The sequence below is a fragment of the Brassica napus genome, chromosome A2 (genome assembly GCF_020379485.1).
Source record: "Brassica napus cultivar Da-Ae chromosome A2, Da-Ae, whole genome shotgun sequence".
NCBI classification, from domain to species: Eukaryota; Viridiplantae; Streptophyta; class Magnoliopsida; order Brassicales; family Brassicaceae; genus Brassica; species Brassica napus.
Genome location: NC_063435.1, coordinates 26,406,409 through 26,542,598, shown reverse-complemented (window position 1 = coordinate 26,542,598; position 136,190 = coordinate 26,406,409). Strand labels below are relative to the sequence as shown.

General features: G+C 34.5%; 24 protein-coding genes, 3 non-coding genes and 2 pseudogenes across 35 annotated transcripts; 14 read left to right on the top strand and 15 right to left on the bottom strand.

The window, feature by feature from the left end:
- The first annotated feature begins 3,914 nt into the window (after nt 1-3,914).
- On the top strand, nt 3,915-5,744 carry LOC106425076 (UPF0725 protein At3g19520). Its single transcript, XM_013865803.3, has 6 exons — nt 3,915-4,144; nt 4,354-4,500; nt 4,601-4,832; nt 4,930-5,009; nt 5,102-5,188; nt 5,275-5,744. The coding sequence occupies exons 1-6, from the start codon at nt 4,061-4,063 to the stop codon at nt 5,617-5,619; spliced, it is 975 nt and encodes a 324-aa protein (XP_013721257.1). The 5' UTR covers nt 3,915-4,060; the 3' UTR covers nt 5,620-5,744.
- An 809-nt stretch (nt 5,745-6,553) lies between these two features.
- On the bottom strand, nt 6,554-10,618 carry LOC106414721. The gene has a single exon (XM_013855328.2). The coding sequence runs from the start codon at nt 10,514-10,516 to the stop codon at nt 6,554-6,556; it is 3,963 nt and encodes a 1,320-aa protein (XP_013710782.1). The 5' UTR covers nt 10,517-10,618.
- Nucleotides 10,579-12,378, bottom strand: LOC106414732. The gene has a single exon (XM_013855334.1). The coding sequence runs from the start codon at nt 12,376-12,378 to the stop codon at nt 10,579-10,581; it is 1,800 nt and encodes a 599-aa protein (XP_013710788.1).
- A 5,791-nt stretch (nt 12,379-18,169) lies between these two features.
- Nucleotides 18,170-22,136, bottom strand: LOC106403184 (probable pectate lyase 20). Its single transcript, XM_013844025.3, has 5 exons — nt 21,873-22,136; nt 21,414-21,479; nt 19,208-19,954; nt 18,722-18,860; nt 18,170-18,574 (listed from the first exon to the last, which is right to left on the bottom strand). The coding sequence occupies exons 1-5, from the start codon at nt 21,950-21,952 to the stop codon at nt 18,353-18,355; spliced, it is 1,254 nt and encodes a 417-aa protein (XP_013699479.1). The 5' UTR covers nt 21,953-22,136; the 3' UTR covers nt 18,170-18,352.
- Nucleotides 22,137-24,229: 2,093 nt separating this feature from the next.
- LOC106425085 (protein LATE FLOWERING) lies at nt 24,230-25,848 on the bottom strand. 2 transcript variants are annotated; one of them, XM_022709279.2, is made up of 2 exons: nt 25,539-25,848; nt 24,230-25,443 (listed from the first exon to the last, which is right to left on the bottom strand). In XM_022709279.2, exon 2 carries the CDS (start codon nt 25,411-25,413, stop codon nt 24,916-24,918), a length of 498 nt encoding a protein of 165 aa, XP_022565000.1. In that variant the 5' UTR covers nt 25,414-25,443; nt 25,539-25,848; the 3' UTR covers nt 24,230-24,915. The 2 variants fall into 2 exon arrangements, with proteins under 2 accessions (XP_022565000.1, XP_013721264.1); XM_013865810.3 differs by having other exon boundaries at nt 24,230-25,423.
- Nucleotides 25,849-26,706: 858 nt separating this feature from the next.
- Nucleotides 26,707-30,059, top strand: LOC106403192 (3-ketoacyl-CoA thiolase 5, peroxisomal). 2 transcript variants are annotated; one of them, XM_013844047.2, is made up of 12 exons: nt 26,707-26,898; nt 27,875-27,939; nt 28,012-28,096; nt 28,177-28,303; nt 28,381-28,479; nt 28,558-28,631; nt 28,714-28,821; nt 28,889-28,966; nt 29,040-29,172; nt 29,237-29,333; nt 29,399-29,631; nt 29,721-30,059. In XM_013844047.2, exons 2-12 carry the CDS (start codon nt 27,905-27,907, stop codon nt 29,897-29,899), a joined length of 1,248 nt encoding a protein of 415 aa, XP_013699501.1. In that variant the 5' UTR covers nt 26,707-26,898; nt 27,875-27,904; the 3' UTR covers nt 29,900-30,059. The 2 variants fall into 2 exon arrangements, with proteins under 2 accessions (XP_013699501.1, XP_013699492.1); XM_013844038.2 differs by lacking the exon at nt 26,707-26,898 and adding an exon at nt 27,503-27,762.
- On the bottom strand, nt 29,913-32,397 carry LOC106403204 (sm-like protein LSM5). The gene is made up of 5 exons (XM_013844056.2): nt 32,271-32,397; nt 30,942-32,159; nt 30,721-30,844; nt 30,253-30,325; nt 29,913-30,136 (listed from the first exon to the last, which is right to left on the bottom strand). The coding sequence occupies exons 2-5, from the start codon at nt 30,976-30,978 to the stop codon at nt 30,101-30,103; spliced, it is 270 nt and encodes an 89-aa protein (XP_013699510.1). The 5' UTR covers nt 30,979-32,159; nt 32,271-32,397; the 3' UTR covers nt 29,913-30,100.
- A 1,703-nt stretch (nt 32,398-34,100) lies between these two features.
- LOC125580658 lies at nt 34,101-38,564 on the bottom strand. Its single transcript, XM_048745536.1, has 4 exons — nt 38,551-38,564; nt 38,171-38,458; nt 37,859-38,089; nt 34,101-37,619 (listed from the first exon to the last, which is right to left on the bottom strand). The coding sequence occupies exons 2-4, from the start codon at nt 38,333-38,335 to the stop codon at nt 37,158-37,160; spliced, it is 858 nt and encodes a 285-aa protein (XP_048601493.1). The 5' UTR covers nt 38,336-38,458; nt 38,551-38,564; the 3' UTR covers nt 34,101-37,157.
- A 177-nt stretch (nt 38,565-38,741) lies between these two features.
- On the bottom strand, nt 38,742-42,046 carry LOC125585084. The gene is made up of 4 exons (XM_048753473.1): nt 40,267-42,046; nt 39,679-40,201; nt 39,508-39,607; nt 38,742-39,434 (listed from the first exon to the last, which is right to left on the bottom strand). Exons 1-4 carry the CDS (start codon nt 42,044-42,046, stop codon nt 38,742-38,744), a joined length of 3,096 nt encoding a protein of 1,031 aa, XP_048609430.1.
- Nucleotides 42,047-46,811: 4,765 nt separating this feature from the next.
- Nucleotides 46,812-49,006, top strand: LOC106403212 (protein SULFUR DEFICIENCY-INDUCED 1). Its single transcript, XM_013844063.3, has 4 exons — nt 46,812-47,053; nt 47,782-47,994; nt 48,140-48,295; nt 48,442-49,006. Exons 1-4 carry the CDS (start codon nt 46,934-46,936, stop codon nt 48,856-48,858), a joined length of 906 nt encoding a protein of 301 aa, XP_013699517.1. The 5' UTR covers nt 46,812-46,933; the 3' UTR covers nt 48,859-49,006.
- A 32-nt stretch (nt 49,007-49,038) lies between these two features.
- LOC106403220 (pantoate--beta-alanine ligase-like) lies at nt 49,039-50,270 on the top strand. Its single transcript, XM_022709277.2, has one exon. It carries the CDS (start codon nt 49,275-49,277, stop codon nt 49,698-49,700), a length of 426 nt encoding a protein of 141 aa, XP_022564998.1. The 5' UTR covers nt 49,039-49,274; the 3' UTR covers nt 49,701-50,270.
- Nucleotides 50,271-50,582: 312 nt separating this feature from the next.
- Nucleotides 50,583-50,703, bottom strand: LOC125589632. The gene has a single exon (XR_007325807.1). It is a non-coding gene; the product is annotated as a U6atac minor spliceosomal RNA (small nuclear RNA).
- Nucleotides 50,704-50,812: 109 nt separating this feature from the next.
- On the bottom strand, nt 50,813-50,898 carry TRNAM-CAU. Its single transcript is given in 2 exon segments — nt 50,813-50,848; nt 50,861-50,898. It is a non-coding gene; the product is annotated as a tRNA-Met (tRNA).
- A 33-nt stretch (nt 50,899-50,931) lies between these two features.
- On the top strand, nt 50,932-53,403 carry LOC106403231. The gene is made up of 7 exons (XM_013844081.3): nt 50,932-51,120; nt 51,288-51,454; nt 51,528-51,821; nt 51,892-52,108; nt 52,197-52,667; nt 52,741-52,985; nt 53,076-53,403. The coding sequence occupies exons 1-7, from the start codon at nt 50,947-50,949 to the stop codon at nt 53,242-53,244; spliced, it is 1,737 nt and encodes a 578-aa protein (XP_013699535.2). The 5' UTR covers nt 50,932-50,946; the 3' UTR covers nt 53,245-53,403.
- Nucleotides 53,404-63,659: 10,256 nt separating this feature from the next.
- On the top strand, nt 63,660-71,192 carry LOC106425108 (annotated as a pseudogene).
- Nucleotides 71,193-71,757: 565 nt separating this feature from the next.
- Nucleotides 71,758-73,711, top strand: LOC106403240 (60S ribosomal protein L13a-4-like). Its single transcript, XM_013844087.3, has 4 exons — nt 71,758-72,075; nt 72,975-73,091; nt 73,181-73,268; nt 73,439-73,711. Exons 1-4 carry the CDS (start codon nt 71,804-71,806, stop codon nt 73,580-73,582), a joined length of 621 nt encoding a protein of 206 aa, XP_013699541.1. The 5' UTR covers nt 71,758-71,803; the 3' UTR covers nt 73,583-73,711.
- Nucleotides 73,712-73,910: 199 nt separating this feature from the next.
- Nucleotides 73,911-76,326, bottom strand: LOC106403250 (protein XRI1-like). The gene is made up of 6 exons (XM_013844097.3): nt 75,462-76,326; nt 75,223-75,284; nt 74,904-75,148; nt 74,650-74,807; nt 74,520-74,560; nt 73,911-74,446 (listed from the first exon to the last, which is right to left on the bottom strand). Exons 3-6 carry the CDS (start codon nt 75,126-75,128, stop codon nt 74,103-74,105), a joined length of 768 nt encoding a protein of 255 aa, XP_013699551.1. The 5' UTR covers nt 75,129-75,148; nt 75,223-75,284; nt 75,462-76,326; the 3' UTR covers nt 73,911-74,102.
- Nucleotides 76,327-76,341: 15 nt separating this feature from the next.
- TRNAK-UUU lies at nt 76,342-76,413 on the top strand. Its single transcript has one exon. It is a non-coding gene; the product is annotated as a tRNA-Lys (tRNA).
- Nucleotides 76,414-76,532: 119 nt separating this feature from the next.
- Nucleotides 76,533-77,979, bottom strand: LOC106403262. The gene is made up of 2 exons (XM_013844111.3): nt 77,319-77,979; nt 76,533-77,102 (listed from the first exon to the last, which is right to left on the bottom strand). Exons 1-2 carry the CDS (start codon nt 77,602-77,604, stop codon nt 76,729-76,731), a joined length of 660 nt encoding a protein of 219 aa, XP_013699565.2. The 5' UTR covers nt 77,605-77,979; the 3' UTR covers nt 76,533-76,728.
- A 303-nt stretch (nt 77,980-78,282) lies between these two features.
- On the top strand, nt 78,283-79,726 carry LOC106403283 (E3 ubiquitin-protein ligase RNF4). Of its 2 annotated transcripts, none has more exons than XM_013844131.3 (5): nt 78,283-78,443; nt 78,623-78,843; nt 78,926-78,983; nt 79,054-79,370; nt 79,463-79,726. In XM_013844131.3, exons 2-4 carry the CDS (start codon nt 78,628-78,630, stop codon nt 79,335-79,337), a joined length of 558 nt encoding a protein of 185 aa, XP_013699585.1. In that variant the 5' UTR covers nt 78,283-78,443; nt 78,623-78,627; the 3' UTR covers nt 79,338-79,370; nt 79,463-79,726. The 2 variants fall into 2 exon arrangements, with proteins under 2 accessions (XP_013699585.1, XP_022561051.1); XM_022705330.2 differs by having other exon boundaries at nt 79,442-79,726.
- A 214-nt stretch (nt 79,727-79,940) lies between these two features.
- On the top strand, nt 79,941-82,257 carry LOC106403272 (cyclin-C1-1). Its single transcript, XM_013844121.3, has 9 exons — nt 79,941-80,229; nt 80,334-80,440; nt 80,614-80,653; nt 80,823-80,867; nt 80,942-81,060; nt 81,147-81,258; nt 81,356-81,406; nt 81,727-81,874; nt 81,981-82,257. The coding sequence occupies exons 1-9, from the start codon at nt 80,198-80,200 to the stop codon at nt 82,083-82,085; spliced, it is 759 nt and encodes a 252-aa protein (XP_013699575.1). The 5' UTR covers nt 79,941-80,197; the 3' UTR covers nt 82,086-82,257.
- Nucleotides 82,258-86,009: 3,752 nt separating this feature from the next.
- LOC106403293 (cyclin-C1-2) lies at nt 86,010-87,714 on the top strand. The gene is made up of 9 exons (XM_013844140.3): nt 86,010-86,147; nt 86,270-86,376; nt 86,458-86,497; nt 86,593-86,637; nt 86,726-86,844; nt 86,929-87,043; nt 87,115-87,165; nt 87,250-87,397; nt 87,484-87,714. The coding sequence occupies exons 1-9, from the start codon at nt 86,116-86,118 to the stop codon at nt 87,586-87,588; spliced, it is 762 nt and encodes a 253-aa protein (XP_013699594.1). The 5' UTR covers nt 86,010-86,115; the 3' UTR covers nt 87,589-87,714.
- LOC106414767 lies at nt 87,471-89,126 on the bottom strand (annotated as a pseudogene).
- Nucleotides 89,127-93,780: 4,654 nt separating this feature from the next.
- On the bottom strand, nt 93,781-95,194 carry LOC106425116 (chalcone synthase-like). The gene is made up of 2 exons (XM_013865836.3): nt 94,954-95,194; nt 93,781-94,869 (listed from the first exon to the last, which is right to left on the bottom strand). Exons 1-2 carry the CDS (start codon nt 95,141-95,143, stop codon nt 93,875-93,877), a joined length of 1,185 nt encoding a protein of 394 aa, XP_013721290.1. The 5' UTR covers nt 95,144-95,194; the 3' UTR covers nt 93,781-93,874.
- A 3,880-nt stretch (nt 95,195-99,074) lies between these two features.
- On the top strand, nt 99,075-101,108 carry LOC106425127 (GTP cyclohydrolase 1-like). The gene is made up of 2 exons (XM_013865842.3): nt 99,075-99,739; nt 99,816-101,108. The coding sequence occupies exons 1-2, from the start codon at nt 99,538-99,540 to the stop codon at nt 100,883-100,885; spliced, it is 1,272 nt and encodes a 423-aa protein (XP_013721296.1). The 5' UTR covers nt 99,075-99,537; the 3' UTR covers nt 100,886-101,108.
- A 1,937-nt stretch (nt 101,109-103,045) lies between these two features.
- LOC106403303 (protein SUPPRESSOR OF npr1-1, CONSTITUTIVE 1) lies at nt 103,046-110,984 on the top strand. Of its 4 annotated transcripts, none has more exons than XM_048745495.1 (7): nt 103,046-103,656; nt 103,730-104,810; nt 104,920-105,234; nt 107,675-108,154; nt 108,299-109,432; nt 109,537-110,272; nt 110,767-110,984. In XM_048745495.1, the coding sequence occupies exons 1-6, from the start codon at nt 103,109-103,111 to the stop codon at nt 109,549-109,551; spliced, it is 3,573 nt and encodes a 1,190-aa protein (XP_048601452.1). In that variant the 5' UTR covers nt 103,046-103,108; the 3' UTR covers nt 109,552-110,272; nt 110,767-110,984. The 4 variants fall into 4 exon arrangements, with proteins under 4 accessions (XP_048601452.1, XP_048601450.1, XP_013699603.2 ...); XM_048745493.1 differs by having other exon boundaries at nt 110,725-110,984; XM_013844149.3 differs by having other exon boundaries at nt 110,392-110,984.
- Nucleotides 110,985-113,745: 2,761 nt separating this feature from the next.
- LOC106425136 (peptidyl-prolyl cis-trans isomerase FKBP15-2) lies at nt 113,746-115,264 on the top strand. The gene is made up of 6 exons (XM_013865853.3): nt 113,746-113,892; nt 113,986-114,035; nt 114,294-114,356; nt 114,466-114,556; nt 114,653-114,757; nt 114,867-115,264. The coding sequence occupies exons 1-6, from the start codon at nt 113,814-113,816 to the stop codon at nt 114,977-114,979; spliced, it is 501 nt and encodes a 166-aa protein (XP_013721307.1). The 5' UTR covers nt 113,746-113,813; the 3' UTR covers nt 114,980-115,264.
- Nucleotides 115,017-120,418, bottom strand: LOC106425145 (transcription factor bHLH78-like). Of its 3 annotated transcripts, none has more exons than XM_013865877.3 (8): nt 120,152-120,418; nt 119,287-119,927; nt 118,772-118,915; nt 118,555-118,620; nt 118,385-118,453; nt 118,117-118,194; nt 117,642-117,857; nt 115,017-117,553 (listed from the first exon to the last, which is right to left on the bottom strand). In XM_013865877.3, the coding sequence occupies exons 2-8, from the start codon at nt 119,914-119,916 to the stop codon at nt 117,455-117,457; spliced, it is 1,302 nt and encodes a 433-aa protein (XP_013721331.2). In that variant the 5' UTR covers nt 119,917-119,927; nt 120,152-120,418; the 3' UTR covers nt 115,017-117,454. The 3 variants fall into 3 exon arrangements, with proteins under 3 accessions (XP_013721331.2, XP_013721338.2, XP_048601431.1); XM_013865884.3 differs by having other exon boundaries at nt 119,287-119,888; XM_048745474.1 differs by having other exon boundaries at nt 119,287-119,997; nt 120,180-120,414.
- Nucleotides 120,419-122,437: 2,019 nt separating this feature from the next.
- On the bottom strand, nt 122,438-132,962 carry LOC106403321 (protein SUPPRESSOR OF npr1-1, CONSTITUTIVE 1-like). The gene is made up of 8 exons (XM_048753464.1): nt 131,668-132,962; nt 131,523-131,579; nt 128,690-129,796; nt 128,257-128,574; nt 124,742-125,296; nt 123,182-124,589; nt 122,912-123,088; nt 122,438-122,807 (listed from the first exon to the last, which is right to left on the bottom strand). The coding sequence occupies exons 1-6, from the start codon at nt 132,142-132,144 to the stop codon at nt 123,756-123,758; spliced, it is 3,348 nt and encodes a 1,115-aa protein (XP_048609421.1). The 5' UTR covers nt 132,145-132,962; the 3' UTR covers nt 122,438-122,807; nt 122,912-123,088; nt 123,182-123,755.
- Nucleotides 132,963-136,190: the final 3,228 nt, after the last annotated feature.

Below are 136,190 nucleotides of genomic sequence, written 5' to 3'. Positions count from 1 at the left end.
GAGTCTAACACCTTTCCTGTTGATGACCCAATCAAACACAACCCTCTTCTTCATATATGTGTCCAACTTCTTTATTACTTACTCTCCTTTGTCTCTATAGTCAGCAATCTTCAACAGAAGAACCTCTTCTTGAAAATAAGTCCACAATAGAAATAATATATCTCCCCTGTCAACGCTTACCAATAAAATTCAGAGAGCTTTACCTTCATACAGTTGTGCTTCATCTTCTTAGACTTTCTTTCCTCCTCCTTGTAACTTTTGCCAAAGTTATGTTCCTCAAGCGAATTGGACGTTATGGTCACCACCTCCTCTGTTTCAGTCTTCCACGTTGCTCCTTCAAAACACATGGAAACGTTTTGCCTCTGTTCCCCGTTTGTGATCTCTTCTTAATCAGAATTCCCCACAAGAGCAGCACATCAAGCACAGTGCAATTCAAAATTTCCAACATGAGCAGATCATATCAAGCATAATGCAAAAACATCAGGAGCATCCTCCATTTTCTCTTCTTCCTCATGCAAACACAGAGCAGCCTATTGATTGTCTGATAAAAGCTGTGAGTGAAGTCATATACTCTAAATTGAGCATTCGAAGTTATCCAATCTACTGTGGCTTGCTAGTTTCACCTGAAGCATTAACCCAATCGAGCTCTCGGTCATCAGTTTAGCTGTAAGCTTTCTGGTTCTGTCCACTCCATTGGAGCTTCTTTAGCCGAGGATTTGAGTGCAAGGACATTTTTCCGTGTGCAACAAATCCAACTAAGAAACTTATGTGTGTGCCCTCCTCCTGCAACAAATCAAAGAATATATGTAATGAAGAGGTTTATCCAAGTGAAGTTACTTGAGAAACAGTTGTCACTTGTTCTTATGCCCATGTGGCTCTTTCAGTGACACGCTTGGAGCTCTCACTATAAGCGAGGACATATCGTGAGTACTTGTTCTTTTAACTAATTTCGATTGTTCTTTGTCTGCCCTTTGCACAGCTAATTATATCTCACATGTTTGATGTAGTCACATATTCAGCCATTACGCTTACTAGTTAGTAGTTCCAATTCTTCTCCTCGAGACAGTCCCATCGGACATCAGGTATGAAAAACATTTAGTAGAAACTGATTGATCACAAGAGGGAGCTAAACATGTTTATGGATTTATTTCCTTGTGTCTCAGTTATAGAAAAAAATGATGATTTGTATGAGAGGACTAGATCAAGGTTCAATTTGTCCATGAAGGAAGTTTCTGAAGTGATGTCTCTTTTAAAGATATATAGCTCGAGTTTGGGATGTTTGTGCAAGAGAGGCGATGGCTGAGTACGCTGAGCAGCACGGTTGAGGCACTTTCAGCTCCAAGTATGGTCACTGGGAGCCTGTTCTACGAGCTTCATGAACCTGTGGTTTCGTCAAGAGTTTGTTGCAGTTATGCTCAAATATTTCTTTTGTAGCATTTTATCAAAGAGTTGGCCAGCATGATTAAGAATTTGTTGAAGTTTACGACATGTGTCACACCATCGACCGTTGCCGTCTCTTCCGACAAGAGTCAAACTCATGTGTTTTTAGTTTGTACATTTGACTAGATGACGACCGCACGGCTCCATTCTTTAAAAAATAATAATCTAACAATAAAAATTACAGGTTTTCAAACTTGTATTACAAACCACGAATTATCATCTTTAAAATGAAAATTAACATTTATTATAATATTTTTTTTCTTTCTTTTTTTTCTTTTACAAAAAAACAACAAAATGTATTAGAGGTTTCTACATTTACTTTTAAAAATATTTTCTTTGAATCTATTAACTGCTACAAAAAATAAAATGCTAGATGCAGTTATATTTTAAGTTGAACTCAAATATTATCAACTGGACATATTTCTAATCTCTAAAATATTATTTGATAAGTCAGTTTCCTATGTGGCGCTCTCACGTTAACTCTCATGATGGTTGATTACACTGATACCCTTAATGAATTAAAAATATTACATTTAAAATACTATTATATTTTTTTTATTTAGTTTTCTTTTTAAAATTTTCCAAAAAACATATGCATATAATAAAAAAGGAAATTTTTTATAAATTAAGAAAAAAAAAGAATTGGAAAACGAAAATATATGTCTATATAATATGATTTCATAAAGAAGGAAAGTTCACAAAATTGTAATATTACATTTAAAAATATTTTTAAATAACATAAAATATACTTTTGAAGTAATAAAATACTTTCTTTATATCTATATTTTCTTAGATGAAAAATATAAATTTTTATATAGTGTGATTTCATTAAAAACAATTTACACAGATAATCTTGATAATATAAAAAGAAATATTATTTCTTTTAAAACATAATTTTAAACAATGCAAAAAAAATTCCAAGTAATAGAAATATTTTATATATCTATCTATTTTCTTAGATGATTACATAAAATAATTAAGTAACATAAACTGATATATTTTAATTGACTAAAAATAGTTTATAATTAGTATTATTTAAATGTTTTATTTATTTTCATATATTTATTTGACTATAATATCTTTCAATTACAGCAAAAGAATATCGATAAATTATATTTTACTTATATACAATCACAATTTTGATAACTGCTTATTTTTAAGAGATATTAAAAAAAACTAAAAAAAATTTTAAAAAATAATATCATTTGATCAAATAGTTACAAAATTATTTAATTAGGTAGATATATTATACTTTATCGTTATTAAAGTTATTTGTTTTCTTAATATTAAATTTACTTTTAAATTTTATGTTTTTATGTTTGTGGAACTTAATAGAACCATAATCAAAATACCAAAGAAAATCTGAATTCTTATTTTTAAGATTATTTAAAATAAATTTCAGTTTCCAATCAAGTAAACAAAGGCAAAAAGTTATTTAGAGTTTATAAATTATTTAATTATTTTAAATATTGATATGTTTTCATGAGCTTTTAAAAATGTATCAGCTACTTATGCATGTAACTTCATATTGAACATCGCTTTATTTTCTAATATTTTTTAAAAAAAACATCAACATATAATTTGATAAATATTAAGAAAATACGCATGCACATTTAAATGATAAATGAAATTGATTTGATTTGACTTAATTATAATAAAAAATAATTATACTTCATTTTGAATTTGAAAGAAAATATGTAACTCGACAAATCCAACTTATATCTAAAATCATAGATTTAACTACAATAAAAATATATAATTTTATAAGAATAATAATTTATTTTATAAATATAAATCATAGGACAACTCAAAATATATTAAAAATGAAAATAAAATATTAACCAACTGTTACAATTTAGTTCTTTTGTAAAATTGATATGCATGAGACTTCAAAATATTATTGTTATATTAATTTATGTAGTTTGGAATCATACACTTTTTTTTTATTTCATTCTAAACACAATATATCTTAAGTTACATAATCTTCATAAGATATATTATATATCTAGGACAACAACCACCTAAATGAAAATAAGCAATTAATCAAAATTTTAATATATAGAATAAAAAATATTATAGTTGAATTTAGAGATGCAATCCAATTCACTCAAATGATAACTAAATTGACTGTAAAAACAACAAAACCAATTAGATATAACATATATAAAATCATATGTATAGTTAAAGTAATATAATATTATTAATATAAATGATACATACAAATTATAAATTAATTTAAAACTAAAAGAAATAACAATCAATTATTATAATACATTTACTTTAGAAATATTTATACCCGTGCATGAGCATGGGAAAATCACCTAGTTTAATACTATTAATATATATATATTAGTATTTCTATTATTTTAGTTTAAAATTTTAATTGAATAATTTTGGGTTGAGTGAGGCCACCATCCCGAATTGATACCCTTGTTTGCGGATGGTAGGATAAAACCCATTCATGTGCATAATGGAAATTCGAAGTAGAAAAGGAAATATATAAAAATATTTTGGGAAATAAGGAAAAAAAAGGAAAAAAGCAACGATAGAACATACCGGTATATTAATATATATAGGTTCTGTAATATAGATAGGGGAAAACTGACCTAAATCGAGCACGATGTTATCTGGTATTCCTGTTCAAGATAGCCAGCAGTTCATCATTGGGCCAATGAATTATTGGGATCAAGTGAGGGAATCAGGGGTAAATCTTCTTCTTCTTCTTCTTCAATTTTAAGTGGAGTTATATATATATGTGTGTGTCAGTTTCATTAGGAATCAATTTTAAGTGGAGTTATATATATGTGTGTGTCAGTTTCATTAGGAATCAATGGAAGTGGTTGTTTGTTTGTCTGTTTGTTTCAATATGATCATATTCGGCTGAGACTTTGAATCTTTTTGTTTTATATATAGGGTTTTGATATCGAACATATCACAGCACCTCAAAATACATGCGGACTCATGCCTTACGATTGTGAAAACGAGAGGATTAGGTATCCTAATCGTGTGTTGGTCAATCTTTACGCTAGACTCGGTCTCCATCGTTACAACCTCTCTGAGGTAAATAATTTAAAAAAAAAACTAGTCTCAGTTTCTTTTCAATATTTTGATCAATTTCTTTCTTTCTTGATTAAGATCATTGATGTATTTCGTATGTCAGGGAACAAATTTAGAGTTTCACCACTTGAAGAAATTCAACACGAGTATGACTTTGATCTCCTCGTACCGCATCACTTTGGTCGCTTATGATCCAGCTACCAATTCGCTAGTAACCTTTCTGGTTGGACTCTCTGAGCAAATGTATGGTCGTTTGAATTTGATGGTCTTCATTGCTAGACCTCAAGCTAATAGTCCTAGTCCTCTCTTTAAAGAAGCTGTTTGGCCACAGCTTGGTAAAGAAAAAAAAAACTAAATCCTTCTCTTTTTTTTCTATTATTATTATTAATGTTTTATATAAAATCTCACTTGATTGTTATTAATGTTGCAAAGGTATCACCAATGACGCATATTATGACAAGGGATCCCCTTTCTGGCCGACAGATTTTGATGATACAGAACGATTCTACCTGGTGAGATTATCACACAATATCAGCGATTTGCTTATTATTATTTTTAAAATTTTTGATTTATTGGCCTTTGATATGATTTATTGCTTTTGCAGCTGAAGGATCCAGAGATACAAGGCAACGATTGGATTCGTCTATACTTGGAACTTGCTCTTTGTTCAAATGATAGGAACATTCCCGAAGTATGTTTCTTCTTTTCTTCCATATATATATATATATATAGACCAACAACGAATCAATGTTATCTAATGTTTTTGTTTTCTTGCAGTGGCATGTATCCCAGCTACAGATTGTGAGAGTTGCAGTGGAAACTATTCAATATGTGGTTGTCTCAAATGTCAATTTCTACATAACGTTTAAAGGCTTGCCTGTGGCTCAGGTTGGTGAGGATGGTGAGCATGTTGAGCGCAAAGTCATTGTCAGAAGGTTTGTGGATCTTTCTACCGGATACTTCACTCTCAAGGGTGGGTTTGGGTTTTCGGTCGGAGAAGTCGCTAGTGAGGGCCCTATGACTCGCCTCCGGAACATGGAAGAAATTCGCGCTGACCTGAGGCTGCACCCTACGACTCGCCCATGTCCAGCCATCCCCATTGCTGATTGGTGGAAAAGCTAGATTATTAACCTCTACAGGTCTTTCTGCTAAATAATTGACTCTCTTTTTTTTTCCCAACTGAATTTTATTAGAACAAAGGCCTAAGCCCATAAAACCATACAAAGACCCAAAGGTCCAAACACAAAGCACAGAAATAAAACAAACCGCTTAGGCCCAAGCCCGTTACTCAACCAACCCAAGCGGCACCGACTAGCGATTCACCCTACCTCGAGATCCGAATCCGCAACGTCGCCACCACCGGAAGAACCTACGTCGGAACACAGACGCGTCTCACCGGCCACTCCAGGAGCATGCCTCACCGTGACAAACCTGAGCCCATGACCTCCACATACACTCTTCACTGCAACCATATTATACTCTTGTGTTATCTTTACGGGAAAGATCAATCGCCGGAGCGAGATCATAACCACCATCAATCGAGCACACACAGCAGAGCAACATAACCGGCGCACAGAACATCACCATCTTGATACAGAAACCTTTCTCTTCCAACAAGGAGAAAGGTTTACGCTAAATAATTGACTCTCTATTGTTGATTTCTTTCTCTTGGTTGTTTTTTAAGTCGATAATAATTTAGACCCTTTTTGTATCTCGTTGACTTTAGCTGACAATGAGTTTGTAACTCCCTCATGTCTTTCTTTATTTTCTCATATGGTTAGCAATGGTCTTTCTTGACTCATTTGTCTTGCCCACAAAACTCATAATAAAAGCTACAACCACTGTCACACTGCCCACACCCAGTAATTATATAGTCCAAATGACATTAACCCCGAAACATTTAAAACCCAAACCCAGTAATTATATAGGGGTAAAGATTCGGAATTCGACCCTAACTGACTGAAAGCAACACTATTTAAATCATAATAACTAGGTTCAGTTCCGGTTAAGATTTTTTTTTTTTTTTGAAACACGACTTATATTAATTCAAACGTACTTAGACAGAGTTTTTTGCTGCCAAAATGGTCAGCTCCGATGATAAAACATTCTTTGCCAATCCATCCGCAACACTGTTTCTCTCACGCGAGATCCAGGTAAACGAAATGGATTCAAAGGAGGATGCAATAGAGTAAATGTCAGCTAAAATACCATACAAACCAACCAGTGGGGAGCGCAAATTTATGGCTTTGATCAAGATAGCAGAATCCGATTCACATCTGAGCTTTGACAGGCCAATTTCTCTGCATTTCAGGAGAGCTTCCCTCATAGCCAAACCTTCTGCTGCAAGTGGAGACTCCACGTGATGCACTGTGGACGCGAATGGAAAGTCTCTCTCTTGGCGTCTAGTTGTCCAACCTAGCCCTGCAATTTTTAAGGTTTCGCTCCAAGCCGCGTCGGTTCTCACCAAAGCGCAATCCGGTTGCAAGGGAGGTCTAGTTGGTATCGCTTGCTTTGCATTTTTCACCTGATCTTGGCACGAGATCCATTCTTGGGCGCAGGCAGATGCTCTGGAAATAGATTCTTCCACAGTGATGATTTTCCCTTCAAATACGAGCTTATTCCGAGCTAACCATAGCTGCCATGTGATCCAAGGAGCCAAAGCTCCTGTAGAAACTCCAGTTGGTGGCAAATTTTTCCTTGAGCAGAAGCTACTCCAGCTGCTCCTTAAATCTATGGATCCACTGTACTCAATGCTTGGGGAGACAGGTGCTGATTCCCAAACCTGTCTAGCATAAGCGCAATGAAAGAGCAGATGATCAATAGATTCAGGCATATTACATCGTTTGCATTGTCCATCAGTGTTGATTCCCCTGGCTTTGAGAGCTTCGCTAACGGGTAAAGCTCCATGAAGAGCTTTCCAGATGAACAGCTTGATCTTCGGTGTTGTTTGAAGCTTCCAAACACTCTTCTTCCAATCGAAAGAACCATCCTCAAAACTCCCTGCATCCTCTACACTTCGAGATGAAAGGACAGCTTTGTATCCGGTTTTTGTCGAGTAATCGCCTGTATCCGTACTCAGCCAAGAGAGTTTATCCGGAGCCCCAGTTAAACTTGGCTTAATGGCTAGGATCCTCTGTTCTTCGAAAGGAAGCACTCGCTGGATCATATCAATATCCCACTCATTTCGGTCCGGGAGCATGAGGTCCGACACTGTGAGCTGGGAGAAATCTCTCGGTGGTGGCCCCATAGGTCTCAGCTGTGTGGAGCAACTGAGCCATGGCTTTTCCCAGATGTTGATGCTGGAGCCATTGCCTACTTCCCAGCCTGCAGAGTTGATGATGATATCGCGACCAATTAGGATCCCCCTCCATCCATGGGAGATTGCCGTTTTCTCTGAGCAATCTAAGAAGCTTTCGGAGTTGCAATACTTCCCAAACAGGACTCGGCCAAGTAGGGAGTCGGGGTGATTGATGAGCCTCCAGCTTAGTTTTGCAAGGAACGCTTCATTAAAGCTCTGAATGTCTCTGAAGTTTAAACCTCCACTTTCCTTGGGTTGCACCAGCTTAGACCAAGCGATCCATGCCATCTTCTTGTCTCCCATGTTCGTATCCCACCAGAAGCGTGTTAACGCTGACTGAATTCTCTTACACAGAGATATCGGAAGTTGGAAACAAGACATGGCGTGTGACGGAATGGGGGATAACACACTTGTGAGCATAGTCATCTTCCCGGCTGTCGATAAGAAACGGTTTGACCACCCGCAGGCCTTTTGCTTTATGCGGTCCACTATTGATGAGAATAAGTCTCTCTTTTTCCTTCCGAACAGCTCTGGAAGCCCGAGATATTTTCCGATACCTCCCTCTTTCTGGATCGAGAGGGCGTCTTTGACAGTCGTTTTTAGAGCTACCGGGGCGTGTCTAGAGAAATTGATCGAGGATTTTTCGGTGTTGATTGACTGTCCGGAAGCCTCTTCATACCGCTTCAATAACCGGCATAGAGCCTCTCCACTTTCCTTGCTGGCTCGAAGGAAGAACATTGTGTCATCAGCGAAGAGGAGATGGTTGAGACGAGGACACCCTCGTGCTACACGGACTCCTTTAAGGGTTCCGTCCTCTTGCGCTTTGTTACATAGACCCGAGAGAACCTCACTACACAAAATGAAGATGTATGGTGAGAGAGGGTCTCCTTGACGGATACCTCTACTCGGTGTGACTCTTCCTCTAGGCGAGCCGTTAATGAGGAAGGAGTAAGTAACTGTGGAGACACACTGCATGATCCAGTTGATCCACTTCGGATGAAAGCCGAGGCGCTGAAAAACCAATTTGATAAAGTCCCATTCAAGCCTATCATAGGCTTTACTCATATCGGTTTTAACCGCCATAGACACTCTCTTCTCTGCCTTAGATGTCTTTAGGTAGTGAAGGACTTCATGGGTGATGAGGACATTGTCCGATATTGCTCGGCCCGGGACAAAGGCGGACTGGTTCTCTGAGATGATACCCGATAACAGTGGCTGCAGCCTCTTGGTCAAGATCTTGGAGATGATCTTGTAGTAGACATTGCATAAAGCGATGGGCCTGTACTCAGCAACCGTCTTCGGGCTTTGTATCTTCGGGATGAGTCGGATATGGGTTTCGTTGATCTTGTCTGGCAGTTTGTCCGTCACGAAAAACTCCTGGATTTCCTTTACTATTTCCGCTCCTATGTTTTCCCAATTCGTATGAAAGAAGCTGGCCGAGAAGCCATCCGGTCCCGGGGCTTTGTCTGCATGAACAGAGAAGACTGCCTCCTTAATATCCAGTGCAGACGGTATGCGGATTAAACCTTCGTTTGTCTCTGCCGTGATCATAGGGGATAGGGCGTAGTTCACTGTTTCCTCTCTGTTTCCTCCCATTGATGTGAACAGCCGCTGGAAGTAGTCTACAATAACTCTCCCAATTTGATCTTCTTGATAAACCGGTTCTCCTTCTGAGTTCTCAATAACCGAAAAGGCATTGACTCGTTTCCGGTTCTTGGACACGGCGTGAAAGTAGCCGGTGTTTCTATCTCCTAGGCTTAGCCATAGTTGTCTGCTCCTTTGTTGCCAATAGCTCTCCTCGGCTGCATATGCATCATCAAGTTCCTTCGTCACTTTTGTTATCAGCTCTGTATCATTTACAGGATCCGTTAGTGCTTGATCCAGTTGATACTTCTTCTCTTCGATACGGGCTCTACTGTTCAGGGCCTGTTGCCTGCTCCATCCAGTTAGGACTGACCTCATTGCTGAGATTCTGTCATTGACAGTTCGAAAAGACCCACTCTTCCATGTCTTGGCTACCAGTTCTTTTACTTCCGGGTTGTTCTTTAGTCGTCGGTCGTAACGGAACAAACCTCGTCGCTTCCTCTTCTCTGGCTCGAAACAGGATAGTAATGGTTTGTGATCCGATCCTTCAAAAGCCAGATATAGTGATCTTGCCGTCGGAAACAGCTCAGCCCAATCACTGTTTGCTACTGCGCGATCTAGTCTACAGCGGACCAAATCATCACCACGTTTCCCTCTCCATGACAGGAAATCTCCCGAGTATTGTAGATCAAATAGATCACCTTCGGAAAAGAAAGTTCTCAAGTCTGTGAAGGAAGCTTCAGAGCGAGTCGCCCCTCCATCTTTTTCTGCATTGTTGAGTAGGTCATTGAAATCACCGGTTAGAAACCAGGGTGCTTCTCGAGCTGCATTTACCTCGATCAATTGATCCCACAATTCTTTTCTTCGATTTCTGTCAGTATCACCGTAAACAAAGGAGGCGAAAAACTTTTTTCCTTCAAAGATAATACAGGTATCAATACAGTTTGCGGAAGTAGAGATAATTTGAAGGTTGATTTCCTGCTTCCAGAGTAGCGCCAATCCCCCAGCCCCGTGGCCCACCGGCGGTACCAAAAGTCTGTTTTCATACTTCAGCTTGTCCGTCTTCTTTGCGACAAAGCTGTCGGGGTTTTTAGTTTCCATAAGGAATAGAATGTCTGGAGAGATGTCCCTCTTCATCTCTTTTAGACGTCGAACTGTCCGGGGATTCCCCAACCCCTGACAGTTCCAGCTCGCCACTTTTAAGGAACGGGAGTAGATGGATTTTTAAAATCCATCCTACGCCGTCTTGAAGACGCCGGTATCAGGTTGCAAATGGGCTGATCCTCCGAGTTGGATTGAGACTCTGTTCTTCCTACCGCCCCTCGGGAACCCCGAGATGAGGAAGGTTTGGATTTTGATTTTTGCGGGTTTCCTTGAGCACTGTCCTGGTTAAGTTTTCTTCTGGTGGCAGTTGGCTTATCTTGGTGAGTTTTCCTCTTTTTTGAAGTGGATCCTCTTATCAGCTTTGGACTTCCTTGCACTGTACGTTTGCCCGGTGGTCTTCCAGGCTTCCTCTTGCTCGCTTCTTTGATTACCTTTGGAGCTGGTTCTTGTGTAGGTGGGGCAATGGGTCCTAATCTGAGGGTAGCTGGCACTCTCTCCCCTGAGGGTTGCTGCTCCGGGCTTTTCACGGTGTCTGTAGGGGCTGTCATCTTTGCTTGAATCATAAGTGCAGCTGTCTCCTCCATTTCGCCTTCCTCCTCTGCTCTTCTCATACGTTCTCTGCGGGCAGCGCTCTCGGTTGGGTCATTGCATTGGGTATATTGCATCATGGCCTCTCTAACTTCTCCCACTGCTGCATTAAAGACCTCCTTTGGAACCGAGGCTTGAATTTCTTCCAGGGGAATCCCCCTATTCTGATTGCTTCTTGACTGCCTTGGGGATGACTCTTCTCGCGCAGATGTTGAGTTATCTCTATGTCTGGAGGCTTGCAAGCTGCGATCCCTGGATAAATATCTATCCGATAGATCTCTTCGAAGGTCTCGTGGTCCAGAATTAACCTCACGATGGTGTAGATTAGTGTCACGATGGTAGGAGGAACGGCTAGTTTGACTGTGATGATCTTCTCTTCCTCGTTTAGGGTCCACGCTAAGATACCTTCGAGAAACTGTATCTCGGCTGGAGCGCGATCGTCGCCGAGCATCCAATTCGTCTCTTGCATCCATTTGGCGTTCTCGCCGGTTAAGCTCTTGCCTTCCCCTGTGTTCTGTAGTCTGCGCTGAGAAGTGGAAAATATTTGACCCTGAAACTTGATGCTTAGGTTGAGTTCCCCTTCTGTCTTGTTCTTCATTTCCTCTGCTAGCATCCTGAGCTTTAAAAGCTTTTGCTTCATGCTTTGCCTCCAAGCAGTCTCTTATGTCATGATCCAACCGGTAGCATTTAAGACAATGTCTGTCTAGTTTTTCATAGACAAAACTCGCTGTAACTTCATCACCATTCGCATACTCGATCACCGAAGTCTTTATCAATGGGAGAAGTCCATTGATCTGCACTCTCATCCTTACTGTTGTAGAGGTGATTTCCGCCTTTTCAAAAACACCCAGGTCTTCCCCAAGCTTCTGGATTGTCTCCTCTGTCCATAGGTGAACAGGAATCCCTTGAACCTTAATCCAAAAAGGCAGGAGAGATGGGAAGTTTTTGGAGACTGTGGGTTCCCACCTCTGAACAATAACCATCCATCTTCCATAATAGTATGGTCTTTTTTCCAGGACCGTAAGTAGATCCTCTTCATTATCAAACTGAAACTGGAACATTCCGTTTCCTAGCTCAGATCCGACCGGTTTAGTATTTGCCTTCCAGAGATCGGTGAAAAAAGGAATCAGAGACCAGACTCGTTGCGCCGTCCTGTTAGTGACTCGGCCTATGAGTGTTAGAGAGTGGCGTTGTAGGAGTTCAGCATTATCCGGGTCTTGGATTCTGATGCGGGCCGTTCTTGGGGCTTGAGAGGGGTCAGAAGCTATTTCTTTTCCTTTCTCCTCTCTCCTAAGACGACCAGCCATTCTCTGTAATGAGTTGTGGAACCGCGGTAATAGTTACGGTAGTTTCGTTAGCAGACAGGAACCCCTGTTTCAGAAAGTTCTTTAGAGAAGCCGCTTTGAAAGCTTTAAATAGTTGCTGGTGGAATCAATCTTGAGAGCAATAACTTCTTGGTGGTTGAGGTTTGAATGCCAGATCTTCTACTAGTTTGCGGTAGAAGAGTATATATAAGGACCTCCTTAAGAACCTAGAAAGCTCTAAGCAGAGCTTCTATCTTCGAATCTCCGTTTTGAGGAAACCCTCGTTGTAGTGACAAGCTTAGTGACAAGCTTCAGCAAAGTTGGGGCCTGGGGGAAGGTCCGTTACAGTGAGGGGCGTAGCTTTGAATTGATCGGACCGGTTGGAAATCTCCATTGGACGAGTACCACGGCAAGGATGCGTCTCCGGCGGTCCCTCCGACCATGGTCGGGGGAAGAACCCGATGTGTAAAAGACCAGAGCGTAGAGTTGCCCTGTGGTTATTCCAAAAGAGGGAAAGAATTCGAAAAAACTCTCTGTTGACTTCTGGACTAAAGCAGGTTTCTAGGAAAGAATATTCTTTGATCTATCGGGTAAAGACTGCTCTCGAGAAGGTCGTCTGGGAGAGTTCCGCTTATCGTTCTTTTTATAGTAGTGCCATTCAGTTCCGGTTAAGATAAAATTAATAAACAATAATAAATTGAGTGATGATGAATTTTTTTTTTTTAAACACTAGTGATGATGAATTAATAGATTGATTTTATCAGTTTAATGTATCTTATATAAGGAAAAGAAAACTAAATTTACAAGAATTTGTATACTTAGATTTTAAAATAATGTAGTCAACATAATATAATTGTTATTTTCTTAAAAAAATTGAATTAAATTTTTATTGAAATTTAATTATTTCTTTTTACAAAATTTTTAAAATAGTTAAACCAATTACACATTTTTTAATCATAAACAAATAAAATTAAAATTTTAAAAATAATTATATTGAATATCGGCTAAAAATAAAAATTATTAATATCAAAATTATTATCACTGTGAAAGCCCATGAACCCACTAAACAGATTCAACCCTAATTGACTGAAAGCAGCACTATTTAAATCATAACTACATTTAGGGGAGGTTATTGTCAAATGATTTCTCATCAACTTTAGAAATTTTAAGATTTCATTGTTATTGGTTGACTGATTTTAACGATCTTACTAAAATCTCTTGTTATTGGTTTAAGAATTTTCAAAATCCATTTAAATCTCTTGTTATTCAAAAAGTTTAGTTACTATTGATTGTCGAGTTCTAACTAAATATAGTGTTATTGAAAGATGAATTATCTCTATTTTTACTTATAAGACATAATTTAAAAAAAAACGTGTATCCATTAGATTTTTAAAATCTATGTGATAGAAAATTTTAGAAAACAAAATAATCATTATTGCCAAATATCTTTTGCACTTTCAAGTTTCAACCCAAATCATATGTCCAAAACTATAATTCATTACATTTCATATAGTTACCTTTTTGAACGTATAATTATATTTTATTGTTTTATCGTTAAGTAAAAATATTTTTTTTGTAGTTTTCTAATTATATGTTTCTGAATTTGAACTTTTTATAAACTAATTTTCCAAACATTTTCAATTTTTTTGTGAATTTTTTCAAAAAAGAAAAATCAAAATCAAAAATATTTTTAAACTGTTTTTATTTTAAAGTTTATGTGTTTAAATATTTTTAAATTCAAGTAAATTTTCATCCATATATTTAATTTACAAAATAAATCATACAAAATAAATAATATAAATTCAAGAAGTAGCAATCTAAAAAAGTTATCATCAAGTTTTGTAAGTTAGTGTATATATAGCTACATTTGGCATGTTCTCGTTAAGATGAAATTAGTAAACAATGATAAACTGAGTGGCACATAACACCATCAATATCTAGGATTTTATGGTGGGGCCGAAGAACAACACTTGATCGATGAAACATCTTATTTTTCTCTTTCTTCAAACTCTTAGTCTCTTCATAATCAACACAATAATAGCATAAAATTCTCTCCAACATAATTATCGTGGAGTTGTCATGTCAATAATTAAAAAAAATTATACTACCAATCAAAACATTTTATTGTTTACACATCATTCCAAATTCTACACGTCAACTATCCAGAACCGTCTAACAGCACGCACAAGTAGAGCGGTCGAACAGGGCCCTGAAATATAAAAATAAAAAATTTAAGAATTTTTCAAAATATATAGACAAATTATGGTAAAAAACTTTAAAATTTTAGATATAATGCTAAATTTAGAACTTATAATTAAAAAAAAAATCAAACAAATTTATTAAATTTTAAAATTACGTGATAAAATATACGATTAATATATTTTTTTGAACAGGGCCTAAAATTAATTCGAGACTGCCCTGCAACTATCTATTCTCTGAATTCAATTAGTCTCTCTCAAATTCATTTGATTCATCATCTTCGTTCCATATGTATCTGGTGGATCGATTGAAAGTGGAGAAGAAATGCTTGGTATGCAAGCAAGAGTGGATGGGGATCTCATTTGCTCGGATCTTAACATTGTTGGCTTGGTACGGCTCATATAGTAATGGTGGGGATCTTCGATGGATTGTGAAGATTCCAGCTATGAGTGATGATGAAGAGCGGTAGCTCCGACGTCACTTTCTCCTCCACATCTCGGTTCTGTCACATAACAACAACAAGAGTAAAAATGACTCTATTACTCTATGGACAACAAATACGATGAATCCGGTGGTGATTAGTTTGCAAGAGGCAGTGGTGGTAACAATTGGAGACGAATGCAACGTCTTTTCTGCACACATGAACGAAGAGGAAGATTTGAAGGAAGAACCAAGAACAATACAAAGGCTGAAGGAGGAGAAGAAGAGAAGAGAAGAAAAAAGGAGGTGGTGGTGAGAAGCATCAGTGATTACCACATAAAGAAGATGGCGGCTTGGCTTTGGGTAGAAGGAGATAGATATACCCATATATTTTATACACGGATTATGCTAAAGTGAATAAAGGAACTGAGTTTTGATTTGATAAAAATAATTAATTAGACAAACCAAACCGGCTTTAGTAAATCGGATTATTACAATTTATTACTAAACTGGTGATATTGAAAACCATATAACATGACACTATTGGGAATCATAAGTAACATTCAAACATACAGAAGACCACACATCCACAATCTACAATTCTATCGAGGAGTGAAGAAGCCACAAACAATCAAATCGATGTTGAGATTATTTGATGAGTTGGTAAGCTCAAACTGAGCTGAGACTTCCTCAAGAATAATTTCCTTTGAAACTCAAGAAGAATTGGTCATACTATCTCTGGTTCTAACTGCTAAGAAGAGTCGGTCATACTAACTCTGGTCTAATTCTGATGCATATGGCCGGTCTCATTCTCAAAATTGGTAGCCAAGTTCATCAAAATGAAAGAGCAACTACATCAACAAATAAAAATGCACAAACATTTATGTGAAGAATTTGATTGAAAATATCATATTATATATTCTACGTAAAATATTTTTCAAAAACCAATACTAATATTGGTGATGGAGAATATTTACTGCAATCATTTTATAAAATATTTTTTTAACAAAGGCTAATTATTTAATTTACTACAATGTTGAATTTTAAATTTGGTAAACGAGAAAAGCTTAAGAAAATAAATGAAATGGACTTCTATCCTTGAACTTAAACTAATTTTTAAAATAAATAAATGATAAAGTATAAATATAAAAGTGATCTACACAAAAATTAGCGTATATCATTTAGTAAAAAGGATAGAATAAAAAATAAAAATAAGAATCAAATACATAAGTCTGATTATAAGTCGGATATCAAATACACATATTAAGAAAATAATTAAGTTTTCTATATTATTTTTATTAGAATTCCACATTATTTGGATCAATAAATAAGGTAAAGATAAGGATTGAATTTATTTTTAATATATAAAATGTAAAATTGATATTCATATTGAAACAAATTTTAAAATACAAAATACTTATATGAAACACAAGGAGAATAATTAGAGTATTGTAGATCACAAACTGAAAACAAAAACTCTAAAAAATAATTAAAAAAGACAATAAAATTTTACACCACAGAGAGAAAATGTGCAAAAAATTAACGTGGAAGCTAATTTGTTAGAGATTAATATCAAATAAATAGTTATATACAATAATCAAAATATAAAAAATACAATATATGTTTAGATTATAAATTTCTAGATACAAAAATTATATTAATAAATAAAAAATGGAGAAATACCCTTAGATACCCCTAAAATGTTTTGTCACAAATATAGCTCCTAAGAATCAAAATGATCAAAATATTTCATTAAAAAGGTAAATACACTAATACACACATAGTTAAATAATCTAGACATCTATGCTATTAAAGCAGGATCCTATTGTCATAATTACCTTAGGGGCATGTTTCCTTCACTAACATTGCATGTTTCATTAAGGACAATTAAGTGATATTAATAACAAATCTATATTGGGTCATTATTTTTGGATCCAGCCCAAATCAAATCTCTCTTGGGCCATTTGGGCCTATTAAAAAATCAGATTCAATTCTCACTTTTTTTTTTCCTTTGGGCCATTGAGTCCAAGTTCAAATAATTTTTTTTCAACTATTCTTAATTATTATTTTTTTCTTTTCTTAATATAATTTAAGCATTCATAAAAATAATTGAATTTTTTTTATTGAAAAGTATAAATCTTTATTAAAAGTATATAATTTTTAATTAAAATATTAACCCCATAATAAAATTAATTTATCAGAGTTATACCAACTTAATTCATTAAAAATAAAGTTTATTTTTTTAACATAAATAGTCATTTAAAATGAAATCGATAAATAAAGATAAAAATTTTAAGTCTTTTATAAATTAAAATACAAATATAGGAAAATATGACATTTACTAAATATTTGTCAATTGAAAAAATAATAATAATAAACCCGCGCTTTGAAAGCGCGGGTCAAAATCTAGTTAAGGTTTAAAGTTAAGGGATGGAGTTTAGGGGTAGGGTTTAAAATTTTGAAAAATAAAAAAATAAAATTAAAATTTTAAAAATAAACTTTTTTATAAATAGTTTCAAAAAGAATTTTGAATTTCAAAAAGAAAAATTGAAAAAAAAAGATTAAAAAAATTATGAAATTCTTATTTGATAGATTAAAAAATTATAAAAAAAGTTCAAATTTGAGAATATGTAATTCGAAATTATAGAGTTTTATTTTTTATTTACTAATTTTTTTTTTTATTATTTATATATAAGGGGTAGAAGTGTCTTTGGCTATTTAATAAAACCTATTTTGGTATTTTTTTTCTCATTGAAGATTTTTTTGTGACAAAAACTTTTAAAAAAAAACTATTTGGAAGAACTACCCATAAAAAAAATCTATACTGGTGAACTCTACACAATGGTCAAAGTCTTAAAAAAAAGCATTTTTCTATAATATGCAATCGAATAATATCTTAAATACATTCAACTACATTTTGATATTTAACAATATAACTATTTTACAAATATACACATCTGTTAACACAAATAAGTACCTTATTAGATTAAATATATTTCAAAACACATCATCTTATATTTAACAAATTTTTATATCAATTTTCGATTGAATTTTCTAAGTAACTAAATCTCGCGTTTTAAAAGCGTGGATCAAAATCTAGTAGTACTTAAGACCAATAAATTGGTGGGTTTAAGGTTCTCTAAGGAGGATGTAAGGAGAAATTAAGATAGTAAAGGAGGAGTCCCAACTTTGTTTACCTTTATAGATACATCAAACACAAGAAGGTGGTAAAACAAGAATGTAATCATCCAACATTTACACTACAGTTGAGGCAGTTTTTAATCAAGCCTCAACACTCCAATAGTGCTATCGCCATGTATAAAATGCAAGAACCCAAAAGAAGACTAATGAGCAAGTATTAACACCGGCGACCACCTCTGCAATTAAGAGCGCCAGCATTAGAGGTAATGACGCCAACAAGGGATGACGATTTGGCTGCCAAACTTGAAGCTCTAGCGTAGCTAGCTCCACGTCCTGAACCAGAACGTGTGAAGAAAGCACCGTTTAGGAAAAGATCTCCTTCTGATCTCCAGTTCCAATGCTTCCATTGCCAGTGTCCTGCATAGTCTCTCTTTGTCACCTGCCCACATAAACAGATCCCATCAGTTATATCTGTGGTTCTATTTGGCTACCATCATCATCTTTTAGACAGTGAGTTAAGACAAAAGACAAGATATATCAGTCCTTTGACTCTTGAGCTAGTCTTGTAGGAGCGTAAAGTAAGCACCTCTTTAGCAAAGCGGTTTCTAGGGGCAAGATATCTGTTTCCTTGACTATTGATGGTGGGACTTGCACTGCCACCAATTGCATACATTTCCCAATGTGTGTAGTCATTGTTTACTACATGGAAGTATCCATGCCTACACCTGTAATAAAAAAAAGTTCTGTCTTTCTGCAGTTTTGTCTCAAATGTTTTTAAATTTTATTCAAAAAACATACTAAAATAAATAGCTTTATATGTATATGTCTAAAGATTATAAGCTCTAAATTAGAAGTATAAATTTTTTTTGAAACACATTTAGAAGTATAATTAAGATTTAAATTTAGACCTTAATTTATATATATATTCACAAAAGTTTAAGATTTTTGGTTTTTTTGGTAAAAAAAGTTTAATATTTTATTTAGGGTTGGGGTCCTATTCGTTCCACTTGGCATCCTAAAAATACTAAAATCTTTCTGACAGTTAAGATGATAAATCATTCAAAGTATGTACCTTGGCATCCTCTGGATAAGACCTCTACCAAAATGGTTATAAGCAATAGTAACCTGCATCACCTTGTCCCTTGTGTAAGTATCACTATGCCCCAACAACATAACCTCGTTATGGTGCGTAAAGTAATTGTTAGAGATAGTAATGGCAGTGGAAGCCATAACAGCATCAATAAGCCCATCAGCGCAACTAGAGAGCGAGTTGTGATCAATCCAAATATGACTCGACCCAAAGATCGAGATCCCATCACCATCAGCCATCGTCCTCCACCCATAATGCGACGGAGAGCTTCTCACCATAGCGTTACCAGTAGGTTTGCAGTCATGAATATGAATCCCATGTATGATAATGTTCGTCACGTACTGTATCGTGATGCATGCACCGTTAGCTATGTGGACGTTGACGCCACGACCATCTATCGTCTTGAAGCTGTTCATGATGAGTTCTTGCTTCAGTGTTATGACCATGTCGCGTTTGAAGACGATCCAAAGAGGCTCGACTTGGATCACGGCGTGACGGAGTGTACCCGGTTTAGGGTTAACCGGGTTATCGTCGTTAGGGTCGCTTACTACGTAGTAACGTCCGTCTCTGCCGCCTATTGCGTTGCGTCCGAATCCGATTGAGCAGACGGCTAGGTGTTTTCGCCGGAGTTGCCATTTCCGGTCACAACGCCAGCAATCGTCGATGGGGTTACCGGTGGAGCAAGAGAAGTAACCTAACCTTCTCCGCATGGTACTGTTCCGAATGCTCCTGAAACAAATCAAAACCGGTTTAATTGAACCAAACTTATCTCAACGTAACCATTAAATTAAACAAAACCGGGCCCATGTTTTTGACTAGGCCACTTTAACATGAAACTATAGGATTACTGCGTCGGTGGGCACATTCATACATTTTAAATATGTGATGTAAATAATCGTTTAATAAGTTTCACATTATTGGGGATATTCTGTAACGAGATAAGACTGAAACTATTGTTATTCTGATGAGTACAAAGAACTGGGAGAACACTACACGAGGCATATGCATGGGCTTGTCGCAATTCACTGCTCCTAAAGATTAGGCGTTTGTTGGAACATTTACACATGTTTTCGGTTTCATAGCAAAAACATTACATATGTTCTTCTGGACCAACGTGTCTAATAATTCCATAAGATTTTCGCAAGCAATTATATTTACTACATGTGTTTTTTATATTTACCGTATATATTATTTCTATTTTTCAACTATATGATATGGTGCATTGCATTTAATGAGAAAATGGCATCCAAATCCAAATCCAACTCAACTAAATGAGCTCATGTACATGATGGTTGATGTTTTGGTCCACCCAGAGAAGTCTGAAACGCTCAGTAAGAATAAGCATTAAGAATTTATATCAACTACTAAAGTATTTACCCAATCAAAAACGAATTGAATATTATTATTTTGTTTTTGACATATAACCCTTAGAGATAACTATATAGTATATTAGTATGTAAACTATATAACAAAATAAACATATTCCATTCGTTTTCTCCTGTGAGTGGGAACCAAGAAACTACTTCTAGTTTTTCATATGAAAATACTTATACTAAAACTACTATTCTACAAAGCAAAGTATTCTAGTTAAAAACAGTTAATTGTATTATAGCATTTGTGAAATATTTGACGGAAAAAACCCGAAAAAAAATATTTTATGGAAATTAAAATATTTTACGGAAAATCAAAACTCTTCCATTTTTTTGAAAAAGTGTTCTAGTTAATAACAGTTAAATTGCATAAATAGAAATCTTTATCTTTTGTATAAATGAAGAAATAGATAAAGTAAAAAAGATTTGTAAAAAAAAAAGATAAAGAGAAAGTAGGAAAAAAAAAGAATTGTGGTCTAGTGGTTGGCCCTATGGATTGAACCCTTTGACCAGAATGTATAAAAATTCTTACACAAGCACCATGTGAGCTCTGCTCCACATAAATACAAGTTACCTGTTTTTCAAATTCTTTTTATTTATTTATTAATTATTTACAAAAGAAGATCACAGGAATCTATCCAACCAGACGTCACGAGATGCTGGTCCTTTAAGAGTTAAACTTTAATTTATTGTTTTACCAACTACCCAATCGCAATAGATCAAACAGATGATTACTGTTTAATTAGCAACATACATTACATTATCACACTATTCTAATAAAGCTAGAATTAAAAATTGTATGCAACATAAATACTCACATGTCCACCATGGCAGCTACTTCGTCTGGATTCTCAACTGCATGTTCATGCCATGTTTCATTGGACCTGAAACGCAATTAAATAGTTTACTATATTAAACAAAACTATAATTACTATCTCTAAACCCGAAATGAAACAACTCAATAGCATAAAAGCAATATACTAAAGCCTCGAGAACCACTACTAATATAGAAGTCTTGGCGTGTTGCATTTACCAATAATAACAACACACTTTTGTTTGAGCACACGGATCTGTTCATGGTCAATAAAAAGATCGTAAACTACAAGAATTTTTAGATCTGTAATACAAAATGAAGCTATACTGATCAGTAGTTCAAAGAAAAAAATATGGATTCTTTGGAGCTTCAATGCTATTTTCTATGAACCAGATCACGTAAAACAGTTGACCCCAAACTGAGCTAAGAACATTCTATGTAATAAGCAATTAATCGATGATACCTGGTGGAATCGACGCCAGCAAAGAGCATTGTTAGGAGTAATGCTGAAGCAAAGAGGACAAGTACTTGCGTGGTAGCCATTGTTCTTGCTCTGTTTTGTGATGTTTCTTTGTCTCTGTCCGAGCCAGAGGCTTTTGTCAGTCTATTCTGTTGAAAGAAGAAGAAGAAGTATGAGAAGAGTTTAAGAATGGGCTTTGGTGGGAGGAGTTATTATATAAGAGAGATCGGGAGTGACATGGCTTAATTAATTATTAAGAACATAAAACTCAAAATAGCTGGATAATGACATAAATTTTTCACCATAGTGTTAAGAGTTATTGTTTCACATTTATAACGCTCAAGGTTGAAAATGTAGGTGATGCGACAAGAGACAAACTATACAAACAAGAAGATAGGTTGTACAAACTCGTTCTTTTTTCAATAAAAGCTGCAATACTAATGAGAATCAATACTATACATGCAAATATTTCACATTTTTTATATTCTGTACTTGCTAAGAAAACAATATATGTTTCACATAACATACGTTTCAGAATTAACACAATGTATCTTGTTCTATTGTCAGAAAACTACCAACATGTTAAAAGGTTTAGTGGTTTATACTACTTCACACCGTTAGATGATGGGCTCAAAACTCTGCAATTAGAGTTCAGATGTTGAGAAACAAATTTAAAATAATAAACAACTGCCAAACAAACTGATTATTTAGAACTATTGGTACATATATTATCCTGAATCTGTGGAACTAGTGATTTATTTATCAAAAATCACGATTTTTAAATCAGAAACTCCATAATTTGATTATACAAATAATTGCACATGAACCACTTTTATTTTTGTTCAATGCCTAATCAGATTAGGCTAATCTTATCCAAATTTTTACTGAACAAAACAAATCTCGCTTTTTTCTACTTTGCATCTTTCATCTCCAACTGCTTTAAATTTTCTCACTGGGCATCTCCCTCTCTCTATCACGTGCGGTAGGCCAGGTGGATCACGTGCCGAGCGGCTTGTCATTCATACACGTTCTTCTCATAAAAAGTCTCCACGTCATTGTTTAACGTATAATAAATGTATATATCTGTTCGTCGGCGGCGAATGTCCGGAAAACACGCCGGTGATGAGCTCAATGTGGCAGATTACACAAACTAACCAATCAAGGTTGCGTGTATACCTTGAAGACCCAATCATCATCGTTTGTACATATTTTCTGACGTTTTTTAAAGAACACACTAAAACTCGGCCACGGTTTAGTATGATGCCAAGAAAGAAAAGTTAAACAAATTAAAGGAAGAGTTTTATCAACAGCTAAAATAATATGTTAATATGTCACAATTATATATTTGTAACTGTATATTATATACGTTTTATTATACTGATTTGTCGACAAAGAAATTATAACAATTTGAGACAGGATAAAAAAATTTATAAACAATTCTAAAATATAGTATTACTTATTTGCACCCAAAAAATCTACGATAAACAGTTTTACAAGTATTATGTCCACAAGACGTATTTTTAATCTTTAATTCACGAAATTATGGTGAATGACTATATTTGCACCACATTAAAGATCTTCAGAAAACTTGCAACCATTAATATGCTAAAAATGGTTTCTTCTATTAGTCAAACTTCATAACTGAACTGATGTAGAAGCACTGAAAACTAACTAATTCACTATTGGACCAAACGGACTTCCACATTTGCTATTATAAATGAATTGCACAATGTTATGAAAAGGTATGGTATAAAATTATTATGTGAAGTCCGATATCCATTAAGGTCCACCCAAAAAATTTGGATGCCTGAAAAGTATATCATGTTTCGGCAAAATGTGATGTGGATGTACATATTGTAATTTTAGGTTTGTATATCTATATATAAGAAATGTAATATAAAAATTAAAAGTGATTTCTATTCATTGTATGTTATTTTCTGGTAAAATAACACACACATATATATATTTAATATTTAAATTTAGTGTATAATATTTTTTTAATGAAAATGTATAAGATCTATTTTAAAAAGTTTTATCTAACATTTAATAGATTTTTTTTTTTTTGGTTTTTGTTTCACTTTCGTGAAAGAAATTTGGATGGGCTATTAACATGGATAACAAGTATATCTACGATAATCCACAAATTTGGATCTAAAGAGTTATAGCACAGACTGCACAGTTTTGATGATTTCAGATCTCTTCCAGCACTAGATGTATAAATAAAAAAAATCATAAGAATGCTGTATATGATCACTATTATTGAATAGTGTCAGAAACAAATGAAATGCATGATTATATATAGATTATCACAATCTCTGACAAGTTTTTTTTGCCCACGATCCTTAAGAAGTTTAACGTAACTTAGCACATTTTCTGGGTAATTGTAGATTTTCTTAAATTTGAACCAAGTCAAGTAGTAGCTTTTAGTTTTTAAACACAAAACAAAAAAGTAGTAGTTTAATTATAGTTAGCGGCTGGTACTATTTATTGTTTTTTTATAAGGTTAAATATCATATCACTAATAATTTACAGTAGAAAATGTTAAAAACTATACAATACATATCTAAATAAGCTCTAATTTACGCTCACACAATCAGTTGATTCATAAATTTCCACATGTTGGACAAAGACTTCAAGACTGACCAACATTAATGTTTAATGCTATTATGAAAACAATATTGAGTTCGGCCAACAACGGATTATGTCATGTGTGAGTGTTTTTCATTATCTTGTATAACATTTTGTGGTTTTCTTTCTTCATTCAATAGTAAATTACTGGATAATAATAATTGACAGTTAAAGTCATCAAGTTATAGGTCTTACATAGTCCAACGTCCACATGAAAAATATCATCTTCTATTCAATGCAGATTAGCTTCTCCATGTGGGCATTATAATTGTATACATCCACGTTAGGGCGACTCTCATGCAGAGTAAGAAACATATATGCGATCAGTGTGTCAAGTGTGAGAACATCAATGTATGTGAAATGTGGGCACAGTCGATATCTTTTCCCGCTGATCTAACAAGTAACAATATACCTTACGTTATAAATGGAGGGATAGATCAAGACAGTGATCGTTACCGTTCTCACTAGTCACCACGTTATAGTTATGATCCAAAACTTGAACAAGTTGTTGACCAAAATACTCTCCTTTGACATATCTACTTAACGCGACATGAGCACCGTTGGATCTGAAGATAGGATGGTTAGGATGAGGAGCTGGAAAGCAGCCAACTGAGGCAGAAGATGGGTAGCTTAAGATGGCCAATTGATGTGGAGAAGGAGAAGGAGAAGATAAGAATAGAGGTAGCGTGTGAAGAAAGTCATTGTTGTTGACAAAATCGTAAGCCCTCTTGGCTCTTCTTGCAGCTGTTCTCTCCTTCTTGTGGGCGTTCTGGTGGCCTCCTAGGGCTTGTGAACTCTGGAACTTTCTTGAACAAAAGAGGCAGCGGAATACTCTAGAAGATGTGTCTTCTTGTCTCTTGATCTCTTGTTCTTCCTCCTCTTCTTCTACTTGATGGTGATGATGATCATCTTCCATTGTCTGTTATCTATACACACCAAAAAGATACTAAACATAATATTAACTTCCAATGAGTGTCAAAACAACATGGAGAGTCAAGCCTAAACTGATAAATAATGAAAAGGATATGAAAATGTATATACCTTGAGAGGTGAAGACTAAGAGAGAGAGAGAGAATGTGTGTGTGTGTGTGTGTTGTGGACTTGGAAAGATGAGTTTAAAAGGGCAAGGGAAAAGAAGAGAAGTCAAGTTAAGATGGCGTTTGAAGAGAGTTGGAAAATATGATGTATCTGAAGCTGTGAGTGGACTCATTAGTGTTGTTAGTATTAAGTGTTCTGTTCTGTTTGCACAGCCAACTTTGGGAGCAGGTTCTTTTACCTGTATGGGCTTTGGGAACAGAGAAGATAAGAGAGAGTCAGAGATAAAGAGAATGCATAAACAGTGGTGCATGTTGTTAAGAAAAATAATGATTGGTGAGAAAGAAAGAGACTTCTGAATTGGAAAACGGAACTTCTTTTTTTTTTGTCTTGAGATTAGCAGTTTTGTTTATTTTGCTTAAATGGAGCTCTTGCTTGGCATAATCAGAAAGATCCTCTTTTGTTAATGTTGACAATGCCTTTAATGAACTTAAGACTTCTTCATTTGTCTTTTAATTTAGCACATATAAGGAATAAGGATCATATGATTATATCCTTTAAACAAGTGTAACTGAGATACATCAAGGACATTAATCTTTTAAACAAGGACTAGAAGTCTAGAATCCTGATGCCAAAATATGTGTAAGAAAAAGGAAGGATGTTCCATAACTTGATAAGCAAATGGGCAAACTGTTATGATGGGTCCTGCCTGCCTGCCTGACTGTTAGCACCGCCCACTTCCCTTGCAACTTGTCTCCACACCTAGTTGGCTACTTCTCATTCACACAACAAAAATGTAGTAAGCCATTGGGCTTTATGTTTATGGATTTATCTCGGCCCATTTAGATTTGCTCCTATTTATGTTCTCTATTCCCCCATTTTTAGAATTAGGACATTTGTCAATAACAATAAATCTAAACCAAGGTCCAAGTGCGACAAAACCTTGAAGTTACACTTGTAGAAATCTTGTACACATTTGATGAAACTCTTCTCTGTAATAGATAATACAAAATAAAGTTATGTAACAATACCGTTAGAAGCAAGAAAGAAAGGGAAGGGTAGGTAGCATGAGACGATGAAAAGACATTTAAGAGGAGGTTAGGTAAGAAGAGTGGTGGAGGAGCAAAAGAGTATGCGAGTAGTGTTAAACTCTAAAGCCACGTCACTTCTTTCTCTGTCTCTCTTTTGTTTGTTGGTTAGATTTAACTTTGAACATTTGGTGTGGTAGCTACTACTACTAGCTACCATCTTCTCTTCTCTCAACATTTGCGTATATGTTTAACATTGTCTACATATACCTGTCTTTTGTGACGCTTACTTAATTACCACTAGAAGGCTCTTTTACTAAGCTCGCTCATCACGTCCGGTAATTTTCTCAAGCCCTCTTTTTTTTTTTTGCTAAGAATGTAAATATCATTTAAAGAAATGAACGGTTTAGACTTTCGTATTACAAATTATCAAACCTATCTCTGTGTTCTGTTATTGCAAGTCGTGAACCATGCAATCTTTGCACACTATCATGGGAAGCTCCGTGACTAAACTCCGTTTTGTTTGTATCCCAAAATTGATGCATGTTTTGAGATTGCATATTCTATTTGTAAAGCTATTTCTTGGAGTCAGTCCATTTTATATTCTTTATAAGTTTTTCTTCCTAAACAAACCATACTCCTACCGTATTCAAGCAATCTACTAAAAACATGACGTTGTTGCCTTCTTTCTAGTCAAAACGGCGTGTAGTTTTTCTTTTCCTACGTGCTCGTCAATGAATCTCCTAAAAACATGACGTTGTTGCCTTCTTTCTACTCAAAACGACGTGTAGTTTTTTCTTTTCCTACGTGGCTGGTTTGGTGCTCATTGCCATGTCTAATGCCCGCCTCGCTCGTAACGGCGTGAGTTTCTGTCGGGACGAAAACATGAAAAAAAAAGACGGACCTAATTATAACGCCGTTAACTTCCTTTTTTACCAAACGACAAGACAAGGTTGGCAAATAACAACCAGCCAATCAGACCAGAGTAGGCAGAAACGATCAATCGAGAACACTGAGGATCCTAAGCCTTCATATACTTACAAACCCAGTTGAATTTTCCCAGAAAGTTTTCTCCTTTTTTCTTGAATTAAGCTTAACAGTTAGAAAAGATGGAGAAAGCCACTGAAAGGCAGAAGATTTTACTTCGTCATCTCAATCCACTTTCTTCTTCTCCTCCTCCTTATAAACCTACCCTTCTCTCCGTAAGTTCAGTTTCAGCGGATCTTCGAGAGCTTTTTGCGTTGACATTTTACATTAATGAGTAAAAAAAGACTAGATTTTGAAACTGTTGCTGAAAGAAACTTGTTTCTTTAGGCTGTGAACTGTGCTGCTGAGCTTTCCTCAATGGCTGCCTTCGGAGACGACGTTGTGATCGTTGCGTAAGTCATTAACTAACCAACTCTTTTGAGTTTTACTTCACTTTCTTGATTCTTCCTTGACCTCTCTTTCAGGGCGTACCGCACTGCCATTTGTAAAGCTAAGCGTGGAGGGTTCAAAGATACTCTCCCAGATGATCTTCTCGCTTCTGTTCTCAAGGTAAAACCTTGCCTTGCTTGTAGTGTATGTACATTGGGAGTAAGTATATCTTGTTTCTTATGTTTTGGTTCTTTAATTAGGCTGTGGTGGAAAGGACGTCTTTGGATCCAAGTGAAGTTGGGGATATCGTTGTTGGTACTGTTATAGCTCCTGGCTCTCAGAGAGCCATGGAGTGTAGAGTAGCTGCATTCTTTGCTGGCTTTCCTGGTAAACTTAAAACTGATTCTTTCTTACAAACATCTGTTGTTGATGATAACTAAACGTCTGCTTCTTTTACGAGATAGACTCTGTGCCGATTAGAACTGTCAACAGACAATGCTCATCAGGACTACAAGCAGTTGCTGATGTTGCTGCTTCCATCAGAGCTGGATATTACGACATTGGTAACAAGACTCACCTTTAACTGGACTTAACCAGATTAACTCTCTCTCTTAGCTTTGTCTATGTTGTTAACTGCACAGGTATTGGTGCTGGAGTGGAGTCAATGTCAACTGATCATATTCCTGGAGGCGGATTTAACACCACAAACCCGAGGGTACGTTATCTTTTATCTCAATGAATGTGTTATAAAGTAACTCAACAACAGAGTTTTGGTGATGATTTTGTGATGGGAACAGGCACAAGAGTTTCCTGGAGCTCGTGACTGCTTGCTTCCAATGGGCATTACCTCTGAAAACGTTGCAGAGAGATACGGTGTCACAAGAGAAGAGCAGGACATGGCTGCGGTTAGCTTTCATCTCCTTTACCCACTCTTGTCTCTTATATTCTCATACTGATTCAGTAAAGAATCAGGTGGAGTCTCACAAGCGTGCTGCAGCTGCAAACGCCTCTGGTAAACTCAAGGATGAGATAGTTCCTGTTGCTACTAAGGTAGAAACAAGAAGCTCTATACTTCCTTTTTTTGGTTAGAGCTTTCTTTATAAACGATTTGTTCTTGAGACAGATTGTTGACCCGGTGACAAAAGCAGAGAAGCCAATTGTTGTTTCTGTTGATGATGGTGTACGTCCAAACTCAAACATGGCTGATCTGGCAAAGCTGAAGACAGTCTTTAAACCTAATGGTTCAACCACAGCAGGTGAGAGAAAGAACTTTCCACCTTTCACTGAACATAGATTGAACCATTTGTGTGTATTGAGTAGGTAATGCTAGTCAGATTAGTGATGGTGCTGGAGCTGTACTGCTAATGAAGAGGAGCTTGGCCATGAAGAAGGGACTTCCCATTCTTGGAGTTTTCAGGTGAATGAGTATAGACAAACATTTTAACAGTTCAAGAAACAGTTCTGATGCCAAATACAATGCAGGAGCTTTGCTGTTACTGGTGTGGATCCGGCTGTAATGGGTATCGGTCCAGCTTACGCCATTCCCGCTGCAGCCAACCTTGCAGGACTCAAAGTTAGCGATATCGATCTATTTGAGATCAATGAGGCATTTGCATCTCAGTATGTGTACTGTTGCAAGAAGCTGGAGCTGGATGTGGAAAAGGTCAATGTTAATGGAGGAGCCATTGCTATTGGCCATCCTCTGGGTGCTACAGGTTACTACTACTCCCACAAGCTTCTCTTACCAGTTGTTAACATGTAGTATGAATACAAGCTAACAGAGTTTTTTTATCTCTTTGCTCAGGAGCTCGATGTGTTGCGACATTGTTGCATGAGATGAAACGGAGAGGGAAAGACTGCCGCTTTGGAGTGATTTCAATGTGCATAGGCACTGGTATGGGAGCTGCAGCTGTGTTTGAGAGAGGAGACTCTGTTGATGACCTGTCCAATGCCCGTGTGGTGGCTAATGGGAGCGGTCATTAGAACAAGGTTGGAATAAGGAGAAGCAATGAAAGCATTAAGTCAAATAAAAAAGTGTGAAGCTTAAGCTCTTTCACAACAATTTGTAATTCTGAATTTAAAATGTATCAACTAGTACTTGTGTGTGAACAAAGAGTCAAATGCTAAAAACCAAAGTTACATCTTTCCTCCTCACACAAGTCTTTAACATACTAATCAATCCTCTCACTCTACGTCTTCTGGAGCTCCACCAGGCACCAACTGCAACACAACAATTTTCAATACAGTCGTCTTAGCATTTGAATTGTCAAAGCATAAACGAGTAACCAATTTGTTACAATCCTAAACAGGATAACAACAAGAAGCTTTAGACTTACAATGGCGATGTTGTTGCCGTTGAGGAGAATCTGATCAAGCTTTGTGACACGACTTCCTTCAGCTGTAATCTCACTGCACAGAGTGAGACATGCTTAGTTAGTTAGTTATATACTAAGTCAAAAAAATGGCAACACCACGAATCTTTGAGTTCATATCTACAAAGCATCAAGTTCTTAAAGCATCAAATCACTAACACACACACACAAATGTTCCACTCTAAAGAAGAAGATATGATCCTCATGTCATCTTAAATCTTATATCATTCAATCAACTAGTGAGAAACCTAGCACTTAAGAAACATATCTCCAAACCAGAAAGCTCCTAAAGCATTAAATTACTAAGCCATATTCAGAACATAAACAAAAGTTCCAGTCTAAACCAAAAAAGATCCGATCTTTATGTCATTCTTCAGCAAAGCAATGAACTTTTAATGGAAACTAATTAAAGTATAATGCTTTAAGACTTACTACTCGGTGACATCCTCAAGGACCATGTTGACGTAAACGTCGAAGCCTTTGAGAACACCTACGAGCTCCTTATCTCCTTTCATTATCACCCTTATCTTCGACCCTATGCACCTGTCGATTAGCTCTGCACCAACACCAAATAATTGGGGGGCAAAATCTTCAGATCCGGTTATTCGATTTGGCTCTGTGTAAAGTGCACAAGAAGAAGAGTGGATGGATACCTGATGGAAGAAGCTGCGAAGGATTGTTGCTCGCCATTACGAAGAGAGTAAGAAAGAAAGCGTTTCGATTTTGCTCTGCTTCTTCTCTTTTTGATTTTAGGGTTATTGTTAGACTACGACGACGACGATCGTATAGTGGTTTTTAATTTAAAGAAATACGCGAGAAGACCCTCTAACTATCTATTGTTTTGCAAGATCGACCTTTAACTATATAAATGTTATAGGTAAACCTTCCATCTAATTTTTTTTTCTTCACCAAATATTCATTAAAAGCAAATAGAAACTGGGGTCAAGTTGATAATAACTACATTTTACAAATGGCAATAATGTAAAGTTTGAATATTTCATCAGATTAAAAAAAAAATACAAGTTTTTTTTTGAAAAAAAGAAAATCCATATGTGGACTCTTCTAGTTAGAGCATTTCCGTTTGTTCAAAAAAAGTTCGGATCATTTCCACTAAGAAATATTTTATGAGTATCTAAGAATTTAAAAAAAGAGTGACATAATCATTCAAAATAGAGATTTGTAGATACTCATGATTTACTTTTATATATTACGTTAAAATTTAGATATTTCAAAAAAAAAATTAGCTATTGAAATCTAAATCTATTTTATTAAAAGAGGAACATGATCTATTGATATAGGTATTGTCCAACTATTTTAATACAATTATTATAATTTATTATGAATTATTTAAGAGAAATACAATACAAAAAATATAAATATAAAAATTAAATTTCTAAAAAAAATGTAAAACAAAAAATATACTCTCCTTTAAAAGTGGATCCAAAATCTAGTACATAATTAAAATTAGTTTAATATTCTTGAGTTCAAATACTTACATTAGATATTTTTGGCACAAAACTTAGATTCATCCCTATAGTGAACTCTCAAATGCACCTTTATTATTAACACTAATCAAATTGCCATGTAAGATTAGTAAATAAAGAAGGAATTAAAACTAACAAAAAAAGGAAAATAGCTGAAAAATAAGAAAGGAGACATTGCCATTAGAAAAGGATTAGAACGTGATCTCCATGGCTTCTTCTTCTTCGTCGCCCAATTTCGGTTTCACCTTCTCCAAACCAAATCAAGCCATGTTTGACGGCGATGACAACAATCTGCAACGGCTTCTGAGTAGCTAAGCTTCTTCTTTGCCGAAAGATTATCAATATCACGTTCTGATAATCACATTATTTTTCTGATAATCACAATTCCTGAAAATCATTATGATGCTCTGTTTTTATGAGAAGAAAACAGAATATTTACAATTTATTTTTATTGAATATTGTTGTTTACACACATAGTGGTTAGCAAGACAAACACACCTTGTGGTCGGTAGTGAAAATGATTTCTTGACCTTAGGTTCTTGTCTAAACCCTCTTTTGAGCATACATAAACTATCTTTACTAGCTTCTGGTTTTTTCTCGAAGTCCGTTGTCTCCTTACGTCGAAACCATAATTGCCTCCATACTTTCTATAAGCTTTATATGCAGACTCATTAGAACTAAACTTCATTCCAATCAAGACCGTCCCTGAAAAATGCTTAGTGAAACATTTGCAACATGTTTCCAAATTGTTTTTAAAAAATTACATACATATAGGCCTGCAAAACAAATTTTAGGCCCCTAAATTTATAAAAATAATTTTTTTACATAGAAACAGCCATAGGTTCCCAAAATTGCAGGACCGGCCCTGATTCCAATACATAATTCATAGCTTTTCTGATTTTCATTGTTTGCCTCTAAAGCATCAACATCTTCAGTCTGAAGATGTTCCTCGTTGTTGTCTATGTTCTCTTTTTCTCGAAATCACTAACTGAAGCATCATCGTTACTGAGTGTATCATCTTTTTCCTCGAGTAAAAGCTCATCCGAATTCTGACTTAACAAATGAATTTTACCGGAGACTTGCAAACTAGATTCACCCTGACTAACGGGAACTATTTCTTCACCACTTAAATGACTATTCTCCATTGCAATTATATAGCAAAATATAAACTCCAGTCAAAGATTACCTTAGATAACATATAGCAAGTATACCTTATTTTAATAGAGATTCCAGAAAACTGATGTTCTTAACTTAAAACAGAATAAAAGAAAGTAGAGCAACATACGGATGCAACAACGTAGCTTGAGGCTGTAATTCAGGCTATAAATTACTTGGGAGCAGCTTCCTATTATCAAACTTCAAGAGAATTCTCAAAACCTAATTGATATAACAAGATCACGTTCTAATCCTTTTCTAACGGCTACGTCTCCTTTTTTTTATAGCTATTTTTTTTTTGTTAGTTTTAATTCCTTCTTTATTTATTAATTCTACATGGCAATTCGATTGAATTTAAGAATTCACCACAGGAGGTAAACCTTAGTTTTGTCCATATTTGTGTAGTGGAGTTGCTCTAAGAAACTGATTCTATCACTGCTTTGAGAGCACCCCCATTAGTGAACTTATGAGGGGAGTTCACACAAATTCCCAAAAAAAAAAAAATTAAAATAATGAATAGTGATGAACTTGTCTCTCTCCACCTCTTCCTAGTGAACCTGGTTCATCACTGTAGTGCGGGTCCCACGGCACGTGGCGGCCCGCGATCAGTGCCGTGCCTACAACTTTGGGGGCCTAAGGCTAATTTTCAAAAACATGGTTTTTCACAAAAAAAAAGTTTATACAAGTTAATGAAATTGTAAATACACTAAAGATGTCTAAGAAGAACCAAACTTAAATGTAAAGAACATAATATATGAACAATCGAGCTCTCTCCTTTCTCAAAAAAATAAAAACAATCGAGCTCTCTATAAATATATGTATACACTCATGAACTACTAATGTGTCTTGAAAACATGGGGCCCTAAATATTGATTAAAATGTGGAGGCCTGAGGCTGTTGCCTTTTTTGTAAAGGGGTAAGCACGGCTCTGCCCGCGATTGATCCGATTAATTATTATTATTTTTTTTTTTAAAAACAAAAATCAAACAAAAAATAATAATAATAAAAAAATATTTTGTGAACCCCTTTCATGGGGTTCACTAATGTGGATGCTCTGAAGTGTAGCTATATCATTAAACTATAAAATGGATTAAATAATTTGTGTATATAAATCCTTGGTCCAATGGTTTGATTCAAACTCTTATTTATGATTCTAAAATAAAAGATATGAAATTTGAATTTCAAAAATGATTTATTATCAATAATAATTAACAGGAAATTACATATAAATTTTGTTTAATATGATAAAAATGGAAAATATTAAATATGAATTTTCGTAGAACAGTTTGACCTAAGTATAGTACGAATAAGACAGTACACAAATCTTCATAAAGCAAAGTAGATAAAGTAAAAGTAGATAAAATAGATTTTGGTGTCTCTGGATGCACTTTCTTGTCCCTCTTCGTGATTCGGAAAAGTCATTGTGCGGAAGACTCCAATATAAGCTTTGAAGCCCTGGTGGTTCGTCAAACTCTTGACCGACATACTCTATTTTGAGGACGATAGAGGGTCGCCGGGTTCGCAAATTCGACCACCGGGGATTAGGGTTTCACGCAGGATCTGGTGAAGCGTTCTTGTCGACGTCAGATTCCCTTTATGGGAAGATAATGATATTTAATATATATTTCTTTTTTTGAAAAAAGTAGATAAAGTTGTTGATTACTTTGTAGATATAATAATTTTGATAATAAGTTACTTTGAAAGAAAAATAAAGCTGATCCGTGGACAAACCATCTACACTTTATTTCCTCCTGGATCAAATTCTTTCTTGATATAATAAATGAAAGGCCCTAAATGAAAACTATCTCAAGCAATAATTGAAAGAAGATGACGGGACCCAAACCAATTCAGTGCAAGTTTGTTAAAAATTGACCCTATTAACACGTTTAACAAGTCTGAAGATGCTCAAAAGCAGATCCTGTTTTCAATTCCTAACGTTTACAATGAATTAATTGTGAAAACACACAAAAGCATCTATAAGACTCAGTGAGAACCGGGTGACGGGTCTGTATGTGTTGGCGCGCCACATGGTGAGCTCACTTTCAACAAACGTCTTTTTGACGAGCTTTATCTATTATTGTGTTACAAGATTTTTGTATCTAAATTGGTATGATTGGTAATGTAATGCGTTATCTTCATAATTAACCCTAAGATTATTCAACTAGAAGGTGAATAAAAAAATGTTTCCAAGGAATCGAACAAGTTGTAAGTATTAAAATGGAAGCTTCTCTAAGGAATGGACCAAAGTTTCTTAATATAAAGATAAAGATAGTATAGAATCATATTAAACCTTCCATTTAATTGTATGCAATCACCTTGACGCCAGCGGCAGCTTATTGTTTTACTGAGGTCAATGTGATAATGACTACCTCTTACAAAGGGTCAATAAGTTAAAACTTTTAATATCGCATCAGATTTCTTTTTTAATAAATAGAAGTAATTCTCTTACGAAAATCTTTAGGGTCATATGTACGTTTGGATTCGGATATCCATTCGGATTCGGTTTGAGTTCAATTGAGTTTCAGTTTTTGGGAGCTTGAATTTGACCATATTAGGCTATTTTCAAAATTCAGTTCGGATTCCGTTCGAACTTTCTTAGGTTCGGTTCAGATATAGTAACACATCATAAACCCAGATGAACCTGTTTCAACTTCAAGTTTTCAGTTATGCAAATACTTTTTTGTTATTTAAAAATACACATTTTAGTTTACAAACTAGGCAAATATAAACAATTTACACTAGTAAAAACTTGGTGGCTGATTCAAATTTGTTGTTAAGAGGAGAAATACATATACAAGTTGAAACTAATAACTCTATAAACGTAACAAAACATTATTTAAACTTCAAAATAAGACAACGTTTTTGAAAAATAAGACAATGTTTTTAAAATTTCAAAAACAAATATATTCATAACTCAACTTCAAATGCAAGTGTCAAAACATAAAAATAGCAATACTAACCAAGTACCAAAAATATATATTTGGATATTTATTTGTGATTGAGCTTGGTTAGATATGAGTATTTTGAGATTTTAAACTTTTCATGTTTTTAGATATCAATTCGGGTTCGGGTAAAACTCATAATCTGAAATACCGTAGAATAAGATTCATTCAGTATTTATGTTTGATTTAATTCGGTTCAGATTCATTTTTATCGGGTCGGATTTTATTCAGATTTTCAGATTTGGTTTATTTGTCCAACACTAACCCTATATGATCCATATAATTATAAGCTATCTATGCCACTGCTTGAAGTGCAACTATTTGATTAAAAGGTAAGATGGATTAAATAATTTGTGTATATAAATCGTATTGGTCTAATAGTTTGATTAATAGTTCATTAAAAATTCTGAAGTAGAAGATTTATAATTTAATTTCAAAATTGAGATTTATCATCAGTTATACTGATTAACAACAACAAAAGTTCATAAACTCTTCAAAAGACAATATAATAGACCGTTGGACATAGGCTTCGAATGGTAACATCCGTCTCGCACCGCACCGCAGTTAACATTAACAAAAATCTTTACATATACCATATATCTATACGTTTTTATAACTGTCAGAACCGCACCGCAGTCAAACCGCTTGTCCTGCACCGCTCAATCCGATGTTACCATTCCGAGCTATAGTTTTCTTAAAGGAAAATAGGTATAGTAATCGATTGTTTTGTTTATATAATTATTATAATAAGAAATTACACTAGTAAAAAACATCGCTACAGCCACGTTAATTTTCGTGGCTATGACCAAGATTTCGTGGCTATACGGAGCAGAAACCACGAAATGCTACGAAACGTAAAACGTACGTATACGAGCGTAGCAAAAAAAGCGCGTATCAAAAATCGTAGCAAAGTGCCACGTTTTGCTATGAAAGTTTTCGTGGCAACGCTTGCCACGATTTCAGTAACTTGCTACGATTTGATACGAAATATAATGTAGCAACAGGCACGGTTTTGCCACGGTTTCTTTCGTAACATATGCTACGTTTTACTGACGAAACATTTTGTGGCTAGTTTAACCAATTATAAAAAAAAAATTAAAATCAATTATAAAAAACAAATTTGAAATTTATATAAAATGCTATATGCGAATAGAAAGTCATAATATCATTGAAACCGAAATATATTACATAAGAGTTGAAGTTTCAAACATTCAAACATTCAAAAGATCCATGAATTTGAACCAAAGTACACAAAATATTGTAGCTTAATACATGAACTGATCAAACCTTACATATCAAGTTCTTGGCACCACCTATCTAAATCAGAATGGGTATTGGTCGAGAGATGTTGTGGTGGAGCCGTAGACTGAGCTTGAGGTTGTGGCTGATGATGAGATTGAACTGGAGCTTGGGGCTGAGCTTGAGGCTGAAATGGTTGTGCAGTTGAGGCAGGAGTGGAAGCTTGAGATTGGAGAGTTTGCAGAATAATGTTGAGAGTTGCTTGGCTTGCAGACATCCCCCCTGTGACTTCAGTCTTGAAAGCATTGATCTCTGTCTTCAAAGCAGTGAAATCTTCCTTGACTCCAGCAATGTCTTCCTTGACTTCAGAAATGGTGGTCTCGAAGCCAGACATGCGCATATCCACGTCAAGGTTGCGCTTGAGTGAGACAGGAATTGGCACAGAAGGACTGCTGTTCTTGTACTGAGCACTGTCAAGGCCATAGATTGTGCCCTTCTTTGTCTTTCCTCTCTGCAAAAGGAAAGGAAAAATAATCATAATCAAGCATTTCCAATAACTAAGTAAGACAGTCACAAGCATTTCCAATAACTAAGTAAGACAGTCACAAGCAACATAACTAACTAGGACAGTCACAAGCATTTCCAATAACTAACTAAGACAGTCACAAGCATTTCCAATAATTAAATTAAACAACACAAGCATTTCCAGTAAGCTGAAATAAATAAAATGAGGATGAGAGAAGAGATGACCTTGATGTATTCTTGGTTGAGAAGGTAGCGCTTTGCATTTGAAGCAGCAGTGGAGTCGGTTTGACTGTCGCCATGTGGAGATCCATCTTGTAACATCTCTTCAACGGCTTCCTCAACCTCCAGCACCAGCTCCTCTGTACGTTCGTCTAAGAAGGAGCCGTCTTTACCCGTGTGAGTCTTCCTCGCAAGGGCTGTGTATGAAGGTGGTTCATCCAAACCTTCATCAACCATCTATAAGAAAGGAAACAGATGGAAGTTAGACAACAGTTAAGGCAAAAAAAATTAAGAAAATAAACTCAAGGCAAAACTTACCATATTATACTGAATGTTAAGGAAACAGCGTGGGCCTGCACCGTGCTTGTGCATCTTCTTCCCAACTGGAGCAGACTTACGAGATTTTGCAGCTTTTGCACTCTTCTTTTTCGCTTGCTCAGTGTTGTACTTCTCAACCATTGTTGCCCAGTGAGCGTCTGACATGTAGGAAGGTTGCCGGTTATCTCTCCTTTTCTGGCTGATGCGGCCACAGACGGTAACCTGAGTTTGTTTCTTCCATTTCAAGTAGATTTCATCATGGAATTGGTCCTCCCAGTAGTAGTGTTGCTGCAAAAAAACATAATATAAGTCATTAGAGTTAAACACTGATTGTTACTTATAGCTGAGAAAGGGAAAAAGAGAGGGAAAGAAGCACTTACAATGAACGCATGCCACCACTTATTATATATTACAAATTAAAAAAATTCATAAATTTAAAACTTCATAAATTTTAAAACTTCATAAATTACTTATTTATATTACAAAAATTTTAAACTTCATAAACTACAAATTACCAAGTGATTACTTATTTATATTACAATTTTTAAAAACTTCATAAACAACAAACTTACTAAGAACTTGAATCAGATTCAGAATCCGAATCAGTACAAGCCTCGTCTAATTCATCTTCTGAAATGTATTCGTCATTAGCAGGAACATTTGGCGTGGATTCATAATCTGAATCATCTTCGACAACATACGTCTCAATGCGCACCATCACGCTCCGTGCAACAACTTGGTTGTGTGTATCATCTTGTAACGCAACAAGAGCATCCTCAGACGTTTCTCGAACCCCTCTAGGCATAACTTTTGTACATGCCCACCAATCGTTGGCTGATGTATGTCGTACCCGCGGATAAGGAATAAAACAAACTTGATCACAATTACCAGATAAGATAAATGGATCATATTTCTCATACTGCCAGCGCGGAGACACATCAACGATTCCTGAATTATGTTTTCGAATTCCCCGACCTTCAGTTGTATCAAACCACTTACATTTAAAAACCATGGCCTTCAGTCCAACAGAACCAAAATACTCAACCATCATTATCTCCTCGATCAAACCGTAATAGTCAGTATCTGTGGTTCCACGAACTTGGATACCGTAATGTTGGGTTTTCTTATCTTGTCCATGGCTATGTGTGTGGAAGCAGTAGCCACGTGAATGGTAAATCGGCCAAGATTTATACTTACGTTGCGGACCTTGTACAAAATCCAACATCCACATCGGAAACTCATATGTGTTACTCGCTTGCACAACCTGTTAATTTAATTTATATCTATAATTGATAAGTTTCATTCAAATTATAAATCAAATAATCTCGGAAACTCACATAGTTTTTCACCCATTCGGCAAATTGTTGGTCTTTCAGTATTTGTAGGTCATTACCAGACATATACGGGTTTCTCTCCATCACAAACTCCTCGAACATCCTGTGAATTTTTTTAAGAGATTATAACTTCAGATATTCTAAAACAATAACCAAGAAAAAAAATCAAAGTACCTTTCGTAGGGTTCGAATGTATCACAATTGAGCATCAGAAAAGTCTGGAGGACGGTGTAGTCATCATCGGTTAGCCATTTCTCTTCAGATTTTCCACTAACCCGACCTTCGTGATAAAAAAAGTTAGGCACATCTGGATATTGATATGTAAACCGAACTTCTCCGGGAAGTGGAACCTCAGGTACCACTTGTGGATTACCAAAGAAGTTAGCAGAAGCGGTAGATATTTCCTCATTCACATATTGTGCAACGATGGAACCTCCAATGTGTGCCTTATTTTTAACTTTCTTTTTCAGATGGTACATGTATCGCTCAAAAGGATACATCCATCTATATTGCACTGGACCACCTAAAGCAGCTTCGTCTGCTAAATGTACGGTCAGATGTTCCATAACATCGAAGAACGAAGGTGGAAAAATCTTCTCCAAATTGCAAAGCTTCACCGCAATGTTTTCTTTCAAAATGGCAACATCTTCGTGCTTAAGTATCTTCGCAGATATATCACGAAAGAAGAGTGCTATCTCTACAAAAAAATAATAGGAGTTAGAAATCATAACACATATCAAACTAATTATTAAGATTATGTACCTGAAATGGCAATGTGAACACTTTTGGGAAGTAATTCCTTAAACGCGAATGGGAGAAGTCGCTGCATAATGACGTGACAATCATGACTTTTCAGACCTGAAATCTTGCTATTCGTCTCGTCTATACACCTACTAAACTTTGAAGCGTATCCATCTGGAAATTTTATATCATTTTTCAACCATCGCAGAAATTCTTTTTTATCCTCCTTCGACAACCGGAATATCGGGACTGGCATCGTTCCATCATCCTTCATATGTAACTCAGACCGTCTGCATAAATCAGGTAGATCCATCCTCGACTTTGCATTATCTTTTGTCTTCCCGGGAACATTAAGCACCGTGTTGATAAGATTATCGAAGAAATTTTTCTCAACGTGCATGAAGTCCAGGTTATGACGAAGAAGCAGGTTTTCCCAATACGGCAACTCCCAAAAGATACTTTTCTTCACCCAATTGTGGTCTTTGCCGTAGCCGTTTATAGTGCTTGCAGGTTTCTCGTGTCCATTTCCTCCACAATCGACCGTTTCCTTCAGTCCTTCGATGTTGTTGATTCTTTCGCGAAGAATTTCTTCTCCCGTCAACCATGGTGGAGGATCATCAGTTACCGTCTGCCCCTTTCGAAAAGCTTGGACATTTCTTCTGTAAGGATGCTTCCTAGGCAAGAACATTCTATGGCAGTCAAACCAGCTATGCTTCCTTCCATGTTGCAACCAAAAAGACTTTGTATCATCAAGACAATATGGACAAGCTAAACGGCCATGAGTCATCCATCCGGACATCATGCCGTAAGCGGGAAAGTCATTAATTGTCCACATTAGTGCGGCTCGCATCGTAAAATTTTGCTTCTTCGAGACATCATAGGCTTCGACTCCATCGCTCCACAAACTTTTTAGTTCTTCAATTAACGGCTGCAGATAGATATCAATGCTCTTCTTTGGATGCCTTGGCCCAGGAACTAGTACTGATAAAAAGAAATATTCTCTTTTCATACACATACCAGGAGGTAGGTTATATGGGGTTACGATGACGGGCCAGACCGAGTGGGATTCACCGCTCATACCCACTGGATTAAATCCATCTGTTGCTAATCCTAGATAAACATTTCGACTTTCCGCAGCGAAATCAGGATATACCTTGTTAAAATGCTTCCACGCTGCTGCATCAGAAGGGTGGTGCATTTCTCCTTCTGGCGACTCATGTTCTGCGTGCCATCGCATTTGTGATGCAGTAGCCTCTTGTTGGTAAAGACGCTTCAACCTCTCCGTAATAGGCAAATAGAACATTCTCTGTTTTGGACGCCTTTTCCCTTTTCCATGGTTCTTCTGGTGATATCTATCTTTTCCACAAAACCGACACGCCATCAACTCGCGATCTTCTTTCCAAAATAACATGCAATTATCTTCACAAATATCGATCTTCACGACAGGGAGGCCAAGCGACTTCGTCAGCTTCTTCATCTCATAATATGACTCAGGAGCTATATTTGGTTGTGGCAAAACATCTCTAAAAGTTTGTGATAACTCATCCATACATGACTCCGCCAAATTATGATCAGTTTTTACTTTCATTAAACGAGATGCCAAGTATAGTTGAGAAATACCTTCAACACATCCATCATATAGTGGTTGATTAGCGGCTTCAAAAGCTTCAAACACTCCTTCTTCATATTGCTCTTCGTTGGGTTCCTCCATCAAATTCTCCGGTATTTCAGTTGACCCAAAGTCTCCTCCAGGAATGTTCTCTTCATATGGTCCGCCTACATATCTTGCTTCATCTCCCATAAATTGACCTCCCGTCGAAGATTCTCCAGCGTCATAGTAGGTTTCTCCATGGCTTGACCATACATAATAATTACTTTTGAAGCCGACTCGGTAAAGATGGCGGGATACGGTTCTTACATCACGTTGCTTTCGGTTTCCACAACTTACACAAGGACATAGCATGGTTTTTCGCTCCATAAAAGAATTTTGACTCGAGGCAAATGCGATAAAAACTTCAACACCTTCGCTAAATTCTCTCGAAACATTATTATCAACTGGATCAATGTGTCGATCCATCCACTCTCGATTTTGAAAATAATAAGACATTGAAATTTCTCTCTATTTTTTTTCTTTTGGGAAAATGGTTTTTTTTTAACACAAGGGAAAAATGGTTTGATTTCACGATTGTTGTTATGGTTTGCAATGTGATAGAACTCTCGTAGGTTTGCTTGCTTATATAGAAAATACCTTGCCACGTTTTTGCCATGATTTGCCACGATATTTGCTACATTTTTTGCTACGAATTACCACTAAAATTGCTACGGTTTTGCTACGATTAGTTTCGTGGCAAATATTAGAATCTTTTCTGCACACAACCAGACAGATGTGATTGCACTGAGAAAACTAGTCACGAAATTTACCATGAAACATTTTCGTGGCTTAGTTTTTTGTATTTATCACTGCCTTAAATGCAGGATTGGATTGATGGGATTTTTTTTCGGTGGGCTAGCCACGGCTTGCTATGAATCTGTTCGTGGCAAGCTTATTTTTTTGTTTTTTTCTGGCCGACTAAGATAAAATATTAATATATAGCGATACCCACGTTAAAGACGTAGCAAAACGTAGGAGAACATTGCCACGAATATATTCGTAGCAATTTCGTAGCAAGCTTTGCTACGTTTTGCAAGAAAAGGGCTACGTTTTCTTTTTCGTAGCATATCGTAACTACATCGTAGCTCTTACGTTTTTGCTACGAAAATCGTGTGGCATGTTCGTGGCTGTAGCGATGTATTTTACTAGTGTTAGTGTGAAAGAAAAATTAAAGCTGATATGTGACAAAGATAGATAAACTCATCATCATCATCTCCAACTTTTATTTCCACGTCTATCAAATTCTTTCTTGATATAATAAATAAAAGAAATCCACTTAGTAATTATTGAAAGAAGATGACGGGACCCAAACCAAATTTAAGTGCAAGTTTGTAAAAAAATCGACCCTTCTAACACGTTTAATTTAACTCTCAATATACTCAAAAGCAGATTCTTTTTTCAATTCGTGAACTAATCGTGAAAACACCCAGAGGCATCTACAAGACGACGAGCTTTCTGCCTTTCTCTATTGTCTTATTAGCCAAATTGGTATGATTCATATGTAATGAGTTAACTAGATTTTGACCAAAGCGCATAATTAACTTTTTGTTTAAATATTTTTATCTAACAAAATTATAATTAATATAATTTTTTTTTTAGGTTTGTATTTAGTTATAAAAAATTATATGTACAATTTATTATGCTTGTTTTTCTTAGATAAACTAAAATTTAGTAAATTTAAAACTATTCAAAACCATATTATAAGTAATTTATTTATTTAAAATGTTTTGCTTTGATTTTATTTTTATAACTCATACTTTTTATTAATCAGTTTAGATATATATATCATATAATGAAATTTGTGCTAAAATGTTGGTTCAATCCGACTTGTACATTATTTTAATATTTTTATTGAAATGCAATCTTAGAATTAATATGTAGGAGTTTTTTAATTATTTTATTTTGAATGATCGAAATGTTTTGTGACCAAGTTTAATATAACAAAAATTTGAATGAATACATGGAAGTATATTTTCAAAGTAATAGATTTTTCTTAAATTTCAAATAATTCAGCTAATTAAATAAAAGAAAATATAATTCAACTAAAAGTAACATCTAACATCCGTATACATACAGTGTAATATAATATGTATACAAAATAATATGTTATTTCACACTATGCCTATAATAACCAATTGTTATACATGAAAGAAAAAAAAATTAATATATAAAATTATGCGTACAATTTTTATAAAGCATGACAATGATTTGATCCAAATTTGAATTTTATGATGCAGTTAGTTATAACTTATAATATAAGTAATTAAGGAATATATACCCGTAACAAATATTTTAATTAGGACCCATTATTCTATTGATAATGACATATTATTTTATTATATGTGGACTTGAGATCTTGATAATTAGTGTGTGAATTGTTATGCATTTTTTTAATTAATGAATAATTATGCTGAGATTTTATTGCTAATAAAAAATCGGTTAGCCATTATTTAGGAATATTTTTTAGGCAATATAATTAATTATATTAAACAAAAATTTATTAGTGGTATGTCATTGTAAATATCTAATAAAACTATGGACAAAATTTTACGAGAGATTTTGTTTTGATACTATATATTATATTCGTAAACTTAATCCTACCAAATAGTAATAGTATAAAATGTGTTCTAAGAGCAACTTGATTAGTGTCATACTCAAATTGAGTTTCAGTCCAAAGTATTTTTATTTTAATATGTTTTTTTGATAATTAGTTTTTTTCCTTTTTAATGTGACATCAATTAATTATTGGCAAATGGCACTAATAAGTTAAAGTCTTTCAAGAGTTCTCAAATGAGATTCCGCTTCTCTACAATCTCATGCATTTTACCTTTTTTAAAAAAAAATCTGAGATGCTCCATCAGATCTTAGCGTTGAAGCTATTATAAATTCAAATCACTTGTGAAATAAGAAAATATTATTTAAGTTAAAATATCTAAAAGATGTTTTAGGACATGTGAAAAAATTATGGACATAAAGTCTGTTAACAAAAAGGAAAAAACAATTAGCCTACTAAACGTAAATGAGAAAAAGACGATTCTAGATAAGACATAGTATTGCAGATTAGTTAAATGACTTAAATCGGTTATAAGTTTTCTGGGTGGAATTCAACTAGAAGGTAAATAAGAATAAAAAATTTCCAAGGAATCAAACAAGTTTGTAAGTATTAAAATGCGAGCATCCACACTCTAATTATAAGGAATTAATGGGCCAAAGTTTCTTAAAACAAAGATAAAGATAATATTAATTAATAGCTAAGTATGCAGAAATTGAATAGACCTAAGCAACCAAATCATTCTTGAATCATGCTGAGAAACAGTCCAGATTCATGTGATTTCTCCCCTACTCTCGGATCCATATATATAATATTCAACGCCGAGTATTATTAGGGGAAGACTAAATGTAATTAACAATAAGAACTTACCTGTCAGTGTTCTGCATGTTTATATTCTATTGATTAGAAATATGCAAAAGCATCATTGAGCCAAACACAGGGTGCTACATATATATATATACTGTCATTAGATGGTATGTTTGCATTTTTTTCTAGGTTAAAAGATTTGTTTGGGTAAATATTCCCTTATTGTTATTATTGTTACTATGATATTTCACAAAATCCAAAGGAGTGATGTGCTGAGTGTTTGTGGTCCCATGTCATATCAGTATGATCAGCGGTTCGTTTGGTATAAGCGGCTTAGCGGCAACTATTGTTAACTAGTGTATACTGAATCCCATACTGTCCACGTTCATTGAACTTCTACATAAACTTCTGAGAGTGATGATGGGGATCCGATGATGATGATGTGATTATTTACCCTTCTCATTTTATTATAACATATTACGATGTGGTAACCACTTAGATTTTTTAATCATTTATCCTTTAAAGTGTTTCAATGGTCAATATGACGATGAAACATTGAAACTTTTTAATATATTTTTTGGGAATATTTATGTTAAATGATATTAAAGATTGAAAATGCCTTGCACCACTCGGCATGAACTCAACTTATAGTAATGTACTATATGCCCTTACAGTAACACATTTATGGGATTTAACTACGATACCTTAAAGAAATAGTGAAATCATTAAAAAAAAACACGAAATCTAAAACCTAAACACTGAAAAATCAGTGATCGACAAGATAATAATCACATGAAGTTATTAAAAAGCTAGCAATATACAAACATGTAGACAATTATATATAAAACATTAGGAACGTATCATTTACATTAATTTTTTTTGTTGCTAAACTTAATATACACATCTAAATTTAGACATTATATATGTGTTTTGGATGTTATGAAATTGGCCAATTTATACAGTAAAACTCTGATATGAATTACAATGTATAAAAACCTGATTAAAATTCATTTGACACGTACACATGTCATAAGTTGGCAATCCAATAAATTATAAAAATGACACGCGTAGCACTATTAGAAACACAAATTCAACTTCACATATAAGTGTTAAATGTTTTTTTTTGAAAAATATAAGTGTTAAATGTTGCAAACGGTTAACAGAAAAAATATATTGTTGTACAAACAAAAATGAATACTCTTTCTTGTACTTTAACAAGAAAAATACTTTTTCTTGTAAGTTATTGGAAGGAAGCGAGTATTAGCGGAAGAGACGGACAATAACGTGAGGCAACTTAACCAAGAACATTGATAGTTTCTGTATACAGTGTACATAGTATTTGGTGATATATATGCACCGAAAAAGAAAAAATCTTTTGGCTATTAATAGCATAACTATGTACAGTGGCAATGCATGGTAAAATGACACACGTTTAGCTCGTTCACCTACGTGGTAAGAAGTCTCCAGGTGATGTGGCAGATTCTATGAACAGAGACGAAATGTTGTCCTCATTCATTTGCTACAGTTACAACATTACGCATATATAACATATAGTTTAGAAGTTGTCTCTCACAGCCTGTCTATAAAGACATTTGCATACTTAATTATTCAGAGAGAGAGAGAGAGAGAGAGAGAGAGAGAGAGAGATAGAAAGAGATAAAGATAAGCTTTTGAAGAAGATGAAGAATAATAATACCAACACAACAAGAAGCAATCTGGTGAAAGATAATGAACTGTTTCATGTGATTCACAAAGTCCCTTGTGGGGATACTCCCTATGTCAAAGCCAAACATGCTCAGGTACATATTCTTCTTCTTCTTAGCTTCTTTTATGTGAATCATATTTAACAATCTCTTTCATGTATGATAGTTTATGTTAATTTTATTTACTGTTTAATGGATTTTAATGGAAATTAGTATAAGTACATATATACATTTTTAGTGTAAATTTAATTTGGTGTAATCTGGATTAGATGTTTCTGTGTTTTTATTTATTGTTTGCCTGAAATTTCTTACAAAAGAGAGAAATTACAAATAATCCTTTTTAATATTTTGTGTCTGCCGAGAACCTTTTTTAATTTTTTTTGAAAATCATTGCTTATATAACTCGACTTGATCGATTAAGCAAAACGAAGCAAGTCTGTTAGATTTAATCAAAACTATGCGTCACACTTATTCCAATCCTATTTTAAGTTTATTTGTCTGTTAGCTGATTATGCAATAAAACCAAAATAATATGTTATGGTATTTAGAAAGTAGATGTTTAGGTGTGCATATGAGAGTCACAGGTTGCACCAAACGGTCCTGATTCTCGCAAATAATATTCGCGTTTACTTTTCCTTCCTTAGAATGGTGCAAAAAAAGTCTTTACGTCCCAAAGAATACTATTCTCAACATTTTTTAATTGGCCCATCATATCATACTTTTGATAAGCATTTTTTCTAACACACTTGATTATATATTAATGTATATATTCAGATGGAAAGAGTTTACTAGTAACTAAGACTGTGTAATCTTGTTGGTTGCAGTTGATAGAGAAGAACCCGGAGATGGCAATAGTGTGGTTTTGGAAAGCCATAAACACAGGAGACAGAGTAGATAGTGCTCTAAAAGACATGGCTGTCGTTATGAAACAACTTGACCGTCCCGAAGAGGCCATCGAAGCCATCAAATCCTTTCGTCCTCGTTGTTCCAAGAACTCCCAAGATTCCCTAGACAATGTCCTCATCGACCTATACAAGGTTTATCTACTTGCACTTTAATATAACATGCAAGTAAATAGTCTACTGGCCGTTGCTATATGGTACTAGACCATGAATCAACACATAGGAACTGTATGTTCTGTTGTCATAACACTCACATGGAGTGTTTTCTTACAACGAACAGAAGTGCGGGAGAATGGAGGAGCAAGTTGAGCTGTTAAAGAGGAAGCTAAGGCAGATCTATCAAGGAGAGGCTTTCAATGGTAAACCTACCAAGACCGCTAGATCCCATGGCAAAAAGTTTCAAGTGACCGTTCAACAAGAAATCGCAAGACTACTGGTAATTATAATACTCTTGTTTTCAAGGCTGAGCCATAAACATTTTTAAGTTAATTTTAATATATTTTTTGGCAATTAAGAGATTATGTAAAATATGCATAATAGAACCACAACAGACTGATCGGTCTACTTGGAATAAATATACAGGGGAACTTGGGGTGGGCATATATGCAACAAGCCAAGTACTTATCCGCAGAAGCGGTATACAGAAAAGCTCAGATGGTTGAGCCAGACGCTAACAAATCGTGCAACCTAGCGATGTGCCTTATCAAACAAGGCAGGTTTGAAGAGGCAAGAGCCCTTCTTGACGATGTATTTACCTCTAGGGTTTTAGGTGCAGATGATTGTAGAACAAGGCAACGAGCGGATGAGCTTCTGAGTGAGCTAGAGGCTTCGTTACCTCGTCGGCTAGATGCTGAGATGGAGGATGTATTGGGAAATATCTTAGACGATGACTTTGTTATTGCCATTGGGCTTGAAGAGATGACAGCCAGTAATTATAGATCTAAGAGACTCCCAATCTTTGAACAGATCTCCTCTTTTAGAAATCAGTTAGTTTGCTAATGATTTGCATTTCATGTTTCTTATGTATCATACAGTTCATGTTTAATAGTATTGATGGGTTAGAAAATACATGTGTTATGTTTTTTATGTAAATTTGTATATACAAAAACAACAACAATTAATAATGTCATTTTACTTTTTTTTTTAACACGATTAATGTCATGTTGATGATGTCTTTTAGTTGCGTCATGGCTGACGTCAGTGTGACGTGTTAGGTTCTGACCGAGTAAGTTCGATTTGGTTCGGTTTAAATCAATTTTAGCTTGGTTAAGTTTGGTTTGAGAATTTTTTTCTGTAATCTGCGCGGGAACAGCGACAAACACATTACAGACATCATACCCTGTCGGAATTTCCTCAAATCTTGTCGGAAATTCATCAAATCCGTCACTTTAGAAGTCGATCAAGATTCTCCGATAATGGGACACAGAGAACCAGAGGTTATAAGAGACAAAGAAACGATGAGAAGATGGTCAAAAGGCGTGAGATCGCAAGAGAAGACGATTGGTTTGGTCCGTCCATCCTTTCACCGGCGATCTCACCAAGCTCGAGCTCTTCCCTCCTATGTTTCCGATGTCATTGTCGTATTCAATCCAAGAAACCTCTATAATTATGACGGCGGGAGGAAAAATACAAACGGCGGTGGCGGCGGCGGCGATGGGAAGAAGACAAACGGCAGTGGAGGCAGCGGAGGGAAGAAGACAAACGGCAGCGGTGGCGGCGGTGGGAAGGTGGTGAGCTGTGTGGAGGAGAGTGGGTTAGCGCATGAGACGTGTGTTTGTGTGGGAAGAGCAGGCCTGTCTTCTTTGGAGGTGTTGCTACCAGACGTTGCTGTGTTTAGGTAAGGAATGGCGGCTTATCCAGAGAATGGTGAGAATCTTAAAAAGATTTAGAGTAGTTAGATTGATGTCTCTCTCATTTTGCGTCCTTTATGTCATTGTAGGATCAGATATAGCTAGAGAAAAAGATGGACTTACGATGAGCTCTAGGAATGTTCATCTTTCAGGTAAAAAGAGGCAAAGGGTACAGTTAGCACTTGGAAACTCTTGAAGGAGTAAAAGAGATAAAGAATGGAGTAGTGGTTTGTGTTGCTGCCTGATTTGGAACAGTTAGGCTCATAGACAACATGGAGATCAATGTTGCTGTCTAGACCTTAACTGTCCGCATCAAATTTCATCTCTAGTCCATTCACAAAAAACTTGGGAATGAATTTGAATAAAAAATGTGCATCAGATGGCAAACAGAGAAGAAGGATGAGAATGGGTGTAAACTATATCAGCTTTGCCATGTTTGTTTGAAATAAACAGGTTGGTAGCACTAACGATATATTGCCAAACTCCAATGTAATCTCATTCATCTGTTTTGATTTTAGACCCAACTTTGTTGTTCTCTAAGAATAAACTATACTTTACAGATGGGCTATGACCATACTTTCGTAGAAAAAGTACCAAACAAAGAAAAGCTGTAGAAATCATTGTTCCTCCATTTTGTACATCGGCCAATGGTTCAGCCCTTCAGCTTCCATAGCAGAACCATTTATATTAAACAACACATTACCACAGCCAAAAAAAAGAGTAAAAATATCACAATCAATATGCAAAAATCTAGCAAATAAGGTGAATTATGTAGTAAGAAAATTAGATCATTTGTTGTTGACAAGCTCTTCGCAGAAACAGAGAACATATCTGAGAAAGAAAAGGCTCAATAATAAATAATAAAAAAAGCCCAAAAAAATTGGGTTTAGATCCACCCGAGGGTGGAAAGCCTTAACCGGATGTGTTCAGGACCCGAAGGTCAATCCCGTCTCTGTCAGAGGAGATGCCAACCATCTCTCCTTTCTACGAACACAAGTACTCGTCCTTCACTCGCTCTATATATATTGAAACTAAGAGGACCTAATATCCGATGTGGGACGAGATTAAGTAAACTCAGCGTTTCAATGAAATAAAATAAAGTATGGGGTGAGAGAGGCTCGAACTCTCGACCTCAGGATTACTCAGATAGCTATGAGACCTACGCGCTAGCCAACTGCGCCACCACCCCATGTTGTTCACTTTCCTCCACTAATACTATTAATCTAATAAACAAAACATGGTGCTTTTGGTCTTGTTTTGTCTCTGTCGTTGGGTCACGACGAGAGAGAGAGGAGTCGGTCTTTTCAGATACGCACAACCCCAATCCGCTTCTTCTTCATCATCTCTGCTCCTTTTCTCAATTCGTCCTTGCGTGTATCCTTCTCCTCTCTCTTGGTTCCTCTCTGCTAACGTAAGTGTTATATCTCTCTCCCTGAAGCTCCTATTTGACTAGCTTCCTTGTTTGAAACATGAATGTAACTGTTGTTCCTTAGGATGTCTCTATGTTATCTCTGCTTTACAATCAGAATCTTGAATTCAGTTTTTTTTGTTTGGTTTTGTCTTCTTGTGATGTTAGAGATTGACCTCAAGAATCTCCTCAGACATGTTATAGTCTCGAGCTCTATAGTTTTACCAATGGCTGTGTCTTCATCTTCTTGCATTCACATTCACCTGGGGATGCCCAAAGCTCACTTCACTCAAAGGAGCTGCCTTTCCAGGAACCCTCCTGTAAACATCACCCAAAGGTTGATGCTTTAAGCTAACTTTGTTGTTGTTCTTGTTGTTCTTGATCAAAAGTCGATGCCTTTACTTTTGTAGGAAGCCTAACATCACATGGAAACCATCAGGGGAAGCTCGGAGACGTTGTGTCTCTACTTCCTTGAATCTTGGAGCGTCTTCTTGTAAATGTACTTGCTTGGCATCTCTCGCTGACTTTGATGCTGTTGCTGGCTCCGGTTGGGTTCCTATCGGTGACCAAGTTCTCCTCATGACCAGTGTTTTCCTCACGTATATGGCTGGAGTGATCCCTCTTCGAAACTCTGGTTACTCTTCTAAAAAGAACACAGTGGAGGAGGAGAGTCCATATCTTGGAGCTTCAGAGTCTTCTGGTAGGTAAGAGTAGATGATAAAGAATCTATGCAAACTGTTGTGTAATTTACATTTCTATACTCTTCATTTTTAGGGACACAGAGTTTGATGGTGATTTGGAGTCTGTGTGGGATGTGGTGAAAGGAAAGCTTTTAGATTCTTTAGACGCCGTCAAGCGTGAGAGTACACTTGGAAGCAGAGTCCTGAAACCCAAACCTCCCCAAGGGAAGCCTCCTCTGAGCTTGTATGCGATATCCGAAAGGCCACAGTTGTACTTGCTCTTGTCTTGCTTCCAGAAACTTGAAGAAGAGGTCAGCTTCTACCTCCTTTCTCCAGCCTTAGTGTTTGCTGTGATTCTTTATACTTTTTGTGATAAGCTATTGTATTTGTGTTCTGCAGACAGATAAGATATCTAACACAATCAGTTCAGATGAATGGAAGGTTAGTTTTAATGATATTGTCAGTGAAGCATATCAAGGAGCGTGCACCGTTTGGCTAAAGAGGGAACTGTGTGTGGAAGACACTGATTCTGACACTGCGATGACTCCTTTGCTGATCAAAATGCTAAATGAAAAGGAAGCTATCTTTGATAAAATAAGAAAATCAGGCAAGGAGGATCTGTTTGCAGAGTTCTTATACTTCCATAGATTTGGATCTTTAAGGAAAGCTTCCTGCTATGACCTGAGCTTGTTTCGCACTCATGGAGTTGCTATTTTGGAAGACTTGATGATAACGTTAGCAGATGGGGTCGCCAGCATCTACCTAGAGCTCATTTCCGTAGACAGCAAGTTTTCAGATGAGATGAACGGTGGAGGAGGGTTAGATATCTGTAGCCTCTCTAGTAGAGCACTTCAAAAACTACGCAACGAGGTAAAAAAAGTTTTAATTTCACTTTTACTTTTCATCTCTCAGGGTTAAAAGATTTTCATTTCTACTTTGGTAGGTAGCTTTGTACCAGTGGTTGCATCAGAACATGGAAGCGGTTGTGTCTATGTATGAGGATCGGTTTGACCTCTACATTCTTCAAACTCAGGTGATCAACAACCCTGATGGTGGTGGTGAAACAAAAAGCCATAGCTGGTGGAGAAAAGCTAAAGCTGCCTCATCATCACCGTTGCGATACTCCGTAATAAGTGATTTCTCATTGCCTGTTAAACGAACAAAGGAGCTTAAGGCTTTATCAGGATGGTAAAAACCTCTTATCTTCTTTTACTTTTGCCTCAGGATCACAAGAACCTTAAATAACATGAGAAAGGGTTTTGATGTGTGTGTGTACAGGAGGTACTACTTCAGTCTGTTTTTGGAGTTATCAGACATCGGGATGCCAATCATAAGAGTGGTGGTGGATAAAGTGAGTAGCGTCATATCCTTCTTTCTTGTCACCTTGATCGGTAGATCAGTTGGACTCATTTTTACTGGCATTAGACAATCTCTCCGGTGGAAATGAAACCTCATACAACATGGGATTAGTAAATTTATTTTCTTGGTGTGCCCTTTTGGTTGATTCTTGTTTGGTAAGTGATGATAAGTTGGTGTAATTCATTTAGACAAAACTTTCAGTTTTTGGCACATTGATTCAACAACAATAATGATAATTCAACATATATTTTTCGGAAAAAAAAAACAATGTGTGGTGTGTAGGTAGGATGCTTGTTTGTAACATCATAGACCTATATAGTACTATCAAAAATTGAAAAAGCTAAAAACTTGAGTGATGCATTGCGTTACCGACTCTAAAACCTCACAGTTTGAGAGATAAATGAAAGGGGTTTTCATCTTTTTTCACAGATCAAACATACAGGAAATCGTCACTGGCTTATCCACACAGAGACAAGGTCAAACAAGAAACACAGGCCTCGTTACTTATTGTGTCAAGAGTTACCAAATTCGCAGTGATGTAGACCTAACAAACAAATATAAATCTAGCATGGCTATTTTGGATAGCCCGGTTCTCTGGGGAAGCTAAGGAAACATGGACTTCTAGCCTTAATAGTATAAATTAAATTTCGCCAAACTTTTCCAAAAGTTTTTCTAGTCTAGAGGAGTGAGTCATCTATCATTAATCTCAACAACTTAAATTTGAACCATGAATATACCATTTTCAGTCCTTTTTTTCAGTTAGCTTGTGGTCTTTCAAAAGTCGGGGCCGCTAGTGCTTTTGGGTAGTAGTACATAAAATATACTGGAAGAACAATGATACTACCATGAAAGATACTAGCCATCTGTGGAGAATATGTTGGGTCTCAAACCAAGCTACCAATAATGGAGTTATGTAACACTAAGAGCATCTCCAATGTATTACCCCATTTTTTACTCCAAAATGGTGCAACACCAAAATGGAGTAAGATTTTACTCCAATGTATTACTCCATTTTCTACTCCAAAAATAATATTTCTTAAATAATTTCATTTTTATTTTATTAATAATTGCAAATAAAATCTTATACTTATAAAAATTTACCAATTAACCCTAATTATTTTATGTTTACGATAATAATTAAAATATAAATTATTTGAATTAAATATTTATTATTAAATAGTACAAGAAATCATTAAAAAAGACAACATATATATAGGTTCAACAATGAGCATTAGAATATTTTTCCCACAAATGATCAACTAATGCATTTCGTAATGAAAAATGAGATTCTTTATCTTTGATATTCCTAAATCGAGCAAGAAAATTTTGAAATCGGACATTTTCATCTTCTGCAATTTCGATATCTGGAGGTGGAGCTTCTCTTCCAAGTTCAATTGGTGCATCAAGTTCACGCTCATCTTCAATTATCATCTTATGTAAAATTATACATGTAGTCATAATGTCATGTAACACATTTTTTTTCCAAAAACGAACAGGTCCTTTGACAATAAAAGATTCAAAGGACCATTTTATAAATAAAAAAAGTTCAACTCCAAAATGGAGTAATGGGTAAGATTACTCCATAAATGGAGTAACCCTAGCCATTACTTCATTTTTAACTCCAAAATGGAGTGGGGTTGGAGAAGGTTTTACTCCATAATGATGTTTGGAGTTGAAAATGGAGTAGGGTTGGAGATGCCCTAATATCATGACATTTACATACTTTCTCTTTTTAAGATATATTAGTGCTCTAGTAAACATTAGTAGCTAAGGTTTATAAATGTCAGATTTTAGGAGAATCGATATTGAGTTACCGGCATGACTTTTCGGGTTTCTCGATATATCGATCTAATGGCGGAGGTTGAAAGCCTTAACCCTACTGCCTATAGACAAAGAAGAACCCAAAAATGGCTAGGTTTACCTTCCATCTTACAATCTGAGTATCAGAAACCAAAAATCCAAGGGATCTAAGGGAAAAATGAAAAAAGGAGAAGACATGACTAAACCCTTGAATCTAGAAGAAAGAAAGCGTAAAAAAAGATATTTGATTGAGCAAGAAGATTTAAGGAGCGTCGAAACACGGAATATGAAGATTGCAACAAGAGAAGAAAAGAAACTAGAAGATCGGGAGGATCGGGAGGATTGACATTTAAAGGCCCTAAAATAGTCGTTGTGCTTCTTGGAGAAGTCACCAAGAAGATAAGGTGAATCTTGACTCTTGAGTAATAACTGAGGATTCCTTTTTTAAACGGTAAATCGGGAAACCTCTAGCAGCTAGCATAGAGGGCACACCAACCTCGACGACAAAATAACAAAATGTCCACTGCAACATGTCATTTCTCTGGTTTCCTGCTCCAGACTAGGAACCAGCGACCAAAACTAAATGATCGACTACCATTTGAAGTGCTATGACGATCTCCTCGTCTGATCAGGCCTTGCGCCACTAGGATCAAAAAGCTAAATGCTACCAAGGCAATGTGCCATGAAAACAAGTCTCGATGTCTACTGAAATACAAAACTAAGATCATGAATTCTCCTCGACTGATTAATTTAATCAGGTTCTGAGCTTGGAAACATCTACTAAAGCTTTGAGAAACTGTTCTCACAAGGTTTGGTTCTTAATGAGAACAATATTGATGCACTTGTCAGAGCTTCCTGCTTTGAGATGAACTAAATAATTATCCGTAAAGAAACCTGGTGTATGGATTTAGTGACTTATCAAATTCGAATCCAATGATGGTCTGAAATGGTTGAATTTAATGATTTTCTAAATTGATTGAATTTCACAAAGAAATTTGACATTCTAAATCTAGACATAGATAGTTTTTGTAATGAAATTTGTTTGAGTTGATTGCTGTGATTTGAGTGGTAGAACTGTACTTAACAAACCCTTCAAAATTATTTGTCTATAATTCTAAATTACTTGTTGATGCCCTTAATCTAACACTTTCTTCTATCAATTACAATTCGTTTTAATTTTTTTATATCTACGGTTTTCTGTTCACTTGTCTATCTTAATACGAACACTGAAATCTTTTGAGAATTTGAATCTTCGTAGATTCGATCTTTAAGTGATATATATCACATTTTGAAATTGTAAATGTCTCAAGGATAAATTTGAGTATATCAATATCAAATGTAAAACAACTTTTAATATATTTAATCATTTTCCTGACAAACTTATGATTAAATTCCTATGATTGGATTATATTAGGGGTTAACTGGAAGAGGCCATATTATATGAAAAAATATAGATGTTTCAAATAATTTAAAAGTTATCTATAATAATAATTTAGAGTTTTCTCTCACCTCCTGCAGCCACCTCAGCACTTTGCATAGGGCAATTTGTGACACCTGGCAGTTTTATTTTCAATTCTCTTAACTACTTTTTTTTTGTCTACTGAATCGTGGTTTTCTACGAATGGGCCAATGACAAATATATGCTTCATTACTTTAAACCCAACAACATATTCTCTTATATCTCCGGCTCTTACCATCGCCGTTTCATCTACCCAAAATTCTCACCGCCTCTGTGCATCCCCCATTGAAACGACTTTTCAATGTAATTACTCTTCCTGTTTATCTCCTTCCATCATGCAGCTAACACAAGAGAACAATTCTTAAGAAAATGAGGATTCACATTGAAGGAATAAGTGATCTCGCAACAAATTACATCGAAGGGATCGTGGCAGCGGGTTGATGATGGTTTCGACCTAATCCTTAGGTGACAGGAGTTCCGTGATAGCGAACACGGTGAGATTTGTAGATATAATTGTGATTGAGATGAGAAGATGATGCATGCGAGGAAGACGAAGTATTCATGGAAGAGAGAAGGAAGAGCTAGCTTCTTGCTGTTAAACAGGTTAATTAACTAGCTCCTTTTTAGATTTGGAAAGCTGTAATACTTCCTTCCAATTTGGTATTGGTTTTCCCTTCCTTTGTGAAACTCGAGTCCTCTTATAATCTTTTGGTAATCAATGGGCTCTCCAAGCTGATTCGTTTTTAATCTGTAGTAAAACCCAACATCTTAATCATTTTATGACTCACATAATTCTACTTTATTCTTTGGCGTTCACTCTAATGATTGTGGTAGTTGTTGATTTGACTTGATTTTAGTTATTCTGCCCAGGTTCTGATTGCATCCAATTGAGCATTGAAGGAAAAAAAAAGTATGCTAATAAACGACATGTTTCTTTCTTAGTATTGTGCTATGGCGCTTCTCTTTCATCACATGAACTTAGTTTTTTATTAGTCTACAGTAAGCTGATTGATTCATAACTTTCTTACTTTGGTTAAAAAAAGATCATATTCAGGAGCTCTAGGAAGATAAGCTTTTCAAGAATCACCTTCATATTGTCTCTTTCAAAGAAGTTTTTCCGGTTCTGTCAAGCCAGGAATTCTGTGAAAGTCGGTTTGCTCATTGGCGTGGAGCTGCTCTCGATTAATGACAAGGTACAACTTCATATTATCGACCCTTTTTAATCTCTCTCCCGTTGTTATCGGTAGTCACACATATATGAAATTTGCACATGGCTATGTTATTCATTGTTTTTTTTAGTGCATCTCAACGAGCCAGGTTCAGGTCAAACAACAACCCCCATCCAATGTTACTGATGAAGAGAAGCAGGCCAACATCCCCGTCATAGCATATAGAGTGTACCGTCAAGGATTTGCTCGCCGCTTACACTAATCCGCATGGTTTTATCAGGTAGATTTATTTTATGTTTCAAAGTCAATGAGATATCAGGAAAACATTTATTAGCTCACAAATTTGCTTAAGACCAAATTTCTTATATGTAGCAGATTGCAACCAAGCTCTTTTACTAACAGGAAGAGACACGTAAGGGTTATGATGCAGATAAGTACTAGAATTACCATGAGTTCAGCAGAACTGGGAATATCACTTTCAGAGACATAATTGCTGAAGCTGACAAGTTCTTCCATGGGAGGTATATCGATAAGGAAAGAGATGTGAAGATAGCCAACAAGACAATCCTCGACGTCAGCAGTGATGTTGATCCAAGCGGAGTGGTGCACTCAAGATAAATCATATCTCGAGGCTGGAAACTACCACTGCACATGTTCAACCTGCTTTAGGCTGAAACACTTTTAAGGAGACACTGGTTCTAGCTGAGGAGTGTACACTCAAGATAAATCAAATCTCTGATAAGAGCCAGAACCGCTGCTTCTCGAATGCATAATCCACAAGGAGATCAGGTCTCCTTCACCGGTGGTTTAATTGGCTCTGTCAACTCACTTGCCAGCTTAACCCTCCTATTTCTTGAGCAATGAAAAAAAGTTTAAAAGCTTCTGATACAACCTTTTTTTTTTGGTCAAACTGATCCTACGATATATGTTTTCATATTATTCAAACAATAAATTCTTCATTCAGCTTATTCCATTTGTCTTGATTTAATTTTCACTTTTTGGTAAGTTGGTAACCTTACAAACAACGAAACTAACGTTAATGAAATAATGTTGCATTCTTCCAAATTCATCTTAGTCTACTCCCAAAAGCCAAAAAGTAAAAAGAAAACACCGACCAATCATCTATCAAATAGATATTTGATCTATCCATGTTCACTGTGCAGGGATATGTTTCCACATAGATATAAACTCAGAGGTTTATATCTAACATCCATCCACCACGTTACATAGGCAGCCCATGTAATGTATGAACTAATTTTAAATACGTGGAAGTTTACCGGATCTAGATTTTCATTTGTCTTATGATTTCGTTGGATTTGTGTCATGAAAACAATTCTTAAGAAACAAACACCAACATCATAGACCAAATAACTTAATTTGAAAATCTAATATAAACTGAAACAAACATATATTATAAAACATCATTTATTGTTAAATAATATAGATATTAATTATCATTGTGACATTATTGAAACTATTTAATATATTACTCTCTTTTTTGATAAACATATATATTACTCTAAAATATAATTTCTTATGATTTTATCACATTATATTATATTTACAGTTGATTTAGTTTGGAAGTGGATTAATTTATTATCGTGATAAAATTAATTATTGTAATAGTATTAAAAATATACTCTTAGAATTTTTCTAAAAATATTAGCTATTCTTACTTTAGATTTTCCTCAACTATATCAAAGTGAAATAGAAATAAAAAGAGTAAATATAAATCATTACATTTCTCTTAACTGTTTAATTTCATAAAATTTACAATTTGATTTTAGAATAAAACATATTACCTTTATTAATACAATTTAATGTAAATTTCCTAAAAATTATAATATAAAAATATTTTTTTGATTAATAAAAAAATTTCAATCAATAAAATAAATAAATATCTAATATAAAATAATTTTATTGTAAACTTACCCGCCCGTAGGGCGGGCCAACCACTAGTATCATATAAAGTTGAACACGTTATATCACGTTGTCTTAATATAATAGATTTGAAGTCAAATGGATTACTTTTTTGATGTGCATATGAAAGATGTTGCTTGTAATAATTGATCAACCAATTATTTTGCATGTGGCACGAGTTCATAAATCCAATTTTTTATATTATAATATCGGTGATCCCGATTTGTTATTACCCCTAGTTAATTTTTTTTTTCAAATTATAATAGACAAAAGTATAAATCGCCAAATTTCAATAAATCGATAAGAGGGTGATTGGTTGGGCTATAAGAAGTGATTTTAAATTTAGTTTTTATCTACAACTTTAAAATTTACCAATTATGCTTTATATCTATATTATTAAAGTTGAAGTACACATTAGGATTGTTTGGTAATATGGATAGTAGTTAAAAAAATAGTACTGTTTGGAAACATGGATAGCAGTAAGCTAAAAAAAAAATAATGGGCTTATGCTACTAAAAAAATTGAAAGTCCATTAAATTATATTAAAAAGTAATGGGTTTATGTTACTTGATATATGTATTCAAATCAAAATAATAATTTAAAATTGATTTATATCAAAAATTCATTTAAAAATTATACATATATTCAAATTTTGATTTTTACTAACATATTTTCCAATAACTATTATAAAAATGTTTTCAATATATATAATAAAAATACCATATAAAGCTCAATTTCAAACACCAACTTAAATTATGGTTTTTATATTTTACATTAAATTTTAAAATATAATATATGTGATTATTTATGTGATTGTACGTATAAAATATTATTAATTATAAGAAAATATATTTGATGGTAGGTATAAAATACGATTAATTATATGATAACACATATTTTATAACCTATGATGACACATATAGGATATATATATATATATATATATATATATATATATATATATATATATATATATATATATATATATATAATAGTGATTAGGGATGGGCGTTCGGGTTCGTTTTCGGGTTTTTTTAGGATTTCATGTTCAATTCAGATATTTGTGGATTTGGTTCGGATTTGGATAACCAATTTAAATAGGTTTGGTTTAAATATTTGGATAGAGAATTAAAAATTATTTAAATATTTTTTTGGAGTTATGAGTATTTTTTAACTATTTAAGATATTTACGTTTAATTATTTGTATATATTTTCAAGCGTTTATGCGAACTTAAAAGTATATATATATTCTGGATGTTTTTATATATATATTAAATCTAAAAATAATTAATATATATAAGTATATAAATCTATTTTGGATACCCAAAATACTTCGGTTCAGATCGGATTAGGTTTCAGTTCTTCAAATACCAAAATTTTGAATAATTCAGATATTTAATCAATTCGGTTCGGATTTAGTACTACTTCTTCGGATTGGGATCAGTTTGATTCTTCGAATTTGAGTTTTTTTTCCAACTCTAAATAGAGATATAAAAAGCAAATAGCATTATATTTTTTTAAAAAATACACCCGCACGGGCGTGCGGGTCAAAATCTAGTTGATTTTTAAAGATACAACCAGAAAAATAAAACTACAGCAAAAAAAAAATACCTGTAAAAAACTTATTTTCTAAAACTTCATCTTTTTAGCTGTAGAAAATTTTAAAGTTACATTCCTTAAAGCTAAATAAAAAAATCTTACAGATTAGATTCTAAAGTAAAATTTTCTACAGTTGCAGTTCAACCAATCACCCCAGTGTAATACAATGTAAACTAATAACATAACTTCAATATGAATATTGAAAAATATCCATACAATTATAATAAATATCCATTATCTATATGTTTATATCTTTAATTATTTTATTAAAAACTATACCACAATTTCTATATAAAAAATGTTACTAGTCATCAGTTTGAATATATGATATTTTTTATTTTTACTACAAATACAGCAGATAAATTTACAGTTTTACCATATAATTTTTACTGTAAATTTCATCAAATTATAAAACATAATGCACCTCAAAATCAATAATACATATCACCAATCAGAATGAATCAAGTTTTGTGTTAGGTCGATTACATCGTGAACTATAGCAAGTTAGAACATTGTGTTAGGTCGATTACAGGACCGGTTGAAGAGGGGGGACAAGCAGTGTGTCCGCTCTAGGTCTAAGCCCATGTCTCTCCGTATATTAATAGTTAAATGGTCTAATTTTTTTTAAAAATCTATATTTTTACATAAAAATTATAAATATAATAAATAAAACTGAAAAAGACCCAAAAATATTTGATATGCATATAATTTTATTTTTGTCACAAAATATACAAAATATTACTTATTAAATTTTAAAAATATTTTAAACATCTGAATTTAAATCTTAGAGAGTAAATATATATATTTTTTTTGTCTTAGGGTGGAGTCCACAACAATGTTAAGCCGACCCTGGTCTATTACAATAGATATAATTTCTTGTAACTTCCAATGTAGGACTTTGTTCTAATCCATCATGATTTATCTAATAGATGCATTATGTAAATTGTAATTGTGTTCTGATTTAGCATAGTCTCAACGTGCTGCGTTGGATGTTAAAAAGTAGACGTGCTGCGTTGGTTAGGATAAAGATGGAAACGACTTACAACATAATATATATACATATAATATATAAAGAAATCACGCGTTCGGGCTGTATATCTTTTATTTATGTACTAGGTAATAATCCGCGCCTTGCGCGGAATGTGATTATTAGTTTTGTTATTTTTAATAAAAACATATTAAATCTGTTTAATCTGGATATCGGTTCGGTTTTAAGTTATTTTTTGGTTTTTAATCTCCTAAAATATAACTATTATTTTAAATTAATATTTATTTTGGTTTGTTCTGTTAGAATGTTTGATTTTTTAGTTTTTTTGGTAAAAACCAAAAATTACTATTATTTGTTTATTTTCATGTTATAAATTTTAGATAATCGTCATGTCGAACCAATGGTTTCATATCATAGTTTGTAAGCGGATAATAGTTCAAGAAAAAGAAAAAAAAATTATTAAGACAAATTATTTCACTAAAATTTGGTTAGTAGTGAAAGAAGCATTAAGAAAAAAAATATTTCAACTTCCAAAAAAAAATAGATACTTCAATGGTGGTAAATACTTATAGGTTGCTCACATCAAGGTGCACATATATGTGTATGTAAAAGTATATAAGAATAAATGACAAATATATAAAGATATTGTTAATTAATATTAAATGATATTTTTGTTCTTAATAATAAATGAAAGATAAAATTAAAATTAATTAAAAATTAAAAATTAAAAAGGGTTTGACATTAGTGAATTTTTTTCATATAAAGAAAAATCAATTGTATCCGTAAATAGAGGTGGACACATATCGAATATCTGGGTATTTGGAGGCATTCAAGTCGATTCAATCTTTAGCCACCTGGATAGTCGGTGACTCTAATAACCGAAATGATTTAGAATTTTAAAGAATATCCTATTTGATCTGTAAATAAAATAAAATTTATAAAATAATTGAAAATTTTAATAATAACATTTTATTACAAAATAAAATATTATTTAACTTTTTAAACTTTAATACCTATTATAATAAGTTTAATTCATAAAATCTTGTAAAATTATTATAAACTATAATATATATAACATATATATATATATATATAATTCTGTACATATATGTATATATATATGCATATAACAGATCGAAATATCCGTTCTTAAAAATATTGGAATTTGTGATTTGTTTTTTTTAATTGTATTTTAGTAACTGATTTGCTTCGTAGAGTTACGGATATCTATATTTTTTGGTTCAAATCAAAACGGATAACGAATCGAATCAAAATTTAGAAATATTTTGCCTGACTTTATCCGTAAACAATAAAAATAATATATATATATAGTTTAGATTTTGATTCGTTATTTGTTTTGATTCGAAACGAAAAATCCAAAGTTTTATTGGAACTATGCATATGAGTTTTATATTAAAAATATAAAATATATAGTGTGAACACATTTATGAATATAGTGTGAACGCGTTAACATATTTATTATCAAATCATTGTGAGATTTCCACGTGTCTATTATAGTGTGAATGTATTTATTACAATGTTTCTCTTTTAATATATAAGGGATTGAAAAGAAAGATTGTACTAACAAAAGACCCAGCCCTGCTTGAGAAATTATAAATACACTAAAACAATCATTCTTTTTGGTGCATCAACTTGACTGAAAATGACAACAATTTCAAGTCTCTTCAAGATTCTAAGTTGCAGGGACCATGTGGAGTACTATGTTCTAGTCGTGATCGTTATATCCTCTGCTTTATGGTATTTTTGGCTTTACGCCAAATCCAAACCTCAGTCTCCTCCCTTGCCTCCGGGACCTTGGGGTCTTCCGATAGTTGGAAACCTCCCGTTTCTCAAACCAGAGCTTCATACCTACTTCCAAGGTCTGGCTGAAAAGCACGGTCCCGTTTTCAAACTCTGGTTCGGCTCCAAGCTGGCGATCGTGGTCACCTCCTCTGAGGTGGCCCGTGAGATTCTCAGGACCAACGACGTCATCTTCGCGAACCACGATGTCCCCGCGGTGGCTCTAGCTAGCTCGTACGGTGGTATTGATATCCCCTGGTCACCATATGGACCGAGGTTACGGATGCTGAGGAAACTATGTATTAATAGGATACTGAGCAACGCGAGGATGGAAAAATCTGTTGACCTACGTCGCGGAGAGACCCGGAGAACGGTTAGGTACTTGGCGGATCTTGCTCGGGCGGGTCATCTAGAAATCAAGTTTCGTATGTAAGATTGTATGAACTCACAAATAAGAACCCTTCTTATTAATCTCTTGAGGAAACTTAACTCAAAACCTCAAGCTCTCAAACTCATATAACTCACAAGTTATGCTACACATTAGCATCTCCTTATATATAACTCTAAACTTCCTAAACTCATTAGGAATAACATAATAGAATATTTCCTAATCCTATAACACTTTAGGATTAGGTAGCTTGTATCTAAAGCTACTTCAAGTTTAATCCAACATTCTCCCCTCTAAACTTGAAGCTCTCTTCAGCCAAGTTCTTCATCCCAATGAAGTCTCTCATCTCCTTGAATTTTATCCTTCCTAATGCCTTTGTTAAGATATCAGTCTTTTGTTTTTCTCCAGCCACATATTCGACTCCTACTTGACCATTTTCTACACACTCTCTTATAAAATGGTATCTCTTATGTATATGCTTACTTCTGCCATGAAAAACTGGATTTCTTGTCAATGCAATTGCAGATTGATTGTCAATACGAATAACCACTCTTTCACTCGGTTGGCCTGTGATCTCACATAACAGATCCTGTAACCAAATGGCTTGCCTTGCAGCCTCTGTTCCTGCCATGAACTCAGCTTCGCAAGAAGATAGAGCAACTGTGTCTTGCTTTTGTGAACTCCATGTTATCGGACTGTCTCCTAGATAAAAGATATGGCCCGTCGTGCTTCTTCCATCGTCTGGATCGGACTCATAACTGCTGTCGCTGTATCCTACAAGTCTTGGCACCTTCGTTGTTGCTCGCTCGAAGGTTAGACCATATGAAAGACTACCACACAGATATCTTAATACCTGTTTCATCGCAACTCCATGTGACTCTCTTGGACTTTGCATATAGCGTGATAGAACTCCCACACTGAAGGCTAGATCGGGTCGCGTATGAAGGAGATAGCGTAAGCATCCTATGTTCCTCCTGAACCGTGTTGCATCAATTTCTCCTTCGTGCTCTGCTTTTGACAACTTCAAACCTTGTTCCATTGGAGTTTGGACGGAGTTACACTTCTCCATTCCGTCTTCTTCTAATATTTTTGTCGCATAACTCTTCTGTACCAATGTGATTCCATTCTCATGTTGACAAACTTCTATACCGAGATAGTAAGTAAGTTTACCTAAATCACTCATGTCAAACTTGGTTGCCATATTCTTCTTAAATTCTCTGATGATATCAATCTTTGTGCCTGTTACGAACAGATCATCTACATAGACTGCAACAACTAGTAGCTCACCGTTTACTGTCTTGTGGTAAACCGAGGGTTCCTTAGAGCACTTCTTGAATTGTAGTTCGCATAGAATCTGATTAAGCTTGTTATTCCAAGCTCGCGGTGCCTGTCTCAGACCATATAACGCTTTGTTTAGTTTATATACCTTTCCTTCTTCACCTTTCTTCTCGTATCCCTCGGGTTGCATAACATAAACAGTTTCCTTTAACTCTCCATGCAAGAAGGCTGTTTTAACGTCCAGATGGTGAACTTCCCACCCGTTTGTTGCAGCTAGATTCACAAGTAGTCTTATTGTCTCAAGTCGTGCTACTGGTGCGAAAACCTCGTCAAAATCAATCCCATGACGTTGCACATATCCCTTTGCTACCAGTCTGGACTTGTATTTGTTAATGCTACCATCTGAGTTCCGTTTGATCTTAAAAACCCACTTTAGACCGATTGGTTTAGCTCCGTATGGTAGATCAACTAAAACCCACGTCTTATTCTTTTCAATGGAGTGTATCTCTTCCTCACACGCTCGTCTCCATTCTTTTGAGTCTTTGGCTTCACTGAACGTTCGTGGCTCGTTATTTAGATACATCAAGAACTCTTCCCCGAGTTCTTCTGCAAGTAGCACGTAGTCATCTAGATACTTTGGTCGTGTGTGTTGTCTCTCTGACCTTCTCAGCACTTGCATTTGTTCTTCTATTATCTCCTCTTGGTCATCATGGTCTGTATCCTCGAGTGGCTGTGAAGTTGACGCTTCATTGATGTCGTGCTCATGTTTATTAACGTGATCCTCAATCCCATGATTCCCATATTCTCCGAGTGTTACCACAAAACTATCCTCCTTCTGTTCTTCCCCGTCATCTGTACTCCAATTCCATCCTCTAGTCTCATCAAATGTGACATCTCTACTGACCACTATTCTTCGGGTTAGTGGATCAAGTAGTCGATATGCTTTTGATCCAGGCTCCGTTCCTAGATGCACTAGCATACGTGCTCGATCATCAAGCTTCTTTAGGAGTTTTCCATCTATTTTTGCATAGGCTATGCATCCGAATACTCTCAAGTGTTCAAGACTTGGCTTCTTACCACGGAATCCTTCGTATGGCGTCTTGTCTCTTAATGCTCGGGTAGCAACACGATTAAGAAGGTATGTCGAGTGGCGTATGGCTTCTCCCCACAAAAAATTTGGCATATGCATATGTTTTAGAACACTTCTTGCCATCTCCATCATTGTTCTGTTTCTCCGTTCCACAACTCCATTCTGTTGTGGTGTGTATGGAGCTGTTAGATGCCTCTTGATGCCGCAGCTCTCACAGAACGTATTGAACTCCTTAGATACAAACTCTCCTCCCCGGTCTGTTCTAAAAGTTCTTATCCTTTTTCCTGTTTCCTTTTCAACTATGGCTTTGAACTTCTGAAACTTCATGAAGGCTTCATCCTTCGATTTTAATAGTATCGTCCACATGTATCTGGTGTTGTCGTCGATGACTACAAAAATGTACCTATTACCGGTAGGTGTACTTGGTGTTATAGGTCCGCACAAGTCTCCATGAAGTAACTCTAGTACGTCGCTTGCTCGATATGAGGTAGCTTTGGGGAATGAATGTCTTGCTTGTTTGCCAAGTAAGCAAGATCCACATATTTCTTTCTCGATATTAAAATTTGGGATGCCATGAACGAGTTCCTTCTGTATCATTCCCTTCAAGGACTCGAAATTTATGTGCCCTAACCGGGCATGCCATCGCTTTGATTCTGTTGTTGATGACAAATATAGGCGTGCATTACTCCTTATTCCCATGTGCACTTTGTATAATCTGTTCTTGGAACGAGTTGCCTTCACAAGCAACTTCCCTTGGTGATCATGCATTGTTAGCTCCTCTCCTCTTAGTCTTATATCACATCCAGCTTCTGTGGCTTGACCCAAACTTATAATATTACTCTTTAAATCTGGAATGAAATAGACATCTTCCATCTTCCTTGCTTCACCTTTCATATCTGTGAATGAGATTGTCCCTTTGCCTTTTATATCTATCCTTGAATCATCCCCAAACCTCACTTTACCGGTAATAGTATTATCAACATAGGAGAAATATCGTCGATCTCCTGTCATATGGTTGCTTGCTCCGTTATCGAGATACCACATATTTCCTTCTCCACAACTTGTTTCATACTTTTCAGGTAGAACATTCTTTTCATTCAAAAAGACTACCTCATGCATCATGAGTTCGTCAGCCTCGTGTGTCTCTGTATTATCGGTTTCTTGAGCTTCCTGTAACTTGAGAAGGAGGTCGGGACATTGAGCCACAAAATGTCCAACCTTATCACACCTAAAACATGTTATCTTCGACGCATCTCTCTCAGCGTAGCCTCTTCCTCCATTGTAACCTCCTCCGTTGTAACCTCCTCCGTAGTAACCTCCTCCGTTGTAACCTCTTCCTCCATTGTACCTACCGCGACCTCTTCCTCTAAAGTTGGAGCGACCTCCTCTTCCTCTTCCCCGATACGAGTCACCATGGTAGTTGTTTTCTTGTGAACCACGGTTTGATTGGTCTTGTGATGAGGTTTTTATTTGACTGCTTTGTCCATCATTAGCAGTATACATTAATTTTGTTTGATCTTCTTCTCCATCATCTTCGTCCAGTATCCTCTCTTCATATGCTTTTAATCGCCCAATAATATCTTCGAAATTTGTTGCGTTAAGATCTAAGACTTGTTCAAGCGAAGCAACAATATGGATGTATTTCTTTCGCGGTAGACTTGAGAGGAATTTCTTTACGAGCTTTGTTTCTTCGATATTTACTCCCAACGCTGATGACCTAGACGCAAGTTCTGATAATTTTCCTCCAAAGTCATCGATACTCTCTGTTTCTTTCATCTTTAGCCTGTCAAATTCACTCATCAATGTCTGTAATCTAGCTTCTCTTACTCGCTCAGCTCCCACATATCTTGCCTTGACTGCATCCCATGCTTGTTTAGCTTTTTCAAGCTCTCCTACTTGAAGGATTAGAGATTCTGGAATTGACTGAAACAACAAAGCTAAAGCTAAGTCGTTTTTATCGGAACTTGCAGCTTCATCTTCTATTGCCTCCCAGACCTTGTGTACCCTTAGCGTAATCTTCATCCTCATGGCCCATACTGTATAGTTTGTAGCAGTAAGCATAGGACACTTGATTGAAGAAGATCCCCCTCCTTCTTTTATCTTACCAATCGCTGGTATGATATCACTCATGATCTCTGTCTGGCTCTGATACCAAATCTAGAAATCAAGTTTCGTATGTAAGATTGTATGAACTCACAAATAAGAACCCTTCTTATTAATCTCTTGAGGAAACTTAACTCAAAACCTCAAGCTCTCAAACTCATATAACTCACAAGTTATGCTACACATTAGCATCTCCTTATATATAACTCTAAACTTCCTAAACTCATTAGGAATAACATAATCGAAAATTTCCTAATCCTATAACACTTTAGGATTAGGTAGCTTGTATCTAAAGCTACTTCAAGTTTAATCCAACAGGTCACCGGTTAACTTGGGAGAACAAATATTCTTGATGATACTAAATGTCGTGACGCAGATGTTGTGGGGGGGCTACGGTTCAGAACGAGGATAGGGAGCTTGTTGGAGCCGAGTTCTCGGGATTAGTTCAAGAGATGAACGACCTTCTGCTGGTGCCCAATTTATCTGACTTCTTCCCGGTGCTGAGCCGGTTTGATCTTCAGGGTTTGGCTAAGCGTATGGGAGGACTGGCTGAGAGGATGGACCGGCTGTTTGACCGGGTCATTAATCAACGGCTGGGGATGGGTAAGGGAAGTGAAGGGAAGGGTGAGGATTTTCTGGAGGTCTTACTAAAAATAAAGGATGAAAATGATGAGAAGACAAATCTTAACATGAACGATGTCAAGGCGTTGCTTATGGTACGTAAAACATTTATCTCTAATATGGAGAGTGTTTACTTTATAATTGGAATAATATTGATGATCTTCAAAATATAGTTACGGGTCAGGATTTATTATTTACGAATTGAATTTAAGATCTTACAAGTTTATGGTTAACAACTTGGAGCTATGGGTTTAGATTTGACTAATTTCTTAATTTTAAAATATACAGCTTTGTTTTAGTTATCAAATAAATTTCAAGATGTTTTTATAATTAAATGTCTCAATTGTATCTTAAAGGACATGGTGCTCGGTGGTACGGATACATCAGTACATGTCATAGAGTTCGCGATGGCTGAGATATTAAACAACCCAGAGATCATGAAGAGAGCTCAACAAGAACTTGACGAAGTTGTGGGCAAAGACAAAATAGTTGAAGAATCTCACATCCCTGAACTTCCATACATTCTTGCTATTATGAAAGAAACTCTCAGGCTTCACACGGTTGCTCCACTCCTTAATCCTCACCGCCCATCTCAAACCACCGCGGTGAGCGGCTTCACTATCCCTAAAGATTCAAAGATCTTCATTAACGTGTGGGCGATCCATAGGAATCCAGATGTATGGGAGAACCCACTTGAGTTCGATCCCAGCCGGTTTCTTGACCAATCTTATGACTTCAATGGAAATGATTTCAACTATATTCCGTTTGGATCTGGTCGTAGAATATGTGTGGGAATGGCAATGGGCGAGAGAGTTGTTCTCTATAATATCGCTACGTTGTTGCATTCTTTTGACTGGAAACTTCCTCAAGGCGAGAGAGTAGAGGTCGAGGAGAAGTCTGGGATCACCTTGAAGCTGAAGAATCCACTTGTTACGACCCCCGCGCTAAGGTTGGCTGATCCAAATCTTTATCTCTAGGGTCTTACTCTTACACAAGCGAAGAAATGAGTATATGTGTTGTGTGAACTAATAAAGCCAAACATGTTATAGGGCTTTCGCATGTTGACAAAGTTTGTTTTTCATCTTTTTAGTTTCCTTCGTTGGTTTTATTTCCTGATTGTGTAACCTATTTTCTTTTCAAACCCCTACTTATATATGTTGCCTGTTTTTGTTTTCTTTCTCTACACATTGGGAACTTGTGCTTTGAAAGATAGTCAGTTTTTGTTTTACACATCTTAATTTTATTAACTTACTCTTTGAAACAATAATAAGAATGAAATTATTCATCCTCTTTGATAGTAGTCATAAAACATCATAACAAAATAAATTATGCCAAACAGAACTTCATGTGAATATGACAGCGAATTCGAGACAAATCTTAAATGCGTCAATAAAGCATTCATGACAAAGTTGGATATCTGAAATTTAGTTGTAATGTCGAAAACCAACTCTCACTTACAAAAAAATGAAGTAATCTCGATTGCATCTTCTTCTGGCTTTGTACATACCGCTACACAAGATAACAAACTGGTGTTTAAGCTGGAAATTTTGCTAAGTGTCGAATCTGCAAGATGATGGAAACAAGTCAGAGTCCGGTGAACTCACCGATAAACTCTTCATGAAAGAGAGATATAGTAATAATTTAAAAAAAAAAGATTGGATAAAAACCCTAATAAACCCACCAGAAATCTTCAAAGATCTGCAAAAAAGACCAAAACAAAAGAGTAGATATTGGAAATTGTAAGACAGTGATTTATGGGATCAGGAGGACCACCGGAAATCTATAAAGATCTAGCCAAAAAGACCAAAACAAAAGAGTAGATATTGTAAGTTGTGAGGCAGTGGTTTATAGGATCAAAAGGAATCAACATATATAGGAGGTAAAGCAATATAAGGATCTCACGCGACTATGTGGATGTTATTGACCTGAAAGTGAGTGGGCGTTAAGTCTATTGTTAACTATGTCAAGATCTGGAAGAGCCCATCTAAGAGATCCGCCTTTTAACTCAGAAGTAGTTACGAAGATGGATGGCGTTTTGTTCAAATGAGGACAAGCGATTTAGAGTTACCATGAACAAACATAGCTAAGAAATACAATGGACAGAAACTGCTATATGATTAATGATTAAATGATTCATTAGAACAGAACATTACACAATATATAGGAGATCACAAATAGAGTTTTAATAAAATACATTTACATCATCTTGTTTCTATATAGTTACACTCCAATCTTGGAGATGAGTTATCTTGTAGACAAGAGAGGTCAGCTCCATGTGATATGGGTTTGATTTTATTTTTTATGGACCTGTACGATTACAAATGGGCCTTTCGTCGGCCCATTATCAAAATACCCGCAAAAACCCTAGGTCAAAACTACTTATTTCGCGAGGGAACCAACACTGCCGCAAACACACAAAGAAGAGGAGCAAAATGGTGTCAGGATCAGGCATCTGCTCGAAGCGCGTGGTCGTGGACGCGCGCCACCACATGCTCGGTCGGCTTGCGTCGATCGTCGCCAAGGAGCTCCTCAACGGGCAGAAGGTAGTCATCGTGAGATGCGAGGAGATTTGCCTCTCCGGTGGACTCGTGCGTCAGAAAATGAAGTACATGAGGTTCCTCCGCAAGCGTATGAACACTAAGCCCTCGCATGGACCTATTCACTTTCGTGCTCCTTCCAAGATCTTCTGGCGTACTGTTCGCGGGTTCGTGAAATCAATCTAGCTCTCTCTCTCTCTTGTGTAGTTTAAATGTTTGATCTTTAGTGAATGTTTTGGTTTGTTACAGACAAAGGTTTGGTTTTTAAAGTGATTTGAGCTGAGTGAAATGTGTTTGATTCTGTCTCTTGTATCGTTTAAATGTTGGATCTTTAGTTAATGTTTTGGTTTGTTACAGTTAAAGTTTTGGGTTTTTAAGTGATTAAAATGAGTGAAATGTGTCTGAATCTGTCTAGCACTCGTGTAGTTTAAATGTTAGATGTTTAGTGAATGTTTTTGTTTATTATAGTCAAAGTTTTGGTTGTTAAGTCATTAGAGCTGAGTGAAATGTTTCTGAATCTGTATAGCGCTCTTGTGTAGTTTAAATGTTTGATCTTTAGTGAATGTTTTGGTTTGTTACAGTTAAAGTTTTGATTTTTAAGTGATTAGGGTTGAGGGAATGTTTCTGAATCTATCTAGCTCTCGCTTGTATCGTTTTAAGTGATTGATCTTTAGTGAATGTTTGGGTTTATTACAGTAAATTTGGTTTTTAAGTCATTAGAGCTGAGTGAAATGTGTCTGAATCTATCTACTCTCGCTTGTATCGTTTTAAGTGATTGATCATGAGTGAATGTTTTGGTTTCTTACTGTCAAAGTTTTGGTTTTTAACTGATTAGGGTTGAGGGAATGTTTCTGTGCGTGTGTTAATTGTGTAACGTAACAAGGAAGGTATTACATTTTTGTTGCTTATAGTCCTGTTCTCAATGTTAGAGATATCTGTATGGGTTCAGTTAATGTTTGTAGTTGTGAGATATCATGATAGATCTTGAGTGAATGTGAGAAGTGTAGGATTAAGTTTTGAAGTGATTTTAGCTGAGTGGATGGTTGTGTTTGATTTGATTTTGCAGTATGATTCCACACAAAACGAAGCGTGGAGCCGCTGCACTTGCACGCATGAAGGTTTTTGAAGGTGTGCCTCCACCATATGACAAAGTCAAGAGGATGGTTATCCCTGATGCTCTCAAGTATGTACTTTTTACGCTCTTCTGTTTTTTTTTTTTTTGCTGGTTTCACTAACGCATTATTAATAATCTTTTTTTTTTCTGTACTTCAGGGTGTTGAGGCTTCAAGCTGGTCACAAGTACTGTCTGTTGGGTCGTCTTTCTTCTGAAGTTGGGTGGAACCACTATGACACCATCAAGGTATGCATTGCCCTTTGATTGCTTTTGCACCAGCTTGTGTTTTGTTGATGTTCCTATGTTACGCTACTAGAATGTGTCTAGTTTTGTTCCTACATAGATAAAGCAAGCAGACCTACTAGCTTGTGAGGTTTCTTTTGGGTTATTAACGTCGTTTGATCTAATAATAATAGGAGCTGGAGGCAAAGAGGAAGGAGAGATCTCAAGTGGTTTACGAGAGGAAGAAGCAACTTAACAAACTTAGAGCCAAGGCCGAGAAGGTCGCTGAAGAGAAGCTTGGAGCACAGCTCGAGATTCTTGCACCGGTCAAGTACTGAGATCACCATCACTAGTGGTTTGTCTTATGCATGTTTTGACCCGACCGATGATACTTTTGGTTTACTTCTACTTAGGTGTTGTATCAGATTTTGCCCTAATATTTTCTTTCAAAAAAAAATTCCAATTTATTTGCTGTCGAAGAAAAAAGAGTTCCAATTTATTTATATCCCAATTTCTTTTTTCTATTTACTTAATCGTGGCAAAATGCAACTGAAATAACCATCCCATCATCTTCTTGTCTGTCTTCATAAACACCTCCTCAGTCAATTAAGAACCAAGAGACTTTATACAAAGAACTGATATCCTACCACAATGGCATTGGCTACAGATTCTTAACTTCACCTTCTTACTAGATATACCAAAATATAACAAGAACATGATTGATTCATACTTGAAAAGTATTAACCGCTGTACTTGATTAAAGGCCATTGACTGGAACTATTATTGCCTCTGAGAATAAGGCAAAATGTTTAAAAACATAAAAAAAAAAAATACTTTCTACTCAAACTTATTATAGCTTTAGCCTCTAGTCCTCGTTATCGTGATGCTTCCTTTACCACCTTCTGTGCGGATCTTAGTCTTTCCAACTTCTGGTTTCCCAGAGAACGCTGAGGTTTGGATCACCGGAGTCTCTGCTTTGTTTTCCTTTGGTTTCGCTGGTGGAGTTATGATTTTCTGGTTGATGTCCTTGAGAGTCATGTCTCCATCAACCCCACATGGTTTGATGAATGAAAACGGATAGATGACAGAAGACGCTAGCCTTGCAAGAGATTTTCTACCTTTGAAGATAACATCTGGAGAAGAACGAGTCACAGGTCGTTTAACTTCATTGGTTTCTGCTTCTGGTGGGAGGTTTAGATACCCTGCGCCAAAACACAGACAAACTTTAGCAAGAAAAGGTAAAGAAGAGAGATTAAAGCAAAGAAAGCAGCTGACCTGATATATCTACATGGACATCATCAGGGGAACCAAAGCTTCTGAGAGAGAAAAGTAACAATAGTAATCAGTTAAATGAAAGCAAATAGGATAATAGTAAAGTTAAAGAAAAAAAAAATTGAAACAATACAAGTCATCAGGTAGGGTTGGAGCCTCGGGATCATTTAAGCAGTCAACATACCACTCGTCAGCATGCAGACCATCAAGGCCCTCGAAGCTTGAGGCGGAAGCATCTTCTATAAGCTGAGATCCTTCGGGTAAAAGCTCATCATATGTTTCCTCTCTAGCCTGAAGATTCACCATCAATGGAAGCATCAAAGATAGTATTAGAACCTCATGCAACTTCTTATGGTATAAAATGCAGCTTAGATTTTGTATACTCACGCTTGATCTTAAGATAGAAGAGAAACTCTCACTGGTGAAAAGGGTTGTTTCCATAGGCTGCTGGTCCTCGAACTGTAACATCCGACGACGCCTCTTTACAGAAGAACAACCTGCTGTGACATGATGATAACCCGACTCGCTACAGGCCTTCACTGGGGTGGTGGATTCATCATCATCATCGAACATGTAGGAGTGATCTTCTTGGTTTAATGTGACTTCAATCATCGTGCACTCCGTCACATCAGCTGGAGTTAGAGAACGATTTAGTCATATGCTTATCACAAATGTTATAAGATTTAAAAGTGATGTAATAACTTACAGAAACTAGTCTGCGACTGGTGATTATTACAGTACTGACTTTCCCAATTCCATGAGGAGCTACTACAATTTTTTTAGATAATCACATCACATGATCAAACCCATAGTACATTTACATGTTAATGCGCTTTGTGAAGACTGAAGAGTCTTAAGCATATTTTGTAAGTTCCCAAATGATCAAACATATTAACTAAAAAACTCAAACTATATATACTTAAAAGAGCAGTTGTTTCCACTGACCTTAGTGCGGCTCGAGATATGTGCTTACTGCTTACTGCTACCAAGCGGCGAGTTTCTTTCTCTAGTGGTCAATATTTATATCCTCTCTTCTTCTCTGTTTATGAGACAGCGAGAGATGGGAGATATCTTTTTTTTTTTCCTGCGTAAGAAAAAAAAAGACCATTCAGTGCGAAGCACGCTTTGTAGTTTCGATGTCGTGCATCCTCTTTTCTCGCGATTTTTCTCCTTAATTGTTCTAATGGAGTATTTATTTATAACCCAATTATCACTTCATCTCTTTGTTTTCATTATTTTCTGCCAACTGTAACGTTAGTTTTCTGCCCAACTTTCTATACACGAAAGGGCGATAAAATTAAAATTATTGAAAATATAATTTTATATTTTATATTATGTGGACATTATATAAAGTTTAGTATCAGTATATTATGTGGAAATTTTTGAGGCTAAAAATTCTCATCACAAGTTTCATCGTTTTATTCTGATTTTTACAGAACAAACAAAAATGGGCTTAAGCATTTGTTACCAAGAAAGACAGCCAAAGATCGGAGGGGAGACCAGAAGCTGCATCATCACTCTTGCCTTTCTCTAAAACAGTTGCAAACTTGTAACCTTTTTTTAAACACAGAGAAGAGCCATTGATATTGAATGATCCAAACCCAATGTTGGAATCTAGTAGAAAGCAAATGGGCACAACCGCACAAGAAGGTTGGAAATAAATTGTGTTCCATTTGGTAAATAATTCAATCGGTAGAGTGTGTGAGCTGGACAGTGTTGATAAATGATAACAGACCAAGCTTTATTACAAGCACAAATGAAATACACATGTAATCGTGTTTGTTGTTTGCCTTTAAATTAATAAACAAAACAAGATATATCAGTAGCCGACTTAGCTCAGTGGTAGAGCGCGTGACTTTTAATCCCGTGGCCGTGGGTTCGATCCCCACAGTCGGCGTTTTTTTCTAGTCTCCATTGAGTAATTGCCTCATTGTTCAGTGTTTCATTTTTTTAAATCATGATCCTTCCTCCTTAGTAAACTTTAAGAGTGATAAAAGATAACAATAACATCATCTCTCATCTGTAATATAAAATCTAAATTGATCTTTGCAAGCAATCAGACATTCAACATCCACCATATACTCAAATACAAGACTGATGCAAGAACTCAACTGCAACCCTTCATTAAAGAAAACTCTCTTCTGAATCACCACTGTTAACAATACTCTAAAAAAAACAACCTTGGTAAAATGACAAACCCAGCAACCTTACATTAGCTCTTCGTCGTCCCCAAAATTTGGCTTTGGAGCTTTTGGTTATCTTCTAGCAAACTATCATACTCAAGAAGCAGCTCTGCAGACTGTTTCTGGAGAGCCGCGACATGGGTTTCAGCTGCTTCGAGCTTCTTTTCTTTCTCTTTCGACTCCATCTCTGCTTTCTTGAGTCTCTCTGACATAGATGACAGTTTTTCTTGCAGCTGCTTGACTTCCTTGGACGCCTTCTCCTCTTTCTCCTTCAGTTCGGTTCTCTCTTTCTGGAGCTGTTCAAGTTCTTCTTTCGACGACCCAACATTGCCTCTTAAGTTGATCAGCTTTCTCATGTAGTGGTGCATTCTGTCAATCACGAAGCCAAGAAAAAGTACCACTCCTGCAAAGAGATCATTAAGGTTTCATTATGTACACATTTTGCAAAGCTCTAACACTTTTCAGAACAAATAAGTATAGATAAGAGAGTGCATCAACCTCAATTACCACATAAGCAAACCACAACTAATTTAGAACCCAACAACTAAATTTTCAACTGAACTATTCACTAACAAGGCCTCTTATGGTTCTGCTTATGAGAGAGAGAAACTGAACTGACCCATTAGAGAAGCTTCAAGCAAATGGGTTCTCCAAAGAACCTGATCCATGGGAGACATAGTCCCGAGCTTCGCACCTTTGTTCTGGATCTTGACAATGCTCATGAGATTGGAGAAGAGGATAACAGCCATGGTTCCAGCTATGGTTTTCACAGTGGCGGGACCTTTCCCCATCTTCATCTGGTCAAGGCTTTTAATCACAAGCTCCCTCAAAGGACCAATCTTTATCAGTAACAAGAATGTAATAGCACCCTCCACGAACAGAATTAGAAACAGTAGCTGAATCATGTCCGAATTTTCCAAAAAGTTCGTTCCTTTGCAACGATTCACGAAGAGAGTAAACCTCTAAACCCTAATTACTAGCTTCTTACTTGGGTATAAAGTTAAAATCAAAACCCAGATCGGAGGTTGAGGAGAAGGAAGCAGCGAATCATCTGAAAGCCATTAGCTTAAAGACAGATCACTAACTCATTCCTGATAGCACTCGTAATAATGGTTAGGAGTAAGAAGAGAGAACTAAAGTCAAGATTGAAGAAGAGCTAGGACAGGATCTGAGAGGACTTTTAGTAGAAAGCATAAAAAGTCGATAAGTTGTTTACTAATCTAGAGAGAGAGAGAGAGAGAGACAGTCAAAAGTTGGTATAAAAAAACTAAAAAGACATGTTATATAATCAGGTTTTGTAATGAATGCAACTCGGAATCGGTCTGGTAATAATGGACGTAGTAGAGGTTGAAAATAAATCAAATTATTATAAAACAAATGGGGTGAATAAAGATAACATAAGCCCAATGGGCTAACATTCATCATCCGCAGCGTTTTAACTTTGACATTTTACGCTCCTTCGAGGAAACATCATCGTTCCGTACGATGGAAACACCACGAAGTGCGGGTGTTAAAAAGACAACCGTGCCGTTTTGTACTTGTGGGGTACTCAAGACTACGACCTCTTCTCTGACACGTGTCACAATCCCGTTGACCCACCTACCGCATGGTCTTTTATAAAAACTCAAATCATCTTCTCCGCTCCTCTTCTCCTCAAAAGATCCTGCAACTTTCAAAAACCCTAGATTCACCAAAAAGAATCAATTCTCTCCGGCGATATTCTCCGAGTAAAATTCGCGTCACGGTGAGTCTCTCAAACCTCGAATCGTCTTAATCGAAGAAGTCCTTCATCTAATCGTTTCTTGTTGGTTTTTCGATTTTAGAAATCGAATCAGTCATCTGTTTTCAATCTTTCAACTGTATTTTTTGCCTTGATAGCATCGATAGAGTGTGTAAAGTTGAATCCTTTTTGACACTTAACAGGTAAGATGAACGCACAAGAGTTGAGAGCAACACGTGGCATTCGACTGAGGAAAACGTCGATTGATCTTAATGTGGCGCCCAGAGATCAAGAAGGGACCTTTGCTCCTGGTGGTAACCTTCAAGCGAGGCTTTTACCTTCTTCTCAGCCTGTTCCGGAAATGATTGATGTCGATGCTATTGAAGATGATGTTGTTGAATCATCCGCTAGTGATTTTGCTGAAGTAAGTAATCCTTTTTCATGATGGTTCTCGGCTGTGTTTGTGTAAGAAGGTTAACCGGTTTTGTTTTGTTTTTTGGTACCAGGCTATAAGCAAATCAACAGGTTCACGTCGGAGGCGTTTGACGGTTGGTGTAGAGTCAGGTGAGTTAATGAAAAGCTTTGAACTTTACACTCTTGTGCTTGTTTCTTACTTGGTTACGGGTAAGTGCAGGTGGTACGACTAACAAACGGAGAAGGGTTCCTCCTAATCAACCTGTCATCGACTGTGAGAATGTCCCTGACACCTCAAAGGCTCCTCCTCCGCCAGAGGAGCCAAAGTTTTCATGTCCAATATGTATGTGTCCGTTTACTGAGGAGATGTCAACCAAGTGTGGCCACATCTTCTGCAAGGGATGTATAAAGATGGCGATATCTAAGCAAGGCAAGTGCCCAACTTGTAGGAAAAAGGTGACTGCAAGAGAGCTGATTCGAGTATTCCTTCCGACCACCAGATGATTTTGGTACATCAACATTGCCAATCATCACCTTGTAAGGATAACTAGTGATAAGTTTTTTTTTCCATCAATGATTATAGAAATGACTAGATTTTGATGAAACAGGACAATGGTGTTTTGTCACAGGTTTAATTGTTTGTCAGACTTCATCCTCAAATTCGCGTTGGAACATTGAAGGGACTTTTGTTTGAACATTTCACTTTGTTGGAAGACAAAGTTGATTATTCAAGAAGGCCCTGTCATTTAGTTGGATATGATTTGGTAATGTCAATTTATAAGCAACTCTTTGTTTCCTAGTTGCTGTTGTCTTATGTAATATAGGTTTCTGCAAACCTCTCAGGCAATGCCTCTCTGTTATAGATGAAAATTATACATGGGAAAACTTTATAATACTGACTGTCAACTAAAATGGTGCATCCTGATCTTATCTGAAGACGCTTGATCTTTGAGTATCTGCTCTGTATAAACATCTGTACTCAGTTGATCGTCGTTGTCTTTGGGTATCTGCTTTGGAGACGCTGAAGAGCTAGCTGAAGCTTCAGATTTTATCCTGTGCAATAAGAAGAAACAAGATCCAGTATTGATGCTCTCGAGTTCTACTAGCCACAGAGGCATAAGAATGCTTAGTGCATAATCTTAGGCAACCAGAAAGAATAGTATAATGGGCCGAGTATGGGCCGAGATGGGCTGAGTCTTAATTATGTTTAGGAAACAAATCAGTACTCTTTGATTTGATAGATCATTAGTTAGACTCAAAAAAAGATAGATTTAACAGATAACAGAAAGAAAAAAAAAGATTGAAACTTTTGAAAGCTAATGAGAAGAGATTGAACTTTTCTCCTCTCTCTCTCTAGGTGATCCATGGCTGCCAATTTCTGGACTTCGTCTCACTAGTAACATTCTTCTTATCTTACCCCTTATGTGTTGATTACTTCTTCTCGTCTGTGTTAAACTTTAGTAACAATTTCGAGTTTTGTTTTGGGGTTTGTGTGAGCAGCAAGCAGCTTATGGAACAAGAAGAAGTGGATGTAGTTCATCCTCTCGACAAAGAACGTGGAATCTCCGTTGAGGATTTCAAGCTCATCAAGTTCCATATGTCTAATCGTACCATACCAACTTCCTCTTCTTCTTTTTAATTGCTACTTGACTTTTACTTTCCTGCTATTATACAGCTAACCATGAGTGTCTGAAATGTTTAGAGATTTATCAAAACAAAAGTGTTTTTTAGCGGATTGGATTTTATTCTTTGCTGATGCTGCATCTTTCTGTTGTTTCAGATATGATTAAATTAGCTCAGCATATTAAAGTCAGGCAAAGGTTTGTCTTTTCTTTTTTTTTTGCATTTTTGGATCCAGTTTTTTTAAATCTCAGATTCCACTATTGCATCTGTGGAAGTAACTGGCTCCTATGTATGTAACCTGGAGAGTATTATAATATTATGTGAATCCCTTGCCTTTGTTTTCAACTTTGTTTTCAACTTATGTAGGGTTGTGGCTACCGCAGTTACCTACATGAGAAGGGTTTATACCAGGTAATATTTGTTGCAGTTAATTTTGTCTTATCATAGCTAAAAATTTACTTTTTGTTATTATTATACTGTCTCAGAAAGAGCATGGTAGAGTTTGAGCCCCGTCTAGTTGCACTTGCATGCATGTACCTGGCATCTAAAGCTGAAGAAAGCATAGTTCAGGCCAGGAATATCATTTTTTACATCAGAAAATTGTGTAATATTATCTTCTACTCTTCTTCTCATGTTTTTGACTTTTTTCACTCTGCTATAGAAAGTTTATACCAACATTTATCTTTGCAGATCCTGATGAATATAAATATGAACTAAAAGATGTATTAGGGATGGAGATGAAGGTCTTAGAAGCACTCAACTATTATCTCGTTGTCTTTCACCCTTACCGCTCTTTATCTGAGTATGTATGCTTACCTCTCTCTCTTTACTGCCTTTCAGAAGTATATCTAATATGTAATTGGAAGTGTAAGTGATAACTCTTTCTTTTGATTTCTCAGGTTCTTGCAAGATGCTGCAATAAACGATGTAAATATGAACCAGATTACATGGTAAAAGCCTTCCTGTCTGAGAAGTTTTGCTATATACTTCATTTCCTAGTTCCAACACTAGGATGGATCCAGGCCCGGCTCAAAAAACTTTTGGACCCGTGGCAAAATGGTATAATATTTTCTTTAAACATAAATATCTATGCTAATTTAAATTTTTTTGGGCTTTAATCTTTAATTTTTTACAAAAAATTGGGCCCTTTTTCAATACTATTTATACAAAAAACAATTTGGGCCCTAGGCTCATGCCCCCTTTGCCATCCTTCTAAGCCGGCACTGGATGGATCTAAGATCACTGAGATTTTTTGTCTTCTTTGTTTCAGGGGAATTGTAAACGATACTTATAAGATGGACCTCATTCTTGTACACCCTCCTTACCGCATAGCACTAGCGTGCATATACATAGCAAGTGTCCACACAGAGAAAGACATCACTGCATGGTTTGAAGATCTTCATGAGGACATGAACTTGGTTAGTCATACTTACAAAAATGTTTTACATTTATTCAAGTTAATGTCCAGCTAAAAGCTGTTCCTTTATGTGGTTTAGTTACCATTGTCATTTGAAACCTTTGCAGGTGAAGAACATTGCCATGGAGATTCTGGACTTCTACGAAAACTACAGATCAATCACCGAGGAGAAAGTGAACTCCGCGTTCAGCAAACTGGCTTTGAAGCCGTAGTAGCAGCTGCCGAGAATCTTCTCCATCTCCAAGTTTAATTTAATGCTATCTCACACAAACGATAGACTTTCTTAGTTGCCAACATCTTACCTTTGTGGCAGACATGTAACATTGCTGATAAATACTACCAAACATATAAATCTTAAACTGATATCATAATCAATCTTAGGCACTGGCAACATTTATCCGGAACAAAAAAATTGTACCTAACTAAAATCATCAAAACTGAACTAAATTTCGTAAATACCCAGAACGATTTATATTTCTGGAACTAAAAAAGCTGAAACCGAATCGATAATCGAATGGGTATCCAAAACTTTAAAATACAAATTATATACCTAAAAGTATATATTATTTTAGTTTCTAAATAACCAAATATCTTGAAATACTATTTATCAACCGAATTGTCCAAAAATATGAATTATTCAAATATTTTTTTATCCGAAATATATAAAATTATCCAAATTACCTAACATTTTTATCGGAACAACATAAAAAACCTTAATTATTCGACGCTTTTACCCGTATTATCTGGTATTATCCAAAAACTACAATCGAATTGGATCCAAAACTTCTTTGGATATTAGTCGTTTCCCAACTTTGCTACTTGAACCGAACAAAGTTTGTAACTAACTGAATGGTACCTAAATTTCTAGAACCAAAAATCCAAAAAATTGAAATACATGAATTGATACTGAACGGAAAACCTAACACCTAGCTTAATCAATCTCCAATATTATCCTAAGCCCAAAGTGTAGGCTTTGTTCCCAGTTATTACCAGACCTTTTTATCCCAAATGAAGAGGCATCTCTCCTTAGGTTACTTTACATCTATGTTGTATAGAATCGGAAGCACGTACGTGGAAGCGTATAAGCAATTTTTTTTTCAAAAAAAATTAAGCAGGTACGTATTGGAAGCTATATTTCAATAATATTATTTGAGAAGTCAGTTTATTATGTGGCGCGTTCACGTTAACTCTCACAGCAGTTTATTACACAATATCCTTAATGAATTGAGTTTATTATTTAATTGCCATTATTTATATTTTCTTTTTATTTTATTTTTATTAATATATTTCTTTTATAACCAAATTGTTATCGAAAATAAATTCAAATAAAATAAAATATCTATAAATATTTCTATTTTATTTTCATTTTATTAATAAAACCGTATTACGATGGTTTATTGTTACCTTTTTTATTATTATAACCGTCATTATTAATATATCTTTTTTTATTTATACATTCCTTTTATAATTAAAGTTTTATAAGAAGAAATTTCATATAAAAGACAATCTCTAGAAATATTTAATTTTATATTAGTTTTTATTAATATAACCATATTTTTATGAAAAAGGAAATATTTTTACCGTAATATGCAAAAGTTTGACATATTTCAAATATCTTCTTTCTTAATAAGATTATACCTTTTGATAGTTATACAATTTTTTATTTCTACAAAGATATCCACTCAATTTTCTGCAATTTGTTTTTACATTATATAGTCTTAATCCTAATAATATTTAAATGCTTCAAAATCATAAATAAACAACTTATTTTCATAAATCTAAACTATTAAACTATAGACAATAATATAAAATACCAGTCAATTATTTTTTTCCACATAAAATATTTTTTATTCATAAAAATATGTCTTTCCTTGGTAAATTTCCATGACTTCCATCCGAAAATTTCGTTCGACTTTAGATATATGCAAGATTAAAATAAACATTATGAGGTTATTGGAAAACAAAATCTGAAAGAACTTGTTTCTATTGAGATGGTTTTGATTGATGGTGATATAATTTTTAAAAATCATATCTTTCCATTTATATTAATCCTATAATTATAAAAATCAAAATTGAAGAAGATGAAATGTATTCATGCAATAACTAAAGGTAATGACTTGGTTAAGAAGTTCGAGAAAAAATTGGTAAAAGTTGAATCCAAAATAATTAACACATTTAAGATCATTTGTACATTAAATTTTAGAATTTAAAAATAAAATTTATGGTCAAGTTGAATATATTTCACAAAAAATTATAACACTGTAGCTAAAATAATTCATAAATAAAACTTTAATTAAAATAAAATGAAAATATCACAAACAAATACAACAAAAACTAATAAAAATTACCTAAAATTATTACATTGTGGTTTCTTAAAAAGGTTTATGCCCATGCATGGGTATGGGTGAGTCACCTAGTATATATATAAGACAAAAATGGTTTTATAAGACTTTTGACTAAAAATATATGATTCAAACTAACAGATGTTAATTTAAGCTTATATAAATATTATCAAATTAATTATTTTTAATAGTTCACAGATATCTATCACAATATATTTTAATATATATGAAAAGCATCTTATAAAAACATTATTATGCATAAATAACTTAGTATTAATTTTGATATTTTGGTATTTTATATTTTCTATATATTTTAATACTATTATTTTTGAATTTTATCTAAAATAAAATATAATTTTGTATATTTACTTATTCACGATATTGAGTTGTTTTTTTAATGGAAGTTTGCTAACGGAAACATAAGCTTCCAACTAGTTTTTAAAATATATTTTTAGAGGTTTATTAGAAGCATGATTCTGGGAGCTTTCACAAATTTCTGATTCTAATTTTTGGTTCCGAAGCCGGAAATGCCGAGTCTGACTATGCTTATGTGGTACCTAGCTTTACATAACATATAAAGAGGATTCTTATGCCTCATTCTCGAAAAATATCTATCACAATATATTTGACTATATATGCAAAGTCTCTTATAAGAAAATTATTATGCACAATGATAATTTATAGTATTAGTTTGATATTTGCAGGCGTTTAAATATTTTGTATATTTTAATACTATCAATTTTGAATTTTATATTTTTACTTATTCATGACATTGAGTTAAAAAAAAACGAAAGCGTGATTCCTTAACGGTAGCATAACCTTCCAACGTGTTTTTAAAAATATATTTTTGAACGTCTATTAAAAACAAAATTATTAGAGCTTTCACAAATTTCTGAATTCTGATTTCGGTTCCAAAGCCGGAATGCAGAGTCTGACTATGATTATGTGGTACATAGCTTTACATAACATATAAAGAGGATTCTTATGCCTCATTCTCCAAAAATATCTATACAATATATTTTACTATATATGCAAAGTCTCTTATAAGAACATTATTATGCACAATGATAATTTATAGTATTAGTTTTGATATTTGCATACTTTAAAATATTTTGCATATTTAATACTATCAATTTTGAATTTTATATTTTACATATTCATGACGTTGAGTTTTTTTTTTTAAATGAAAGCGTGATTCCTTAACGGTAGCATAACCTTCCAACGTGTTTTTAAAAATATATTTTTGAACATCTATTAAAAACAAAATTATTAGAGCTTTCACAAATTTCTGAATTCTGATTTTGGTTCCAAAGGCGGAAATGCAGAGTCTGACTATGATTATGTGGTACATAGCTTTACATAACATATAAAGAGGATTCTTATGCCTCATTCTCCACAAATATCTATCACAATATATTTTAATATATACGCAAAGTTTCTTATAGGAACATTATTATGCACAATGATAATTTATAGTATTAGTTTTAAAATTTTCTATATTTTAATATTTTCTCTATTTTAATACTATCAATTTTGAATTTTATATTTTTACAAATCTACGACGTTAATTTTTTTTTTTAAATGAAAACATGATTCCTTAACGATAATATAACCTTCCAACATGTTTTAAAAATAATATTTTGGAAGTTTATTGAAAGCAAAATTCCTGAAACACTTACAAATTTCCGATTCTGATTTCGATTCAGAAGTCAGAAATGTAGAATGTAGTATGTAGAATGTAGAATGTAGAATGTGACTAAGCTTATGTCCCACCTAACTTTTTACATAGTATATAAAGAGGATTCTTATGCTCATTCTCCACCACAAAATTAAAAGTAAAGAAAAAGGGAAGCCCTTTTTATTGAAGCCATCTGCTTGTTGAGGGGATCAAGGAGAGAAAATGGCTTCCAATTTCTGGACATCAACACACTAGTAAAGTTTCAAACTTTTCAATCAGATGTTAACCGATCGTTTTTCTTTAGATATAATTGTTTCAGTTTCTGTAATCATATGTTTCCTTACATCTTTTTGGTTTCTGGGTTTTGTTCGGACAGCAAAGAGCTTAAGGACCCAGAAGAGATTAATGTTGTTCATCCTCTTGATGCTCAGAGAGGAATCTCTCTCGAAGATTTCAAACTCATTAAGCTTCATATGTCTAACTGTATGTCTTTGTTTTTGATCTCAATCCATCATCTATTATGTCTTGAATCTTTGTCAAATTCACATTCTTTGTTTGTTTCAGACATATCGAAGCTGGCACAACACATTAAGATTAGGCAAAGGTGAAGTCTTTTTTGATGAGATAAGCTAACCACTCTGTGATTATCTTTGTACAATGCTGACTGATTTGTTTTTTTTTGTTTTTAATATGATCCAGAGTTGTTGCAACTGCTGTAACCTATATGCGCCGTGTTTACACAAGGTATGGCTTCTGATGATTTGGTACTCTTGTGAGAACAAGGCTTGGTCATTGATTTGTTATGTGTACTGTTGTTGTTGTTTGTTGGCAGAAAGAGTTTGACAGAGTATGAGCCTCGTCTTGTTGCTCCCACTTGCTTGTATCTGGCTTGCAAAGCAGAGGAGAGTGTGGTCCATGCTAAGATTCTTGTCTTCTACATAAAAAAACTGTGTAATTAGCTTCAACCTTTCTTTTGATTTTGCTCTAAAGCTTTTACTTGGCTTCTGATGAATTTGGATGCTTCTTACTCCGCAGATGCTGATGAGAAGTTTAGGTATGAGATTAAGGATATTCTGGAGATGGAGATGAAGGTCTTGGAAGCTTTGAACTTCTATCTTGTTGTCTTCCACCCATACCGTTCTCTCCCTGAGTGAGTCTTTGGTTAAGATCTCTGGTTAAGATCTTCCAAATCAACCAGACACTAAATCTATTGCTTTACAGGTACTTGCAGGACTCTGGACTCAATGACACAAGCATGACCCATTTAACTTGGTTAGTATCCAACAAAACTTGTGTCCTTTACTTGGTAAGTATCCAGAACAGTTACAAAGCTTTTTGTCATTTATTGAACTATAGGGGTCTTGTCAACGACACTTACAAAATGGACCTGATCCTTACACACCCGCCTCATCTCATCACGATCGCTTGCATTTACGTTGCTTCTGTGTACAAAGAGAAAGACATAAAGACATGGTTTGAAGAGCTCTCTGCGGACATGAACATAGTAAGCTTTTTTGTCAACTGCAAATTTTGGTGATAAGGTCTTTGTTTAAATCATTCATTGGTTATGTGTTCTGAAACATTTTGCAGGTGAAGAATATCGCAATGGAGATATTAGATTTCTATGAGAATCACAGAATGTTCACTGAAGAGAGGGTTCATGCCGCCTTCAACAAGCTTGCTACAAGTCCATAAAGAGTTTTTGACTTGTCTTTTGTTTTTGTTCCTCCTGAGACTACATATGTTTTGCCAGCAGTTTATGTCATGAGATCATTTGTACTGTATGCACAATATAAAGTGGTTTGCGAATTTTTTTTAAAAGAGAGAACTAGTTGAATTGCAAACAGTAAACAAGTTACAATCATTCATCTCAGTATCAGAGAGCATATCACATTGGTGGCTAAGAAGAGCACACATAAGGGGAAGGTAGGGATGTCAATTGGGCATATTGTCCATGGACGGTCCATGTCCAAATCGATATAGACTAATATGATCACGCCTAAATCTGTCCAAAATATTTTCTGTCCAAATGGACTATGTCCAGATACGCCCAAAGTCCAATGGACAAAAGCAAATGGACATGGACCGCCCAAATACTTTTCTGTCCAAATGGACTATGTCCAGATACGCCCAAAGTCCAATGGACAAAAGCAAATGGACATGGACCGCCCAAATACGCCCATAATTTTAAAAATATCTAGGGTTAGTATTTGGAGAAAAAAAATCTGAAATCACAAATTCATAAGTTTAAAACTTTAATTATCTTTTGTGAAACATGAAATTTAAGTATCTTTTGTAAAAAATGAAATTTAAGTAAGTTTAGAGATGTTATATATATATATGACATTGTACAATTTTTAAGTTTGAAAATTAGACATTTTACATTAAACGGACATCTGGATTCCATGGACAGTCCACCTGGTCATGGTCCTATTTGGATATCGTCCTATTTGGACATGGTGCTATTTGGGCTCGACCAAAAACGCCCAGAAAAAAATAAGCCCATCTGGACACGCCCAAATCCACCCAATCCGTCCAGTTGACATCTTTAGGGGAAGGCAAGAGAGGAATGCTGTGCAAGACAACTGTCTCTACAGTGAGACCTGGTCCAAAACCAAACAACACACCCCACTCCAACCCTTCTGCTGTTGTCTCTGCACCATCCTCTACTGCCTTCCTCCTCATCTCATCAAGTATGAAGAAGACACAGGCACTGGACATGTTTCCATACCCGCTCAAAACATGACGAGTCACCTTCATCTTCTCTGCCTTTAGTCTTAGCTTTATCTCAATGTGATACAGGATGGCTGGGCCTCCAGAGTGAGCTATCCAGAAGAGAGAGTTCCAGTCACTTATCCCTAGAGGTTTAAACCTTCTTCAAGACACTTCTCAATGTTCTTAGAGATGATACCGGGTACTGTCTTCAGGAGATGGAAGTTGAGTCCCACCTCCGTCAGATGTCCTTCTATGGCTCCTTTAGAGCAGGAAGGATGGTCTGCGCAGCAGACACCATCTCTAAGATTGGCTTCTCTCCCTGAGAGGTATCAGGGTCTGAACTTTTCCTTGATGTTGGTCATGTGTTCACTGTTGGTGAGGTGGAAGTAGTAGTCTAGATACTCTGCTTGGGGCACTTGGTTTGGAGGGTCGGCAGTGCCTATGACCAAGATTCTTGCTGGTTCATCAGCTATTTGCGCCTTTCTGATCTCATCCAAGAACAAGGCACCCATCACCATAGTAATGATAATACTAATTGGGTTTGATTGGAGTTTTATGTTATGGTTTTGGTATACTATGCAAATTTTTATATTAGAAAGCAGGCTGAAAATGAGTGATTTGTATAAACAAACTGAGAGATTATAAAACAAATTAACAAGGAGAAACGAGAATGGGATGTGTCAATGTGGTATTTTTGTTAGGGCTTATTTGCCAAATAACCAATTTGGTAGCACAATTAAGAATATATCTATGATTCTGACATTATTTACGTGAGTAACACTTTCTTCAATTCGTGCCGATTTTAACTTTGCACAAAGAAAATATCCGGCAAAAGAAGAAAGTTGACGACGTTGACGATTAACACATGTGGCTATGAGAAAAACATGGTTGTACTATACTAAATTCTATATCTCGTTGAATATAGTATAATAGTCGGCTAATCAATATTTTTAGTTTTTACTCATATAACACAATGACGAGTTAAATCATGCATATAACTCGACATCACGCAATTAATTACCACATACATGAACTTCATTTCTTAAACATTAGAGGAAAGAAAACGATGTAAACAGAAGAACAACGATGAAGAATAACTGAGAACTTTATTTTTCATGTACGATATATAGTATAGATCCTGTAAAAATAGTATATAATGGATGATTTATTCCATTTGCATACGTAAATTAACAAAGGTAAGCCTCATGTAAAAATAGTAGAGGACTGATAGCGAATTAATAAAGAAATAGTACATAGGCTATATATATATATATAGTATAATTGTAAACCCTATTTCCAATCCCACACACCCTCTGAAAACTAAATTCTAAATCCAAATCAATAAAACCTAAACTCTAAACTTTAATCATTAATCCTAAAACCAAATATAAATATAATATGAAAATATGTGAATAGTAAAACTAAGGGATTCCATTTAATGCAAATGGTATAGAGATACGAGAGCTTTGTAAATTATATAGTTTGGTAGTTTGAAGAGTGAAAGGAATAATATTTCTCAATCATTAAATAAAACTAGGTGATTTTCCCGTGCTCATGCACGGGTATAAATGTTTTTGAAGTAAATATACTATAATAATTGATTGATATTTACTTTTAATTTTAAATTAATTTATAATTTGTAAGCATCATTTATATTTATAATATTATATTACTTTAATAATACACTAGATTCTGACCCGCCCTTTCAAAAGGCAGGAAAAATCTTTTGTTTTAAACTTTTGTTTAGAAAATTAATTTTCATATTTGTGTTTTCATTGTTAAAAAGAAGTTAAACATTGTTCGTAGTGCTGAATTTTGAACCTGTGCAAGATTTTATATTTAGAAAATTAAATATGTTAAAATTATTAGTTTGTGTGTCCATAAATTTTGTATAAACATATAAAGTGGACAGTTAAATACAAACAATGCATCAGTTATATGTTCTCTACAATGCATCCGTCTTAATTTATTTTAGTGGCCATTCAGTTTAGTTTGTTTTTATTGTGAATTCAATAGAAGTGGAAGTTTTAATATTCTCAATATATAACCATCCACTAATATATGCATTAGAGTGAAATGGTTCCCGAGATTTTTGGGATTAAAGTGGAGGGTTAATAAAAAGTAGTTACAGTTATTTTTAAGTAGATCACGTGGAAAAAATGTTGGACAAAACTTATATCAATAGGTCATGTTTCTAATTTAATAGAATATATATGATTTTATATATGTTATATTTAATCGGTTTTGTTGTTTTTACAGTCAATTTAGTCATCATTTGCATAATTTGGAATGCATCTATGAATTCAACTATAATATTTTTTATTCTAAATATATTAAAATTTTGATTAATTTCTTATTTGCATTTAGGTGGTTATTGTCTTAAATATATAAATATATTTTATGAATATTATGTATAACTTCAACTATTTTGTGCTTAGACTAAAATAAAATAAAATAAACTAAAGTGTCTGATTCTAATTTACATAAATTAATATAAGGATAATATTCTGAAGTCTCATGCATATATATATAAATTTTAGAAAATAACTAAATTGTAACAGTTGTTTAATATTTTATTTTCATTTTAATATGTTTTGAGTTGTTCTATGATTTATATTTATAAAATAAATTACTATTCTTATAAAATTATATATTTTTATTTTAGTTAAATCTATGATTTTATATATAAGTTAGATTAGTCGAATCACTCATGTTGTGAGTATATTGAGTTATTGTTATTCTTTCAAATTCAAATGATATATTTTTATTTTTATTATAATCAAGTCAAATCAAATCAATTTTATTTATCGTTTAAACGTGCATGTATTTTCATAATATTTATCAAATTATATATTGATGTTTTTAAAAATAAATTATAAAAGAAAGTGATGCTCAATAGGAAGTTACATACATAAGTAGGTGATACATTTCTGGAAGCTCATGAACACATATTAATATTTATAATAATTAAAATATTCTATAAATTCTAAATAACTTTATGCCTTTGATTTATTGAATGGAAACTAAAATTTATTTAAATTAATATTAAAAATGAGAATTCAGATTTGCTATGGTATTTTGATTATAGTTATATTAAGTTCCACAAACATAAAATTTAAAAGAAAATTTAATATTTAAAAACAAATAACTTTAATAATGATAAAATATAATATATCTATTTTGCAACTATTTGATTTTTTTTTGTTTTCAATATCTCTTAAAAATAAGCAGTACACAAAATTGTAATTTTATTTGAAAATAATATTATATAAGTAAAATATAATTTATCGATATTATTTCTGATGTAATTGGAAGCTATTATAGTCAACAAAATATATGAAAAATAAACAAATCACTTCAATAATACTAATTATAAACTATTTTTAGTCAATTAAACATATATCAATTTATGTTTCTCAATTATTTTGTGTAATCTTCTAAGAAAATAGTTAGATATATAAAAATACTTCTATTAGTTTGAATTTTTTTTTGTATTGTTTAAAATTATGTTTTGAAAGAAATGTTATTTCTTTTTCTAATATCAAGATTGTCCGTGTAAATTTTTTTAATAAAATCACATTATATACAAATTTATGTTTTTCATCTACAAAAATATAAATATAAATAAAGTATTTTATTACTTCAAAACTATATTTTGTTTTATTTAAAAATATTTTTTAAATGTAATATTACTACTTTGTGAACTTTCTTTTTTTTTGAAATCATATTATATATACATATATTTTCGTTTTCAATTTTTTTTAACTTTATAAAAAATTCCCTTTTTTATTATATGTATATGTTTTTGGAAATTTTTTAAAAGGAAACTAAATAAAAAATAATAATGTTTAATATTTTTAATTCATTAAGGGTATCAGTGTAATCAACTATCGTGAGAGTTAATATGAGAGCGACACATAGGAAACTGACTTCTCAAATAATATTATAGAGATATATATTACTGTGGAAGCACCGTAGCCTATTGGTTAAGGTTTAAAGGCTTCTACACCCAGATCTGGGGTTCAAATTCCAGACTATGCAATTTATTGCAGATTACAGGAAATCGAGGTTTCAAGTCCCGGAGTGAGCAGTTTATTAAACAATTATGAAGACTACAGAGACTACAGAGAAAAGACTTGCAAAGGATCTTCAACATGGTACAACTAAATCTGGTCAGGCGTAGATCTTCATATGACGGCTCAGGTGATGCAGTTAGGCGTAGATCTTCATAAGGCAGGTAGTATTGTCAGTTGTCGAATTGTCTATGTAATATTTCCTATATCATAATTGTATAATCATAATAAATCAGCGTTAAAAATATATATATATATATATTACTTATTAATGAATACTGCGAAGAAGAGAAATGTTGAGACCGAAGGGTACGCCATCATGTTCCATTTCAATTTCATTGAAAATATATAGAAATATAACGGTAATAGTCTTACATAAATAGTTACATTTACGCAAATAATACTATTTTGGTCAATTTTTTTTTTAGATACTAATTATAAAATTTTATCTTGGTGGAAATGGAGATGAAGATCTTGGAAGCTTTGAACTTCTATCTTGTATTCCTGAGTGAGTCTTTTGCATATCTTTGGTTAAGAGATCTTCCAAATCAACTAGACACTCACTATGCATTCGTTTTTATTCTTTTTTCTTTGCTTTACAGGTTCTTGCAGGATTTTGGACTCAATGACACAAGTATGACCTATTTAACTTGGTAAGTATCCAAAACTTTTGACCTTTAGTTAAGCTACTTTTGTCAACGACACTTACAGGATGGACCTCATCCTTTATCCCTTATACACCCACCTTATCTCATCACGCTCGCTTGCATTTACATTGCTTCTGTTTACAAAGAGAAAGACATAAGGACATGGTTTGAAGAGCTCTATGTGGGCATGAACATTGCAAGCTTTCAAAACTGCACCTTTGATCATAAGGGCTTGTTTAAATCATTCATTTGGATGTTCTGACCATTTTGCAAGTGAAGAATAGCCGCCTTCAACAAACTTGCTACAAGATAAGAGTTTTTGATTTGTCTTATGTTTTTGTTCCTCTTGAGAAAAATATGTTTTGCCAGCAGATTCTGTCATGAGATCACTTCGTGTTGTACATACACATTGGTTTCGGTTCAAGCATGTCTTGACTATGCACAATGTAAAGTGGTGGCAAATTAAAATATAGAACTAATTTGATTTGCAAACAGGAAACATAATAGAATCATTCATCTCAGTAATATAGGAAGAAAATGTTCTGTTTAGAGAGGAACACTGTGTAAGACCACTGTCTCTACAGTGAGACCAGGTCCAAAACCAAACAAGACACCCCACTCCAACCCTTCTCCTGTTGTCTCCGCACCATCCTCTACCGCCTTCCTCCTCATCTCGTCAAGTATGAAGAAGACACAGGCACTAGACATGTTTCCATACTCGCTCAGGACATGACGAGTGGCCTTCATCTTCTCTGGCTTCAGTCCTAGCTTTATCTCAACGTGGTCCAAGATCGCAGGGCCTCCAGGGTGAGCTATCCAGAAGAGAGAGTTCCAATCACTTATCCCAAGCGGTTTAAACGCTTCTTCAAGACACTTCTCAATGTTCTTTGAGATGAGACCGGGTACTGTCTTCAAGAGATGGAAGGTGAGTCCCACCTCCTTCAGATGTCCTTCTATGGCTCCTTGAGAGTCAGGAAGAATGGTCTGTGCAGCAGACACCATCTCAAAGATTGGTTTCTCTCCCACAGAGGTGTCAGGGTCTGAACCCACAATGAGTGCAGCCGCGCCGTCACCAAAAAGGGACTGTCCAACAAGGGAATCCAGGTGGGTCTCAGAGGGCCCACGGAAGGTGACTACTGTAATCTCAGAGCAGACAATAAGTACTCTAGCGCCGCGGTTGTTCTCAGCTATGTCCTTAGCCACACGAAGGACAGTCCCACCAGCGTAGCAGCCTTGATGGTACATCATGACACGCTTAACAGAAGGACACAAACCAAGGAGTTTGATGAGCTGGTAGTCAGCACCAGGCATGTCCACACCAGAGGTGGTGCAGAAGACTAGATGAGTTATCTTGGACTTGGGCTGGCCCCACTCCGTGATGGCCTTCGCTGCAGCCTCTTTGCCTAGCTTAGGGACCTCGGCCACCAAGATGTCCTGCCTAACGTCCAAGGAAGGAGCCATGAAGGCGCATATGTTGGGGTTGTCCTTGAGAAACTCTTCAGTCAAGTGCATGTAACGTTTCTTTATCATTGATTTGTCGCCTATGAAAGATAATAGATAAAGTTTATGAGTAAATGTGAATGAATATAATATAAATGTGTGGCAGAATGAAAATGAAGACGTACACATGCGCTTGAACTTCTCCTTGAGGTCGGTCATGTGTTCACTGTTGGTGATGCGGAAGTAGTAGTCTGGATACTCTGCTTGGATCACTTGGTTTGGTGGGTTGGCAGTGCCTATGGCCAGGATGCTTGCTGGTCCATCACCTCTTTGTGCCTTTCTGATCTCATCCAAGGACAAGGCACCCATCACCATTGTAATACTGATACCAGTTTGGTTTGATTGGAGATTGATGTTTTGGTTATGTGTACTATGCAATATTTATAGTAGTGGAAAGCGGAGTAATCTATAATAACCTAGAGATTATGCAAATTTAATAAGGAGAAATGAGAAAGGTGTGAGTCAGGTAACTGTTATGTTTTATTTATATATTTTGGGGCAGCAAAGCCTGTTTATTGCTGTTTGAAATCTAGAAGTATTTCAATAAAATCATAAGAAATATTTATGATTAAAAGATTCCATGGAGATTCAAAATCTCTGCTTATTTATTGATTTATTTTAAGATCTACTCTATTAATTTAGATTCTTCTGTTTTATTTACTTATTAAAAGGTTGTCATTTAAATTTTAAATGGTCCAACAAAATATGTAACTGTATTTGGAGCATTATAAATACTTTATTATAAATCAGTTACTAAAATGATTCTATGTTATGTACGAATTTTTTATATTTAGTGATTCCAATTGAGTAACAATTGTAATTCATTCATGTATTTCTATACTTAGAGGTGATTGGTTGGACTTTATCTCCCTACTTTAGCTTTATTTATTTTTAAATCACTAAATTTTACCAATCATATTGTAGCTTTACTTTTAAAAATTAAAATCTACATCAAGTTTTTATTTATTTTTACCAATCATGTTTTAGTTTTATTTTTTAAAGATACAACAAAAAAATAAAGCAAAACTTTTTCTTATGTATTTTAGGCAAAAGTCCTGCATCTTTTTTTTTATAGGCCGTAGAATCTGTAAATGAAAAAAAAAATTTATAATATCAAATAAAGTATATAATCATAATAAAAACTTTTATAAATATTTTAATTTTGAATTTGAGTGTTTTAAAATTATTAAGATATTTAAATAATATGAATATTATTTACATATCACATTTTAAATTACAATTAATTTTGATAATTTATTAAAAAAATATTAATATAAATTATTTTAATTGATATAAAATAATAATTTTATATATACACAACATATTTCATATATTTTATTTTAAAATATCTACCGCCTACAGCTTACAGCTACAACAAATTTAATTACAGCAAAAGTCTCTAAAGAAAAAGTCTACAGTAACAACTTTACAACTACAACTGATTTATCTACAGCTAAATTTTTAAAGCCACAGTCGAACCAATCATTACCCCTGTTTTTTTTTCTATACCATGTTGCATCTACATTTATCATGATTTAATAAGTGATAAAAGTAAATATGAGATGTCAAAAAAGGTAAAGAATTTACCATAATAAATCATCATGTATATAACATATGTATATAGTATAGGGTATAATATATATTTTCTTATTAGGTATAATATAGAAATAACATATATTTATTGTATCATTTCAAAAATTATTATTAAAATTAAAATATTGACTAAATAACTCACTAAGGTAACAAATAAGAGCAATTCTCTTAAATAGATCATTTTAACGTTTTTGTCATAAAAAAAGCTTCCAACGAGGAAAATGACCAAAATATATTTAATTAAAGAGGTAAATGACCTTTACCGTAGATATATTAATGCAATTTTTTTAAAAAAACATTATTAGTTTCGAATTATGTGTTTTAAAATTCGAAATTTTTATAAAAAAAAAATATTTTTGAAAATTATAGTTTTCAATTTAAATTCAAAAATGCTTGTTGAAATTATTTTTGAAATTTTTAATATTTATTTAAAAAAAAAAATTTCTCCTAAAATCCATCCCTTAACTTTAAACTCTAAAACTAGATCATTTAACCATAGGATATAAATATATTTTTTTATCGCTATTTTGATATTTGGATGTTAGATTAATGACAAAAACTTTTTTATGACTATTTTAAGAAATTTTCAAGATATAATTGTACAAATAATGTGATTTAAAAAAAATGGTGTTATGTTAGACTAAAACTCCAAAATCAAAATTAAAGTTCGAGAAAGAAATATTGAATTCACCTCTATCCAAAATTAACATTATAGATCGAGAACAAAAATTTGACCAAAAAAAGATCGAGAACCAAATTACTTAGCATTCAACTTCAAACTAAAAGCGATTTTAATCATGTAACTAAATATATACTTAACAAAATATATTTCAACTACAATCTTGCTTACATCTATACTATTAAAAGGGAAGCAGTCTTTAAAAATCTACTTATAAAAGGTTGTTGGATAATTTCCTTTTTTTATTTTTTGGTCTTCCTTATATATTATATGTTATCCCTATTTAATATCACTTTGTTATCCGCAAAATAGATATTATTAATTTAGGCTTTGGGCGTTTAACTTAAAAAATATAATTTAACTGATACAACCCATTCAGAAAAGAAAATTATAAATCCAATTAACTTTTGTTACAGAAAAACAATTAACCAAATTAACTTTAGACCCATTTTTTACAAAATCCCAAATTATGAAGACCATTTTATACATAAATACATATAAATGTAACATTATTTAAATTGTATGGATTTCTAATAATAAAATATCTGTCACAAACTTATTTTTTTTTTAAAAAAAATTGATAATAGTTTGAAAAAAAAATAAAAAAGGAAAAAAATAATACTTTCTTCATTATTTTGGTAGATTGATAATTAATATATTTATAAATAAACTTAACAATACTTGTTAAAAGAAATTTCTTATACAAGTCAAATGTATATTAATATATCAAAAAATTATAAAACAAAAAAAACAAATTATATTTTTCTCAGTGGGTTAATAACGGTCTTTTTGATTTTCAGATACTTTTACTATATTCATTTTATTATATTATATCCTACTATATATGAGTTACTAGATCTTACGGTTCGACCACAAGTCTGATTCGAATATAAAAACTCAATGAAAACATAGTACCGGACTGAAATAATAATAATAGAACAGCTTTTAAATATTTTAGATATCTAATAATAAATATAAATTCATTTAATATTTGAGTTTACGGTCACCAAAAAAATATCCGCGCTTCTTAAGCGCGGATCAAAATCTAGTCTTCATTAAAAGAACCACAGTTTTGAATAATATAAAATTTAATCAATTTGAATAAAATTTGCATGTAAAGTTTGAACATCACAATCAATGATATTTTGTGAACATTTTCTTTACAAATATTTTTAAATATTTTTGAATTTGTCAAAGTTGACGATGTAACTTGGCTAATGTGTGAGTGACACATATCTAATAACATATCAAATTACATAAAATAAATGAAAGTAAACACCAAAAAAAGATGTATGTGATTAACCTATATTGTAGAGCGTTAACTTTGTTTTCCCAGAACAAATTGAATTCAATTTTTAAATTATTAGTTCGATTTTTTTTCCTAATTTACCATTCACATTCCTTTTAAATTATTAGTTCAATCTAATTTTGTTCCCTAATAAACTATTAATATTCCCTCTAAATTTGATCTAGCCACCTACTTTCTAATATATGTATCAATGAGAATTTATAGTATTGATCATTTATATTCTCTTTCTAAGTTTTCTTATTTTTGTTGAAAAAAATTCTCATCTTTCTATATATTTTGTAACTATTATTTTAATTTAAAGATATATCTCACTATTTAGTGATATACTCCATCAGTTCCTCAAAGATAAATGTTTTGGATTTTTTTTTCTGTTTTACTAAGATGAATTTTTAAGTTTTCTTTTATTTAATAATAGCAAATCGTAGTTTTTAAAGAGACTATTGAAATTTTATTGGCTTAATTTACTGAAAACTGATAATCACAAAAAATAATGCATTTGTGATTGAAATTTAATGTGTTTCTTATTTCCTTGGTCACAGATCACACCTGTTGAATGTTGATTTAGAAACCTTTCCTTAGACAACCCATTATTATCTCAAACGCGGTTACAAGTTTTCTATCTATATAATGAACACGAAAATATTCCAGGTCGCATGCAACCCTCTAACTCATCTAGAGTCTTTCACATCCATAGCCGTAACTTTAATCTTTTCGGTTTTGAGCTAAACCAAGACCCTCTATCTCAGATAGAATCTTTTTATATTCAAATGAAAATGGTTTAGGAAAAATCTTTCACAGTATGAATCCAACATCGAGAGAGATAGTGTTCGAACTTCGAACTAGGGTTGTTGTTCGATAATAAAAAACAGGAAAAGGGGTAAAGGGAGAGAGAAAGGTCTTCGCCGCCATTACGTTCAAAAAAGGAAACTTTCTTTTTGCTGATGGTGATAGGCTAAACCCTCTCAGATCCATCAAACTGACTTAACGAATCCACACATTCCTGAACGGATCAACCTCGACCCCACCACTCGCCTTCTCTCTCCCTTACACACCTTCCGCGTATTATCCAAAAACACAGAGAGTTTTAGAGAAGAGATTCTTTGTAATTAGAGTCTTCACAGAGTATCAATGAACACATTCGATAAAGAGCATTTCAATGTGGAGGTGAAAAACGGTTGCTTTGATCTTCCTTTCGAGTTACAACCAGAGACCATAGCGATCCAAGAAGCTGTCAAAGTCATACTAAAAGGTCTTAATGAAGATATCAATCGCGAAGGCATTAAAAGAACTCCCTTTCGTGTCGCAAAGGCTCTCCGACAAGGAACCAGAGGTAATCTACATATGATTTGTCTTAAAGTTTAGTTTTTTCTTTGTGGGTTTTGATTAATAATGTTATTTTATCTCAGGTTATAAGCAAAAAGTAAAGGACTTTGTACAGAGTGCTCTGTTTCCAGAAACAGGGTTAGACGATGGGCAAGCAGGAGGAGTTGGTGGTCTCGTTGTGATCCGAGACCTTGATCATTACTCTTACTGTGAATCTTGTTTGCTTCCTTTTAAAGTCAAGTGTCATGTAGGATACGTCCCTTCTGGGGGACGCGTTCTTGGACTAAGCAAGTTCTCTAGAGTCGCTGACGTTTTTGCTAAGCGGCTTCAAGAGCCTCAGCGTTTAGCTGAGGAGATATGTTCGGGTCTGCAGCGTTGGGTGGAACCATCTGGTGTCGCTGTTGTTCTCCAATGCTCGCATCCCCACTACGATGGTTTTGTGGAGGCAACGGTTACCTCCGGTTCAGGGGGTTTTGAGGATGAAAGTTCGGAGCTTTGGTGTGAGTTTCTTAGTCTTTTGAAGTTCAAACTGCGTAGAGATGTCTCTCTTGAAGACTGGTGTCCGTTTGTTATTGAGAACTCATCCAAAGTTTCAGATGCAGACTCTGAGATGGTTGCTGCTGTAGTCTCTATTCTGAAAGCTTTAGGAGAAGATCCATCAAGGAAAGAGCTGGTTTCCACTCCAACCAGGTTCCTTAAATGGATGATGAAGTTCCAGAACGTTAACTTTGAGATGAAACTAAACAGATATGACTGCAAACTCAAGGAGAGAAAGCTGAGTTGTGAGACTAATATTCAGTTTTGGTCAATGTGTGAGCATCATTTGCTTCCTTTCTATGGAGTTGTGCATGTTGGGTACTACTGTGGTGATGGACTAAAACCTCTTGAGAGGTCGTTGGTGGAGTCTGTTGTAAAGTTTTATGGGTTTAAGCTGCAAGTGCAAGAGAGGATGACTCGGCAAATAGCGGAGACATTGTCACCACAGGTTAATGGGGATGTAATTGTGGTGGCGGAAGCTGAGCATACTTGTATGATCTCTAGGGGGATTGAGAAGTTTGGGAGTAGCACAGCTACAGTTGCGGTCTTAGGTCGGTTTTCGAGTGACCTTTCTGCAAGAACCAAGTTCCTAGAGAGTATTCAGAAAACAGAATAGAAGATGCATATTGTTTCTCACAGGATTAGATAGATCTTTAGAATTGGGGATCAAGACAGATCAGTGTTCCATGTTTGTTGTCTTCTTATGGTTCTGACTTGTTTCTTTTCTCTACCATTGTTTTTGTGTTCTGATTTCTCATGCCTTAGTATGTTTGGCTTTGAAATATATTTGTTACGTTCTTCTGATTATGATACATAAATTACATCTTGAAATTTGTATAGTACTGGTGTGAGTGAGAGCAATGGTAGCTTACAAGGTTTCTTGGCTTACTCCACGGTTCAAAACTATTAGGATCAGACAAAAGGGTGTGTAGCATAACCCAATGTCTTGTAAGAACAGACAAATGTAGTGTGAAAGAAAAGAAAAAGAAGTGTTGATCTCTCACTCACTCTCTTTTTAAGTTGATTTAGAGGAGAAAAATAAGCCCATCATACACATTTTTATTAACCACATGGACGGACTTCAGTACAAAATAGAAGACAACACACTTGTCCTTCAATATATACCAAACTCCATTTATCTAGTTATTCACATAGACTTCGACCAAGTTTTGACAGAATACAAATAATGCATCAAATACGAATACGATTGACCATATAAAAGATGAAAAGCTTAGTTCACTCTGAAGATCAATTAACAAACTAAATAAACACAAAGACAAAACAACTGTAGTATATCTAGCAATCAAAAAATATGACAAAATACCATATTCGATTAATTTTATATTATGTAATTATACATTCATAATCAATGATACAAAAACTTTCTGAAAAATAGTTTTAAGTGTTATTAAGTGATTTGTACGACATATACATCAGTTAGAAATTGATGCATTTTTGGAATAACTATGGCTGACTGATTACCAAATGTAACAACGGTTAAATACTAAATTGAAAATGCTAACATTTTATAAACTCACTGTGATGGTGAAGTAAACAAGCAATAATAGAGAACAACATTCACTTGGTCAACATCAACAGCTGTTAAACATCCGTACGCCGTGCTTCATTTAGTACTAAACCAGGAAGCCCATTACGTAATAGCAAGCAGTAAATGTGCTTGTTTTTACATTATGATTTTCGGTCGTTTAGACATAATCATCTTCAAAACACGATCTACAGCCTAGCGCCATGTAAAGCCCAGCGCCACGTAAATCCTAACCTTTAAATTGCTACAAACCTTTATGTCTTATGATAATTTGCTTTTGAGGCCTAAACACAAATACCACATTTATCAAAACTTAGATTTTTAAAAACCATAAACAATGATTTAATATCTATTAATAAAATTAAATTTTAATAATAGAACCACTATTCAAGCAATGATTTGTATAGGTAGAATCACCATATTGTCTCTGAAAAAGATGACATGACTTTCGAAAATATGACATAATTTTAATTTAATAATGATATATATAATTTTCATATAAAATTTATACTTTTTGGTTGGTATAATATTTTAAATATGGCAATGACTAATAAATCTTATATCAATGTTAAAATTTTTTATAAATATTTATTTTTGGTAAAGTTTTGAAATATATTAATAACTAATATATATATAATTAAAAATATATACTTTTTCAAATAAAATTTATAATTTTTGGTATAATATTTTAAATATGGCAATGACTAATAAATCTTATATCAATGTTAGAATTTTTTATAAATATTTATTTTTGGTAAATTTTTGAAATATATTAATAACTAATACCTCATATGTACCTCATATATCATATCATCATTAATATATATATATATATATATATTAGTAAAAATAAACTAAATATAATTAAAAATACAATTTTTTACATCAACTTATATATATATATATATATATATATTATATTTTGTATAATATATACACATTTTATCAAAATTAATTTAAGTGTGCATTAACAATTACAAAACTATAGTAATACTAATCAAATAATTTTTTGTTGATAGTTAAATGGTTATAGTTTAATTTTACGTAAATTTATTGCTTCATTAGGTTAATTAACAATTATGGCTATGTCCCATGAGTTTTGTCTTTTCTTTTAGTTTAGCGTAGGATGTGACCATTATTTATTTATTTTTTTTTGGTGTAAGATGTGACCATTATTGCTTTTCACATATCTTTCAAATTACGGATAAATTTGTTGTGTGGTTTGAATGGAAAAATGGAAATCAGATCGAAGTTTCCTAAAAGTCTTGGTCTTCGCCACCTTTACTCTTATGTATGTTTACACCCTTTCCTGAGTTCTTCATCACAATAATATTAATTACAACAGCTCTTCTGTATCCTTTTCCCATGGATTCTTCTTCTTCTACTACTACTTCTCGCAACTGGAGATACAATGTTTTCCCGAGCTTTCGTGGGGAAGATGTCCGAAGCTCATTCCTCAGCCATCTTCTCATGGAGCTTGAACGCAACATGATCACTACATTCATCGACCATGGCATCGAGAGAAGCCGCCCTATCGGACCTGAGCTTTTATCGGCAATAAAAGACTCTAGGATCGCAATCGTCATCTTCTCTAAGAACTACGCCTCGTCAACATGGTGTTTGAACGAACTGGTGGAGATCCACAAATGCTTTAAGGATCTGGATCAGATGGTCATACCGATTTTTTACCATGTGGATCCCTCTGAGGTTAGAAAGCAGACTGGAGAATTCGGCGAGAGGTTTAAAGAAACATGCAAAGACAAAACAGAAGGTGACAGAGAAAGGTGGATTCGAGCACTTACTGATGTAGCAAACTTGGCCGGAGAGGATTCTAAGAATTGGTACGTTTGTTTCTTTATCAATTTCATTTAAATAGATTTCAAGTGTCTGTTTTATTAATCTATTAATTTTCAGGACTGGTAAAGGCGAAGCAAAAATGATTGAACATATAGCAAAGGATGTGTTCAATAAACTTATGATACCATCAAATGATTTTAATGCCATTGTGGGGATTGAAGCTCATTTTGAGAAGTTGAATTCGCTTTTGTGTTTGGAGTCTGAGGAGGTTAAGAAGTTAGGAATTTGGGGGCCTTCAGGGGTAGGTAAGAGTACTATAGGAAGTGCTCTTTTTAGTCTACTCTCTAGCCGATTCCACAAACATGCTTTCTTCGTCTCTTACAAGCGTAAAAAAATGTGGGATGATAATAAAATGAAGTTGTGTTTGGATGAACGACTTCTGTCGGAAATTTCATGTCAAAAGGACGTAAAGATACGTCATCCAGGTGTGGCAAAACAAAGGCTAATGCATAAGAAAATTCTAATCATTGTTGATGATGTGGATGATGTTGAAGTGCTAAAGACCTTGATGGATCAAACTAGTTTGGTTGGATCCGGGAGCAGAATCGTTGTGATAACTCAAGATAAGAGACTTTTAGAGTCTCAAAAGATTGAGCTTATTTATGAGGTGGAGCTCCCATCGTATGATCTGGCTATGCAGATGTTCTGTCGATCTGCGTTTGGGATAAACTCTCCGCCTTCTGGTTTCGATGAACTCGCGGAGGAAGTTGTACTGCATTCAAGTAATCTCCCTTTAGGTCTAAGCGTCTTGGGTTCGTCGTTGAAAGGGATGAACAAGGAGGAGTGGGTGGAGAAGCTGCCTAGGCTCCTGAATAGTTTGGATGGGAAAATCAAGAATACACTAAAAGTCTGCTATGATAGGTTAGATGGCAAAGAGCAAGAATTGTTCCTTTGGATTGCATGCTTATCCGATTGTCGTAACGTCAATTTCTTAAAAGACTTGCTTGGAGATAGTGCTGAAATTGGGCTCAAAATACTGAATGACAAGTCCATAATACGTAGGGAATCACCAGGAACTGTTCAAATGCACAGTTTGTTACAGAAGTTGGGTAAAGAAATCGATCGTGCAGAGACCATCAACAATCGTAGGTTCTTGACGGAAGTTGAGGATACATGTGATGTACTTACCGATAATACTGTGAGTTTTTACATATGGTTTTCATGCTTGACTGGCTCTGTATTGTGATTGTTACTTGGTGTTTGATCAATATAGGACAATGAGTATTTTTGTTTTTGTTTTTTTCCAGGGCCCAAAGAATACTCTAGCCATGTACTTGAACATGTCAGAAATCAACGAGGAATTGTTTATAGATAAAAATTCATTTCGAGGAATGCATAATCTGAAACTTCTAAACTTTTACAAATCCTTTTGGTCAAGGGAGACTGGAAAAGGCAGGCTGTATTTACCTGATCGAGGCCTGAATTATTTTCCACGCAAACTCAGATTTCTACGTTGGGATGAATATCCATCCAAATGTATGCCTTCTCACTTTAGAGTGGACAGTCTGGTTGAACTTAGAATGGAGTATAGTAAGCTTGAGAAGTTGTGGGAAGGAACTCAGGTATTACTTTTAAAAAGATCATTTTTTTTGTTTGAAACACAAAAAAAGATCTATTAATTTTCCATTTGAAAACAGTAAAGTCCATGTTTGTTTTGTATTTGGATGTAGCATCTGAATGCATCATCTTAATATAACATATGGATGTTGTATTCAAATATAGTTGTTTTTGTAGTTAGTAATTGCATCATGATACAATATTATGATGCTAAATTTTTCTCCTTTTGATTTTATAATAACATTTAAAAGCTATTAGTAATAAGATTAAAAAGTACATAATTTATATTATTAATAATAAATTAATTAATGTACTTAAATAAAATGCCGAGCTTGCGGTTTTGATGAGAAATTTTGATGGAAAATCTTGATTTTGTGATTCTGGTGGAAAATTTTATTTTATGATTTGCCGGAAAACATGATTTGCGGTTTTGCTGGAAAAATTATGTTATGATTTCAGCAGAAAAACGAGAATTCGGCCAAAAAAAACCTCAACTTTACACGAATTGCCAAAACAAACATGAACTTTGGGGCTGGCCAAAAAAACACCAAACTTTCATTGACTTTAGAATTAATTAACAATGTTTTCGCTGACTTGCCAATTTAGCACGCCGTCAACAAATTTAACAGAAATATTTGACGTCGTTTATTGTTGACGTTAAGTGAAACGACATCGTTTTCAAATGAGATGAAACGACGTCGTTTTACACGATTTGAAATTAAAAATATGTAAACCCCTGGATTCGAACCCAGGTTGGTTGGTCAAATGGGAAGGTATTTTACCACTGGGCTACTGACACTTTTAATGTACTTACTAACATGTTTACTTTTATTTGGTACATATTAAATATAAAAAATTCTCTAAAAACTTAATAAGATCTTTAAAATTCCAAAAAAATTAAAAAAATAAAGAAGATTTTTATAAAATTAATTTTGAAATTAAAATTGAAAATGAATTTTATTTTTCTTTTTAAAAAATAAAAATTCTTCCAAAATTTTCTAAAAAATTAAACGAACTTTAAATTCCAAAAATTGAAAAAAATAAAGAAATTTTTTATAACATAAATTTTGAAATTAAAATTGAAAATAAAATTTTATTTTTCTTTAAAAAAAATAAAAAATCTTCCAAAAATTTCATAAAATTAATTTTGAATTAAAATTAAATATTTGTTTTTCTTTAAAAAATAAAAAAAATTCCAAAATTTTCATTTTTTTAAAAAAAAATCCAAATTTTTAAAAATTATAATAAAATGCAAAAAATTAAAGTTAGAATTATCAACTTTTTATGTGTGTATAATTAATTTCAACTTTTAGCAAATGTATTAAAAATTGAAAATTTTGGAAGATTTTTTATTTTTTTGAAAAGAAAAAATAAAATTTTATTTTCTATTTTAATTTCAAAATTAATTTTATAAAAAATTTCTTTATTTTTTCAATTTTTTGGAATTTTAAAGATCTTTTTAAGTTTTTAGAAAATTTTGGAAGAGTTTTTATTTTTTAAAAAGAAAAATAAAATTTTATTTTTAATTTTAATTTCTAAATTAATTTTATAAAAATCTTCTTTATTTTTTTAATTTTTTTGGAATTTTAAAGATCTTATTAAGTTTTTAGAGAATTTTTTATATTTAATATGTACCAAATAAAAGTAAACATGTTAGTAAGTACATTGAAAGTGCCAGTAGCCCAGTGGTAAAATATCTTCCCATTTGACCAACCAACCTGGGTTCGAATCCAGGTGTTTACATATTTTTAATTTCAAATCGTGTAAAACGACGTCGTTTCATCTCATTTAAAAACGACGTCATTTCACTTAACGTCAACAATAAACGACGTCAAATATTTCTGTTAAATTTGTTGACGGCGTGCTAAATTGGCAAGTCAGCGAAAACATTATTAATTAATTCTAAAGTCAATGAAAGTTTGGTGTTTTTTTGGCCAGCCCCAAAGTTCATGTTTGTTTTGGCAATTCGTGTAAAGTTGAGGTTTTTTTTGGCCGAATTCCCGCAGAAAAACATAATTTTACGTTTTGACAAAAAAACTTGATTTTGCGGTTTTGAAAAAAAAACATGTGATTTATAGTTTTGACAAGAAACATTTATATATAGCGAGGATACCTGTTTTCTGTTTAAAATTTTATATAGAATAATTATTATAATTATTGAGAGAAAATAATTGTTTTATATTTATACTAAAGAGTATTAATTATTTTGGATTTTTATATTCTTATTTGGCATTCAAGATATAAAAATATTTAAATTTTAAGATGTTCTTGATTTTGCATCAAAATGCAAATGTAAGTGTACAAAAAGACAATATTAGAACATTTGCATCTAGATGCATGCAACATCCAACATAAAAAAAAAAAAAGAACATGGACAAAATTGTAGTTTTGCATTTTTCAATTAGTGAATATATTTTGTATTGATTTCCCCCTTTTATTTTTCAGTTTCTTGGAAGTCTGAAGGAGATGGATATGAGTTATTCTGCAGATTTGAAAGAGATTCCAGATCTTTCAAAAGCCATAAATGTCAAGGAGTTAAAGCTTTGGGGATGCTCATCTTTGGTGGCTCTTCATTCCTCAATCGGGAATCTCAGTAAAATGTATGGATTGAGGCTTTCGGGATGCACATCTTTGGTGACATTACCTTCCTCGATTGGGAATCTCAGTAAACTGTCTGAATTGGACATGTCGAAATGCTCAAACCTTAACTTTCTGCCAGCTGATGTCGACTTGGAATCTCTTGAAGTCCTCAATCTTAACGGATGCTCAAAGTTGAGAACGTTTCCTCGTATATCAAGGAACATTACATCGCTTTACTTAGAAGAAACTGCATTAGAAGGAGAAGAAGATAGTTCTTGGATTGAGAATATCCCTCACCTTGTTATGAGTAGTGGCAGGCTTAAGAAGTTATGGGGAGGGGTCAAGGTAATTTTTGTTAATGTCATATTAATATCTTTGTGCTCATCACACTCTTAAATATTATAAAATTTTGTTAATGCAATAATTTGGTGTTCGTACCTAGAGCCTTTCTAAATCGAAGACGTAATATGTTTCTTGTTTATTTTTCAGTCGCTTGGAAAACTCTGGGGGATGCATTTGTCAGGATGTGAAAGCCTCGTCGAAATTCCAGATCTTTCAATGGCCATCGCCCTTAGGTATTTGGAACTCAAAAATTGTAAAAGCTTGGTGATGCTTCCTTCTTCAATTAGGAATCTCTACCAACTCAAACGCTTGAACATGGAAGGATGCACAATGCTCGAGGCTCTACCAGTCGACATCAACTTGGTTACTCTTAAAGAGCTCTATCTCAGCGGATGCTCAAAACTGAGAAATTTTCCTCAGATTTCAACCAGCATTGTACTTCTCTATCTAGATGACACTGTGATTGAAGAAGTTCCTTCCTGGATTAAGAACATGTCTCGTCTCAAGAAACTAACGATGCGTCGGTGCAAGAATTTAAAGAACATATCCGCAGAGATTTTTAAATTGGAATGTGATAAGGCAGACTTTTCAGACTGTGGAGGACTCACAACAATCTGTGATCACTTACCGGGACGGCCACACAATGATGTCTTTGATATGTCTTCATATATTTCTTTCAGATTTCCGCAAGTGGCTCCTTTCAAGTTCCAAAATTGCTTCAATTTGGATCGAGATGCACAGGAAATAATTATACAATCATACCGAAACATGGCCGTTATACCAGGTGGAGAAGTGCCTATGCATTTCATGCATCGAGCTTGTGGAAGTTCCCTAAGTATCCTTTTGTCTGAGAGCTCTCTTTCCCAAGAATCTATATTACTTAAAACTTGCATCGTGGTTGGACATTCAAGACACTACCCCGCCAGATTAACAGTTCGTCAGTCCTTTCGAGGCCAAAAAGAAGAGATTCCTTGTGATGTTATAGTGGACACATGCACGTACGAGATGGATCATCTGGTTTTGTTCATCTTACATTTACAAATAAAACGAGTGGATGATTCGCCATCTGAACCGAGCAACAACGTTCTACTACTTGAGTTTTATAAAAGCCATTATGATGGATATTATGAAGGGTGTTCCTGCGGCAGCAGCTTTGCCAGCCACAAACAAAATTCTACCCTTGAAGAGATAAAAGGATGCGGTGCACGAGTCATGAATATCTCAAAGACAGACGACGAAGAAAGTGATGAAGAGAACAACATAAGCAAGAAGAAGATGCGGGTTAGCTTTATCATATATTGAACTGAAAACTTCAAAATCTAACTTTTTTTTCAGATTCAACTAGAAAATAAAATCATATTTTAACTTGATTTGTTATGATGCAGATGACACAGTTCTGACCAGAGATGGACCCGCGTGAAGAATTGTGGTGTCACTTGACACCACAAATAACTATAAGATTTTTTTGTAAGTTTTTTTTTGTAAGCTGTAACATGTGATGGATATTTGGTTGTAAAAGGTGTAAGAGCATACCCAACTATTTAGAAACTTAAATGGGTATGTAAAAATTATAATAACAATATTTTGATTTAAATAGATTATTGAATTAAATTTTAAGTGATAACAGAAATCAAATTAATCATATAGTGACATTTGGCAAAATATTTTTTAATGGAGTTCTTAAAATATCTTTGCATACATACTTTCTGACATTTTCTCTTCTCTTTTGCCATTTTTTCATTTTTACAAAGTTAAGATACTCATGCCAATCCACCGTATGACATGTTCTAAGTGAACTTCCAAACCCGGATTCTACTCCCCTTAATGACCATTTTATTATTCTTTTGACCCCACTTAAATTTTTTCTTGGATTCTCCACCGGTTCTGACATCTCAAGATTCAACTCTCTTTCCATCCAAACTGCAGTGGATTCCAAACAGGTGGCTCGAAATTTGGAGTTTTCCTTGGGGTTGTCTGGAGCATCTGGTGAGGTATTTTCTGGAAGCAAAGCTCCCTCACCTTCCAGGAATTTCTGTGGTGATGGAGCATCTTCTTCTCACCCGTGTCTTGACGGAGAATCTTTGCATTTTGAACCCTTGATGATCGAGCAACAAAATACAGGTACATCTGACTGAGGATCCTTCATTTTCTCCACAGCTTATAGACTTTTTCTCCTAGATGAAATATTTATTTCCGTCATAAATAAACAAGTTTGATGACTGCTGTAGTTTGATCTCTAGGGGAATCGAGATTTTTGGGAGTAGCACAGCTTCAGTTACGGTATTAGGTCGGTTTTCGAGTGACCTTTCTGCAAGAACTAAGTTCCTAGAGAGTATTCAGAAAACCAATTAGAAGGAGGCATATTGTCTCCCACATGATTAGATAGATCTTTAGAATTGGGGATCAAGATGTTGGTGTTGTGTTCGTGCATCTCTGTTCTTGGTGGCAGCTAGAAGAGAAATTCATAGTCACCTTTATCCCGAAGAATATGGAGGTGACGGGTTATTCCCCGCTTGTCCCTCGTTTGAGTCAGTCTTCTTTCCTAATAGTTCCTCCTTCGTTGGTATTGCAAGGATCTTCTTCCCTTTGAATGCTCTTCTCTGTGTATGGTGCAGTGTGTGGTCCTACGGGTTACAATAGATTCGGTCTTTGAAGAAGCTTATGATGTTGTTGTGATACGATTTCATTTGGTTTCTTTTTAGGATTTGTATCACCTTTCTATCATTTATCTTGTTGTGATTGTTTGTTTGGCTGTCAATAGCCTTTTTGTATCCTCCTTTGTTTGGAGTGTAAACATATTTAAGATAAGTCAAAGTCAGTTCCATGTTTGTTATCTTCTTATGGTTCTGACTTGTTTCCTTTTTCTACCATTGTTTTCTGTTCTGATTTTCTCATGCCAAAGTATGTTTGGCTTTGAAATATATTTGCTATGTTCTTCTGATTATGATACATAAATTACATCTTGAAATTCGTATAGTACTGGTTGTGAGTGAGAGCAAGGGTAGAGCTTACAGGGTTTCTTGGCTTACTTCACGGTTTAACCCTATTAGGATCAGGCAAGGGTGTAACAAACCTAATGTCTTGTAAGAAAAGACAAAAGTAGTGTGAAAGATAAACATAAGTGTTGGTTTCTCACTCACTCTCTGTTTAAGTTGATTTAGAGGAGAAAAATAAGCCCATTATACACTTTTGTCTTAACCACATGGACGGATTACACTACAAAATAGAAGACAACACACTTGTCCTTCAATATATACCAAACTCCATGTACCTAGTAGTTATTCATAAAAAGGTGAAAGCTTGGTTCGCTCTGAAGATCAATTAGAAAACTAAAAAAACACAAAAGACAAATATTTCTAACGATAAAAAATATGACATGACACCATATTCAATTAATTTTACATTATGTAATTATACTTTCATAATCAATCACACAAAAGCTTTAAAAAACAATTTTAATCAAAGACTTGAAAAAAATTGGAGATCAATTAGAAATTAGAAAAAACATTTTAATCAAAAACTTTTAGAGGTAATAAAAACTAGAGATGTTTAGAGATCAATTTGAAAGCTAAAATAAACATGATGCAAAGACAACACAAACATAATACTTCTAACGATAAAAAGGACAGGACATGTTCGAGTAGTATCACATTATGCACTTATACTTTCGTAATCAAACTCTAAAAAAACTTAGGAAATCGTTTTAAATTAAAAGCTTATATAAGGGAAAAAATGGAAAACATTTGGAGATTGATTAGAAAGCTAAACAAACATAATGTGAATACCAAACAAATATGATATCTCTAACGATAAAAAATATATATATAACAGGATACATGTTTGATTAGTGTCACATTATGCAGTTATGCTTTTGTAATAAATCATATAAAATTCAGGAAAAACATTTTTAATCAAAAACTTATAAAAGGAAAAAAAAACTTAAAAAATGTGAAGATCAATTTGTTTTCTAACTGAACGTAATGTGAAAGCAAAACAAACTTGATAGAAAAAGCTTTTAACTACTTATGTGATGAACTTTTTCTCTCTCCCATCTCTCTTCCCTCTCTCTTCTCCAACCTTCCCGTAACCTAGCCTCCTTGCTTTTCCGGCGGCCGCTCCGCCGCTCGCGGTCGCCGGATTCCCTCTTTTCTCCTCCTCTCTCCTTTCGTGTGTGTTCCATCTGTTCTTCTCTTCTTCGTTTCTCTTCTCTCTGCGGCAGGGGGAGCCCCATCTCAGCTTAGATCCGGAATTCTGGGTTTCAGATCTGAGGTCTCCGGCGGCGAATCCAGGCGCGTGAGGACGGCGTGTGTCTCTCCTATGGTTCAGTCCTTTAGTTTCGTGCTTGGAGTTCCGGCGGTTTTGGTGCTGCTTGGTGTGTGCTCTCGGGTGAGTTGTGGCGCGTGTGATACCGGTTGGGTCTTCTCTGCGGCGTTTCTCTCGCTTTACGGCAGGGATTTGGTCTGTGGTTGGCTCTGACTAGGAGCTTTGTGGCAGGCTTCTTGTTTCTGCTCACTCTTGGGTTATTGGGTGTCCTTCCGGTAACGGTGTGTGGGAGCTAGTCCAGAGCCATAGTCGGTAAGCTTGGTCTCTGGTCGCTCTGGTGGTCGCACGTTTGGTTAGAACATTCTCTTGCTCCGTTCGATCTACGGATCTGGAGTGTTGCGGTTGTTATTGCCTCCATTTGTGTGCAGGTCCGGTGGTGTGGCCCTCGAGTTTCTCTCACCTCACCTAATAAAGATGGGGGCTTGGCGGTGGTGGTCGTCGGCTCTCCATTCTCGCGGGTTCTCGGTTTCGGGTTAGCTGTGGAGTTATTTGGGTTAGTAGGCAATGGATAGGCTTTAGTTTGGCTCCGGCTTTCTAGTGTGCGTGGTGGTGCCTCTCCGGAAGAGGTGTTTCGGGCCGGTCCCACTGTTCTATATGAACCTTGGGTTCAACGGGTGTATACGGTCACGGGTTGGTGAGTTGGAGGCAGCAATCTTCAGCACTCTTCTCCGAACGACGGCATCGTCGGTTGCGAGATCCTCTTCGTGCTGCCGGATAGGTGTCTCTTGGGTTAGCTAGCGAGATTGGTTTGTGATTCTTTGGGCAGTTGGTGGCGTTTGAGTTTTCCGGAAACTGTAGGAGCCGTGTGTTTCAAGGTTTGAGGGCGCCTTTCTCTCCGGTAGCTCGCGGCAACTGGAAACTCTCTTTGTTATCGACTCGCCTTCTGGTCCTTCGCGCTAAGGTTAAAGTTTCGTCCAAAGTCAGCTTCTTCCTTGCTTCATTTTGTTATTTCGTTGCTTAGGACCCCTCTGTTTAGTTTATTTTGTCTTCCGCTACTAGTTTCCTCTGTACTTTCTGTAAAAAATTGAAAACTTTGGTATAATAATTTAACATTTTACCAAAAAAAAAAAAAAACTACTTATGTGATGAATAGGAAGTGTTGTCAGGGAAAATTATCTGTTCATGTTCGCTATAGCTTTTAAAATTGTTAACACGATCAAAAGCTTCTTAATATCATGCAAAAGATCCGTTGTAGAATATTTGAACGACGGCCCAATCAAGACTTGGCCCAGCCTAGTGAAGCAAAAATAAGCCCATTATAGATAGGCCCATTTATTATGGTCCAATAAGATTTCCTCTACTCAAATCTTCATCTGAAGAAAAAGAGTGAGAAGCGGCGATGTTGGCGAAGAGCAAGATGTGTCTCCTCAGTTACTACTCCCTTTTCTTGATCGTCTTCTCTCTCATTTCACTCCAAGGTTCTGTTTCGATCCTCTTATTTGTATCAATCTAATTTCAAATCTTCTGTCTAATACTTTGTTACATGGATCTGTTTGTTTTTCAAAGTATAGGTTTTGCCAAGAAGACAGGAGATGTGTCGGAATTACAGATCGGGGTCAAGGTAAATATTTAACTATTATTCTCCGATATCAGCAAATGAGCGATCTAGTGTATATTGTAATGTTGGAGCCCAAATCATTGTAGATTTTAGTTATGTCTCCGTTGTATTCACTGGATTACTATAAATGTGAAGCCTTTATGCCTTATTTGATTGTAAATTTGTAATCTTTGTTTCGGAGATGATGATGATGATAATGAGAGTTTGATCCTTGATTCTTACCACCTTAACATTGTTTTTTTTTTGTCTGTTTCCTCGCAGTTTAAGCCAAAAACGTGTGAAATTAAGGCTCACAAAGGTGATAGGATCAAGGTGCACTACAGGGTAAGCCTGACCAGATCTTACAAAAAAAATCCTACAGAAATATTTGGGCATCATGTTCTGTCATAAAAGTATAGCGATCTTGTTGTTTAACTTAGTGTTTATGTGGCAGGGGAAACTTACTGATGGAACTGTATTTGATTCGAGTTTTGAAAGGGGTGATCCGTTCGAGTTTGAACTAGGAAGTGGTCAGGTTATCAAAGGTTGGTGTGCTTGGTTTGCTTTCGGATTTTAAAATTCTCTCTCTTCTTTTGTTGCATTCTCATAAGAGTTCCTCGGGATGGTAATAATTGTTGCAGGTTGGGATCAAGGATTGCTAGGTGCGTGTGTAGGAGAGAAGAGGAAGTTAAAGATACCTGCTAAACTTGGTTATGGTGAACAGGGCTCTCCTCCTACTATCCCCGGTATATAAAAAACACCTTTCTCATCTATAAAAGTTTTTTTGGAATGTGTATTGTCATGTTTGTGAAGCATACGAGTTTGTAACTAATAAAACAAACTTGCAAACTTCAGGTGGTGCTACTCTGATATTTGATACTGAGCTTATTGCGGTGAATGGAAAACCAACTGTTGGAAAAGAAGAAGATGAAGAAGAAGACGACACATCTGGAGATGACGAGTTGTAACTGAATCTCCATTCTCTAGATGAAACGAAGTTCTATGGGTGTTTTTTTCTTTGGATGGTTTAGTTTGGTTTCTTCCTTATAAGTTGTTAGTATTACTTAAATGTTAACGACTTCATTTCGGTTTGGCTTTTGGTGTTAGTTATAGACAAAAAAACGAACAACGGAAATTAGGCGCCAAATACTTTCAAATAAGCACAGAAAGTAGTTTTAAAAGAATAGTTGATGTGTAAAAAAACGTGTAAAGACCTTTGTTGAACTGATAATTATTCTTGTTTGTACTGAAAAGGAAGCACAAAGCTATCAATACCGTATTGACGCCATTGCCAAGGCATGAGTCTAAATCACTTTGGAGAATCACATTGGACCAAATAAGTAATTACAGTTTTCTGTTTACATCATTTGTAAAGAACCTTGGTGTGTGTGACTGTTTTATATGAGGATGCTCTTATAATAAAACAGACCTTGTAGTGACATTACAGTTCAAAACAATGCAAGGCTTGTCTTTTATATTTATCCCAGAATCTCTATGTATCTAAAGACCCTTGAACCTAAAGACATAAATACAGCAATGTAAATGAAACGGGTCCACTGGTTTGATATTCATTGTAAGATAACAATTAAGGAAGTGCCATGGCACAGTATATGGTTCCAGTAAGTATTGTGCTCTTAGTGCACTTTGAATTTTTTTTTAAAACGACTAGTGAAGCTCTTATGTATTTATATATCTTGCGATTATATGTATGTGATAGTTTGATGATGGTTTGGACCTAGTTTTATGGTGATTGGTTGTTGACTATCAAACGTATTGTATCTAACCAAACATTTCAACGAGACGTTTTATTTTCAAGATATTGTTTGGTCACCAAAGCTATAGAAAATCTTCCAATAAATCTTAAGAAAATTTATAAGTACGCTATAATGTATTATTAAAAGGAAAGGACCATGATTATAGCTTTGTAAAATATTCCAAAACAAAAAAGGCCTTTGTTCAACGTTACACTAAGTGATGAGCCACTATGTAACATCTTAGTGATAGAAAAGCATGTCACATGCATGAAGATTGTCACTACTCTTAAAAATTTTAATATCGTTAAAATTTCCGAGTGAGATGCAACTACTCTTCAATAGTAAAATGTATATAAAATATAGACCACCCACATTCAATGCATCTTCTTCTTTTTTTCTTTGCTTTCTAAATAGAAAAGATTAAAGTACTAGTTAGTTAGCACACAAAAAGATTAGAGTACTAGTAAACTAAAACAATTAATTCACCCTACTTACTCATATGCTCAATAATCCAATCCGTATTTTATATGTACAAGCAAAAAGGTTTACAAAGATTTTAATTATCAACTTTCAATTATGAACTTCAATGTAGTTGGTGATTAATCCATTTATCATTATTCTGTTAGCCAAGACCATGAATCAGATCGTCCATAGCCATGTGATCGCTAAATTTTTAATTCCCTTTCACACTTAAAATAATATCCTGGAACAATTATAATTATCATTGTTTTTATTACATTAATCATTTTACTTAATCGTTTTGTGCTACTATAAATAAACTCAAGATTAGTGTCATAAAGGAAGATCTGTTCCAATCCTACATTGCATCAGGGTTCCCTGGCTGGCTTAAGAAGTTTTTTGCGTAAAATTCCTTTAATATGGCTTGTCAATTTGGTTTGTTTAGATGCTCCTTCTAATTACTCCTTTTGTATACGGGTCCATCCCTGATTATGAATGAAAGTGTTTAAAAAAAAATAATAATAAACTCAAGATTATTAGTGTTCTTATAAACGAACCACGTTTGGTTGAAATGACATCAACTTACAAGGCAAGATTGTATGATACTCAAAATATTAAACACCATTTTCTGAAATTCAAGATGTAGGTGGTTGATTAATCAATCTAGAGATAAGATTATCAGACCATCATTACGATTTTGATTAATCATGCAAAGGTTACTTTTTGTTTCATGATATTTTTCTGAAAGTTTTTGTCGTAAATTGTATCATGTAAAATGATTAAGATAAGATTGCACTAACTACATCATTTGATTCGACAAAATAAATGAACACCTGATTTCAATATACCAAATAAAATCATGTGGAGTAGTAGGTTTGCGTAGGATCCAAGTTAGGGTTAGTATCGCCTATCACTTACTCTAGTAGATACAAATAAAAAAATATTTTTTGTTTAGCCTAATTTGCTGTAAATTAAGTATCATGGATTGTAGTGGAGGTTATGAACCTACAATAACATCACATCAGAAAAGCAAACGGAATCCAAAGATAACAATACAATTGAACCCTAATGATAAATTGTAAAATGACATAAGTAGGTTACTTTCATAAATGTGTGTATATGTATAGTGATGAGTACAGGAATAAATCACAGAGATTGGCGTGGTTATATTCGCCCATCAATCTTTTTTCTTTTTTCCTTGCTTGAGACCTTGAAAATAAAGGTGGTTGATCAAAGCTCAATTTTCATGTTTTGAGATTCATGGTTGGGATTATGTGCCACTCCCATCCCTACAATGCTCTGTAAATCTTCTTGGCTAAACATTTGATACTGAAAACACACACAAATGTATGTTAAAATCATCTGACTATATAAAAATGGAAACAGGGAATTTTTTTTTAAAGGATAACTTAAAAACCTGAGATATTGAGTCAGTGAATTGGGTAAGTGTTGGTAAGTGGGTGAAGCTGCTGGCTAAGGTAGATGTTTCCAGTGAGTTCACAGGAGATTGAAGCATCATGTTACTGGAAGAAACATTAGTGTGCAATTGTGAACTATTATCGTAACTATGATGACTTAAAGACTCTGCTTGGAGTCCTGCTTCATGCAACCGGTTGCTACTTGATGGAATCATCTGAAGAAATTTAACAAAAATTAAAAGATGAGATTTGCAACTTTTTCCAATAGAAAATACAAAAGGTTCTTTTTAAAAGAAATTGAAAAGGTTTACTAAAAGTAATTAAGATTAATGCTAAATGCGCCGATTGAAAAGGTTTCTTTTTAACATAATGACAAGCAAAAGAAAAAGAATAAGAAATGATAAGTTGATAACTAGCAATTCAAATTATCATCATTAGTGGTTGTTAATTGATGTTATGTTTAAGGTGACTTACCACATCCTTTGACACAAGAGCGTCCACGTTAAAATCCAGCCTGGTGTCGTTCACAGATGATAACTTCATTGACAAGAACTGCCAATTATTAAAACAAGATACATTAGAAAAAAATTAACTGCAAATAATTTAAAAAATTCGGTGACTAATGAAACAATTAATTAGATACTTGTACAGATGAAGCAAACCAAATAATAATACCTCAACTTGTCTTTGATTAATGAAACAATTAATTAGATTTAGATGAAGCAAAACAAAATAATAATACCTCAACTTGTCTTTGCAATGATTGTACATAGTTTATAATTTCATCCAGCATCAATGCCTTTCCAGTAACCTTTTCATCGTATAAACAAAAACAAATAAATTATTTATCTTAATTATGCTAATCTAACAGAGTCCAAAATTAAAAGGTCTAAAACTAAACAAAACTCTCACCTTATTGCAGCCAGGAACAAGGTTTTCAAGCAGCTTCATCCTTTCGCCAATCTTCTCCCTCCGTACCTAACTCCACATTCAAGAAACTAATCAAATCCAAACTCTAGTCTCAACTAAAATACAATTAGCACAACTAATCTTTTTTAAGTAAACCTTAATTACTGAAAATAAAGCAAATGATAAAAGTAAAAGAGAGATTAATTAATTAATTAAATACCCTTTCGGCGAGACTGTGACTGTCAGTGGCTTGGCCTCGTCGAGCACGAACATGGATGTAATCTTTAGGAGGCTCAGGTCCTTTTGTGTTATCTTCTTTTTCGTCTTCTCGTCTTCTCCTTTTCCCTCCTTTTTCCTCCGCCGTCTGAGAAATTAAAAAATATTTAAAAAGTTAATGACTTTTATTTACTTTTTTTTTTTTTTTTGATAACTCTGGTATCTGGGCAGCCACAATCCCAACTATCCTCCGAAAGGGGTCCAGCACCCCAACGGAAGGGATGTTAAATCCGTTGTGGCCAAGACTCGAACCCGGGTGGCGGGCAGTACAGCTGTACCTCCTTTACCACCAAGCTACGAGCGCTTGGTTACTTTTATTTACTTTAATGTGAAAAGCTGACTTTTCAGAGAATTGGGTTCTTCGAGAAACGTTAACGAAAACAATGGGCTCTGTAGGAAAAAAAAAAAGACGAAACTTTGCGGGAAAATCAAGAAAATTTTCCGGGAAAGTTGAAGTACCTTTGAGAAACTGGGTGCGGGTGAAGCAGTGGGAAGTGGGGTTTCCTTGGATTTAACTTTCGTCAAATGTTTTCTCTTCCGGGAAAATTCTCCGGCGGGAGCCATCGGAGAAACAAGACCGTGAAGAGCTGGTGTGCTGACGACACGTGTCAGCTTCCCGGAGTTGATGATCTTGCTGTTGTTAACGGGGAGACTTGAGTTAGTTCTTCCGTTGAAACTCCTGCTACCGAAGCAAGAGAATCTCGCTGCCCTCTCCGCGAACCCCGGATCACCTGAGAATTCCGTCAACGGCGTCGTTCTGTTCGGAGTCGTGGAGCTGTTACCAAGCTTCCCGATGAGTTCTCTGATAACGAAGCCGTCACCGCCTCCGACTCCGCCGGAGAAGTTTGAGTTCGACGGCGTCGGGGAGGAGACTAGAGAGCTCAAAGCAGAGTCGAAGATGCTCTGTTTTTGTTGTTGCTCCGTTGACTTTTCCCACGTGAAGCAATCCTGCGGAGGCGAATATTGAGAGAGGTTCGGGTTCATTAATGGCCAGTTAAGCATCGGCGATGAACAAGACGGTTGTTCGAAATGCATCGCCATCTCGGGCGGTGGGTGAAGCTCTGTGTTCATAAACAGCTCGTTGTCCATACTCACAGTTTCTTGAGAATGAATCAAGAATCAGAAATCTATATTCTAGCAAAATGGTAAATCACGCAATAATAGTAAAACTTCACGCAGTGCCGGTCCAACATTTTCATTTTTTTCTTGATGCCCTAAGCTCATTTAAAATTTTATGCCTTCGTTATTCATGTAAAAAAAAAATTATGCCCTATATACAACTAAATTTTTCGCTTAAAATATGATGCCCTAAGCGGTCGGTTACCTCGCTTATGCTCGAGACCGGCCCTGACTTCACGTCAGAGATTTCTTCAGACAATAGGAAGTTTGGAGTGTGCCGGAGGAGGAGAATAAGAGCGTAAGTGGTAAGGAAATGCTCAAATGGTTTCAGCGGGATTTATATAGTTGTGTAATATTTAAATAAACAATAAATTATATTTTATCAAATATTATATAAAGTGAAATAGTTTATTAAATTATTTATTGTATATTGTACTAAATGATTTGTTGTATAGTTTTTTAGGGATGATATTCGTATATCCGTTTGGATTCGGTTCTATTCGGATTTCGGATTTTTAGAGTTAGAAATTTAAATCGTATTCGAATATTTACAACTTTTAGTTTGGATTTGGTTGAATCATTGTGGATTTGTGGGTTCGGTTCAACTTCGAGTTCAGTTAGCCATTTTAATTATTTATTTTTTTAACAAAAATCTAAATATAATTAAATTCTAAAAATCCAAAAATAAAATATTAAAACATAAAAATTTGAATAATGTAAGACTAATTATTTAAATTTACATAAAAATTAGTTTAATTTAAATATTTGGATGGAGAACAAATAAATATTTTCAGTATTTTGAACATTTTCTGTTATTTTTAGATATTTACTTGTGACTATGCTGATAATTTTTAGATATTTCACCTTTTGAATATCTAATAGATACAATTTTTTTTAAAAAATTAACATATTTAAATATATAATTGTGATTTAGATATTTTTGTTATCCAAAATATTTTAGTTTGGATCAGATTCATATCTGGTTATCTGGATATTAAACTTTTAGATCCATCTGAGTATTTAATTAGTTTTAGTTTGTCTTTAATATTACTTTCAAATCTAGTTCGATTCGGTTCTTCATATCCAAATCCAAGTATTTTACTGAGACTTAATTTTTTCTAATAATATAAAGCAAAACAAAATATATGTAAAAATAATTTTTAGCTTATTTAACATACATAATTATTAGACCACATTTTAAGAATATTAATAAAAATGGTTGGACATCGTGTCAATATTGTTGGGCATGTTGCAAAACTGACGTTGTCTATAACCAATAACGTGTATTTTTATTAAAAAAATATTGGTAAATATAATAAAAAAACGATACAATCGAGTGAAACGTGTTAGAGTTAAGTAGAAAATAATGTAATCTCTTCAATCGGAATCTAAATTTTGTTTTTTTCAATCGATTTCATGAACTTTTTTATTTTAAAGCTTTTATGATCTCTGATTTTTTTCTAGCAATCTTATTAGTTTCCTAATTTTTGGTCTGATATGAAAACTCCGTAAAAAATAATATTTGGCTAAACTAAAGATCTGACTCTGTGTGTGATGTTTTTTACCTCAATTTTCTTAATTCATAACCAATCACAATTATTTATTGTATTCAGAAATCTCAACAACGGCTAAGTTCGCCAAGATACGAAACTGTCAATTTCTATAAACATTATATTCTAGCATTTCAGTTGATGCGAATTTTAATGATTTTGTAATTTTTTTCTCTCAAAATGATATTATTCAGTAGTTGTATAGAGAATTTCAATATATACTATTATTTGCGAAGTGATTTTTCGCATCCGAGCTCTCACATTAAAAGTTAGACTGGTTAATGTCATTGTTATCCTTGATGAATATATATATATATATATAATTAAAAACGAATTTATATTAATAATATCATTTTTTTTTAAAAAGAGGATTATTCATATATTGTGTTGTTATCTTAATGAATATATATATATATATATTATAATTAAAAACAAATTGTGTTGTTATCTTAAAAGTTTATATTAATAATATCATAGTTTTTTAAAATAAGATAATTCATATAAATTGTGTTGTTCTTAACATAATATTTTTTCTATTATAAAATATTTAAATTAAGAAATACAACAATTTATAATCAAATATTAATCAGGTAAAAAAAATTTCCATAAAGATATTTTCTAAAATATTTTAAGTATTTGAATGTTTTAATGAAAATATTTATCAAATATAAATAATTTGATGTTTGATTTAATTTGTTTGAAGAGATAATTAATAACTTATCATATTGGATTGATTTAAACTAATAATTATCCGTAAGAAGATTATATCCGCATGCGGACACAATACCTAGTTCACTAATACAAAAGTTAAAAATGCAGGAACTAGAAATGAAATAATTAGTGTGAACACATTAAATTGTTTGCGGATGAGTTAGAAAAATTAGTGTGTGAACGTATTAATTGTTAGAATTAGTAAATCAATATCAATGTATTAACATTAGTAACATTAAAAAAAAAATTCATAAAATCATTCAATTGGTAGAAATTTTGTTTTTTACATATGAGTGACTGAACCAAACTCCAGCATTCATGAAACTTATTTCTTTATAACGGAAAGAAGTATTTCATCTAGGTGAAAAAGTTTAAAAGCAGTGCAGAAAATGAAGGATCCTCTTCGTCGGATGCACCTGTGTTTTGTTGCTCGATTATCATGGGTTCAGAATGCAAAGATTCTCTGCCAAGACACGGGTCAAAAGGAGATGCTCCAGCCAACCCCAAGGAAAGCTCCATATTTTGAGCCATCGGTTCGAAATTCACTGCAGTTTGGATGTACAAAGAGTTGGAATGTTCCTGAAATGTTGGAACTGTCATCTGCATCATAACAAATCAAGTGATATATGGTTTTTCTTTCTAGTTGAATCTGACCAAAGAAATAGCCTTTTGAAGTTTTCAGTTTAATATATGATAAAGCTAACCCGCATCTTTTTCTTGCTTCGGTTGCTCTCTTCATCACTTTCTTCGTCACTTTCTTCACCACTAGATGCTCCAGCCAGCCCCAGGGAAAGGTCCAAATTCGGAGCCACTAGTCTGGAATTCACTGCAGGTTGGATATACGGAGAGTTGGTATGCTCTTGGAATGTTGGAACTGTCATCTGCATCATAATAATTCAAGTGAATATGATTTTTCTTTTCTGACAAAAGAGATAGCTTTTGAAGTTATCAGTTCAAGATATGATAAAGCTAACCCGCATCTTCTTCTTTCGTCTGTTACGCTCGCCGTCTGTTTCTGAGATATTCATGACTCGTGCACCGCATCCTTTTATCCCTTCAACGGTAGAAATTTGTTTGCGGCGAGAACACCCTCCACCATATCGGACATAATGGTTGGTATAAAACTCAAGTAGTAGAACATTGTTGTTCAGTTCAGATGGCGGGTTATCCACTCCTTTTATTTGAATATGTAAGATGAACAAAACCTGATGATCCTTCTCGTATGTGCACGCGGCGTCCACTTTAACATCACAATAGTCATGTTCTTTTGGCAAACGCGCGACTAGCAGCGGCAACTGAAAATTACCTCTTTACCATCGGAAATATAGTGCCGGTGAGACAACCGAAACTTCCTTTTTCAGTCGCAGCGGCAAAACGCAGTAACTAAATCCGACGCTGAAAATATCAGCGGCAGCATCATCCCCTTTTTCCATCGTTGCGGCAAGCTGCGATAATTAAGTTTACTTTCAAGAGCGTTCATCTTGACTCCGTCAAAGTGTGATTTTGTTGCCGCGACCGCTAGTCGCAGCGGCAATGAAAAGAACAGGCCTAATGAATCTCTTCTTTTTGGCCTCGAAAGGACTGACGAACTTGTATGTATCTGGCGGGGTAGTGACTTGAATGTCCGACCACGAGGCAAGTTTTCAGTAATAGAGATTCTTGAGAAAGAGAGCTCTCAGACAAAAGGATACTTAGGGAACTTCCACAACCTCGATGTGTGAAATACATAGGCACTTCTCCACCTGGTATAACGGCCATGATTGGGTTTGATTGTATAATAATTTCCTGTGCATCTCTATCCAAATCAAAGCAATTTTTGAACTTGAACGGAGTCACTCCTCCCGGATATCTGTAAGAAGAAAATGAAGAAATATCAAAGAAATCATTGTGTGGCCATCCTGGTAAGTGATCACAGATTGTTGTGATTCCTCCACAGTCTGAAAAGTCTGCCTCAAGATATTGCCATTTAAAAATCTCTGCGGAGATTTTCTTTAAATTCTTGCACCGACGCATTGTTAGTTCCCAGAGTCTAGACATGTTCTTAATCCAGGAAGGAATTTCTTCAATCGCAGTGTCATCTAGATAGAGAAATTCAATGCGGGTTGAAATCTGAGGAAAATTTCTCAATTTTAAGCATCCACTGAGATTGAGTTGTCCAAGATTAGGCAAGTCGATGTCGACTGGTAGAACCTCGAGCATTGTGCACCCTTCCATGTTCAAGCGCTCGAGTTGGTTGAGATTCCTAATTGAGGAAGGAAGCATAACCAAGCTTTTACAATTTTTGAGTTCCAAATACCTAAGGCCGATGGCCATTGAAAGATCTGGAATTTCGACTAGGCTTTCACATCCTGACAAATCCATCTCCCTGAGATATTCAAGCGACTGAAAAATAAACAAGAAACGTATTATGTCTTGGATTTAATAAATGTACTTTAGGTAGAAACACCAAACTATTAAACTAACAAAATTTTATAATAATATTTAAAAGTGTGATGAGCACAAACATATTAATACAATAAATAGCGATTAGTTACCTTTACCCCTCCCCATAACTTCTTAAGCCTGCCACCTCTCATTTTAAGGTACTTCATATATTCTGGGTTGAGATTAGGTGGCATACAACTCAATGGTACATCATCCCAATAGAGTTCTTTAAGGTGAGGGATATTCTCAATCCAAGAACTATCTTCTTCTCTTTCTAATGCAGTTTCTTCTAGGTAAAGCCATTCAATGTTCCTTGATATACGAGGAAACATTCTCAACTGTGAGCATCCGTTAAGTTTGAGAATTAAAAGAGATTCCAAGTTGACATCAGCTGGTAGAAACTTAAGGTTTGAGCATTTCGACATGTCCAGTTTAGATAGTTTACTGAGTTTCCCAATTGAAGAAGGAAGTGTCACCAAAGATGTGCATCCCTTAAGCTTCAATAGAAACAGATTACTGAGATTTCCAATTGAGGAAGGAAGTGCCACCAAAGATTTGCATCCCCGAAGATTCAATTTCTTGACATTTATTGCTTTTGAAAGATCTGGAATCTCTTTTAAATCTGCAGAATAACTCATATCCATCTCCTTCAAACTTCCAAGAAACTGACAAATAAAAGGAAAATCAATACAAAATGTATTCATCACAATACTAAAAGCTGGATATACTGATCATATAAGGTGTCCACGTCATTTATTAAGCTGGATATTTATTTTATCATACACTTCGTCATCTTATGTTATATGAAAAAGCATAGGTTTTCTCATCACTGAATTCCATTATTTAATTGTTTTTAATTGGTACAAATTCTGATGTGGCAGCATTATGAGTAGTCAGGTTTTGGCAGTAGAGTATGTAAGCAATTCAAGTTGACATCTTTCGGTATTTGCAATGACGGCAGACGCGATTCAAGCAACCGATGAGAAATTTATGAAGTGTGGAATGGATGGGTATCAAAACCCTTTTGAAGCAGAACATCTATACCAGGTCTTTTTTTTTTTTTAATTTGTCTTCAGACACATAATCATAAGGGATGGAAGAAGAAGGGTGCCTCTCTTTTCTTCTTGAAGTAGTAACAAGCATATGTATATATTTTTCTTCCCATCTAATTTAGTTCTCAATTGCCAAAAGTGTCATGTCCCAAGAAAATAGTTGGTAGTGATTCTCCTTCTACCACTACTGAATCATAACAATGGCAACCATTATGAGACTGTGAAAAACTGTAAATGCGAGTGCCATAAACACATCACTGATACAATTCTTCTGCAACTCGGTTATTTTTGACTGCCACCTCTTGCAGTCATTTTTACTTTGATACACAGACTGCTTAAAAGAAAATGATGATCATGAGAACGTTCATCTATATGGCATATCGATGGACCAAAATGCCCATCCAGGCTTTCGCTAAAGTTGTTATTTATGTGTTGAATATCAACTGTAATATATTAATTTTATTTTATTCACTATATAATAAATATTGAAAGATGTAAAACAACTACATTTGGACAAAAAAATTCAGTGATGAGAAAACCTATGCTTTTTAACAAGATCAACAAATACAAATAGTTAAAATTATTATCATCTGTATAAATTAAATAATAGCATATTAAAATTAATAAATATTTTCGTTAATTTTCATTAATTTTCCTATCATGAATAAAAAATATTATTACTTTATTTTTCCCTTAAAGTTACAAAATATATTCCTACTCCCTCCTGACTCTTAAATTAAATAAATAAATAATAACCGTAATACATACGTAAACAAAAAAAAATCGGCATCTAACACATAAGTCAAAAAAATCCCAAAATTCACTCACCGAGAGTAAGAAACACATTGACATTACATCATGGCATCTACTAACATGCACTCCTAAAATCTATTTTAGTTCACGACCCAAATCTTAAATAGCAACAACTAAAATAATTCTGACTCAAATGGAATACCAACTAACAGAAGAGAATCAAACCAATGGAATACATAAGAGAAATCAACGTCCGACCCGGCGCGTAGCGCCGGAATACCTCTAGTTAATTGTAATAATGCAAAATTACAATTTTGGCTATCTTAGTTTTTGATGTTGCATGCTGCATGTTCAAATATTGTTTCTTTGTACACTATTGCATTTGCATCTTAATGCAAAATCTAGAACATCTAAAAGAATATAAATACTTGAGATGTAAAAAAACTGTATAGTTTGAATGCAAAATAATAATCTCAAAATCCAAAATACTTAATACTTAATATCTTTCAGTATTAATATAAAACTAATTAATTTTATATTAGTTATTAATATTATTATTTTATATAAAATTTTAAACCGAGTTACTTCGCAAAAAAAAAATGTTTCCGTCAAAACTGTAAATCAGGTTTTTGCGTCAAAACCACAAAATCAGGTTTTTTTTTGCCAAAACCAAAATTATGTTTTTCTATCAAAACCATAACATCAATTTTTTTTGTCAAAGCCACAAAATCATGTTATCCCACCAAAACCCTAAAATTGAGTTATCATTGAAAACCAGAAATCAAGTTTTCCATCAAAATCGTAAATTTGTGTTTTCTACAATGTTTTTAAACCTGGAACAAACATACGGCCATACTGGATTAAACCGTGAACTTGATAATATCTAGGTCGGTGGACAGATGCCGGGTTAGTTTGTAGTTTACTATCAATAATAATTTTAATATTTGTTTTTGTCTTTTAAAATATTACAATTATTACTAACTTATTTCTATTGAAAAAAATTAATAGTTATGTTTATAAAATCTAGTGAAGATAACTAACAAAGCATCTAGATTTAATTCTATTTTTAATTTTTAATTTAACCTAATTGAATTTGGTTGACCCCGTTCTAACCATATTAACCCATACCCAAGAAATTTTATGTTCAGTTACTGGTCCGGTTTTTAAAATATTGGTTTTCAGCAATGTTTTTAAAACCGAAGCATAGAAGTTTTTGGGTCGTGGTTTAATATGGTCTAACCAGCTTCAATCGGTTTAGTAATTTTAATAGGAATAATTAATGTATATAAATTCAATAGAAAATATCAATCAAAATACTCATAATTTAAAGGTTAAGAAAGTGAAACATTTGAATTATCTTTCACTTTGTAATAGAATTGAAAAATAATTAAAACCCCCGAAAATATATTAAAAAATAAGCCAAATTGTCTCCACTATAAATCAAATAGAATACAAAATAAAGTTGAAAAATAATCAGTAAATTGTACTTTAGTTTTTGATTCGGCTAGCTTACAACTATAACTTGTAATTTTTTTTGTAAAACGGATAAAACTTGAATAAGTATAATGACAACGATTAAAAATTTCCAAAAAATTATTTGAAAAACCATATATATAAAATATTGTATTATGATGCAAATACTAACTACAAAAACGAACATGTTTCGATGCAAAATCGGGATGTTATATTAAGATGTTGCATTTAAATGCTACATCCAATCTGATCTCCAAAAAAAAAATGCTACATCCATATACCAAAACGAAGATGGCCTTTATTGTTTTTTTAAATGGAATACTAATTGATCTTGTTAAAAGTAATACCTGAGTTCCTTCCCACAACTTCTCAAGCTTACTATACTCCATTCTGATTTCAACCAGACTTTCCGCTCTAAAGTTAAAAGGCATGCACTTGGATGGATATTCATCCCAACGTAGCAATCTGAGTTTGCGTGGAAAATGATGCAGACCTCGATCAGGTAAAGTCAATCTGCCTTTTCCAGTCTCCCTTGACCACCACCAGGGTTTGTAAAAGTGTAGAAGTTTCAGATTACGCATTCTTTGAAATGAATTTTCATCCATAGACAATGGCTCGTTGATTTCCGACATGTTCAAATACATGGCTAGAGTATTCTTAGTGCCCTGAAAAAAAAAAAAAACCCTCATTGTATCTTAACAATCCCTATATTGATCAAACACCAAATAACAATCACAATACATAACCAGTGTAGCATGAAACCCGTAGGTAAGAACTCACAGCATTATCGGTAAGTACATCACATATATCCTCAGCTTCCGTCAAGAACCTACGGTTGTTGATGGGATCTGCACGATTGATTTCTTTACCCAACTTCTGTAACAAACTGTGCATTCGAACAAATTCTGTTGATTCCCTACGTATTAGGGACTTGTCATTCAGTATTTTGAGCCCAATTTCAGCACTATCTCCAAGCAAGTCTTTTAAGAAACTGACGTTAGGACCATCGGATAGGCATGCAATCCAAAGGAACAATTCTTGCTCTTTGACATCTAACCTATCATAGCAAACTTTTAGTGTATTCTTGATTTTCCCATCCAAACTATTCAGGAGCCTAGGCAGCATCTCCACCCACTCCACCTTCGTCATCCCTTTCAAAGACGAACCCAAGACACTTAGACCTAAAGGGAGATTACTTGAATGCAATGCAACTTCCTCCGTGAGTTCTTCGAAACCATAAGGCGGAGAGTTTTTCCCAAACGCAGATCGACAGAACATTTGTATAGCCAGATCGTACGATGGGAGCTCGACCTCATAAATAAGCTCAATCTCTTGAGACTTTAAAAGTTTCCTATCTTGAGTTATCACAATGATTCTGCTCCCGGATCCAACCAAACGAGTTTGATCCATGAAGGTGTTTAGCACTTCAAGATCATCCACATCATCAACGATGATAAGAACTTTCTTGTGGTTTAGCATTTGTTTCACTACACCTAAATGGGATACCTTTAGGTCCTTTTGACATGAAATTTCCGACAGAAGTCGTTCATCCAAAGACAACTTCATGCTATAGTCATCCCACTGTTTTGTACTCTTGTAAGAGACAAAAGCATGGTGGTGGAATCGGCTAGAGAGTTGACTAAAAAGAACTCTTCCTATGGTACTCTTACCTATCCCTGAAGGGCCCCAAATTCCTACCTTTCTAACCTCCTCAGACTCCAAACACAAAAGATTATTCAACCTCTGAAAATGAGCTTCAATCCCCACAAAGTCGCTAAAATCGTTTGATGGTATCATAACTATTGGAGAGAAGATCCCACATCGAATATATGAAAGGGACTTGAGTAATATATAAGGGACTTGGGTCAATCCACTAATTGCCAATTGGTTTTAAGTTGGAAGCCCAGGAAACTTATCATGGTATCAGAGCCAGAACAAAACTAAAAACATCAAAAATATCTTTATTCTCGTGTTGTTTTGCAAAATCGCAGAACAATCACTTCTCATTCAAAAACTTCTTTATTCACGACTTGAAGAAGAAGATTTTTATTCAATCATAGTCTTGGTGTCTTTGCAAAATCGCAAATCATCAAACTTATTCTCTATTCCTTTGTTTCTCGATTTGAAGCAAGGAAAATTCACATTCATTCATCAACTTTCGTATGGCTCTTAGCTCACGAAGATTCAGATTTCTTGACGGCAGTCTACCGGCAGCCGATTCACCTTACCGTGAAGATTGCAAAGCAAACAATCATCTCATTGTAGGATGGATAAAACAAACATTTGAACCAAAACTCAGATCATCTATCTCTACTTGCAAAATCGCAAGCTATGGGACATTCATCAAGCTTCCGCAACGATTAGTGCATGAGCTACTTCTACCACCTAATTTGAAGATTGTTCAATCTCATACGTGTTACCACGTATGAGCTTGAGGGAGGGTATTGAGAGATCTAGAAGATCGATTCAATCCAATAGTCAATATTAGGATATACATCAATATATTAGAATAGGAAGTTTATCATTATCTATTATATATTATTCCATATTAGTTTAGGAAATTAGTTTGATTTATTCTCTATATAAACTATGCATCTTGTAACATTATTTTCATGAGAGTCTAATATAATTCTTCCATAAACACTTTTGTGTTCTTTACTCTCATCAATTTATCATGGTATCAGAGCCGGCCCAATACCTTGACCCATTAATCCGGCCCGGACAGTGGCCCGATCATCCCATTAGCTGATGGCCCATAGAAGGCTCAGTTCCACCGAGATCGCTAGAAAATAAAGCATGATTTCGGAGGGGGTATGATGGATTCTGCGAGATTAATGGTTATACGCACCATTATCTCGAGGGAGGGTATTGGAGAGAAGATCCCACATCGAATATATGAAAGGGACTTGAGTAATATATAAGGGACTTGGGTCAATCCACTAATTGCCAATTGGTTTTAAGTTGGAAGCCCAGGAAACTTATCAATAACCTTATTGAACACATCCTTTGCTATATGCTCAATCATTTTTGCTTCGCCTTCAACAGTCCTGAATATTAATATATTAATAAAACAGACAGTTGAAATCTATTCAAATCAATTGATAAAGAAACAAACTTACCAATTAGGCCTGGGATAAAAAAACCGAGAAAAAGCCGAGAATCAATTAAAAAAACCTAGAACCGAAAACCCGAAACAAAGGTCAAAAATAACCGAACGGTACTATTTATATAACCGAAAACCAAAAACCGAACCAGAACCGAACTGAAAACCTAATGGGTACACGAATATCCAAAACACAATTTATATACCTAAAAGTTAGAACTATTAATAATATTTAGTATTAAAATTAAAAAAATATTACTTATAAGCAGAACTACCCTAATATTTTTAATCAAAGTATTTAAAATTACCTGCATTGCCCTAAAGAACAAAGTTGCCTAAATTTTTTTATCCTAAATATTTAAATTTATCCGCATTATCCAATTTTTTAATCTGAGAGCCCGAAAAAAAATCTGTTTTTATATTCTGAATATCTAAAACTAACCAAAAAAGCGGAACCAAATGGAAACCAAAAGTTTATTTAATATTAGATGTGTTTCTTATAATTGTTACCTGAACCAAACTGAACCGGAACCAAATTTCATAGATGGCTATATGGTTCTTGTATCTCTAGAACCGAAAAATTGAAAACCGAAATAATAGAATTGGAACCGAATCGAACCAAACGTTCAGGCCTAGCACCAACTCTTTTTTAAAAAACGTACCAATTCTTAGAATCCTGTCCGGCCAAATTTGCTACATCCGTTAGTGCTCGAACCAACCTTTCTATCTCATCTTCTGTTTTGTCCATGCAGGTTTCTTTAAACCTATCGCCGAATTCCCCGGTCTGCTTTCTAACATCAGAAGGATCGACATGGTAAAAAATTGGTATCACCATCTGATTCAGATCCTTAAAGCACTTGTGGATCTCCACCAGTTCGTTCAAACACCATGTTGACGAGGCGTAGTTCTTAGAGAAGATGACGATCGCTATTCTCGATTCTTTTATCGCCAATAAAAGCTCGGATCCGATAGGGCGGCTTCTGTCGATGCCATGGTCGATGAATGTAGTGATCAAGTTGCGTTCAAGCTCCATGAGAAGATGGCTTAGGAATGAGTTGCGGACATCTTCACCACGGAAGCTGGGGAAAACATGGTATCTCCCGTTGCTAGAAGAAGAAGAAGAAGAAGCCATGGAAAGTGATAGAGAAGAGATTTTTGTGGTGAAGCACTATATGGAGAAAGAAGTGATGCATTGATTGTTGTTTTTTCTTTTTTTTTTTGACAAAACATTGATTATTGTTCGAACAAATTGTCCAATAAACCAGAAAAAGTAATCTGTAATTCCTTTTTTATTAATAAAAGATGAAAAGCAATCACGCGTTTCTACTTTCTAACTTTAACTTCATTTTTTTTTATCGAAAAAAGAACGTTCTAACTTTAACTAAAATGCAAAAGAGAAAACTAATGCGCATAGCCGTAAATTATTGACCATAATATAAAAAAAGGCAAAAGACAAAACTCATGGGATCCTGCCATACCATAGGTGGTGAAGCAGTGGGAAGTTAAGAGCTAGTGTGCTGGAGACACGTGTCAGTTTCCCGGAGTTTATGATCTTGCCGTTGTTGACAGGGAGACTGGAGTTAGTTCTTCCGTTGAAACTCCGGCTACCGAAGCAAGAGAACCTCGCCGCCCTCTCCGCATAACCTGAGAATTCCGTCAACAGCATCGTTCCGTTCATCATCGGCTGTGGGAATGTAAGCTCAACAATTTGGAGCTTTATAGATTGATGCAGTGGTGGAACTTTGGTTCCCGTACACCTGAAAATGACGTGTGATACATGTTTTAGAGAATGAAATTGAAATGTCATGATGTGAAATGTTTTCCTATATCAACCAAACATTTAAAAAATGTTATTAGATCACAAGTTGGAAGATTTTGTGATCCTAAAATATAGGATATAATATATTAGATAATAAAAAAAAATATGTAATATATATTTTAGGTCTTTCTAGAATTAGGGTTAGAATTTTTGACGTTGTAATTCTCAGAGAGAGGTACATAAGATTTTGGAATTTTTTAGCTGAGTGGATTGAGCTGAGTGAATTGGTAGATTTGACCAATAGAGGTTTAGAGGTTGAGTCAAGCAAGTTAGGTGTATGAAAAATTGATATGTGTCGAATTGTGTAATTATGATCAAACAAATATATAAGAAATTGTGTAAAAGATTTCTAACAAAAGAAATACGTGTTCTTGGAACTACTTTGTACCTTGTGTTTTCGCCGAATCTCGATTTTACAATTGGTATCAGAGTAGGACACCTAAACGAAGAAGGGTTATTAGAACCAAGGTGAGATCCTGAGAATTAAATATGGCGATTTTGACACATAAACCGAAGACAAAGTGGACTGCAACAGAGAATGGCGATTTACTGTTGAATGGTGTGAACTATGGGTATTGGAAAGTGAGAATGAGAGCAAACTTACGTGGAACTGATGAAGATATATGGACAGTTGTTCAATCTGGATGGAAAGAACTGTGGGTGATGCAAGAAGATGGCTTGAAAACACCTAAACCGAAGACAAAGTGGACTGCAACAGAGAAAAAACTTTCAAAGTTTAATGCGAAAGCACGGGATAAAATCTTTAATTTTGTAGATGGAAAGCAATTTGAGCTTATACAGGGCTGTGAATCAGCTAAGGAAGTTTAGGATATACTACAAAATGCGTTTGAGTGTACTGCGAATGTTAGGAGGATAATTGGACTTGCTTGCATCACAGTTTGAAGACATAAGGATGAGTGATGATGAGAAAATAGGATACTTCAGTGCAAAGCCAGCTCCATGGCCAATGAAACACAAGTTTTAGGTAAAAAATACGAAGATGCAAAATTGGTGAAGAAAATTTTGCGATGTTTACCTACTAAGTTTGCAGCACATAAAGCGGCGATAAATTTGACGATGAACACTGTTGAACTCAAGTTTGCTGAGGTAGTAGGGATATTAAAGGTTGAGGAGATGGAATTGGAATCTAAGTCTTCAAAGCTTGCTCAAGATTCTAGAATTACAGTTCATGAAGGCATCCAAAGAGCTAAAAACTTGAAGATTATGTTCACCTGATGATTCAGAAACTTGAAGAAACCATAAATTTCTTGTATTAAGATGTCCAATGACAAACTTTCTTGAAAAGAAGAAAGACATAAAAAAACAGGAAGTGGTGTGTTTTAATTATCATGGTATTGGACATGTCAAAACAGATTGTCCATCATTCAAAAGAAAATAAATTAAATGTAATGAATGTAATGGTTATGGGCACATAAAATCAGCATGTCTGAACACAAAGAAGATGAAGAGAAGTTCGAGTGATAAAAAGCTAGAAAGAAAGAAGATGCTCTCAATTTTGTGGTTCTTCATGGAGTTATGGGGTCTGAAAAAGACATCACTAAAGGTGAAATTCGTGCGTCGTGTGTGTCACACATCGATTCTGATGCGTCACACGGTGATACAGAAAGTGATCTAGATGCGGATCTTGTAGCTGAGTATCAAGTTCTCTTTGGTAAGTTTGCAGAACTCAGTCATGAAAACTTGCAGCTCATCAAGGATAAAGTTATATTAAAAGCTCAAGTCAACATCCTAGAGATGGAACAGACTGACACGAAGGGGAAATCGTAGTATAGGATGACAGAGAATGATGATGAAGACGAGCTTCAGTCTCTTAAGAGAGTTATCGCAGAGCAGAACCGAGTTCAACAAGAGTCTGAAATAAAGTTTCATCAGATGAAACAACTGCTGAATCAATAACTTGAGAAGAGTCAGCTTCTTGAAAGACAACTTAGTGAGAACTACAAGAAAGTAAGAATATTGAACACTGGATCAGCAAGTCTTGATTATATCTTGTCAATGGGACAGTCTCCAAAAAATTAATTAGGATTTGGGTTATCAAGGATCGACTTCACAAGATTATGACGAGGCTGGAAGAATAAAGTTCATAAAAACTGAAGTAAAATCATATAACAAACCAAAAGCTGCAGCATAACAAGTTGACAAACAAAAAGCTAAAGAAAAATCATGATTAGTGACAAAGACTAAAGATAATCAAAACACAACTTGTGGAAATGGAGGCTTGTTTTTGTGGAAAGCGAGATTTTCATGGAACTAGTTCTGAGACAGTTGACAAGAATGAAAAATCCAAGTTTGTACGCTTGATATCACTTAAATTATCCTAATGAGTGATTTTACTCTCTCAAATAGGATGTTCAATTGTAGTACTTGGGAATCGAATCCACAGAGAGATAGGGCATACAATAGACTATAGAAATCAAGGTTAAGCTAGGTAATCAATATTAAAACAATAAACAAAGAAGTAAGCATGGTGAACAAGGCAGTTCTTCGATTGATTGAAGTTGTAAGCAATAAGGAAAATAGCTAGACTTAAGGTTTCTATTCAGGTAATCATGATTATAATAGTATAGAGACTAAAGTTGCATGCATGATATTCTAGAACTCAAACTTAAGTAATAATCTATCAACTTCTGTTGTTTAGATTATCTTTTGTCTAGATCTAAGATCTCAACTATCATTTATCGATCTTAAAAAAATGTCGATCGATACTATGTATAGATAGTCGATCGATATACCTTTCAGAACATCGATCGATACACCTATAGGGTTGTCGATTGATACTATGTATAGATAGTCGGTCGATACACCTTTCATAACATCGATCGATACACCTATAGGGTTGTCGATCGATACACATATAGGGTTGTCGATCGATGTTCCTTTCAACAAGTTTTAGCGATCGGGTTTGAATGTGTTCACTAGGTTTCCTAGATCAACTGTCGTTTGTTTCTAGCAATCCTAGTTCAATGAGAATCAATTCAGATTAAAGACCATGCTGCCGTGTGCGCCTAATTATCTAAGTTCAGAGTTCTAGTTCGCGACTCTAGAACACAAGCAGTAAGAACAATTCTATTGATGGATATCACTAACAACTTAGAAATTCTATATTTTGGGCTAATCATTCGTAACATATTTGAACCCTAAACCTAACAGGTGAATTACTCAGACATGGAAGCAATAACACAATTCATAGACTGAAAAATATAATAGATAAGAAATCAATGATAAAACCAATGGAGTTTCAATTAATCTTTGAAGGAGAATTGATCTTTTCCAAACCTAAGAGAAGACAATAGAATAGAATAATAAAAAACATAGCTGTCAACAATGTCATAGAAAAC

Excerpts from the sequence above, each read along its gene's own strand:
- LOC106425076 (XM_013865803.3), top strand. The coding sequence starts at position 4,061 with ATGTTATCTGGTATTCCTGTTCAAGATAGCCAGCAGTTCATCATTGGG. Across the intron at positions 4,145-4,353 it reads ATCAAGTGAGGGAATCAGGG|GGTTTTGATATCGAACATAT; the intron begins GTAAATCTTCTT and ends TTTTATATATAG. Across the intron at positions 5,010-5,101 it reads ATACAGAACGATTCTACCTG|CTGAAGGATCCAGAGATACA; the intron begins GTGAGATTATCA and ends TTGCTTTTGCAG.
- LOC106414721 (XM_013855328.2), bottom strand. The coding sequence starts at position 10,516 with ATGAAGAGGGACATCTCTCCAGACATTCTATTCCTTATGGAAACTAAA.
- LOC106414732 (XM_013855334.1), bottom strand. The coding sequence starts at position 12,378 with ATGGCTGGTCGTCTTAGGAGAGAGGAGAAAGGAAAAGAAATAGCTTCT.
- LOC106403184 (XM_013844025.3), bottom strand. The coding sequence starts at position 21,952 with ATGGCTACCACGCAAGTACTTGTCCTCTTTGCTTCAGCATTACTCCTA. Across the intron at positions 19,955-21,413 it reads GTAGCTGCCATGGTGGACAT|GAGCATTCGGAACAGTACCA; the intron begins GTGAGTATTTAT and ends GATTTGTTTCAG. Across the intron at positions 18,575-18,721 it reads GAAACCGCTTTGCTAAAGAG|GTGACAAAGAGAGACTATGC; the intron begins GTGCTTACTTTA and ends TTATGTGGGCAG.
- LOC106425085 (XM_022709279.2), bottom strand. The coding sequence starts at position 25,413 with ATGGAAGATGATCATCATCACCATCAAGTAGAAGAAGAGGAGGAAGAA.
- LOC106403192 (XM_013844038.2), top strand. The coding sequence starts at position 27,670 with ATGGAGAAAGCCACTGAAAGGCAGAAGATTTTACTTCGTCATCTCAAT. Across the intron at positions 28,822-28,888 it reads AAGAGCAGGACATGGCTGCG|GTGGAGTCTCACAAGCGTGC; the intron begins GTTAGCTTTCAT and ends GTAAAGAATCAG. Across the intron at positions 28,967-29,039 it reads TAGTTCCTGTTGCTACTAAG|ATTGTTGACCCGGTGACAAA; the intron begins GTAGAAACAAGA and ends TTCTTGAGACAG.
- LOC106403204 (XM_013844056.2), bottom strand. The coding sequence starts at position 30,978 with ATGGCGAGCAACAATCCTTCGCAGCTTCTTCCATCAG. Across the intron at positions 30,326-30,720 it reads CTTGAGGATGTCACCGAGTA|TGAGATTACAGCTGAAGGAA; the intron begins GTAAGTCTTAAA and ends CACTCTGTGCAG. Across the intron at positions 30,137-30,252 it reads ACGGCAACAACATCGCCATT|TTGGTGCCTGGTGGAGCTCC; the intron begins GTAAGTCTAAAG and ends GTTGTGTTGCAG.
- LOC125580658 (XM_048745536.1), bottom strand. The coding sequence starts at position 38,335 with ATGTCAGACGCTCACTGGGCAACAATGGTTGAGAAGTACAACACTGAG. Across the intron at positions 38,090-38,170 it reads TTAACATTCAGTATAATATG|ATGGTTGATGAAGGTTTGGA; the intron begins GTAAGTTTTGCC and ends CCTTTCTTATAG. Across the intron at positions 37,620-37,858 it reads TCAACCAAGAATACATCAAG|AGAGGAAAGACAAAGAAGGG; the intron begins GTCATCTCTTCT and ends TTCCTTTTGCAG.
- LOC125585084 (XM_048753473.1), bottom strand. The coding sequence starts at position 42,046 with ATGGGAGATGAAGCAAGATATGTAGGCGGACCATATGAAGAGAACATT. Across the intron at positions 40,202-40,266 it reads TGTTCACATTGCCATTTCAG|AGATAGCACTCTTCTTTCGT; the intron begins GTACATAATCTT and ends ATTTTTTTGTAG. Across the intron at positions 39,435-39,507 it reads CCGAATGGGTGAAAAACTAT|GTTGTGCAAGCGAGTAACAC; the intron begins GTGAGTTTCCGA and ends TTAAATTAACAG.
- LOC106403212 (XM_013844063.3), top strand. The coding sequence starts at position 46,934 with ATGAAGAATAATAATACCAACACAACAAGAAGCAATCTGGTGAAAGAT. Across the intron at positions 47,054-47,781 it reads TCAAAGCCAAACATGCTCAG|TTGATAGAGAAGAACCCGGA; the intron begins GTACATATTCTT and ends TGTTGGTTGCAG. Across the intron at positions 48,296-48,441 it reads AAGAAATCGCAAGACTACTG|GGGAACTTGGGGTGGGCATA; the intron begins GTAATTATAATA and ends ATAAATATACAG.
- LOC106403220 (XM_022709277.2), top strand. The coding sequence starts at position 49,275 with ATGGGACACAGAGAACCAGAGGTTATAAGAGACAAAGAAACGATGAGA.
- LOC106403231 (XM_013844081.3), top strand. The coding sequence starts at position 50,947 with ATGGTGCTTTTGGTCTTGTTTTGTCTCTGTCGTTGGGTCACGACGAGA. Across the intron at positions 51,121-51,287 it reads CTTGGTTCCTCTCTGCTAAC|ATTGACCTCAAGAATCTCCT; the intron begins GTAAGTGTTATA and ends GTGATGTTAGAG. Across the intron at positions 52,109-52,196 it reads TCCAGAAACTTGAAGAAGAG|ACAGATAAGATATCTAACAC; the intron begins GTCAGCTTCTAC and ends TGTGTTCTGCAG.
- LOC106403240 (XM_013844087.3), top strand. The coding sequence starts at position 71,804 with ATGGTGTCAGGATCAGGCATCTGCTCGAAGCGCGTGGTCGTGGACGCG. Across the intron at positions 73,092-73,180 it reads GTTATCCCTGATGCTCTCAA|GGTGTTGAGGCTTCAAGCTG; the intron begins GTATGTACTTTT and ends TCTGTACTTCAG. Across the intron at positions 73,269-73,438 it reads ACCACTATGACACCATCAAG|GAGCTGGAGGCAAAGAGGAA; the intron begins GTATGCATTGCC and ends TAATAATAATAG.
- LOC106403250 (XM_013844097.3), bottom strand. The coding sequence starts at position 75,128 with ATGATTGAAGTCACATTAAACCAAGAAGATCACTCCTACATGTTCGAT. Across the intron at positions 74,561-74,649 it reads CCAACCCTACCTGATGACTT|AAGCTTTGGTTCCCCTGATG; the intron begins GTATTGTTTCAA and ends TTTCTCTCTCAG. Across the intron at positions 74,447-74,519 it reads TGTCCATGTAGATATATCAG|GGTATCTAAACCTCCCACCA; the intron begins GTCAGCTGCTTT and ends GTTTTGGCGCAG.
- LOC106403262 (XM_013844111.3), bottom strand. The coding sequence starts at position 77,604 with ATGATTCAGCTACTGTTTCTAATTCTGTTCGTGGAGGGTGCTATTACA. Across the intron at positions 77,103-77,318 it reads GCTTGAAGCTTCTCTAATGG|GAGTGGTACTTTTTCTTGGC; the intron begins GTCAGTTCAGTT and ends ATCTCTTTGCAG.
- LOC106403283 (XM_013844131.3), top strand. The coding sequence starts at position 78,628 with ATGAACGCACAAGAGTTGAGAGCAACACGTGGCATTCGACTGAGGAAA. Across the intron at positions 78,844-78,925 it reads CCGCTAGTGATTTTGCTGAA|GCTATAAGCAAATCAACAGG; the intron begins GTAAGTAATCCT and ends TTTTGGTACCAG. Across the intron at positions 78,984-79,053 it reads GACGGTTGGTGTAGAGTCAG|GTGGTACGACTAACAAACGG; the intron begins GTGAGTTAATGA and ends GGGTAAGTGCAG.
- LOC106403272 (XM_013844121.3), top strand. The coding sequence starts at position 80,198 with ATGGCTGCCAATTTCTGGACTTCGTCTCACTA. Across the intron at positions 80,441-80,613 it reads CAAGTTCCATATGTCTAATC|ATATGATTAAATTAGCTCAG; the intron begins GTACCATACCAA and ends CTGTTGTTTCAG. Across the intron at positions 81,061-81,146 it reads TTTTTACATCAGAAAATTGT|ATCCTGATGAATATAAATAT; the intron begins GTAATATTATCT and ends TTATCTTTGCAG.
- LOC106403293 (XM_013844140.3), top strand. The coding sequence starts at position 86,116 with ATGGCTTCCAATTTCTGGACATCAACACACTA. Across the intron at positions 86,498-86,592 it reads CACATTAAGATTAGGCAAAG|AGTTGTTGCAACTGCTGTAA; the intron begins GTGAAGTCTTTT and ends AATATGATCCAG. Across the intron at positions 87,398-87,483 it reads TCTCTGCGGACATGAACATA|GTGAAGAATATCGCAATGGA; the intron begins GTAAGCTTTTTT and ends AACATTTTGCAG.
- LOC106425116 (XM_013865836.3), bottom strand. The coding sequence starts at position 95,143 with ATGGTGATGGGTGCCTTGTCCTTGGATGAGATCAGAAAGGCACAAAGA. Across the intron at positions 94,870-94,953 it reads GGAGAAGTTCAAGCGCATGT|GCGACAAATCAATGATAAAG; the intron begins GTACGTCTTCAT and ends TATCTTTCATAG.
- LOC106425127 (XM_013865842.3), top strand. The coding sequence starts at position 99,538 with ATGAACACATTCGATAAAGAGCATTTCAATGTGGAGGTGAAAAACGGT. Across the intron at positions 99,740-99,815 it reads TCTCCGACAAGGAACCAGAG|GTTATAAGCAAAAAGTAAAG; the intron begins GTAATCTACATA and ends ATTTTATCTCAG.
- LOC106403303 (XM_048745495.1), top strand. The coding sequence starts at position 103,109 with ATGTTTACACCCTTTCCTGAGTTCTTCATCACAATAATATTAATTACA. Across the intron at positions 103,657-103,729 it reads GGAGAGGATTCTAAGAATTG|GACTGGTAAAGGCGAAGCAA; the intron begins GTACGTTTGTTT and ends ATTAATTTTCAG. Across the intron at positions 105,235-107,674 it reads AGTTGTGGGAAGGAACTCAG|TTTCTTGGAAGTCTGAAGGA; the intron begins GTATTACTTTTA and ends TTTATTTTTCAG.
- LOC106425136 (XM_013865853.3), top strand. The coding sequence starts at position 113,814 with ATGTTGGCGAAGAGCAAGATGTGTCTCCTCAGTTACTACTCCCTTTTC. Across the intron at positions 114,357-114,465 it reads GGATCAAGGTGCACTACAGG|GGGAAACTTACTGATGGAAC; the intron begins GTAAGCCTGACC and ends TTTATGTGGCAG. Across the intron at positions 114,758-114,866 it reads CTCTCCTCCTACTATCCCCG|GTGGTGCTACTCTGATATTT; the intron begins GTATATAAAAAA and ends TGCAAACTTCAG.
- LOC106425145 (XM_013865877.3), bottom strand. The coding sequence starts at position 119,916 with ATGGACAACGAGCTGTTTATGAACACAGAGCTTCACCCACCGCCCGAG. Across the intron at positions 118,195-118,384 it reads CATTGCAAAGACAAGTTGAG|TTCTTGTCAATGAAGTTATC; the intron begins GTATTATTATTT and ends AATAATTGGCAG. Across the intron at positions 117,858-118,116 it reads CTCTTGTGTCAAAGGATGTG|ATGATTCCATCAAGTAGCAA; the intron begins GTAAGTCACCTT and ends AAATTTCTTCAG.
- LOC106403321 (XM_048753464.1), bottom strand. The coding sequence starts at position 132,144 with ATGGCTTCTTCTTCTTCTTCTTCTAGCAACGGGAGATACCATGTTTTC. Across the intron at positions 131,580-131,667 it reads ATTCTAAGAATTGGTACGTT|AGATACAAGAACCATATAGC; the intron begins TTTTAAAAAAGA and ends TTTCGGTTCTAG. Across the intron at positions 125,297-128,256 it reads AGTTGTGGGAAGGAACTCAG|TTTCTTGGAAGTTTGAAGGA; the intron begins GTATTACTTTTA and ends TTTATTTGTCAG.